Raw genomic sequence first — 123,042 nt, 5'->3', positions numbered from 1 at the left:
TTCGATCATTGAATTTCGGATATAGAAATAGCTGCTTTTCTATTAGACGTGATAAACTTAAAAAGTACTCAAACTACGAGAGTTTTCTATCATATTTCACATATACAAACAGTCTCGTTCGAATCAAGGATCTGAAAATTTAGCAATATAAGATTTTGTTGTAATTTGAGTTTAAACAGCTGACGAAGAAACTTGAAACATTTATTTATCATTTTTCTTGCAAAAAGATTTTTCAAAAATTAATAATTACGGATGATTTTTCATACAGAAGGACTTTTCATTCTTTTAGTTAGTTCTATATAGTTGGCTCCAAATTTTTAAAACTATATAAAAAAAACTTTAAAAACTATAACTTATAAAAAGTAAACGTTTTGTTTAAATTTTTGTATATGTTTGTTTTCCTAAATAATTATATAGTATAAAAATTTGCCAATGTCTGATTTGTAATTGGAATTCGGTAGGGTAAACACTGAAATTTAATATTAAAAATTCAGAAAACTCAGATCTTTCCTATTATAACCATCGATGGTATATTTACGGTAATGTTTGAGACTATAGGTTTCTATGGTCACTAAGCTGGAGGGCTATCAGATAACGGCCTGAATTTTTGATAAATAGGTATGGTGGTTACTCGTGCCGATTTACAAAATTACATTAAAATTTTTTTCAGTGAAAACTAAAATTATTATAGACACATGAGTTTGTGGCTGTCGTTGTACTCGGGCTTCTGCAATCACTCAAAAATTGAACAGAGAAAAAGCAATGACCACGTAAAAAAGGAAGAGCATCCGAACGAATTCCTTAGCCACATGCGAAATTCCTCAGTTTAGTTTCTTACCAATTATTGTTAACAATTGAAAATTTTAGACCCAAAAATCTTGAAATCAGTTTTAGTTATTATCTTTAATTTATTTTTGAAATCATTGGATGCCAAAACTTTTAATTAACTGATCAAGAAATCAAATTTGTAGGCGCTATACTGAACCTTAACTTCTGTGCACAATTTTCGCAGATGGACATAAATCATCTTTCAACTATTTTAGACAACTCGTGATTGAATCTTCATGTATGTTAGTTAGAGAAAATGCCAGCAAAGAGTGTTCAGTTGAGTTGAGTCCATTGCACTCTGTCAATCAAACAACAAGACTCTAAAGACAGGTTTCGGCCTTGACTCATGAAATGACTATATAATTCTAGTAGGGTCCACGATTGACTATAAATACACGGTCCAGCTCCTAAATATCGTCGAGGTGAAGTCCATAGGTACAGATTAGGTCTCATCTTAGCCAATTAGGGTCGATCGTGGTCTTTTAATAAGTCCAGCATGAGCTTTTCATGTGTTGAGGATTTTTATAGGATTAATAATAGTTAACTTTTCTATACTTTTATTTGTAGATGTATAACCATCTACCAACAACAACAACAAACTAGCGTTGCAACAAGCAGTCCACCTTCGAAAAACAGGTGGTATAAATTGGTATTGCAAGTAACTTTTACAGAGACTTTGTTCGTGAGTTCAACTATTCAACAAAGCTCTAACAATCAAATTTTCGTTGGCAATGAGCTTAGCGTGTTATAATTTATTTCACTTGATTCTAAAAATTGTCTTTTTTTCATTCATTCATATATATATATATATATATATATATATATATATATATAGCTCATTTTTGAACAAATAAAAGAAACATTGAAAAATTTGAACGGCCAAATCCGTTGACTATGTTATAGGCACTAGCAGCCGATTTTCAGTGCGATTGTAAATTCTATGCATGCAGCATAAACATTTTAGGTCATTTTAAAATCTATCATCAACTATTTGGGTTAAACCAGAGTCTAGTTGAACGTTTAGGTTCAGCTAACGTCTTTTCATGGGCTGTTTGGGTCGAGAATAGTCTTTTCTTACAACTTTTTGAACGAGCATAGCCTCTTCATAATTATAACTCAAAGTAGGTAAAGTACTGTAAATTTTCTTTGTATTTTGTCATTTTTATGACCTTACAATTTCCTAAACTAGCACTCTCAACTTAAAAAAGGTAAATTAGTGTTTTTTTTAATTCCTATAGTTTGTTTATTCTTTTTCGTCATTTTTCATTACCTATAAAATGATAAACTAGGTGGTACGCGTTGCCCGCCATCTGATACGGCTTTTCAAAGAGGCTGACAATTTCAACTCATGTATTTGTTTTTGTTGGTGATAACGATGTCCATACATTATATAGAAGCAATCTGTGAAGAGTTTTGCAAAGCATTTGCGCCAACTGTCGAGCGACCTATATGAAATTTGGCAAGGACGAAAATTTGTGCCAGAAACAGTATATTTCTCCTCAAAAAATTTGGATATCAACTAAAAACTACAACAGTTGTCAGATGAAAAGAATTCAGCGACTCATGTCACTATTTTCTACTTTTTGGTTTTCGCTGACAACCCAATTTGAAAACTGTAGAATTTAGTGACAAAATTTCGCTCCATAATCCACAATAATGAATGAGAGCGTCTTTTGGTTAATTAAAATTATCTAATTTGTGTTGAATTTGGTAAAGCGGAATTAATCCATTTTCAAAGCTAGTTGTGTTTTCCTCCCAAATTTGATAGTTGAATTTTGGATATAGAAACAACTGTTTTTCTACTCGACGTGATAAAAACTAAAGATTATCCATATTACGACAGTTTTTCATAATAATTTGCGTATACAAACAGTCTTTTTCTAAACAGGGGTCTTAAAACTTAACAATAAAAAACTTTGTTGTAATTTCATTTTAAACAACTGAAAAAAATTGAAGGATATGTTTTCCACATTTCTTGCAGAAAGATTTTTCAAAAATTAATAATTAGGGTTCAGCTTTGAGACCGAAAAATTTTTTGGACTAAAAAAATACTGATCACTATTCATACAGAGGAATTTCATGGAAAATGTTAAACCAGTTTTTATTTCTTCAACAGATGAACGCCCACCATGCTTTAGCGTTTTCCTATTTAATTTGGCAGATTTACAAGTTGTTTTTTAAAATGGCTCCAACACTTTAAATTTAATAGAAAAACATCAAAAAAACTATAACTTACAATATGGAAACAATTTGTTTTATTTTTTGTATGTGGTTGTTCTCCCAAATAACTATATATTATAAAATCAATTGAATACCGTCCAAAAAAAAAATCATAGTGTAGTTTTTGTATCTATGCACTGTGTAATTTATTAATAGGGCACATTGTCGGATCACTGTTTTTTTCCCAAAGTGTTTTGTTAGTTGGATTAGTAGCTACTCAAACAATCATTATTTACAAGCTTGTTTGTGGATTCTAACGGACCTAGAGTTTGGAAATTGATTAACGCATAATCTGGAATCTCGTAGTTTTAAATTTTCTTTTCTGACGGACATATTTTGTCACAAAGTTTTTACAAACTTCAAACAATTGTTTTGCTGGCACGTTTCAAATTTCGAGACTACTTTTACATTGCTTTAAGATAAATTTAAAAAAACGGTTGGTGAATTGGACTGAACGATCCGTCTCAAAAGATCCGTCACATCAGTCTGTAATGAATTAGCGAAATTGTTGCATCTAATATGTGTGAGTGTTGCTGGACCAATTTTGAACGTCCTCCAGTTTTTTTCGATCCGATAGACTGGCTTCAAAACTCATGAGAAAACCCAGCTTCACCGCCATAAAAGGAACTTGCCAATCATGAAACACATTATTTGGTTTTTATGGAAAAGTACACAACATACAACGATCATAGAAAAATTTGTAGCTTGGCTCAGAAACGTTTGAATGGGTCAATTTCACTTCCAAATGTCATGAAAATGAGATGTGGATGTTCATTTTACATTACTTACAATAAATCGCCTTAAAATTTTTTATCGAACCCTTTTGGTTATACATTTTTCATAAAGATTGAAAAGGAAGTTGACAAATTCCTCGGTGTCAGTCTTAGAGTCACTAATTGTCGGAAACGTAAATTTATTTTTTATCATATCTTGAATTTTCATGGCGAAAACGCCATGAAGATTGCATATGGGCCAATTTACGATTACAAATATTCCATATGAACTGATATAATTAGAACGGTCTAATTTTTTGTCCGTTATATAGCAGTTCAGCTATAAAAGGGGGTTTTTTAAGGTAATAAACCACCAAGAAAACTTACATGGTGCCTTGAACATTGTAAAACTGAAAAATAAGATTATAATTTGGAAACAGTTCTAAAGCATTGTTTTTTCTTTTTTCCCTGTCAGGTTGGTTTCATTATGCGTGCAAATTGGTGTTTTGTCTATTACCCAAACATCTGAAGCAATCTATAACAAACCAAAGTTCCTGGGATTTTAACGGTTTTTTTCGCAAAGTCAATAAAATTCTGTGGGCGTCGTTTTCTTTTGAAACACCTAATACAGCATAACTTTTATCGCGAGTTGGGAAAATATTTCTCACACATCTATAAAATTTGCACTGACTTATTTAATCACTGCGAACACGATGGTTGCTCAGAAGAACGTTATAAATAGTTTTGGTGCGTTTTTTAGGTAGAATTACTCGATCTTTTCACAGTCTGCGCCTAAAAAATGTTTTTTGTTTGACTGTTTTTGGCAATATCTTCTGAAGTGCTCAACCAATTTCAACGGAATTATTCTCATTTTCTTGGTAACAAATTTTTCTTAAGCCGCTCTGAAAATTATTTTTCAGATGAATTTTAGAGCTATAGTTAAAATGAAGCTAAAGTTAGTTAGATGCAATAGTTAAAAAGGAGTTGCGAGCTAGATATAGGTTGAATTGCTCATAATTAGTTCATGGGTGCAAAAAAGGAGAAAAAGATGCTCAGAGATTGAAAATATATATAGTGTTTCAGTCAACTTACATAATTCTAGCTCCAAAAAGGTTTGGACTCAATCGAACATGCTCCAAAGTTTTTGTAAAGCGGTTTTTTTATGCAACGTTTCGCTTGACCAATTTTTTATCAAGCCCTTATCTTTTTGTTATCAGAGTCGGGATTAACTGCTAAAAGCCGGAGGTTATTATCTCTCTGAGCAGTTCTCTTAAAGCTTTAGGCCTTACTATTCTCAACGATGATGATATTTCTAACAGTTTTAACACCCATCCATCCTGCACCACCTGGCGATATGAACCCTTCCTCTTCCTGCGCTCTCCCTCTATTGCATCCCTCTATCGCATTATCCCCTCAATATTGCTTTGCACATCATGCTTGACCCCTTCGCCCAGCAAAGCTCCCACTCCACTCAGCGCCCCTCTAAACACACCCTAAATTTAAAATCCCTAGACCCCAGCTGACTACTATCGACGCTATTAGCTCGCTGGTTTGAGATCAATTTGTCCTAATTTAGTCTGTTACCTTTATAAATTATAGTCAACTGTATTTTAATTTATTTCAGATTCTAGATTTAAAAAGTCAAACTTAAGTAAAAGGCTATTAAGTCTTTTTAATTTCATGTTTTATTTCAGTAACAACCATGCATTTATGTATTTGCTTTCCAAACATTTTTCAATATAACTTTTTTTATTTTAAAAAAATTTGAGTGTTTTTATTCAAGTGGGCAAAATGATTATAGTTCATACACATCAGTTAACAGTTGCTTTTTCAAATGTTAATACAGATTATAAATTGTTTTGTGCAAGACAAATGATATCAATAATATTTAGAATAAAAGTTCTGAACGAAACTCTCATCCTAGAAGTGAAGTGATATTATTCGCCTGATAAAGGATCTCTCCATCTGTCACGAATTTTGAAAAATTGAAGATTTGAATTGTTTTTTTTTTCAAGTAGAATTCAATTACATGAGATTTTTTGTGGCATTTTGGATAATCAGTATTTCGTACTGGCAAAAAAAGTTTTCTTGCCTTTTCTTTATTTGTAAGTTGCTCCCATTTTGTTTTATAATATCAAATCATAAAAATGTAGCAAAATGATATCTTATTGATTACCGTGTGGCATTTCCTGCTTTAAAGATACCCTGATCTAGCAAAAAAAGGTGTGTTTAACTGTTTTTCCCAGAGGTTACCAAAATAGATTTCCTGTGATATCAGTTCGTTTTCTTTATTTGAATACGTGGGCTCGAATATAGTGAAAAACTTTTGATCCCATACTCATTTCCGTGTCCACGCATTTTCGCCTGCTCTCGACTATACCCGGTACAACAATTAATTTTTAAACGTAGGAATAGTCTTGTTTCCAGAAAGTACAAAATTCAGTTGCTTGAGTTTGACGCGCCGGAGTTTTGAATTTTGTACAATACGCTGCCATGGAAAACTCCTCGAGGAATAATAAAAAAATTAAACATATTAACATCCTCTTGCAAGATCTTGCAAGTTTAACAGTATTTTGCAAGAATCTTGCAAGATTAACATCCTGCCTCGACTAGGGATGTCTTCGTCTTTCTTTTCGTCGATCGTCCTTTTAACTTCTGTGTTTTTTCCGGACAATAATTTTAGTATTAATAACGTTATGTAACCCTAATGAAGTGAGTTTACTAAAAAATGCTTTTATTTGTCATGACAGTGATAACAGCAACAATACAAATATGGGCGTCGTTTAAGAAGGTAACCTAGAGACCACCTTGCTAGCAATTTGATTTTTTTGTTTAAGATTGATATATCTCGTCCATTTTTCCATTGAATACCTGCTATCAGACTAACTTTTATTCAATGGTGTTGCAAATCTGACAAAAATAGCTCTGAAAAAAAAACATTTAATTACTCAAAAACTATCGAGCCTAGATATGAATTCGAGCCTAGATATGAATACAAGTGTTTAATTTCTCCTGTGAAGTACACTTACATTCACAACTCTTGAGAGGACTAAGGATTGAGCAGCGAGTGAACTTATGAGATCCGATTACATGTTTCTACGAATAAGTGATAAAAAAAGCTTAAGGGACAATTGATAGTTTAGATGAGTTTACAGCCTAGTTTTCTAGCAAAAACTAGGAAGCTCGGTAATGGGTAATGTGCGTACGCACATAAGGTTCCGACCTCGCTCATCTACATTTCTGAGTTGATGGGCTACCAAATGATGAAGAGTTAGAAAACCTTCAACAACATACATATTGTTCAATAAACAACCAATGGAATACAAAGATGTCCCGCTTTTTCATCCCTATTCAATTAACCCCCTATCATTTAACTCCGATTTATTCACCCCTGAATCAATTAACCCCTCTATCTTTTAACCCGTCTATCATTTCACCCCGATTTTAATCTTTCTATGAACAAGGCTTATTAAATTAGCAATATAATCAATTGGCCATGACTCGCGGACCATGACTATGCCTCAGCGGCCCGTGGGATTTGATATGAAACTATCACAACCAAACGTGCGATTGGTTTATCCACTTAGTTATGACAAAACATGCTTTAATGTCGACTGCTAATTGGCAGGATGAAATGATGGAGGGGTGAAATGCTAGAGGTGTTAAATGATAGAGGGGTGAATAAATCGGGGTTAAAAGATAGGGGGTTAAAATAATTGGGGCGAAAAAAGAACAATCGAATACAATAATGCCACCCTAAATGGCCGATGAACGTTGTTTATAATAAGACTACTAGAAAAGACATTAACAAATATCAAACAGCAAACACTATTTACGACCAAAACTCGATGGCTATAATAAATAAAATCGTAACAAAATCAAACTCGCAACAGATAAAAAATAAACGAAACAATTTAACCTGTACTTCATTAGAAAAGATATGAGATCTGTCCTCAGTGCGACTGGTTAACATGTCGACAAGAAAGAGCAAAGAGGTGCGAATTTCAAAAATACAATTCCATTTTTGAGAACAATTAATTTTACCGTTATTAATGCCATTAGATATCAACTGAAATCCCTTAAAATGATCATTTATATTTACATAGTAATCAAATGAGACATGTCATTATCAAAGTTCAATTCCGCATAATATCAAAGCCAATGGAACCTACGATCATTGTTACAAATTAAAAAGAAAACAAAAAATTCTGTAAAATGTGCAAAAAAAAACCTCAAACATTTTATGAAATCTCGTAGTAACAGTAGTAAAAAAGCCGAGACAAAAATGTTTGAAGCCTAAACCACTATAGAGATCAAATTAGAGTTCACTGGTAACAGGTTGTGACCTGTGTTTACAGAAAATGAGCTGCAAATTGACCGAAAATCTATTTAAACAATGACGAAGCTCAACAACCCACACATGTTTCAATTAAAATATGTTTCAAAACACAAAAACAAATAATTTCAAAAGTCATAACAGACCTGAAATTTCAACAAATAGCATTGAATTAAGTAGCAATACCTCAGGAAACCAATTGGGCCTGTTAATAATCAGAGTAAGTCACGACCCCACAAATTAACAGCAAATTTATAAGGAAGCCAATACTTCAAACAATTTTACGATATCACACTATTCAAGGCACTATAATTAAAAAGTGACTCCTGCAAGTTGACAATTTTCTTTCATTTTAACATCAAAGGGCCTTATTTTTAAAAAGACTACGAGAAGATGACAACAAGAAGAAACCCAAAAATATTACAGTACAGAAATCTCGAAAAATTTTTGTGAAACTAATGGTCGAAGCAATAGGACAAAACGTATAGCCAAGCGGGAAGAAATATAAATCATCAAAAGTAATTGAGATTTCTAATTAGTGAGATCGTACATAGTTACTTAAATGAAGCAAATGATACATTAAAAAAAATTTTTTTCTATTTCAATTTTATGAAAACAAACAGCTATAATCTGAAATCTGTAATTAGGTTGAGTTAAACGTCCTGGGGAGCAATTTAGATCTATTGTTATCAGGTATATGGCGTACAACAACAGAAAAGGTGACAAACATAAGCAAAAACAAAAAAAACATTTAAATTTTGCGAGATAACTGTGTCTCAGCCCAAAAAGCATAATCTATATAACTAAAACAATAAACCTATCCAGATACACTTTTTTCTAATGCTGTGCATTTTCCCTGATATTTTCTTTAATTGGACTCTTCAATAATCTGATATTTCGAAAAGGAAATAAAATGAACTCATAAAATATGCAATTATGCTCAAAAATAAAAAAAAATAAAGAAAACGCGTGGTATAAAAAGAAGAGACCATTAGTTGAACATAGAACCATTACAAACATTAATTTATAAGCCACAGGAAATCGGTTTCCGCTTGTTTTTGTGACTGCACCCGAAGTTGAGAGAATTAAGATAAAAATAATGACAAAGTTCAAAAATTGACCGATTTTTAAAACAATTATATTCAAAGTCAAAACAGACTTTTGATAACAACAGAAAGAATTCTCACGATTAATGTATAACGCTCGAGAAAAAACTGGATCTTCAACCGCGGACACTAAGTCACTTAACTACAAAAAGATAACAAATTAAAGCAAAATTCAAGAATTACATAAAAAAAATTTTACGAAAAGAATTGGTCAGAGCAACAAAAACCATGAGCTTATTCTGAAAACGTATTACAGTCTTGTTGGGTCTCATTTTTTGTGATTAGTATCTTTTATTCTTTGAGCCGTGATTTGAGTTTCTTGTAAGTAAAAAAAAGGTTACATAAGAAACCTTTACAGAGCGGAAATATTTTGAAAAAAGTCGCGCCCCATTAAAATCTCTAACAATTTTTCTCGTGAGCATCCATGGCGAGATAGAGATCAAACCAGATGTTGCTGCGCGTCCAACAAATACTCATTTTTTCAAATGGTTGCGAAATAGATCAATTTTCATGGACACATTTGGCTCCCATGGCTAGCGTTTCATCAGCTTTTTTCTGTAGGTTTAAATTTAATCTTGATTTAAACTCTGGCATTTTATCTTCTGGCATTGCAGACTTTCGGAATTTTTAAAACTTTCACGTGTCTTAACAAACGTTCGCTTATTTCAACTTTATGAGAACCGCTGACGGCTTTGACCAAGGTGCTCAAATTTTGCATCCTTCACACGTTTGAAGCATTTAACTGAACGTTATTCTTCTCAATTGATTGTTGTTCAGGCTGACCTTCAAATTTTTCACTCCTTTTCATTATGTAAATTCATTCACCTTTTGAAATTTTAACTTGCGGCTATAGTAAGTCCCATAAAGTTGCAACGCAAGCGAACGTTCGATAAACTCGGGGCATGCAAATGAGCGATGTTTCGCTAGATATCTCCATGTTTTAATTTTGAACATTGACCTTTGAAACGTTCAATAGCGTTGCAACTTTATGGGATTGACTATGCTTTAACATACGAATAGAACAAATTCTAAGATTTGCATTGGTTGAAAATTCAATTTTAGAGGATTTTTGCCTGTTGTCTTGCTTTCAAAAAATGATTACCGAAAAGTACTGGATGGATAATTTACCTTTAATAATTCCTTTGTTTATTCTCAGCACTTTATTTATTCTCTTTTGTTTGTTTATCTTATGCAGGCAATTCAAAAAGGTATGTCTACGAACAGGAAATATATCTTTTTGTAGATCAATTTTAACTGGAGAAAAATTATATTCCAGCGGTATAACGAGAGCTCACTCCTCTTAACAAGTCAAAACAGACTTTTGATAACAACTGAAAGAATTCTCACGATTAATGTATAACGCTCAAGAAAATACTGGATCTTCAACCGCGGACAATAAGTCACTTAACTACAAAAAGATAACAAATTAAAGCAAAATTCAAGAATTACATAAAAAAAATTTTACGAAAAGAATTGGTCAGAGCCACAAAAACCATGAGCTTATTCTGAAAACGTATTACAGTCTTGTTGGGTCTCATTTTTTGTGATTAGTATCTTTTATTCTTTGAGCCGTGATTTGAGCTTCTTGTAAGTAAAAAAAGGTTACATAAAAACCTTTACAGAGCGGAAATATTTTGAAAAAAGTTGCGCCCCATTAAAATCTCTAACAATTTTTCTCGTGAGCACCCATGGCGAGATAGAGATCAAACCAGATGTTGCTGCGCGTCCAACAAATACTCATTTTTTTCAAATGGTTGCGCAATAGATCAATTTTTCTGTAACATTGTTCAGTTTGTCAAAAATAAAAATGCATTTTGTTTACTTATCGAGTTTTAATTAGCAAAAAACTGGCGAAATCATAATTTCAGAAGACTCTCAAAGCGAGCAGGTGTAGAACTAGCTTGTTTGTCAGCTCAAAAAGAATTTGTTTGCAGTTTTAAGGTATCTACTTCTAGCAAGTTTAAAATAAGTGGGCTAAAAAAGCAAATTTGGTCTCCAAAATCGAACTTTGGAAAATTTAGCGAAAATTCTAGCGAAAAAACTCAGATCGATGAATTCAGCAACCCTCCTCTATCTTCACAGATAAAATTAATAACACTACAGCAAAAAATTTGAACTAATTTTTGCAAAATTGACGGAAATGAGGTCAAAAATACCGAAAATGTGAATAAAAACAGATGAATTACGTCAAATATTCACAAAACTTTAAACCTCGATAACTCCCTATAAAAAACGAAAATTGAAAAAATCTTTTTAATTCCATATTCTACGCTGGACGGGTTTTTTAATGATCCCACTCACAGCTCTACGATTGTTATATCGATCGACCAAAATTGTCTGAACAAAAAAACCCATTTGAGTATATAGTTCCTCCTCCACTAAAGTGGGTCGGAACAATTATGATTTCGAAATTGTGTGATGGCCTTAGTTTTGCGAAAATACAGTTACCTCATATAACCATTATATTTGGCATTGATACAAGGAAACATGCCACTCTGCTGATACAATTAGAGCAACTTCTGAGCTTCTGAGTTTTTTTAGTACCATAGTTGCAACGTAAAGCACGTTCGAAAACTCTCAAAGGTGTGCGAAGCGAATTGATATCAATATGCTGATATCTTCATGTCTTCATTGATGAATTTTGACATTGCGTTGCAAACAATACGTTGCACGATGTAGACACATTGTAAACGATGCGTTGAATGATTGCTAGCGTTGCAACTTTATGGCAAAAACCATATAAAATTCTGTGCACTTAAACTTTAATCAATCAAATGTTCAATATACACGAAAACATTCATCAATGTGATCATTCATGAGAGTGGACACATTTGGCTCCCATGGCTAGCGTTTCATCAGCTTTTTTCTGTAGGTTTAAATTTAATCTTGATTTAAACTCTGGCATTTTATCTTCTGGCATTGCAGACTTTCGGAATTTTTAAAACTTTCACGTGTCTTAACAAACGTTCGCTTATTTCAACTTTATGAGAACCGCTGACGGCTTTGACCAAGGTGCTCAAATTTTGCATCCTTCACACGTTTGAAGCATTTAACTGAACGTTATTCTTCTCAATTGATTGTTGTTCAGGCTGACCTTCAAATTTTTCACTCCTTTTCATTATGTAAATTCATTCACCTTTTGAAATTTTAACTGGCGGCTATAGTAAGTCCCATAAAGTTGCAACGCAAGCGAACGTTCGATAAACTCGGGGCATGCAAATGAGCGATGTTTCGCTAGATATCTCCATGTTTTAAATTTGAACTTTGACCTTTGAAACGTTCAATAGCGTTGCAACTTTATGGGATTGACTATACTTTAACATACGAATAGAACAAATTCTAAGATTTGCATTGGTTGAAAATTCAGTTTTAGAGGATTTTTGCCTGTTGTCTTGCTTTCAAAAAATGATTACCGAAAAGTACTGGATGGATAATTTACCTTTAATAATTCCTTTGTTTATTCTCAGCACTTTATTTATTCTCTTTTGTTTGTTTATCTTATGTAGGCAACTCAAAAAGGTATGTCTACGAACAGGAAATATATCTTTTTGTAGATCAATTTTAACTGGAGAAAAATTATATTCCAGCGGTATAACGAGAGCTCACTCCTCTTAATCAATCGAGGTTACAAAAAAAATCTTTAATTCTTAACGGCTCAAAATTTGTACATATATGTTTGTCAACGAGAGTGAAAGTTACAAGTAGAACTGAAAAAAGGAGGAAACCCGGGTTGACAAAAAGTTTTAATCATAGAACTTTCATATTGACTTCATAAATCAAAAAAGTTTTAAAAGATTGGTAAGACTATAACTTTCCCATAAATGAAAGTTCTATGACTAAAACTTTTCCATAAATGGAAGTTTCATGACTACAACTTCTCCATAATATGGAAGTTCTATGGATACTACTTCTCCATAACAACAGAAAGGAGGCATTTAAAGAGTCTTGGTTTTTTCGTGAGTCCTCATGAGCTTCTTAAACTACAAGGGAAAACAGTTTTGACTGTTTTTCTTGGAGAATAATCAAAAATGGAGGCTCTTTTTTTCCAAGACATATATAGCTAAAATCTAAAATCCCGGATAAGCCAGGAACATTATAGCACATCATAGAAGAAAGAAACAACGCACAAATAAAATACAGCACATGGGAGAAGGTGCCTGTAAGGGCACAAAGGGATGAACATTTAACAAAAAATCAACTTTTTTTAAAAAAAAACATTTTACCCCCCCCCCAAAAAAAAGTTAAACCAAAACGCCAAACCAAAAAAAAATCTGGTGCCATACAATCCTTATGGATAGAAGGCACTGCCAAAACAATATGGGAAACATTGAACAACTAGTTGACCCAGAAGGTCTTATTACATTTTTTAAATACGATTGACTTTTTGAGAAACATTTGACGAAATCGCAAAACCTGACTTTATTTATCACTTAAGCAAAATTTTTTGATTCATGGCCAACGTTAGCCTAACGCACGCTAGTTATACCAATTTGTTGAACCTTAGTGGAGGATCACAACTAAAGCATTTTTGATATTGACAAAAAATAAATAATCTTATATGGATGAATTTTGTAAGCAAAATTATTGAGATGGGGTGGTTCAATTCTCGATGAGGTAATACTTTGCCTGATATCAGCTGAAAAACACAAACTGTGCTTCCAAAAGTTTGGTTCCTCGAAACAACTCGTTGGCAATAGCAATTGGTGTTTTCAAAAAAAAATTAGCTACATTAACCAAAGTTTTGGGTGTCCGGTTTACCCCAAAATTTTTTTGGAAGAACACTGGAACCATGTTCTATCGAATTGCCATTGACCCATACTTTCTTGCTATACGCTGGTCTGTTTTGCACCAAAAATTTGAATGGCAAGATAACATTTCTTCTTAAGGAATAAATTAGTTGTTTTACGGAAAAAATTGAACCAAAACTTTTCTATGAAGTTCTATGACTACAACTTTTTCCTTGTTGATTGCTATTTGCAGTCTCATTTGATGCATTGGCTTTTCATTGAATAATTCAGGGCAGGCAAGGAGTTTTTTAACTTGCAAAAATGTTTTTCACTTTTCAAATTTTCTTTTTCTATGAAGTTCTTTGACTACATTTTTTTTCATAATTCTCTGTTCGCTTAAGACTCAATTTTTCATTTTTTCTCAAGTTAGGTTTTTGAAACATAATTTTTCCCTCCTTTTCATGATGTAATAAAAATTTTCATAAAAATTTAATTCCATAGAACTCCCTTTTATGAAATTTCTATGACTACAACTTTTCATAGACGCCATAAAATGAAGTTGTAATTTTATAACTTTTTGAATTTTGGGGTCAACCCGGGAATATAATCAGACAGAAACATCAAAGGTATAAATAATATTGGTAATTCAAACGATAAATTATCTGCGTTCCAGAACACGCTAACAGAAACAGTTTCACTTCAATTCGCTTAAACATTGACTCATATCGACAAAAATTGGCAGATACTAATTGCCATAAGACCTAGAGAACTGCCTAGTGCGCTAACACAATTACAAAATTTATTGAGAATTTATGAAAATTATATTAGAATACGTCTGCATTTAGACGATTATTGTTCCGACCCCTCTTGAGGGGGGAGGAACTATATACTCATGGGTTTTTGTTGTTCAGACAATTTTGGCCGATCGATATAATGATCGCAGAGAGTTGTGAGTTGTATCATTAGAAAGCCCGTCCAGCGTAGAATATGGAATAAAAAAAATTTTTTCAATGTTCGCCTTTTACAGGGATTTATCGAGGTTTAAAGTGGCTCTTTTAGCCACTTGCTTTACTTTTGCTGGAAGTAGACAACTTAAAATTGTGGCCATATTTTTAAGCTCAAAAGCTAGTTGTGCTCCCGCTGGCTTTAAAGAGTCTTCTGGAACTATAATTTTGCCAATTTTTTGCAAATTTAATCTCGATAATAAAAAAATGCCTTATTTATTTTTGAAAAACTGAAAAACTTTGTACAGAATTGATCTATTTCGAAACTGTTTCTACAATTGAGTAACGTTTCTAGACGCGCGGCAATATTTGGGTTGATCTTGATCTCTTTGATCCTTATGATGAAAATTTTTTAGATTTTAATGGGGCGCGACCTATTTTTCAAAATGTTTCCCCTATGTAAATGTTTTTCATGTAAATTCCGGACAAGAATTTCAAGTCAGGGCTCAACTAATGACAGAGGCCATTTGCATTAAACAAGACGCAACGAGATTATATTATGATTTCAGAGTTAAACTCCTGGTTTTTAAGGCTGTGACCAATTGATTTGGTAAAAATTTCATCGATTTCTTGCGTTTTGCTTTAATTTTTTGTACTTTTCGTAGCCCATTGACTTAGCGTCCCAATTCAGAGATGCAGTTAGCTTTTACAAGGTAAAATGGAACCCAAATTTTTTTTTCAGTTTTTATCTAATGTCTGTTATGACTTTGAATATATTTGGTTTGAGAAAATATCGGTGATTTATTGATTTTTACCAAAATTTTCATATTTTTCTCAACTTTGAGCGCAGTCTCAGCAAAAGCAGAGTTATATATTAATGTCGGTAACGATTTTAAATTCAACTAATGTTATTGACAATTCACCTAACAAATTATTGACAATTCTAATTAAAGAAAAGCGTCGTTGGCAATGTACACAACGCTGGAAAATGGCGCATCTGAATATATTAATTGTTTTTTTTTGAAGAGTTCATGCTTTTTGGGCTGAGACGAGTTATCTCGCAAAACTGTTTTTTTCCCTAAGTTTGTCTCTTTTCGTTGTTGTACGCCATATACCCGATAACGATAGATCCCAATAGCTTCTCCAGGACTAATAACCCAACCTAGTTGAAGATTTCAGTTTATAGCTGTTTGTTTAATGATTTTAAATTAAAATTAAAAAAGATTTTTTTTCATCTGCTTGTTTGCTTTTAATTTCGTCACGATGTAACTCAATCTCGCTCATTAGATGTCTGAATTACTTCTGTTGATTCAAAAATTTTTTGTGCTTGCTTATACATTGTGGTTGATTAATTCGACCACTTAGTTTCATGAAAAGTTTTCGATATTTCCATACTGTTCAAATTTTGGGTTTCTTTTTGTTATGTCTAAGTAGTCCTTTTTACAAGGAAGACTCTTTGGTTTTAAGATGAAGAAACAATGATGATTTACAGTTCTTGCAGATAACATCTTAGAGTTATACATCTTTGAACAGCGTCATGTCGTAAAATTGAAGTTTCGGCTTTTATGTATGTTTTTTTGGGCTTGTGACTGTCTCAATTCTAACAGGCGCAATTGGCTTGCTGAGGTTTTTCATCTTAATCCGTCGTTTTCTCTTGTCATCCTAGATCTGTTTTGATTTTTGAAAATATTTGTTTTCAAAATTAAATTTGGATTTTTGAGCTTCGTCGTAGCTCAGTCTCTGTAGACACAGGCACAACGCGTTTCCAGTGAGCTTTAATTTAATCTTTATAACGGTTTTAGCTTCAGATATTTGTTTCTTGGCATTGCTACTACTGTTATCACGAGATTTCAAAAAAGATTAGATTTTTATATATTTGTACATTTCAAAGAATTTTTGGTTTCTTTTTAATTATAACAACAAACGTTGATCCAATTGAATTTGAAAATTTGCGCTATCAAAACTTGGATGATGACTAGTTTCAATTGCGGACTATGTAGATATAAATGAACATTTTAGTGTTTTCAGTTGATATCCAATGACATTAATAACTGTGGAAATATTTCTTTTCAAAAATGAAAAATGTATTTTTGAACTTCGCTCTTATTTGCTCTTTTCTGTCGACCTGTTGACCAGTCGCATTGGGGACAGGTCCCATGTCTTTTCTAAAGAAGTATAGGTCAAATGTTTTTGCATTGGTTTTTATCTGATGCGATTTTTTTTGTTAAATCTTTTTGTAAAAAATGTTTGTTGTTTGATTTTTATTATTTTCCTCTCTAGTAGTCCTATTATCAACAATTTTCATCGGCCATCTAGCGTGTCATTATCGTATTTCTTTGGTTGTTTATTGAACGATAGGTATGTTTGTGAAAGTTTCCTATCTCTTCATCATTTGGTCGCGAATTAAGTCAAGAAAGTGGATGAGCGGGGTCGGAACATTATGTGCGTACGCACATTACCGAGCCTCCTTGTTCATGGTCACACTTTAGACCCCAAGATAGAATTATGCCATTTCTTTCTAATCAACACAATTGTTACCTTTTTCATGAAAACTGCAAAAAATACTTAGTGCTTTTAGATGACAAGATAATTTTTGGCTTCCCCCAAATAAGTGATTTGCGAAAAAGGGAAGATTTGTGAAAAAGGAAAGATTTGCGAAAAACCATGCTGCTGTTCTGCTAAAAGGCGTTAGAACTCTAAGTTTTAAATTCTTCGCCAACAGCTTGACTGATCAATAATATCATGCTGAAGCGAAATGTCGTACTCAAACCCAGCTTCATTTCGAAAATTAGAGGTACCATTTCTGCGTTACCCAACAATTTCTCGCTAAGAGATTGCACTGCACTGTAACAAGTTTAAGTACTATTACCTTGTCAACTGATAGCCGAGAGGTAAGGTGTGTGATTCACACGCCAATGATTGAGAGTTCAATCCCCTGCCTCCGTGAAGTTGTCTGTGTAAGGATGAGCTCTTACTTAACCATAGCTTCAGGTTGACCATAGCCTGACCACTCCTGGCTGCAATTATGGTACCACGTGAAAGTTTCAGACGCAAAAAAGGGGCCATAGTCACCAAAAAATAGCAATGCTGCTCATAGAAAGAATAGTCTGAATTGTGGGGAATAATAAGAAAAAGGGCAGCTGAGAACAGGCTACTGTAGACCTAACGCTGTTCCGCTGCGATTACGCAGGAACCAACATTATTATTATTATTATTATTATTATTATTATTATTATTATTATTATTATTATTATTATTATTATTATTATTATTATTATTATTATTATTATTATTATTATTATTAAAAATGAACCACTTCCTCGAATCAAGACTGCTAGTGCCAGACTGAGCGTAGCACAGAATGCAACACTACAGTAAACTTCTCAAATTTGTCCGAAATTTTGTCTTTGTTCAGAGATGAAAAGTTTTTAGACTATCAATTCTGCCAAGCTCAAATTGAAGTGATTTTTTGGAAAAACTTTGATTGCAACATTTTAAAATATGAAAACTGAAAATTTGATAATTTTAAATATTTACCATCATTTTCACATAATTTCAAGATATTAACAATAAGCTTTGTCTGTGAATTTGCATCAAAAACCAGCTTCTTACAACGTTGAGGTTCGCGAAGATCAATCAGTTATAAAAAACTTTTGCGATAGTAATTTGCGAATAGAATTTGAAGCGATGAGTTTACACTCCAGAAGTAGCAAAAGAGTAAATGACCATTTTCTCACCTTTTATCATTATCACTGAAAATATGCGCGACTAATAAAATTTCCATCAATTAGTCAGACGCAAGATCAAGCTAAAGCTAAAACGTTTTTACGAAGATCTACCTAAGATTTTTTGGTAACAAAACAGTTTATAGTTATTTTTGATTCATTTGACTTATATTCGGTCGTTTTGTAAGGTTGAGGAAATCAAATGAAGTAAAACAAAGCAAAATAATTTCTATTGAATAGTAAATTTGCAAAGCGTAATATGAATGAAACCATTATTTTTTATAATTTTTGTATTGAGAAACAAGTTCGTTTCATTTACCTCATGCAGGGGGATTTTGTATTGTGATGAATCTGTCAACTGCAGAAAGTACGTTTTAAAGTCAACTAAGCGTAATTCGACAAGACAATTACAGTTTTGACAAAGATAACATTTTTCGTTCTTTTTCTCTCAAACGAAGATGTTTTGTTTTTGTACCTATTTCTTTGTACCCAAAGAGTCGAAAGAACCATAGGGCGATAAATGGGAATCATATTAGTTCTTATAGGGAATGAAAATTTAAGCTTTCTCTTTTAAAAAATTAAAAGATTAATTCTCTTTAATATCGTTTGTTCAACTTTTTGAGTACCATACGGTGTTCTATAATTTTTTTCTTTCTTCTATATTAAACGCGTGAGCTGTAAATTTGGACATATTTTTTGCATGTTTAAGCGGCCTCTCGAAGCTCATGTTTAAGAGCCGCATTGAGCATCATGGTTAAACGAACATATTGAGAGTGTTCAATGACCTAAAAGGCTCAAAGTAGATGGGTGAGACCCGAACGTGGGACAGAAGACTGTTAGTCAGATGAAGTTACCACGAGACTAAGAGGGCTTGAAAGTATGCTCGCCCAGAGGGAGGATTTACTGTCCTTGGTACTACGTGCATTTTCATTGCTCCCGAAATAAATTTGAAGTTCTTATTGTAAACGTTTGTTTTTCTGCAAAGTTTTAGCCGTAGAGGCTCTGCGCTTTTCCAGAGCTCTGTTAGCTTTCCAATAAATATTTCGCGCTTTACTTTTTGATTTTTTGCATGATCTCAAATGCTCTCAATCTGAACTATGTTTATTGATAAGATAAAAGCAATTGTAAGAAACTGTGGTATGAAGTAGTTATAGCGCATTTGGTGAGATACAGGACTGCTAATCTGAGTGTCTAGAGTTCGAACACGTGCCGGTTACCCTTCTTTTTGTAGATGTAAAAATTTCTAATTAACGCCATGAGGCTTGTTGTTCGAGAGCACTTCTTGCGACGCTGATTCGTTTTATGTTCCTGTGTGTTTGGGGGAAGAAAATGCCAATCCTAATTATTGAACGCGTGAGCTCTTAAATTGGAGCAAATTTTTGCAAGGTTAATGGGCCTCTCAACGCGCATGTTTAAGAGCCGCATTGAGCAGGATGGTTAAGCGAACATATCGAGAGATTTCAATGCTCTAAAATGCTCAAAGTAGATGGGTGCGAACTAAACCTGTGACAAAGGACTGTTAGTCAGGTGCAGTTACCACGAGGCTAGGAGGATCTGAAGGTATGCTTGCACAGAGGGAGGATTTACTGTTTTGAGTACTACGTGTTTTTTACTTGCTCCCGAACTAAGTTTGAAGTTCTTATTATAGACGTGTTTTTCTGTCAATTTTAGCTGTACAGATTCTGCGCTACTCTAGAACACTCTTAGCTTTGAACTGAGTTCACGCTTTATTTTTTGATATTTGCGTGATTGCAAATGCTCTCAATCTGGATTTTTTTTGACATGATAAAAGCGATTGTGAGAAACGCTGGTAAGAGTCGTTATAGCGCAGTTGGCAAGTTGGAAGACTGCAAATTGAGCTCAAGGGTCAAGAGCTCTCCTATTGTAACATGTTTTAGGGGTCTCTAATCATGGAACTTGACGGGAAAAAATGAGTTTTGAGACGCGCTTTACCATCTTTTTTAGGTTCCTTATATGCAGATTTTGCGCTGATTAAGCATGCGGTATAGCAAAACAAAGTTGATTATACCATTGCCTAGAAATTTGCTGTAGAAAGAGAAAAAGACACGTGCAAAACACATAGACAGCCTAAGTTGTGAGACCTGTGGCAGTTAAACAAGGGGCATAGGTTCAAACACGAGTGTGTGCAAAACAGAAACTTTTACTTCTTTTTAGGTTTCTTTTCTTGTAAATAATTCTCTGATTATGATTTTGCGGGCCTGCTAGTTTTGATTTAATTACATTAAGAAGAAAGGGAATGTGAAAGCTTGAAAGATGTACGAAGAAGGAAAAATCTTGCAGAGAGTAAAACGATGTCCTTAGTTTTTTTTGAGTACTTAGCTTTTCTGGCAGCAGCAGTAGCAGTATTATATTTCTTTTTCTGTTAACGACAAGATTCGGTTAATCGAATGTATTAGTTATCTATGACGAAATTTCTAAAAGTTACATTTTTATATTTTAATAATCTACAATCCAATCTCCCTGAACACAACCCCAACTCTTAAAACTCTTCGTTGTCTTGTTGTGCACAAATATGTGCACAAAAATTTGCAGTTTTTATCCTCTTAAGGCAACAAAATGATGTTTCTCGTTTTTTTTTCGATGGGTTAAAAGGGAGAAAATGCCAATCCTATATATTGAACGCTTGAGCTCCTAAATTAGACAAAATGTTTGCATGGTTAAAGGGCCTCTCAAAGAGTATGTTTAACAGCCGCATTGAGCAGCATGGTTAAGCGAACATATGGAGAGATTTCAATGACCTAAAAGGCTCAAAATTGATGGGTGAGAACCAAACATGTGACCAAAGACCGTTAGTCAGGTGCAGTTACTACGGGGATAAGAGGGCTTGAGGTCTGCTGGCCCAGAGGGCGGATTTACTGTCCTGCATACTACGTGTTTTTAAATTGCTCCCAAAAAAAGTTTGTTGTTCTTACTGTAGAGGTGAGTTTCCTTCAAGTTTCAGCTTACAGATTCTGTGCTATTCTAGAACACTCTTAGCTTTCAACTAAGTTCACGCTTAACTTTTTGATTTTTGTGTGTTCTTAAATGCTCTCAATGTGAAATCTGTTGACACGATAAAAGCGATTGAAAGAAACGGTGGTATGAGTCATGATAGCGCAGTTGGCATGTTGGAAGACTGCATATTGAGCACAATGGTCAACAGCTCTCCTATCGAAACATGTTTTAGGGGTCTCTAACCATGCAACCTCTCGGAAAATGGGTTTTGTGACGACCTTTACTATCCTTTTTAGGCTCTTTATATGCAAATTTTGCGCTGATTAAGCATGCGGTATAGCAAAAACAAAGTTGTTAACGCCATTGCCCAGAAATTTGCTGTAGAAAGCGAAAAAGACAAGTGCAATACACATAGATAGCAAAAGTTGTGAGACCTTTGGCAGTTAAACGGGGGCATAGGTTCGAGCACGAGTGCTTGCAAAACAGAAACCTTTACTTCTTTTAAAACTTCTCTCTTGTAAATAATTCTTTGATTATGATTTTGCGGGCCTGCTAGTTTTGATTTAATGACAATAGGAAGAACAAGAATGTGAAAACTTGAAAGATGTGCGAAAAAGGGAAAAGTCTTGCGGACAGTAAAACGCTATTCTTCATTTTGGAGTTTTTAGCTTTTGTAGCAGCAGAAGCTGTAGCAGTAGTAAATCTCCTTTGTTATTGACAAGATTCGTATAATCGAATGTAATAGTTATCTACGACAAACTTTCGACGAGTCTTTTTTCATATTTAAAAATCTACAATCCAATCTCCCTGAACCCAACCCCAACCCTTAAAACTCTTCATTTTCTTGTTTTTTTTTGTATAAACAACTCCTTTTTCCGTTTTGCAATAGAATTTACAGTTTTTTATCCTCTTAGGGCTACAAAATGATACTTCTCGTTTTTCTCCACGGTGGGTTAAAAGGGGGAGGAAAAATACCAATCCTATATATTGAACGCTTGAGCTCTTAAATTGTACAAAATATTCGCATGTTTAAAGAATCTCTCGCAGCTCATGTTTAAGAGCCGCATTGAGCAGCATTCTTAAGCGAACATATCAATTGAGTTCAATGACCCAAAATGGCTCAAAGTACATGGGTGAGAACCAAACAGGACAAACGCCTCTTAGTCAGGTGCAGTTACCACGAGGCTAAAAGGGCTTGAAAGTATGCTGGCCCAGAGGGAGGTTTTATTGTCCTGCATACTACGTGCTTTTTTATTGCCACCGAACAAAGTTTGGTGTTCTTATTGTAGACGTGTTTTTCTTTCAAGTTTTAGCTGTACAGATTCCGCGCTATTCTAGAACACTCTTAGCTTTCAACTATGTTCACGCTTCAGTTTTTAATTTTTGTGTCAATCTCGAATGCTCTCAGTCTGAATAATCTTTATTGAAACGATGAAAGCAATTGGTGGGAAACGGTGGTATGAGTCGTTATAGCGCAGTTGGCAAGTTGGAAGACAGCTAATTGAGCGCAATGATCAACAGCTCTCCTATCGTAACATGTTTTAGGGGTCCTTAATAATGCAACTTGTCGTAACAAAAATGGGTTTTGAGACGCGCTTTACCATACTTTTTAAGCTCCTCTTATGCAGATTTTACGCTGATTAAGCACACGGTATGGCAGAAACAAAGTTCTTAACGCAATTGTCCAGACATTTGCTGTAGAAATAGCAAAAGACAGGTGCAATACACATAGATAGCGTAAGTTGTGAGACCTATGGCTGTTAAACGAGGGGCATAGATTCGAGCCCGAGTGTGTGCAAAACAGAAACCTTAACTTCTTTTAAACCTTCTATACGTGTAAATAATTTTTTGATTATGATTTTGCGGGCCTGCTAGTTTTGATTAAATGGCATTAAGAAGATCAAGAATGTGAAGGCTTGAAAGACGTACGAAGAAGGGAAAAATCATGCGGAAAGTAAAACGCTGTTCTCCGTTTGACTAATTAGCTTTTGTAGCAGCAGCAGTAGCAGTAGGAAATTTCCTTTTTTTGTAATCGACAATATTCAGTTAATCGAATGTATTAGTTATCTATGACGAACTTTCTACAAGTTATATTTTTATATTTTAGTAATCTACAATCCAATCCCCCTGAACCAAACCCCAACCCTTAAAACTCTTCATTGTCTTGTTTTTTTTGTATAAACAACTCCCTTTTCGAATGTGCAATAATATTTGCAGTTTTTATCCTCTTAGGGCCACAAAATGATATTTCTCGTTTTTGTCTACGATGGGTTAAAAAATTTGACTCTCAAAAAGCCGGATTCTCATATAAATACCCAATTTTGAAAAAAAAGCTTGAACAACAGGTTAGGAGCAATCAAGCATAAAATTAACATTTTTCCATTAATCAATCTTATGAAAGCAAAGTTCCTGGAACTTAGGAGAACCAATGCTTACTCTGAGACTATGAAACTATGAAATTCCCAAGTTTTCAATGTATCAATGACTACAAATCTCTGCTTAAAATTGAAATCCATAAATATTTTATGAACTTCATAAGTTGAACGAAGCATTAACGTGACGCTTATTCTTATCGAAAGCGACAATCTGCTCTAGTCCAAAGCATATATTGGCAAATTTTTCCGGTATAATGTAAAATTTGAAAATGTTTGCAAATTTTCACTGCTGAAGTTCAAATTTGCAAATTTTGCAGAACAAGGCAATAACTTCAAATTACAAATTCTTAAGATATAATAAAACAAATTGTTGAAGCACCAAGGGCTACTGCATGACATATGCCATCTCAGTCGGATGCTATAACATTACCTGGTTTCTACATCTCCTGGACAAGAAAAAATTTAGCCGACAATTCACGGATCATGAACAAATATGATCATTGTCACGCTTTGATTGGCCAACAAACGGCATCCGACCACACACCCACGATAATCAAGGTCCACCGAATTAGAGATCTACCGACCAATGGTATTTTCGACCAATTAGAATGAAAATGTCGGCTAAAATTGTCATTTTCTCCCTGACTAAAGTCGCTGCCGGCCAATATTCCTAGCCTCCAGGAATCTTTTAAACTAACTGATAAACGCACGACATGCAATTTTACATAGTAATTTTCGCGCATTCGAAGTCAATTTTAAAGCGTTTTCGATTTCTTTCGATTTATCGACTCATAATCAGCAGAAGTTATTGGCACATAAATCCAAATTCACGAAAACTGACAACCCTACTTACATGTACATACTTTTACAGAGAAATGCCTGTTAAAAATTTGACACCTTTCGGAAAGGAGCTTAGGTCAAATCTGTTCAACTTGATAATATTGCTTTTGAATTAACAAATTGCAAAAGATTGCTTAAATTGGTGGAGGAATGATCAAGTTGAATATATTTCACGTGGAACTGAACTTCTTGCGGATAAATGACAAATTAATATCTGGATTTAATCGATAATTTATCCCAATTGAGAGTAGTTTTGCAAACAAGAGGAGTCTGAAAAAATTTAAGTTTGAATGATTTCGTGCCCAAAATTGTGAAAATAAGCTTAAACGAACGAAGTGAAAAAATTTAAGACCGGCAGAAACGCAAATAACCGTAAAATAATAAGAACATATGCAGGTAATTATCTGCACGCGGAAAAAATGTGCCCAATTTTTCATTATAAATAGGCTCCCCTGTATAGGTGGTCTCAAAGCTTCAGTTTTTATCCATGACCAATAAATTTCTTGACTTATTTGCTTGAGAAACGGGATAAACGGGTTAGAATTAGAGATCTACCGGCCAATAAGAACAAAAATGTCGGCTAAAATTGTCATTTTCTCCCTGACTAAAGTCGCTGCCGGCGAATATTCCTAGCCTCCAGGAATCTTTTAAACTAACTGACAAATATAAATGCACAACCTGCATTTTTACATACTAATTTTCACGCATTCGAAGTCAATTTTAAAGCGTTTTCGATTTCTTTCGATTTATCGACTCATAATCAGCAGAAATTATTGGCACATAAATCCAAATTCACGAAAACTGACAACCCTACTTACATGTATATACTTTTACAGAGAAATGCCTGTTAAGAATTTGACACCTTTCGGAAAGGAGCTTAGGTCAAATCTGTTCAACTTGATATTACTTTTGAATTAACAAATTGCAAAAGATTGCTTAAATTGGTAGAGGAATGATCAAGTTGAATATATTTCACGTGAAACTGAACTTCTTACGGATAAATGACAAATTAATATCTGGATTTAATCGATAATTTGTCCCAATTGAGAGTAGTTTTGCAAACAAGAGGAGCCTGAAAAAATTTAAGTTTGAATGATTTCGTGCGCAAAATGGTCAAAATAAGCTTAAACGAACGAAGTGAAAAAATTTAAGACCGGCAGAAACGCAATTAACCGTAAAATAATAAGAACATATGCAGGTAATTATCTGCACGCGGAAAAAATGTGCCCAATTTTTCATTATAAATAGGCTCCCCTGTATAGGTGGTCTCAAAGCTTCAGTTTTTATCCATGACCAATAAATTTCTTGACTTATTTGCTTGAGAAACGGGATAAACGGGGTAGAATTAGAGATCTACCGACCAATGGTATTTTCGACCAATAAGAATAAAATTGTCGGCTAAAATTGTCATTTTCTCCCCGACTAAAGTCGCTGCCGGCCAATATTCCCAGCCTCCAGGAATCTTTTAAACTAACTGTCAAATATAAACGCACGCCCTGCATTTTTACATAGTAATTTTCACGCATTCGAAGTCAATTTTAAAGCGTTTTCGATTTCTTTCGATTTATCGACTCATAATCAGCAGAAGTTATTGGCACATAAATCCAAATTCACGAAAATTGACAACCCTACTTACATGTATATACTTTTACAGAGAAATGCCTGTTAAAAATTTGACACCTTTCGGAAAGGAGCTTAGGTCAAATCTGTTCAACTTGATAATATTACTTTTGAATTAACAAATTGCAAAAGATTGCTTAAATTGGTGGAGGAATGATCAAGTTGAATATATTTCACGTGGAACTGAACTTCTTGCGGATAAATGACAAATTAATATCTGGATTTAATCGATCATTTATCCCAATTGAGAGTAGTTTTGCAAACAAGAGGAGTCTGAAAAAAATTAAGTTTGAATGATTTCGTGCCCAAAATTGTGAAAATAAGCTTAAACGAACGAAGTGAAAAAATTTAAGACCGGCAGAAACGCAAATAACCGTAAAATAATAAGAACATATGCAGGTAATTATCTGCACGCGGAAAAAATGTGCCCAATTTTTCATTATAAATAGGCTCCCCTGTATAGGTGGTCTCAAAGCTTCAGTTTTTATCCATGACCGATAAATTTCTTGACTTATTTGCTTGAGAAACGGGATAAACGGGTTAGAATTAGAGATCTACCGGCCAATAAGAACAAAAATGTCGGCTTAAATTGTCATTTTCTCCCTGACTAAAGTCGCTGCCGGCGAATATTCCTAGCCTCCAGGAATCTTTTAAACTAACTGACAAATATAAATGCACAACCTGCATTTTTACATAGTAATTTTTACGCATTCGAAGTCAATTTTAAAGCGTTTTCGATTTCTTTCGATTTATCGACTCATAATCAGCAGAAATTATTGGCACATAAATCCAAATTCACGAAAACTGACAACCCTACTTACATGTATATACTTTTACAGAGAAATGCCTGTTAAAAATTTGACACCTTTCGGAAAGGAGCTTAGGTCAAATCTGTTCAACTTGATATTACTTTTGAATTAACAAATTGCAAAAGATTGCTTAAATTGGTAGAGGAATGATCAAGTTGAATATATTTCACGTGAAACTGAACTTCTTGCGGATAAATGACAAATTAATATCTGGATTTAATCGATAATTTGTCCCAATTGAGAGTAGTTTTGCAAACAAGAGGAGCCTGAAAAAATTTAAGTTTGAATGATTTCGTGCGCAAAATGGTCAAAATAAGCTTAAACGAACGAAGTGAAAAAATTTAAGACCGGCAGAAACGCAATTAACCGTAAAATAATAAGAACATATGCAGGTAATTATCTGCACGCGGAAAAAATGTGCCCAATTTTTCATTATAAATAGGCTCCCCTGTATAGGTGGTCTCAAAGCTTCAGTTTTTATCCATGACCAATAAATTTCTTGACTTATTTGCTTGAGAAACGGGATAAACGGGGTAGAATTAGAGATCTACCGACCAATGGTATTTTCGACCAATAAGAATAAAATTGTCGGCTAAAATTGTCATTTTCTCCCCGACTAAAGTCGCTGCCGGCCAATATTCCCAGCCTCCAGGAATCTTTTAAACTAACTGTCAAATATAAACGCACGACCTGCATTTTTACATAGTAATTTTCACGCATTCGAAGTCAATTTTAAAGCGTTTTCGATTTCTTTCGATTTATCGACTCATAATCAGCAGAAGTTATTGGCACATAAATCCAAATTCACGAAAATTGACAACCCTACTTACATGTACATACTTTTACAGAGAAATGCTTGTTAAAAATTTGACACCTTTCGGAAAGGAGCTTAGGTCAAATCTGTTCAACTTGATAATATTACTTTTGAATTAACAAATTGCAAAAGATTGCTTAAATTGGTGGAGGAATGATCAAGTTGAATATATTTCACGTGGAACTGAACTTCTTGCGGATAAATGACAAATTAATATCTGGATTTAATCGATCATTTATCCCAATTGAGAGTAGTTTTGCAAACAAGAGGAGTCTGAAAAAAATTAAGTTTGAATGATTTCGTGCCCAAAATTGTGAAAATAAGCTTAAACGAACGAAGTGAAAAAAATTTAAGACCGGCAGAAACGCAATTAACCTTAAAATAATAAGAACATATGCAGGTAATTATCTGCACGCGAAAAAAATGTGCCCAATTTTTAATTATAAATAGGCTCCCCTGTATAGGTGCTCTCAAAGCTTCAGTTTTTATCCATGACCAATAAATTTCGAGATTTATTTGCTTGAGAAACGGGATAAACTGATCAAGTTGGAGGGTGCCAAGTCCACGAGCAGTTCCTTAAGGCTTACTAGTCCTTAAGTACGCGATTCACCAAAGCTGTTGAAAAGACTTGAATTTCCCCAACCCTCTCATGTATAGGCGGAACCCCCCCCCCCCCCCCATCGAACATATAGGCGCAAAAATATTCTGAAAAGGACAATTTGTGGTTTGGACGACATCCTCATTCTTATGGCCCTTCACCCTCATCCCCCACACTTTCATATTCCCCTCTCTCAATACATGCCTTGCATTAAGGCAGGTCTCAGTCCGCTCTCAAAAGGGTTTATGAGGTAATAGTTGGTGTAAATTGTCATTTGCAGAACGTAGTAGCCAGTGCTACCAGATCCCTGTACAACTTAACGGCCAGTCCCAGACCAAAACATGCAAACAACCAGTCCACGTCTACTGGCAGGTCAAGTGTGAGAAGATCTCTGCGTCAAGGAGTTGCTGGAGTAACCTCTGACGAATCGGAGGATCACCCTGGCTTCGAGCTGATAGCGTCGGCAATGTCGCCCAACACTCAGAGGTTGGTGTATCAGTTTATACTTATCAGATCACACCTAAGAAGCATTTTCCAATCTTAACGGGTTGAGTTATTTTGTGGAGTTTGATTGCGGATGGTAACTATGGAATCGTCAATTAGTAGCCACTGAAAAATGTTCGGTTGCAATTATGATTGCAAGAAAATTGGAAAAATGTTCCAATAGGATTCATTGAGTGGCAATCGATAGCTGAATACGTAGCAAATCTATTCATGCTGTTCCGCAAATTTTCTCAATTTCAAACTGTCTGCTCCAGAAATGTAGCCAGTGTCGCCAATGAATTCCTCAAACGAACTCAGATCTTGTCTGTATATTAATTTATCAAAAATTTATTCTAAGCTTTTACAACCTGATTCTCCTGCACGCGGGTTTTCAAATGAACAACGTGACATTTGCAAGCATCCAAATAAGCCTGAGATTTGCAACAAAGTTATGACATGAGCATCCAGTTTTTTTAGGTTGACGAGAGCACAGGATATCCATATGGCACGAGGAGGAATGTGGAGTTCTTCGGGACTTCCAGGTACACTTCGTCATTTAACAGCTGATTATTACAAGACAGGTAATAAAAAATAACAGATGAAAAAACGATAGGTAAGAACTGTACATGACCTTCACTTGCCTTTTTTGTACAAAAATGTTATCAAAACTGTGTTAGAGTCTTTCGTTATAATGAGAAAACTATAAATGTTCGACTGAATAATAATAATAATATATTGTTTACGGATTACGCATAACACAAATGGGCATTTACATAATTTATTTTTTTTCAAATGTCAAATGCGCTTCGAAAGGACACAATTGACTCCTATGGATCGTTCTTAGGTGCCGTTTGGAGGAAGATAAACACAGTTTATTAGATAAAAGGACTTACTATGTGTTTAAAAAACTTCAAAGAAAACAAAATTACCATTCTTTGGAATTCAACGGAATTCAACGAAATTCAACAGCAGCTTTAGCTGTTCGTAAACATGAAGCTTTTGTGTGCTGTAAATCGCTTTTGTTCTATTCGCGTATTTTTGTATTTGACAAAAGTTTTTCGTAAAAAAGATATTTCTCAGCAATCTGTTTACTGTCATCAATAGGCTGTAGGATGCTTTTTGCAATAAACTAGGTCTCCGTACTGTATGACTTGCTGTACATATGTCTTATTAACTCTTATAGTATGCGGTACTTTCAAGAGCAAGCGATAAAAAAAAGCAGTGAACTGGTTCACTTTTTTCTGAATGTTATTGCTATGTTCAGTAAAATTTAGGCGGTGATCTAGAGTGATGCCAAAATAATTGAAATTTTTCACAATTTCCATTTTCCCGCATATAATGAAAAGCCGCCTTCATTGGTTTTCTTTTGTCTACAAGACATTGTCTTTGTTTTCTGACATTTAGTATTAGTTTATATTGCTCCTGCCAACCTGTAACATTGTTCAAAGCCAATTGATGCTTGCTATCTATTGCTATTTGAATTGCCGTGGTTTATAGCGGTATCGTCGGCAAAAAGACAATCTGTATTGTTTTCGTTTTCACAAGAAATGTCATTTATATAAAAAGAACAGCAGCGGTCGAAAAATGGAACCCCGTGGTACTCTAAACGACACTTTTCTAGATTTCGAAAATTTTCCATTTACTTCTATCGTCTGTTTTGTCTTGCAGAAATGAAGCTATTGTGCTCAAAGTTAGGCCCTCAAACCATAGTTTGAACACTTCTCTAGGAGAATGCAATGGTGGACTCCATCAAATGGTTTTGCTAGTCCAGCAAAAAACCTTGATTTCATTTGGTTTATTTTGTTTATTCGCTCAAGTATCTGACAATGAAACAATTGCGTCGGTAGTGCTGTGGTTTGATGCGAACACAAATTGGTTAACTTTTAGTATCTTCAATTTTGCTATATAGACTTTAATTCTATCGAAAATTGGAAATTCGATTTTTTCGTGAATGATGGGTAAAAAGAAATTGGTATGTAGTTCGTTGGTTTGATCTTGTCTCCTTTATGCAGTGGTGTTATGGATGCTATTTTGAAAGACTTGGTATATTACCTCAAAACTTCATCAAAAACATTGTTTGAAAAGCATCCTCAGAACCGGGGAAATACTTGCCGAAACAGCTTTGGTAAAAAAGATAATTCAAATTATAGCAATCTGCGCTGTACTTTTCTTAGTTTTAGCAGTAGCCGAAGTAACTTTTATCAATATTCCTGAAACACATAGAATTTATTTCTTCAATTTATATTACATTCAATTCTTCAACCGACTTTGCGTGTACTATCTCTGCACACCGGTTAGTCACTCGTTAGTAATTGGCCGCTCAGATTCAAAATTTTTGTGAAGAAAAAATTTGAGCTCATTTAGATATTCGTCTATTTTATTCCAGCTTCTTGTCAGTATTTGAACACTTTAAGAATTTTTTTCTCCTTTTACAAGTTTTAGTCCCCCGTGTAAGGGTCGCTGATTAAAGTTTTCTCAAAGACCTTTTCGAATTAAAATTGTAAAAAAACGTCAATACAAGGTTTTGTCGTGTTTCGCGCGTTGGTGTTTGAGGTTCTACAAGAACCAGAGCGTTCATTTCCATCTGGTTAGTTATCAGAGTCAATTTTAGCGGTTTCTTCAACAAATTACCTTTTAGGTGGCGGCACACGCTATGCAGAGAACGGGGTGCTGTACTTATTTGATCAATACAGAAAGAAAGTTTTTCAAAAGGTTTCTGCTTTTGTAGCAATGGGGGGGATTGTAAATACACGTTAACCAGCAGTTGCATAATTTTTGTTAACTTTACACTGATTGAGCAGTTAATTAATTTAGGGTTACTATTTTTGAGGTGCTTTTTCTTTTCTCTCATCCCATCAAACCGAAACAATTAATTTTCTATTGTTGCAGTTTTTTGACATTGAATTCTTTTTTATCACTGTTATCAGCAACTTTAGTAGTGCATAAACATGAAGCTTTTGTGTGCTTTAAATGTTGTTTTCTTCGCGCATTTTTTTTTGACAAAAGTTTTTCCGTAAAAAAGATTTTTCTCAGCAATCTGTTTACTTTCATCAATAGGCTGTAGGATGCTTTTTGCAATAAACTAGGACTCCGTACTGTAAGACTGGTTGTACATATGTCTTATTAACTCTTATCATTCAAGAGTTTTCTCAAGTGATAAAACATAGTAGTGAACTGGCTTAGTTTTTTCTGAAAATTTTTGCTATGGTCAGTGAAAAATAGGCGGTGAACTAGAGTGATGCCAAAATGAATGAAATTTTTCAATTTCCATTTTTCCCGCGTTTAATGAAAAGCCGTCTTCTTTTGTCTAAAAGACATTGTTTTTTTTTCTGACATTTAGTATTAGTTTATATTGCTCCTGCCAACTTGTAACATTGTTCAAAGCCAATTGATGCTTGCTATCTATTGTTTTTGATATGCCATGGTTTTTATGGCGGTATCGTCAGCCAAAAAGACAATCTGTATTGTTTTCGTTTTCACATGTAATGTCATTTATATAGAAAGAACAGCAGTGGTCCAAAGATGGATCCCTGCGGTACTCTAAACGATAACTCTCTGGTTTTCAAAATTTTTGCATTTATTTTTTGGTCTGTTTTTCTTGCAGAAATGAAGCTCAAAGTTATACCCCTCAATCCATAGTTTGAACTCTTCTCTAGGAGTGTGCGATGGTTGGCTTTATCAAATTTGTTTTTTAGTCCAGAAAAAACCTTGATTTCATTTGCTTTTTGTTTATTCCCTCAATATTTTCTATTTTTCTAATAAGGAAACAATTGCGTCGGTAGTGCTGTGGTTTGATCTGAACCCAAATAGGTTAGCTTTTTGTATCTTCAATTTTTCTATATAGTTTTTAATTCTATCGAAAATTAGAAACTCGATCTTTTGGTGAATGATGGGTAACAATGAGATCAGTCCGAAGTTCCTTCGTTTGATCGTGTCCCCTTCTTTATGCAGTGGTATTACGGATGCTGTTTTGAAAGACTTGGTAAATTACATCAAAACATCCTCAAAACTTTGTTCCAAAAGCATTGTGAGAACCGGAGAAAAATTTGCCTTTTGAGCTTTGGTAAAAAAGACGTTCAAATTATAGCAATCGTTGCTGCACTTTTCTTAGTTATAGCAATAGCCGCAGTAGCTTCTTTATCAATTTTCCTGAAAAACACAAATTTTATGTTTCGCTCTCTGTGTCACTTTTGGTGGAAATTTTTCTGCTAAATTCGCTCCTAATGTACCGAAAACTTTATTGAGTTCATCAAAAATTTCAACAAAGTTCTTTTCTGCTGTTTTTTCTTCCCCACTGATGTTGACTACTTCATTAACAAACTGAAAAAATTTCCGGTTTCTGTTTTCAACTTTTGTGCTTAAAAGCCCTTCATAAAACTCTAACTCTCGTATTTTTTACTCAACAATTTAGAATGCTTTTTGTACTCTTCTTTATTACTTTGAGACCTTGCTGTTAAGTAACGCTTCCAGAGTTGGCATCTTTTGTTTGAACACTATTTTACTTCTCTATAAACGCATTCCTTCTAGGCGCCTTGTTTTGATGGCTTTGGTGATAAAAATTATTCAAGCATTCAAGCATTCAGTTCATCAACCAGCTTTGCGTGTACTATCTCTGCACACCGGTTAGTATCAATTGTTATTAATTGGCTGCTCACAAATTCAATTTTTTCTGAAGATCACTTGGATCATCGTCTAGTTTATTCCAGCTTCTTGTCAGTATTTTAATCATTCAGAATTTTGCTCTCCTTTTACAAGTTCTAGTCCCCCTCGTTTAAGGGTCGCTGGTTTAAGTTTTTTCAAAGAGTATTTCAGAATTAAAGTTGTAAAAAAACGTCAAAACAGTTTTTTTTCGTATGTTTCGCGCTTTGGCATTTGAGGATCTACAAGAACCAGAGCTTTCATTTCCATCTGGTTTGTTATCAGAGTCAATTTTGCCGATTTTTTCAACAAGTTAACTTTTTGGTCCCAACACACGATTTGCAAAGAACTGGTTGCTATACTTATTTGATTAATATATGGAGAATGCTTTTCAGAAATTTTCTGCTTTTGTAGCAGTGAGGGTAATGTATATACAGGTCAAGGTATATCCTACCGCAAGTTTATATTTCCAAACTAATAGCTGGCAGAGTCTTTGTATAAACTAATGTTATTCTCTTCTTTTTTGCTTTAGTTGTACAGAAACAAACAACACCTCTTTTTCTGTTGGATGTTTCGATCTAGGGGTAGCTCTCCAGAGTTAGTCATTGCTTTTGAAACTTTTTAACAAAGTTTCAATGAGGCAGACTGCCACTGGCTCTAACTCAGGGACTATTAACAAATTCGAATTCATCAAAGTATTATTTAAAGAGGGAACGTTTTGATGTATTCACTCCTGTGCCGTTTTATCTGAAGTATCTTCGTTTTTTAAAACATCCTTTAATGTTCTTTTGTCTGCGTTTTTAGCATTACGCCTTACTGGTTTTTATCTGGATCTCATCCTAACAGCGCATTAGTTTTTTAAAATGAGAGGAAGCACATCCAAACAACTAGTCCTAAGAAAAGAAACAGGAAACTTTAGGAAATTGCCAGTGAATAAATCGTCGGAAACAAATTTTTAAAAAAGAAAAACAAACACTTGATATTTTTTGTAGATTGCTACTAGTTGCTCTAATAGCTCATTGGAGACCGCAGATTTTCTGTATAGGCAGCAAATCCCCTTCTTGCAACCTGTGCGGTTTGCGGAGATTGCAACTAGGTTAAAAGGCACCAACGGAGAGCACTGGTAGGTTCGTAGCTTTAAAAATTAATTTTATCAATAAACAGCTAAATTAATCATTTAGTACTTCGTTCCTACCAATTGTATTTATCTTTCCGTGAGAAATCAATTTATTTTTGAAGAGAATTAAATAATTGAAGTTCATTAAATTAAATCAAAACGAAAATGTTAAGTTAGTGTACTAAGTTCATATAAGTTCCTCTACGCTCTACCGAAGCAGTGGAGTTTGCTTTGCGGCAACGGAATCTCGCTGCTGTTGCAGTCAGTTGCTTGTCTTTAGTCTTTTTTGACAGCATCTAAGTTGTCCAATTTCTCAACTTCTTTTACTTTGACAATTTTAGTTTTTCGTTTCCATCTTCCATTCGTTTCATCATGTACCAAAGCTGAGACAACACAATCGTCGGTTCTCGCTTAGGTACCTCGTTAAGTATTTCCTGTTCACAATCAGGCAGCAATTCGTATGTGCAAATATTTAGTTTCTTCATAAAACTTTTGCTTCGTAGACTCCTACATGTCTTGTGCACATCAATTTTGTCCTGGTAGAATATGAATTTACAGGTAGCAGTGGAAGTTGTTTTGACATTGTTAATTGGTAATAGGTGGCAAGCATTTTATCCGATTGTAATCCATTTTGATTCTAGGGTGACTTTTGCACGATTCCTTGCCTCAATTGGGAGATTGGAAAAAGCACATAGTATTTCCTGGAATACCGTTCCTGAAAACGTGGGCAATCGTTAACGTTTTCTTTGATTTTCCCGTAATTTAGCATTTTCTTGTTCTTGTTGTTCGGTTTTTGAGCTCAAAAACAAATCTCTTTGGTTAATTCGCTCACTTTTCAGAATTGGTCCTCACGAGACCCTCGTCGCAGTTTGAAAAGGTCGCTTCTATCAGCACACCACAGCCACAATTAGAAAAAAGGAAAAAACGATTAAATGTAGTCGAATGCAACGATAATGTAATCTAGTTTAAGGATGTTGTTCAAATCGATGTTAATTTTATATGCTTCTGCTAAAAAAACGCTTGTTTTTAGAACGTAAATGTGAAGGTCAAAACGACTGAATTTAGTGAGTGCGTTCGACTTCTAAATCGTCGTGTTTTAAGTTAACTATTAATTGTTTGGTGACATATTATCAAAAACAAAATACCTACACCCCTGGTTCCTTTTCGAAATTTGGATACACACTTGAAGCCATATTGGGGACACTTAATTTCTAATTAGAGGTTCTTAGGCTGCAGCCATGATAATTCTGGCTTTTTGGTGCAGCTTGGATCAAAAAAATTAAAAAGTTTGTGAACGAAATCAATCTTCATAACAAATTCGAGGGCAGATAAATTGTGCTGATTTTCTCAATCCATATGGAACACAAGTTGTAATAGCTAAGCAGACCGGGGACAGAAGGATGTACCTATGTATTAACAACAGGTATGGCTTATGTTCATCTTTTCCTGAAGGATGTACCTATTAATTAACATCTTGAGTGATCACATACCAGATGTTACCAATTATTTAGGATGTACCTATGTACGAAGATTAGGTATACGGTATTTTTAATTTGTGAGGCATGTATCTATAACCGCATGAGAGAACATCTTCCAGATGTTCAAAATCCAAATACGTCAGTTCCTGCAAAACTCATACCCATCAATGCAGAGATAGCAGCATCTCTTACACCAACCGGAGCAAACTCAAATAACAAAAATGTATATTTTGAACTTTTCCTTTTTTCCGTTCTTCAAATTTCACCCAATTTGAGTTTTTAAATATTACCCAATTCGTAATGGTTAAACAAAATTACAAAATTACAAAAAATTATCAAAACTTGTTAAAAAGTACGCAAATGTCACACAAATTTGACCTAATTTACCCAAAGTTTGCCAATTTTGCCCAATTTTTCTGAAAACTCTTGATATTAAATTGTACCAAAAACTACACTTCTTTCACCAAAAATACCAATTTTACCAAATAAAAACCATTTTGTTTTCAAAAACCTATATTTACCAAAAAAATGCCCCATTTGCGACAAAAAGTACCCAACATAAACGCAAAATTTCCCTGTTACCAAATCTACGCAAAATTACCAAAAATGCCAGATTTGTGTAAAAAAATCCTGTAAACTAAATTACACAATTTCTACAAATTATTACTCCCTGTAACCAAATTCCGATAAAAACTACCCATCTTAAACCAAAAACCATCAGTTGTGGTTTTTAATGAGCAATTTCATGAAATCACATCAGACAATGATAGAACCCGCTAAGATTCTTTTTGTGTCACTGCTTAGGTCAGATACATTATCTCAAGATAGAGAAACAGAATCTACATTCTCACAATCATTGTTGTTTGATTGATTTGAAGAAAAAATAACTGTTTTTTCAGAAACTGTTCATTTTTTAATAGCCGCACAGCGATAGCTGGGGCTATTATTGGCCTTCTCTTGGTTTTTTACAATTCAAAGAATTTTAATTGTATTGGGGCGCTGTCTTTTTTTTACGACTCGAAGAGGAGTATTGGAGAAGTCCTTTTTACGACTCGAAGAGGAGTATTGGAGAAGTCATTTTTTTTAAATCAATTTTTTTACTGGAGTGATTTTTGAAGCGGGAAATGAAACGCGTGAAAAAATTTGGAGTGATTTTGGTGCGGAAAAAAGTGAAGAGCGGAGCTAAAAGAGAGTGGTTTTTGTTCATACCGCTGTTTTTGAGAGAGCGAGAAATTGATGTGAGAAAAAATTTTCTCTAAGCGAGCGAAATTTTTTTGTTCACGTGCGGCATTTTAAAGCAGTTTTTTTCTTTATTTTGGTTAAGAGGTTTTGTTATGATTTTGTTTTAATTTTAGGCTGGTTTTGGCAGTAGTATGAAGGTTTTTGGATAGTCATATGAATTTTATGATAATTCGGAGGTTTTTAATGTATTTTGCTGATTTTCGGGCTAATTTTTGCGGTTTTTTGACGATTACTTTGTTTTACTGGCTCAAATGGGTATTGAAGAAATTCTTTCTACTTGATCATTTTTATGATAACAATTGGTTACAGTTTTGAGGGTAAGAATCATTTTTTTGTTGAGAAATTTGACAAAAAAAATTGCGAAAATTGGAACTATTTTTCTTAATTTTTTTTGCAGTTTTTCGTTTTTTTCTGTTTTTAGCTCAGTTTCTTTGCCTATTATGACTTCCCTGTTGTTTTGCGAGCATCTGGATACCTATTGGCTGAAGGGAATTTTTCTTTGGGTTTATATGTTTTTGAAATATAAAAAAAAAATTAGTAACTTTGAGCTTTTTTTTCATAATTTTAGCCTGAAGTATTTTTCTCAAAATTCACATAAGTGGTTTTTGTAAGTATTAGTTGTTTTGATGAAGTTATTTTGGCAGAGATAGTTTTTTCGGGATCTCAATTTATAACAAAACTTGATCAGATTTTTTATCATATTTTAACAGACTTAATTTTATTGTTTGCACTCTTTTGGTTCATGACTTTGTTTCTAGATAACCATAAATTAGTGAAGGCACGTTTTGTTTGATGAGTAGTTGGATGGCGTTTAAATGGATTTTCACTTCGATTCGTTTCCGGAATTTTTCCGGGTATGTTTTTTTTAATCAATTTTATTGGAGTGATTTTTGAAGCGGGAAATGAAACGCGTGAAAAAACTTGGTGATTTTGGTGCTGAACAAAAATGATGAGCGGAGCCAAAAGAGAGTGGTTTTTGTTCATACCGCTGTTTTTGAGAGAGCGAGAAATTGATGTATGAAAAAATTTTCTCTAAGCGAGCGAAATTTTTTTGTTCACGTGCGGCATTTTAAAGCAGTTTTTTATTTGTTTTCGTTAAGAGGCTTTGTTATGATTTTGTGGCTGATTTCGGTAGTGGTTTCAAGGTTTTTGGAAATTCGTATAATTTTTATGATATTTCGGTGGTTTTTAATGTATTTTGTGCAGATTTTCAGGCTATTTTTTGCGTTTTTTTTTGACAATTATTTTGTTTTACTGGCTCAAATGGGTATTGAAGAAACCCCCTCTACTTGAGCAATATTATTATAACAATTGGTTACAGTGTTGTGGGTAAAAATTTTTTTTTGTTGAGAAATATGACAAAAAAATGGCAAAAATTGGAACTATTTTTCTTAATTTTTTGCAGTTTTTCGTTTTCTGTTTTTAGCTAAGTTTCTTTGCATATTATGACCAGCCTATTGTTTTGCGATAATCTGGATACTCTATTGGATGAAGGGAATTTTCCTTGGATTTGTATGTTTTTTGAAATATTAAAAAAAATTAGTAACTTTTTCGACTTTTTCAGTGAATTTTGTTTTTAAGAGCTTTTTTTTCATAATTTAGCCTAAAGTATTTTTTTTCAAAATTCACATAAGTGGTTTTTGTAAGTACTAGTTGATTTGATGAAGTTATTTTGGCAGAGATAGTTTTTTTCGGGATCTCAATTTATAAAATTTGATCAGATTTTTATCATATTTAACAGATTTGATTTTTTTGTTTTTAATTATTTGTTTCATGACTTTGTTTCAAGATGATCATAAATTAGTGAGGGCTCGTTTTGTTTGATGAGTAGCTTGATGGCATTTAAATGGATTTTCACTTCGAGTCGTTTCCGGAATTCTTCCGGCTATGTGTTTTATAAGATCAGTTCACACATTTTCATGATTTTTGAAGTCAAATTGGAGTAGTGATTTTGGTCACGCCGAAACAGGAAATGGAGCGAAAAAGCGCGTGGTTTTGCGTCGTGAAATTTTTTCCCTCTAAATTTAAAGTAGAGTGAGAAAACGGTGTTTGAACAAAATTCATTTTCTCGTTAGTGGTTTTTTGTTCACATGCGGCAATTTCACTTTGATTTTTACTGTTTTTTTTTCGATTTTTTGGATCGGATTTTTTTCTAAGGTTTTTCCAATCCATTCATAGTCCGTTTTAGCTCTATTTTTTTAGTCAATGAGATTTCTTTTGAATTTTACGTCAGGACTTGTCCTGCTATGTTTTTTTGTTTCGTCGTCATGATTTTTGTTACGACCATATGACGTCACAGCCACTTTTTGTTCATTCGTTCATGCAATTTCAACTGAATTGCATGTGTGACGTCATTTTTTGGTCTGAGTGGAGCGAGTTTTTTTGTTCATGCGCTTGATTAAATTTTTGGTCACACTTGACTTACCTCACTCTCAAAAATGACTTCCTCACTTTGAAATTGACTTTTATTTACTTTAATTCAAAGAGATAAGGTCAAATGGGTGTGTGTCACTCTAAGTGAAGGTTATTTGAGATCAGCTAATAGAAGCAGCAATAACTAATACAGATTTTTAATCAAAACATAACATATAAGCCTTCAATGAAAAGACGAGTTTTTTTGGTCTGTCTTTTTTACTGTTTTTTAGACGGCCGATCTACGAATCTATTGCGGCTATTTTCTGGCAACCTGCCAGCTATGTTTACACGTTTTTGAACTATATTACCATATATATGTCAAAGTTTTCTGATTTTATCGAATTTCTCAATTACATAAATTTCAAAAAATTGCAGATTTAAAATTTTGTCTAAAAATCTGCACAAGATTTCTCAAGATTGGCTGATTTAAAATAACTGTAAAAATTTAGTTTTTCAACATCCTTATAATGAAGACGAAATTTCCCACGTGATCACATGAACTGCAATAACTATAAGTTAACAATACGAATACTTTCATCCAGTTAATTCCTTCGGCCATTAAGAAAATAGTTTGTCAAGTTTACTAAATATGGTGCACATTGATTGTTCAGTTGAGTTCCGCGAAGATAATTTGCTAACACGATTAATATCCAACTTGATGTTTTTCAAGTTGGATAATAATCGTGGTTTCAAGTTATCTTCGCGGAACACATCTGAACAATCAATTTTTATCATATTTACTAAACTTCACAACTATTTTCTTAATGGCCCGAAGAAATTAACTGGATGACAGTAGAAATCATAATAATTAACCGACGTGTACTGTTTAAACAGTTCTGGCGGAATTGACATCACTTACCCGGGTCGAGAAAAAAATGCAAAAATTTGTAAGATAAGCGGTGAAAAGTTAGTTTTTTTCACCGCAAATTTCGTACGTAATTTTGCGGTGAAATGCGGTGAATGCGGTGAAATTATGTAAGTTCACCGCTAGACTAAGCGGTGAACTTACAAAAATTTACCACAATTGACCGCTAAAATGTAATTTCACCGCCCTTACAAGGGTACGAACCTCTCACCTCCTGCATGGCATCCACTTCTTCCACTGCGCCATCTCTCACTAAATTCTATTATTGTTTGTTTGAATATAAATCGAATTCACTCTACCTTTGCAAAACATGCGCGGTGAATTTTTGTAAGATTTGCAATTTTTAGCGGTGAAATTACATAATTTAGCGGTGAAATGTGGTGAATTTTTGTAAGTTCACCGCTTACTCTAGTGGTAAAATTACATAAATTCACCGCTTAAAAAAATCGTCAAAAAGATGTAAGATTAAGGGGTAATTTTAGTGGGAAGGCAAATCTAACAATTCCTCCCACACTCACCATTAATTTCACCGCATTCTTTGCTGATCTCAAACATCTTTAATAATTTTTTCTAAGCGGCGAATTTATGTAAGTTCACCACTAAGTTGAGCAATGAATTTATGTAATTTCACCGCATCACCGCTTAGCTTACATAATTTGGACACTTTTTTTCGAAGCAGTGAATTTATGTAATTTCACCGCTAAATTCAGCGGTGAAATTATGAAATTTCAGCGCTACCAGGCGATAAAGTTTTTTTTCACCGCATTGACCGCCTGATATGTAATTTCACCGCATTCACCGCTTATCTTACAAAAATGTCCGCATTAACCGCTTATGTTACATAAATTTGCGTCGAATGGCGGTGACACCTTGGCCCGGGTATTCAATGTCTTAGTCAAACTTAAACGTAATGCTGATTTAATTGATATTTCTTCACGTTATCAAATTTTAAGCCACTGGGTTGTCACAAATAGATCATAACGCCCTCACATTAACAATAAATTTACGTCCCGATATCAACCTACTTACGTATTTTTCTGTGATATCATCTTTCTAGGGGGTCTTTAAACTCGTGTGATCAGAGTATAACTCATGAATATAACAGTTTTTCGTTTTCTGTTTTTAGCTAAGTTTCTTTGCCTATTATGACCAGCCTATTGTTTTGCGATAATCTGGATACTCTATTGGATGAAGGGAATTTTCCTTGGATTTTTATGTTTTCTGAAATATTAAAAAAAATTAGTAACTTTTTCGACTTTTTCAGTGAATTTTGTTTTTAAGAGCTTTTTTTTCATAATTTAGCCTAAATTATTTTTTTTCAAAATTCACATAAGTGGTTTTTGTAAGTACTAGTTGATTTGATGAAGTTATTTTGGCAGAGATAGTTTTTTTCGGGATCTCAATTTATAAAATTTGATCAGATTTTTATCATATTTAACAGATTTGATTTTTTTGTTTTTAATTATTTGTTTCATGACTTTGTTTCAAGATGATCATAAATTAGTGAGGGCTCGTTTTGTTTGATGAGTAGCTTGATGGCATTTAAATGGATTTTCACTTCGAGTCGTTTCCGGAATTCTTCCGGCTATGTGTTTTATAAGATCAGTTAACACATTTTCATGATTTTTGAAGTCAAATTGGAATAGTGATTTTGGTCACGCCGAAACAGGAAATGGAGCGAAAAAGCGAGTGGTTTTGCGTCGTGAAATTTTTTCCCTCTAAATTTAAAGTAGAGTGAGAAAACGGTGTTTGAACAAAATTCACTTTCTCGTTAGTGGTTTTTTGTTCACATGCGGCAATTTCACTTTGATTTTTACTGTTTTTTTTTTTCAATTTTTTGGATCGGATTTTTTTCTAAGGTTTTTCCCATCCATTCATAGTCCGTTTTAGCTCTATTTTTCTAGTCAATGAGATTTCTTTTGAATTGTACGTCAGGACTTGTCCTGCTATGTTTTTTTGTTTCGTCGTCATGATTTTTGTTACGACCATATGACGTCACAGCCACTTTTTGTTCATTCGTTCATGCACTTTCAACTGAATTGCATGTGTGACGTCATTTTTTGGTCTGAGTGGAGCGAGTTTTTTTGTTCATGCGCTTGATTAAATTTTTGGTCACACTTGACTTACCTCACTCTCAAAAATGACTTCTTCACTTTGAAATTGACTTTTATTTACTTTAATTCAAAGAGATAAGGTCAAATGGGTGTGTGTCACTCTAAGTGAAGGTTATTTGAGATCAGCTAATAGAAGCAGCAATAACTAATACAGATTTTTAATCAAAACATAACATATAAGCCTTCAATGAAAAGACGAGTTTTTTTGGTCTGTCTTTTTTACTGTTTTTTAGACGGCCGATCTACGAATCTATTGCGGCTATTTTCTGGCAACCTGCCAGCTATGTTTACACGTTTTTGAACTATATTACCATATATATGTCAAAGTTTTCTGATTTTATCGAATTTCTCAATTACATAAATTTCAAAAAATTGCAGATTTAAAATTTTGTCTAAAAATCTGCACAAGATTTCTCAAGATTGGCTGATTTAAAATAACTGTAAAAATTTAGTTTTTCAACATCCTTATAATGAAGACGAAATTTCCCACGTGATCACATGAACTGCAATAACTATAAGTTAACAATACGAATACTTTCATCCAGTTAATTCCTTCGGCCATTAAGAAAATAGTTTGTCAAGTTTACTAAATATGGTGCACATTGATTGTTCAGTTGAGTTCCGCGAAGATAATTTGCTAACACGATTAATATCCAACTTGATGTTTTTCAAGTTGGATAATAATCGTGGTTTCAAGTTATCTTCGCGGAACACATCTGAACAATCAATGTTTATCATATTTACTAAACTTCACAACTATTTTCTTAATGGCCCGAAGAAATTAACTGGATGACAGTAGAAATCATAATAATTAAGCGACGTGTACTGTTTAAACAGTTCTGGCGGAATTGACATCACTTACCCGGGTCGAGAAAAAAATGCAAAAATATGTAAGATAAGCGGTGAAAAGTTAGTTTTTTTCACCGCAAATTTCGTACGTAATTTTGCGGTGAAATGCGGTGAATGCGGTGAAATTATGTAAGCTCACCGCTAGACTAAGCGATGAACTTACAAAAATTCACCACAATTGACCGCTAAAATGTAATTTCACCGCCCTTACAAGGGTCCGAACCTCTCACCTCCTGCATGGCATCCACTTCTTCCACTGCGCCATCTCTCACTAAATTCTATTATTGTTTGTTTGAATATAAATCGAATTCACTCTACCTTCTGCAAAACATGCGCGGTGAATTTTTGTAAGATTTGCAATTTTTAGCGGTGAAATTACATAATTTAGCGGTGAAATGTGGTGAATTTTTGTAAGTTCACCGCTTACTCTAGTGGTAAAATTACATAAATTCACCGCTTAAAAAATCGTCAAAAAGATGTAAGATTAAGGGGTAATTTTAGTGGGAAGGCAAATCTAACAATTCCTCCCATACTCACCATTAATTTCACCGCATTCTTTGCTGATCTCAAACATCTTTAACAATTTTTTCTAAGCGGCGAATTTATGTCAGTTCACCACTAAGTTGAGCAATGAATTTATGTAATTTCACCGCATCACCGCTTATCTTACATAATTTGGACACTTTTTTTCGAAGCAGTGAATTTATGTAATTTCACCGCTAAATTCAGCGGTGAAATTATGAAATTTCAGCGCTACCAGGCGATAAAGTTTTTTTCACCGCAATTGACCGCCTGATATGTAATTTCACCGCATTCACCGCTTATCTTACAAAAATGTCCGCATTAACCGCTTATGTTACATAAATTTGCGTCGAATGGCGGTGACACCTCGACCCGGGTATTCAATGTCTTAGTCAAACTTAAACGTAATGCTGATTTAATTGATATTTCTTCACGTTATCAAATTTTAAGCCACTGGGTTGTCACAAATAGATCATAACGCCCTCACATTAACAATAAATTTACGTCCCGATATCAACCTACTTACGTATTTTTCTGTGATATCATCTTTCTAGGGGGTCTTTAAACTCGTGTGATCAGAGTATAACTCATGCTTCCAAACACAAATCTATTCATGTTTTGAGTTTTGATGGGTTGTCCGGAACTCAAGCTTTTGAGAAAACACAACGTCTTCATACCGTCTAAATTACGTCAATGGCCTAATTTTTATACTGCACAAATAAAAGTCAATTGCAATTTCTTGTCTATAAACGATAGCTTCGAATAATGAGTGTGTATAAATATTAAATATGTCCAAGTAAACAATAATTTGAAGGCGGAATTCCTCTTCCCCGCCTTCAACGATGACATATCAATTTTAGGAGGGAAAAACATTTCGTTTGCTTCGCTGACCTGACCACTTGTTCGCAATTTCAAGACAGCTTCTTTATTATTATGAGTATTATTAGATACTATCGGTAATACGTCAGCGGAAGTTTCTGTACCATGCAAACAGACTGTTGTAAATTTCTACAATCGGAAAAAAAACATAACTATGTACGACTCAGGCAGCATTGAACTAATCTGATCACTCCGTGCTCAGTTTTGTGTTGTTTGACCTCTAAGTCATTGTACGAACAGCTGGGCTTTTATTAGGAAAGGGAACTGAGGTCCCTTTGGAGTTTCTCTGACAATGATGTTAAAGATCAAGAACAAACGTGAACATCAATGTAATGGGGGTGAAAATGGATTAATCACATATGGCATTATTTATAGTAGAAGAAGAGTACTTGGTCGAGAGATTGGTGGAAAAAGTTGAAGTCATTGTTTTGTTGTTATCTAAAATCGAAAATTTGATCTGCAGAATCAATGCATCCAACCAACGAACAGGTTGCAGCATTTGAAACAAACCTGAATTCAGCAGAAATCTACGTTTTTACATGGAGAAAAGGACTACAAAGATCAGATTAATCCTCATGACATACGCAAAAGATTAACAACCATAACCAGCCTGAAGTCTCAGCGCCCGGCATATGGTTCGCAAAAAAGGTAAAACATATTTCGGATAAACATTATAAAAGTATGGACGATAAAATGGCAGAAGTTGATGAAAAATGTAGCGGAGGTTTTCACTCAACTGCGTAAAAATTGAAAAAGTTGCTGCGTCACAGAGTAACTAAAATTAGCAAAAATTGAAAGTATCTTTGTCTGATTTTTTTATTCTTTTTGTACGCTCAGAAACAACCCTAACAAAATCAGACAAATTTTACAGATTACCTTTTCACTGCTGAGATGTCATTACTTTTCATCCTATAGAACAATGTATGAAAGTCAGCTTCGGTTTTCAGGGTAAGAGGCAACTAAAATTCCTCTTTAGTGGTTGGTTTAGCAAAGATAACAATGCTCAAGAGCAGAACCGTGAATAAGGTTGCAGAAAAATGTGTCAATAGCTGACAAAATTAATCTGTTCGAGAGCTTTGAAAAAAAGTTGTTGATGCAATTTTCGAAGGAATGGAGCTGTTGATTTGACGAATCCAAAGAAGGAGAAACAAATAGCAATAGTTAATGACAGTTAACTTACTGGAACACAACAAGAAACTACAGTGTTATTTTTGTCATTGTAGACAAACATTGCGAGGATTACGTTTATCTTGACAAGATATACGATAGCAGATGTGCAGAAATATTGGTCATCTCTAAGCAATCAATATAACGTACACATATGAAGTTCAAAGGTAGAGTCAATTCTGACTAACCTTGGAATAGCTAATTTTGACAAAACATGCGTGAATGATCGTAGAAAATGATTTTTTTTTATTTCTGTCGAGTTTTTTATTTCTGTCGAGGGAGTTTATTTCTGTCGAAATTTATCATTTTTCATTAATATCTAATTCTTCCAAAAACTTCGTCGATATGTAACATCAATAAAGAGCGATTTTCTTGCCATTTTTTTCAAGGAAAGTTCTTTAAAATTGGAAATCGTTAAAGTTTAACTTTTATTTCCAAATTGGGTCTCAATATTTTTTATTTTTGCACAACTATATAAAGTCAGATTCAATTCTAATGCTTGAACAAATGCGTTTTTGCACTCTGTTGTTATTCTGAAACTGTTGTATGTTGATTTTTTTTTGGTTTAATTGTGCTTTTCTTTTTGTTTGGATATAATGGAATTTTAAGCACCTAGAGAACCTACTTTCTGACTCAGCGAGAAACTACGATATTTTGTACAATGAAGACGAACACTACCGTGATTACATTGATCTCAACAAGATATTTGCAATAGGAGATAAGCAGAAATATCGTCAGGTGTAAGCAATCAAAGTATCGTACACATATAAAATTCGACGGTAGAAGTAATTCAGACAAAAAATTATGAATGTGGATGATTTTAGAAAAACTAATTCTGACAACAGTTTTGTGTATGAATTATTGTAGAAAGTGAACTTTGAATAGGATTTCTGTAAGAAATTTTTTAATTATTCAAATCTTCCAAATTGCTGTCAAGTTTTTTTGCAAAATTTTTCATATGAAATTAGTTTTCGAGTTTAATTTTTGTTTCCACGTTGTATCTCAAAATTTTTATTTGTAATAAAGTAAGTTTTAAATGTAATGTTTGAAAAATGCGTCTTTTGGCTGTTCGTTTTCATTCTGCAAAATGTATCTTGTCATATTGCTTAAATTGTGCTTCTCTGATATTTATTCGGATAGAACGGATCTTTCAGCAGAGTGCCCTTCATCGTCTAGCCATGGTTAACGGTCCGTTATTTCCTAAAGAAATCGAAAGAGGCAGGGAAGCCATGAAGACATGTGAGTAGCTGTCACCACGCAAATAAAAGAGTTCCCGTGCCTTTACTACAAAAGTTTTGTTTGTGAGACGCAATAAAGGCAAAAGGCAACTATTTTCGGAACAACTAGATACTGCTGAAATGCTTATATCGTTTAGAAAAAATTAAAATTAAAAAAAAATGCTAATTTTGTTTTTTACTCCGAAATTACCCTAGCAAAATCTGAACTAATTCTTGGAATGATTAATTTTCTCATAGCTTTCGTGCTGAAGAAAAACTAGATTTTCGTTTATGCTTCTAAATTGACACTTTACATCAGCTATGAAATGTTAAATGAGGTGTTGACGTGATGTAGTTCATATTTTCAAAAAAATTTTATCTCAGAACCATGCGTTGCGAATTGCCTTGACAACATCAGACTATAACTATTTGAAACAATTTTCTGAGCAATTACAAAATCACCAACAGCAGGTAGTAGTGACAGACGTTCTGAATTTTGAACAAACAGTTCTAACGAAATTTTACTTTGCTGTTAGTTTTCCAACCGTGCTTACCAGACAATAATATCCTTAAACAAGCTGCGCTGAAAACCATGGCAAGAGTGACTAAATATACTTGCCAGAAAATGAAGATTCTTATATAATGTATACGCCTTGGAAAACTGTTCTATGAACGAACTTTTGGACTTGGACAACCGTAGTCCAGAAGACAGAAAAAACGGCAAAATTTACATGATTTTCTTTAAACTTAAAAAAGTATCGAAAACTTTGGTTTGGGCAAAAGGAATCATCAGTGCTCCAGAAAACCTCAAATGGAGGTTTTTTTATTTTCTTAGAAATGAGTTGGAACATGTGATTTTTTTCTTAGAATGCTTACAAAGCTAGTTAATTAAATTAATTAAATATAATTGCAACAAAATAGTCCGATTTTCTCGCGTTCAAGACCGAGCATACCGACAATCTACTACGTCTAAAACTTAATAACCGACGATTTTCTGTGTTTAAAAGCTGACATATCGGCAATTTTCCATTCTTGGACGTGAACCTGGGATATCTATACAAATGTTCAACAATTTGGCCATTTTTCAGGCGATGGACGTGCAAGAACGTTTGCAGTGATGCCCTTTGGAATGAGCGCTACGGGTTTTGACTCTTATCCTGACGAGACTGCAGAATCCACGTTGAGCACAGATGAACCACAATACCATGTCATCAATTATGAGAACGAAACCGACAGGCCATGGGGACTTGATCCAATTGAAGCTAAGAGGTATGAAATAAGCTTGCACTATGAACTTAAAACAGCCATCATGAATTGATATGGTTAAACTAAGAACCAGGTGCCTACAAAACTCTACGGGATTCGGTTAGGTTAGGCTGATAAAGCTCTGTTATTGCCTGTTATCTCTTGCACTTAGAACTTCATCCAGGTCGAGGATTTCTTTTGTCCTCAATATGATGCAAACCTTTTTATAAACGCACTGGGAGGTGGAGCCGTGCGTTCGTTCAAACATACACTGGCGAGGCTTTTTAAACAAGCAACATGAGCGCACCTACGGTCAAGCAACATAAACGCACCATTACTCACGGTCGAGCCAAACTCAACTCCATAGAATTACCAATTCTGCAACATAGAACAGTCACGTTCTGCCACATACTCCATAGAATTACCAATTCTGCAACATAGAACAGTCACGTTCTGCCACATACTCCATAGAATTACCAATTCTGCAACATAGAACAGTCACGTTCTGCCACATACTCCATAGAATTACCAATTCTGCAACATAGAACAGTCACGTTCTGCCACATACTCCATAGAATTACCAATTCTGCAACATAGAACAGTCACGTTCTGCCACATACTCCATAGAATTACCAATTCTGCAACATAGAACAGTCACGTTCTGCCACATACTCCATAGAATTACCAATTCTGCAACATAGAACAGTCACGTTCTGCCACATACTCCATAGAATTACCAATTCTGCAACATAGAACAGTCACGTTCTGCCACATACTCCATAGAATTACCAATTCTGCAACATAGAACAGTCACGTTCTGCCACATACTCCATAGAATTACCAATTCTGCAACATAGAACAGTCACGTTCTGCCACATACTCCATAGAATTACCAATTCTGCAACATAGAACAGTCACGTTCTGCCACATACTCCATAGAATTACCAATTCTGCAACATAGAACAGTCACGTTCTGCCACATACTCCATAGAATTACCAATTCTGCAACATAGAACAGTCACGTTCTGCCACATACTCCATAGAATTACCAATTCTGCAACATAGAACAGTCACGTTCTGCCACATACTCCATAGAATTACCAATTCTGCAACATAGAACAGTCACGTTCTGCCACATACTCCATAGAATTACCAATTCTGCAACATAGAACAGTCACGTTCTGCCACATACTCCATAGAATTACCAATTCTGCAACATAGAACAGTCACGTTCTGCCACATACTCCATAGAATTACCAATTCTGCAACATAGAACAGTCACGTTCTGCCACATACTCCATAGAATTACCAATTCTGCAACATAGAACAGTCACGTTCTGCCACATACTCCATAGAATTACCAATTCTGCAACATAGAACAGTCACGTTCTGCCACATACTCCATAGAATTACCAATTCTGCAACATAGAACAGTCACGTTCTGCCACATACTCCATAGAATTACCAATTCTGCAACATAGAACAGTCACGTTCTGCCACATACTCCATAGAATTACCAATTCTGCAACATAGAACAGTCACGTTCTGCCACATACTCCATAGAATTACCAATTCTGCAACATAGAACAGTCACGTTCTGCCACATACTCCATAGAATTACCAATTCTGCAACATAGAACAGTCACGTTCTGCCACATACTCCATAGAATTACCAATTCTGCAACATAGAACAGTCACGTTCTGCCACATACTCCATAGAATTACCAATTCTGCAACATAGAACAGTCACGTTCTGCCACATACTCCATAGAATTACCAATTCTGCAACATAGAACAGTCACGTTCTGCCACATACTCCATAGAATTACCAATTCTGCAACATAGAACAGTCACGTTCTGCCACATACTCCATAGAATTACCAATTCTGCAACATAGAACAGTCACGTTCTGCCACATACTCCATAGAATTACCAATTCTGCAACATAGAACAGTCACGTTCTGCCACATACTCCATAGAATTACCAATTCTGCAACATAGAACAGTCACGTTCTGCCACATACTCCATAGAATTACCAATTCTGCAACATAGAACAGTCACGTTCTGCCACATACTCCATAGAATTACCAATTCTGCAACATAGAACAGTCACGTTCTGCCACATACTCCATAGAATTACCAATTCTGCAACATAGAACAGTCACGTTCTGCCACATACTCCATAGAATTACCAATTCTGCAACATAGAACAGTCACGTTCTGCCACATACTCCATAGAATTACCAATTCTGCAACATAGAACAGTCACGTTCTGCCACATACTCCATAGAATTACCAATTCTGCAACATAGAACAGTCACGTTCTGCCACATACTCCATAGAATTACCAATTCTGCAACATAGAACAGTCACGTTCTGCCACATACTCCATAGAATTACCAATTCTGCAACATAGAACAGTCACGTTCTGCCACATACTCCATAGAATTACCAATTCTGCAACATAGAACAGTCACGTTCTGCCACATACTCCATAGAATTACCAATTCTGCAACATAGAACAGTCACGTTCTGCCACATACTCCATAGAATTACCAATTCTGCAACATAGAACAGTCACGTTCTGCCACATACTCCATAGAATTACCAATTCTGCAACATAGAACAGTCACGTTCTGCCACATACTCCATAGAATTACCAATTCTGCAACATAGAACAGTCACGTTCTGCCACATACTCCATAGAATTACCAATTCTGCAACATAGAACAGTCACGTTCTGCCACATACTCCATAGAATTACCAATTCTGCAACATAGAACAGTCACGTTCTGCCACATACTCCATAGAATTACCAATTCTGCAACATAGAACAGTCACGTTCTGCCACATACTCCATAGAATTACCAATTCTGCAACATAGAACAGTCACGTTCTGCCACATACTCCATAGAATTACCAATTCTGCAACATAGAACAGTCACGTTCTGCCACATACTCCATAGAATTACCAATTCTGCAACATAGAACAGTCACGTTCTGCCACATACTCCATAGAATTACCAATTCTGCAACATAGAACAGTCACGTTCTGCCACATACTCCATAGAATTACCAATTCTGCAACATAGAACAGTCACGTTCTGCCACATACTCCATAGAATTACCAATTCTGCAACATAGAACAGTCACGTTCTGCCACATACTCCATAGAATTACCAATTCTGCAACATAGAACAGTCACGTTCTGCCACATACTCCATAGAATTACCAATTCTGCAACATAGAACAGTCACGTTCTGCCACATACTCCATAGAATTACCAATTCTGCAACATAGAACAGTCACGTTCTGCCACATACTCCATAGAATTACCAATTCTGCAACATAGAACAGTCACGTTCTGCCACATACTCCATAGAATTACCAATTCTGCAACATAGAACAGTCACGTTCTGCCACATACTCCATAGAATTACCAATTCTGCAACATAGAACAGTCACGTTCTGCCACATACTCCATAGAATTACCAATTCTGCAACATAGAACAGTCACGTTCTGCCACATACTCCATAGAATTACCAATTCTGCAACATAGAACAGTCACGTTCTGCCACATACTCCATAGAATTACCAATTCTGCAACATAGAACAGTCACGTTCTGCCACATACTCCATAGAATTACCAATTCTGCAACATAGAACAGTCACGTTCTGCCACATACTCCATAGAATTACCAATTCTGCAACATAGAACAGTCACGTTCTGCCACATACTCCATAGAATTACCAATTCTGCAACATAGAACAGTCACGTTCTGCCACATACTCCATAGAATTACCAATTCTGCAACATAGAACAGTCACGTTCTGCCACATACTCCATAGAATTACCAATTCTGCAACATAGAACAGTCACGTTCTGCCACATACTCCATAGAATTACCAATTCTGCAACATAGAACAGTCACGTTCTGCCACATACTCCATAGAATTACCAATTCTGCAACATAGAACAGTCACGTTCTGCCACATACTCCATAGAATTACCAATTCTGCAACATAGAACAGTCACGTTCTGCCACATACTCCATAGAATTACCAATTCTGCAACATAGAACAGTCACGTTCTGCCACATACTCCATAGAATTACCAATTCTGCAACATAGAACAGTCACGTTCTGCCACATACTCCATAGAATTACCAATTCTGCAACATAGAACAGTCACGTTCTGCCACATACTCCATAGAATTACCAATTCTGCAACATAGAACAGTCACGTTCTGCCACATACTCCATAGAATTACCAATTCTGCAACATAGAACAGTCACGTTCTGCCACATACTCCATAGAATTACCAATTCTGCAACATAGAACAGTCACGTTCTGCCACATACTCCATAGAATTACCAATTCTGCAACATAGAACAGTCACGTTCTGCCACATACTCCATAGAATTACCAATTCTGCAACATAGAACAGTCACGTTCTGCCACATACTCCATAGAATTACCAATTCTGCAACATAGAACAGTCACGTTCTGCCACATACTCCATAGAATTACCAATTCTGCAACATAGAACAGTCACGTTCTGCCACATACTCCATAGAATTACCAATTCTGCAACATAGAACAGTCACGTTCTGCCACATACTCCATAGAATTACCAATTCTGCAACATAGAACAGTCACGTTCTGCCACATACTCCATAGAATTACCAATTCTGCAACATAGAACAGTCACGTTCTGCCACATACTCCATAGAATTACCAATTCTGCAACATAGAACAGTCACGTTCTGCCACATACTCCATAGAATTACCAATTCTGCAACATAGAACAGTCACGTTCTGCCACATACTCCATAGAATTACCAATTCTGCAACATAGAACAGTCACGTTCTGCCACATACTCCATAGAATTACCAATTCTGCAACATAGAACAGTCACGTTCTGCCACATACTCCATAGAATTACCAATTCTGCAACATAGAACAGTCACGTTCTGCCACATACTCCATAGAATTACCAATTCTGCAACATAGAACAGTCACGTTCTGCCACATACTCCATAGAATTACCAATTCTGCAACATAGAACAGTCACGTTCTGCCACATACTCCATAGAATCACCAATTCTGCAACATAGAACAGTCACGTTCTGCCACATACTCCATAGAATTACCAATTCTGCAACATAGAACAGTCACGTTCTGCCCCATACTCCATAGAATTACCAATTCTGCAACATAGAACAGTCACGTTCTGCCACATACTCCATAGAATTACCAATTCTGCAACATAGAACAGTCACGTTCTGCCACATACTCCATAGAATTACCAATTCTGCAACATAGAACAGTCACGTTCTGCCACATACTCCATAGAATTACCAATTCTGCAACATAGAACAGTCACGTTCTGCCACATACTCCATAGAATTACCAATTCTGCAACATAGAACAGTCACGTTCTGCCACATACTCCATAGAATTACCAATTCTGCAACATAGAACAGTCACGTTCTGCCACATACTCCATAGAATTACCAATTCTGCAACATAGAACAGTCACGTTCTGCCACATACTCCATAGAATTACCAATTCTGCAACATAGAACAGTCACGTTCTGCCACATACTCCATAGAATTACCAATTCTGCAACATAGAACAGTCACGTTCTGCCACATACTCCATAGAATTACCAATTCTGCAACATAGAACAGTCACGTTCTGCCACATACTCCATAGAATTACCAATTCTGCAACATAGAACAGTCACGTTCTGCCACATACTCCATAGAATTACCAATTCTGCAACATAGAACAGTCACGTTCTGCCACATACTCCATAGAATTACCAATTCTGCAACATAGAACAGTCACGTTCTGCCACATACTCCATAGAATTACCAATTCTGCAACATAGAACAGTCACGTTCTGCCACATACTCCATAGAATTACCAATTCTGCAACATAGAACAGTCACGTTCTGCCACATACTCCATAGAATTACCAATTCTGCAACATAGAACAGTCACGTTCTGCCACATACTCCATAGAATTACCAATTCTGCAACATAGAACAGTCACGTTCTGCCACATACTCCATAGAATTACCAATTCTGCAACATAGAACAGTCACGTTCTGCCACATACTCCATAGAATTACCAATTCTGCAACATAGAACAGTCACGTTCTGCCACATACTCCATAGAATTACCAATTCTGCAACATAGAACAGTCACGTTCTGCCACATACTCCATAGAATTACCAATTCTGCAACATAGAACAGTCACGTTCTGCCACATACTCCATAGAATTACCAATTCTGCAACATAGAACAGTCACGTTCTGCCACATACTCCATAGAATTACCAATTCTGCAACATAGAACAGTCACGTTCTGCCACATACTCCATAGAATTACCAATTCTGCAACATAGAACAGTCACGTTCTGCCACATACAAGATAATACGTTCTTGAAAAATACTCAGTGAGCTAAAAACTGCAAAAAACTTTCTTTTTTAGGTGCAGTAATAGGATGCAATGTAGAAAGTTATTTGACTGTCTATGGTAGCTATTCAATATTTCTAGAGCTCTTTTAAAGCCTAAGGCCACAAAAAAAATTGACAATTTCTGCGTGCAGTCAAAGGAAAAACCGTGGCTCTTTTTATGCGACACTTTAAAGTTTCAAGTGAAATCACGGATAAGCCAGGCTTCAAATCATCAAAGAAACAAAGCACATTTATTGAACAGCGCATGGGTTTCTGTAATGCCACCAGAAAAGGAGGGATATAAAACAAGAAAATGATCAAACAATAAATTTTTTCCCGAAGCAACAAAGGAAACAAAAGCAGTTTAAACAAAGCAGAACCAAAATTTTTTGATATTCCTCAATCATTATGGGCAGGAGTTATTTCAACAAAAATATGAGTAACCTCGAAAATTTGTCCGAGACAGAGGGTCACAACATATTTTTAAATACGACTAGCCTATTGAGAAATAATCGAAACAGCAACACTTGCAGTCATAGTTTACTTTTTCTTAAATATTTTCATAACATTGGCACAATCACCACTTTTAATTTGCAATGAATTAGCTGTCACATTTAGGTCAACGTATATTTGTTCCGACCCCACTTGTGGGGGGAGGAACTATATACACAAATGGGGGTTTTTTTGTTCAGACAATTTTGGCCGATCAATATTTTCATCGTAGAGAAATGTGAAAGGTATCATTAAAAAGCTCGCCAAGCGTAAAATTTGAAAGTAAAAAAACTTTTTGATTTCCATATTTTTCGAGGAGTTATCGAGGTTTAAAGTTTTGTGTAAACACGTGATATTTGCTTGATTTTGTTCACTTTTAGCAAAAATTTTGTTCAAATTAAGGCCTTTATAAAAATATTATTTCCAAATTACATTTCAAGCTACAAAATCAAACAATTTTGAGCTACCAACAGATCGATATAAAGGCTTGTTCTGGTTTCTTGAGGAACTTTAGTATCAAAAAATGTCGAATTCAATTAGAGGGCTGTTTTTTTTAGAAAAATTTCCTATTTATTATTGTTTTTTAATCACTTAGGAGCTAGTCACTTTTCATGTAGGTTCCATTACTGACAAACATAATTTACAGCCAACAAATACCCAATTAACAAAATATTTTTTAAGGAATCACTCATGTTTTCTTTGTCTTCGAATATGTGTTATCGAAATTTTAATGAAATTTTGATTCTTTGAGATTTTACTAACTTTTGGGAGTCCTACGGCATTGACTTAAAAACTGAAAATGCTGTCTACATCTTAATATGCACTAGGTAAACCTATATAGTGCTTTGAGTGGACAGCTAATGGCTGCTAAGACTTCAAAAACAATTCTTCGATTTTTTTTTAATTTTTAACCGATATTGAATTTAATTTCATCAACAGTAAGTCAGTCTCAGTAATAACTGGACCACCTTCCGATTTACTGAAACCAAAATTAATCTGCTAAGTGGTTTTATCTGATAACTATTGGTTTTAAGACTTCGATAACATAAGTTTTCATTAATTCAAAAAAAAAGTGAATTTTTTTTTGTAATTTTGGTCGTTTTTGAAATCTTCTCCCGTTATCCTAAAATTGATAGATTCCATTGCAACAGACGCCCAATCGATCAGATATAAAGATTTCAGAACAAAAATTATGGTTTAAATGGCTTCCAGACTATCTTCTCGAAATTTCGGCTTAATTTTTGTTGATTTTTGCCTGTTTGTCGTTTTTTTAAAAAATCATCGGACTTATTGTGATGTCTTATACGTAGGATTTTGATGACAAGCATCCTTGTGTTCCCATTGACGCATAACGTAGCGTAATTATTGGTTTTCGTTGAAAGCTCTTGAGTTTAATGGCTTTTAAGACTTTAAAAATAAACTTTTGGAACTTTTTCGGACATTAACCACCCTTAAACATATTTTCGCCAACTGTAAGTCAATATCAGTAATAACAGGACCTCCCACTTTTCTACTGTCATTAAAACGAATCTTGTTAGCGATTTTATCTTCTAACTATTGGTTTTATGACTTCGATGCCACGAGTTTTCAATTTTTTTTTAAAGATTTTTAGGTATATTTGTTGTAGTTTTGGTTACTCTCAATTTTTATCACAGTATCCCAGTATTGATAAATCCTAGTGACTTAAAAAATAAATTCAAACGATCATTAATTTAGCCAAGAAAAAATTATTGTTCAAATGGCTTCAACACTTGAAATTTTCTACTGAATTTTTTGTTGCCTGATTTGGTTTTCATAATCAAAAGACTTATTGTGATGTCTTAGTAATGAATTAAGCATGACAAACATCCTTATATTTCTAACAAAAAATAATTTTGCGTATTTATTGACTATCGCTGAGAGCTATTGTAAATAGTAGCTGTTAAGACTTTTTAAAAACTTTTTAATTTTTGATTACAAACCTTTATTAAACCTAATTCCATGAACTGTGAGCAAATCTCATTGATGACGTGGCCCCTTGTTGCATAGGGAATGAACCTGGTAAGCGGTTTTAACTAATAACCATTGGCTCTATGATTTCGATGCCACGAATTTTCTTAGTTTCAAAAAAATCTGATTTTTGTAACTTTGGTTCCTTTTGAAATCTTTTCTCATGATCCCAGCATTGATAGTTCCCAATGGTTTAGACAAGACGTCCACTGAATCATAGATAAAGTTTTCAGAGAAACGTTTATGGTTTCATTTTCTTTGACACTTTATTCTCGCACTTCTCTACTGAGTTTTTTGATTTTACATAAATTTGTTGTTGCTTTCATAATCGTAAGACTTATTGTATGTGTCGTTGATAAAAACGATTGACAAACACCATTTCCTTCTCATTGGGGTATCACGTAGCGTACTTTTTGACTTCTGTTGAAAGCCATTGAAATTAATGGCGTTGATATATCTGGTTTTCGCAAAAATTTAGTGGCTTTGTTATTTTTCAGGCTTTTGAAGTCATACTTTTAAGAAAAGAACAACCTCATTGCTTTTAAAAAACTATATTAAATTAAAAAATTTATTACCAAAAAATTCTCTTGGATTCGACAATTTTCTCGCAACTTGTGACTTATTCTCATCATTGAGAGGTTCCATCCAATTGATTGCAATTCAAAAACCATTTTCCTTTGATATCATGTCGTAACTGATGTTTTGTTTGTTGGACAAAATGGGTTTTCATAAAAGTTTTATGAGTGGTCAATAATTATGTTTCTTTTTCTTTTGTTTTAGCACATTCGCTAAAAAATTTGTTTTTGCTTACTTTGTCGTTTGTTTTTTTTTCTCCTATTCTTTCTAACGGCAGATCTTGTGAGCGCTGTAATGAGGCGTGGTGCTACGTATTTCAAATGGTAATTCGCTTGTGTGACGATTTTCTTTAACTCAAACATCCTTTTTATTTATCTCATCATTAGGTTGACAATTAAGTCAAAAATTTAGATGAGCTCGGGTCGGAACATCATATGCGAACGCACATTAACGAGCATCCTTGTTGAAAATTTATTTTCAACAGATTTTAAAATCTGCTTGCGTCTGGATCGAACTTTTTTCGTTGGTCCTTTCACAACATCAACCAGCAAAAGTCTGGAACCTATACCTTTTTTGGCGTGGACGCGTCTTTTCTGAAGGAGCTTTGAACAAGCACATGAAAGCACCGATACTTAAAACAAGCCAAGGTCTGGATCGTTGGTAACATCGGGCTGCCTAGGTATTTTCATGATCAAATTTCATCTGGATGTCCTTATGTCGATTTTCAAACTGTTCGCAACGAAGAAATCGCGAGGGCAGAATATCATTGAACATATGATAGTAATTAGATGCCAATTAATATTTACTTGTATTTAATCTTCTCACTCAAATTGTTTTAGTAATTCTGTGATTTCTCTAATTTTAATTTTATTCATAATCTTATTTTAGTAATTTTGACTTTGAGGTAGTTTTTCGAATGCTTGTCTCTTTCTTCAGTGAACCGCAAATTTTTCATGAAAAAAACAAAGAAGATTGATATGAGAAGGCATGTTGATAATTTTTCAAACAGCATTTTTTGAAGTAGATTTCAACAGAAATGTCAAAAAAAGTTAGGAGTAAACACTGGTATGCATGCTTTGCTAGCGCTATACGTCGATCATTAAAATGCTGATATAGCTGTAACTTTACTCTGTAAAACTCGACATTGTCGATCTGTCGATCTCGAGCACAAATGAGAAGTTTTTAATAGGAAGATTTTAACATTTAAGTATGGTCTCCTAATTTGTCATTTTGTCCACAACAAAATTTTTGGAGCAATTCCCTACAAGCTTAGCAAGCTCAATAAATTTTAAGTTAACTGATACGTAACCAAGCTTTTGTACTTAACAAAAATTTTCCGATTGAGAGTCGGAAGCGGAATTGTGGGAACATCCGTTTTAACCATGAGAATTCTTTTCAAAGGTTGAATAGTCACTAGTTATTTAAGTTAAATTTGTTTTTCAAGACGCCTGCAATAAAGTGCATGCTTCCCATATACTCAGCAAAATTTGTTTCATTGCTTTTGATTCAAAAAACTAAAAATTTACACATGGATTGATAGCAGTAAGGTCTGTTGGAATATGAAGTTTTTTGCTTAACTCTGCACGTTTTTCTAAGTTAAAAATCACAGACAAGATGCCTTAAAAAAAGTCTTAAGAGAATCATTATAATTTAGTGCTAATTGCTCGTTTCAGCCACACAAAAAATATTCTAAAACTGTTTTCCCGACAAAAACATAAAGCAGGTAATAATAACGTGAAGTAATTTCTAGCCAAATGTTTTAAATTGGCATTCTATATCATCGTGAACAGATAGCTTCCTCGGATTTTGTGCAGTTTTGTTATAATTATTATAATTTAAGGCTTTGAGTTTCGCAAAATTTGTGAAACTGCTCTTTTGTTGCAGTCCTTTACTACCCACTTTATTTGCATTTGAAAAAGTTAAGCAGTTGGTGGATGTTTTTTACTTTTCCCAATTTCAGTACTTTTTACCCAATTTCAGTACTTAACTTTTTGTGGGAGGAGCCATTTTTCTATATAGTAAAAACAATAAAGTATATTGTACTTTAAAAACTACTTTAGCACAATAAGCAATGTTACGAACAATAATTTAGAAATTATCATAAAAGCGTTTACAATTTGCAATTAAACTAAGTTGTAACTTTTAGGTTAGGTTGTAACTGGTTAGGTTGAATTTCTACTTAAAATAGTCTATCGAGAAAAGCGTGCGAATATTTCAATCTTGAATTTCTTGACACCACTTGTCCCTCGAGTGACCGAGGAATCAGAATCAAGAATGCATTTCAGAAAGGAATAAAAATTGATCACACAGCTCGAGCCACTCCACACTATAGAAACCGTTGACAAAGATTGCGATAAACCCAACTGAATAAAAACTGAGTGCCTAGTAAAAAAAGACACACTTTCCGGTCTTAAAGTTCAATCTAACTCAGAGGCCCCAGACCAAGAGTTGGTATGTCCAGACTTTCGTGCGTTCAAAAGTATTCGGACTCTCTTCGTGCGTTCAAAGGAACCTAAATCCATACTTTCGTGCGTTCAAAGTTTCCACAAAGTTTCCAAAATTGAACTTCAAGATCAATGTCTAGGTCCAAACTTTCGTGAGTTCTTTCGTGTTTCCACAACGCACGCCCTGCCCCCAACTCCGTGGCACCTTCGCCCAGAAAGACTCGATATTCTTGAGGTCACTGCTTTAGTTACAAGACAGTCCATCATACTATAACCGAACAAGCACTATCAAACAAATGACTTAACGTTTAAAAAAATTAGTAGAGATGTCAAGGTTATCAAAATTGATATCAAATCAATAGGCATCAAGGTTATAAAACTTGTGTAGCGGAAATTCATAGGAATTAATACGCACATACTTTCCACAGATTGCACCATCAAAGACGCAAGATGTCGGGATCGTCTCACTACATGAGAAGACATTCATCATCTGGAGTGACTGGAAGACGACATTCTACTAGACTGAACAGAGGACATAAGAAGAGACGAGATATAGTAGCCATGAGTCATCCCTCAGCGAGCAAAAGCACTTCTCGTTTGCAACAGTCACAGTTGATTAGATTTCAGAGTGAGTAACGAAGAAGAAGGTTCCTGTTCCTATGAAATAACGCATGAAGTTCATTGATAATTTGATAATTTTTGTGCCACCCTATTACGTGGAAAAAGTATTTGCTTGAGTAGTCGAGTTTTTATAGCTGCGAAGCTGTAAGCTGAGCGGAGCTATATTGCGGTGCTCTTGGTTTCTTGAATTCAAAGTGTTGAATTGTATTGGGGCGCTGTCTTAAAGATTTCTTCTCACATTTTCATGATTTTTGAAGTCAAATTGGAGCGATGATTTTGGTATTCCCGAAACAGGAATTGGAGCAAGAAAGCAAGTGGTTTTGCGGCGTGAAATTTTTTCACTCTGATTTTAAAGTAGAGTTAGAAAGTGGTGTTTGAACATAAATTTGCTTTCTCGCTGGTGGTTTTTTTTATCTTTTAATCACATGAGGCTTTTTGACATTGAGTTTTACTGCTTTTCTTATTTTTTTTTGGCTCTGATTTTTTTCTAAATGGTTTTCCTAATTCAATAATTGTCCTTTCTAGGCCTTTTTTAATTTAATCAATGAAAATTCTTTGAATTGGATGTCAGGACTTGTCCTGCTATTTTTTTTTGTCGTCAGGATTTTTGTTACGACCATTTTTGTTCATTCGTTCGTTTAATTGCAACTGAATTTTGTGCGTGACGTTATTTTTTACTCTTGGATCGAGTCTTTAATAACCACCGTCAGCCTCTCAATGGCTATTATTTGGGCGATCTCCTTTATTTTAACTCGCTTTACCTTTTGATCTCGTTTTTCATTTTACATAAGTCACAATTTTCACGTTTCACTTCTGAAACGGTATTTGAACAAAAATTCGTTTTCTCGCTAGTGGTTTTTCACATGCGTCAATTTTACTTCGATTTTTACTGTTTTTCAATTTTTTCTAAATTGCTTTCCCAATCTTTTCATTGGTCATTATAGACCTAGTTTTATGTTTGAAACCAAAATTCAGTTTATTGCTATTGGTTTTTTGTTCACATGCGGCATTTTGACACTGACTTTCCCATTTTTTTATTTTTTCGATCTGATTTTTTTTAGAAATGGTTTCCCCAATTCACTCACAGTCCGTTCTAGGTCTAATTTTTTGTGTAGTCAATGAAAATTCTTTGAATTGTAAGTCAGGACTTGTCCTGCTTTGTTTTTCGTTTCGTCGTCTGACATTTTTGTATTTGAGTTTTTTATTTCACACAGCAGAGCTGAAAAAGTCAAATTTTCTGAATTACTTCTTCCTCTCACTAACGACTTTTACGCGCGTGACGTCATTCTCACTGTCTCTAGCAAACGTTTTTTGCGTGATTAGATCTTGATCATAAGTGACTTACCTCATTCAATAAAATAACTTTTGCACTTTAACACTTCAGTTTATTTTGATTTAGTTTAATGTCAAAGAAACTCTTATATGTAAAAAAGTCCCTAATGAAAAAGCTTCTGCGAAATGAATTTTAACAAGCTTTATTAATTTATTGATGAATTTTTTACATAGCTTTTTGAGCGGCGTCGATAACTTTTTCAACTTAGTTATCTGTTTCTATCTATTATGCGGCACGCAAGTCTTCTTTCGCAGCTACTCCGGCAATCTGCCGGCTATGGTTCACTATTTTAGACGATCAAGTTTGAAGATCAGGCTTATAAGCATGTGTGGACTTCACAATAAGCAAATTTAGTTCAATTTTGGTCCAAGTTTGGATTTATCTGGATTTATGTCACAATTTTCCACGCTGGATGGTTTTGGGTAAGCGTGGAAAATGGTGACAAGATTTTGTCGCTTGTCCAGACCGCAGGTCTGGACGCTTATTGGCACGCTTATCCACGCAGCCCACTGTTACTAACCGCAAAAGTTAACAGCTTGTCAATTAGAGCGAAGTGAAAGTATTTCGAGACGAAAGTAATCGCAATGGTGATTGTGGATTAAGAAGACAATTGTCAGTTATGCAAATACTCTTATTACTGCTCATGAGAACAATTAACTCCGAATCGGATCTCATTTAATTGCCGTTTAAATTCGAGCAATAAGGAAATAGGCTAGCTGAACGCTCGAAATCGTTGACATGGGTTGTTTACGTTGATCCGTGAATACGAGTGGTGCTTTCTCCTTTTTTATGGTCACAATTAACATTACAATACAATAACAAACTGCAAATTAGTGACGAGTTATTGTAACTGTTATCCACAAACCGGCTATATCAAAAAGAGCAGCTTTTGACTTTTGCCATGTAAAATAGACGAATAATGTCAAACTTAAGACTGTTCGCTATAAACTGAATCCAGAAAAGACATGATCGATTCATTGAAAACGATTCCTTGAAAATCGACAAGAAAAGTGACTAGTTACTAAGTAACACGCTTTAGCTTTTGATTGGTTGATTAAATGGAAAAATATTACACGCAGTAAAATTGTATAATTTCAGTTCTTACCATGCCACACCTCCGTTCAGTCGCTTGTATTAAGCAACCCTATTGAATTGGAAAAAAATTTCACCGAAATCAGAACGATTTTACTTCGTACCCCGGACTTGGAAAAATTTAGCAAAATACTGAATAAAAACCGTACTAGGAGGATAATAACTCTATAGCAAAACCTCCTTGAATAAGGGAATGCCACATGGCAACAGAGATTTGGAACGTTTTTTCTGCAAAAAAAATCAAAACCAATGGCAGAACTCAGCCCTCCGCATGTCCACCTTGGACGTTTCCCTGGATTAACAAATAAAAATTGGGACCAATCAGAAGGCCTGCTTCGAGACAGCATTGCCGTATCAAGAATACCTGCGCGAAACGACCTGGACAACTCACTAAGAGAACTACGCAACCGCTATGCAGGTGCAGACCAAAGAAATTTCGAACTTGACCTACAGTCACGAAAATTTGACCCCATAAAAGAACAGCAACAGCCAGAGGATTTTCCCACTGACATACAACGGCTCGCAAATCTTGTGAAAGTAGACGATGACGACGCAGGTATAGATTGCAGAGACGAAAGAAAACGAGGAACCAGGGAGCAATTTATACAAGGCATACCATTCAGGTTCAAGAAAGTTCTTCTGAAAGAAAATGTCAACATTGTAGTGAACTAGCGGTGCGCAAAAATAAGAACTCGAATCGACCAAAAACATCCAGAACTATCACACACCAAAGCATTCAACGCACTTAATACAGCAAACAACCCAGCAGTTGTCCAAGCTCTAGAAACCATTATGGCTGCAGGAATCGCATCAATGCACGTATCACAATCACAAAATCAAAGATTTCCGACGTTCTCAAGCCAGCCAAACTACAACAGCTACGGTAGCGAAAAGACTTTCAGTACGCAAAACAAGTCAAGACAACTTAAATTTGAAAACCGACAAAACACTGAACGTGAGCTGTACCCATACCCAGGAGGCCGAACACGAAGAGCTAATAAGAGACAAAACCGTGGAAATTTCTCAAAAAACAGGAGTTTCTATAATAGGAACAAAAAAAACTGTTTAACAACAACAGAGAAAGATCCCCAACGCCATTCTGAACATTCCGTCCGACATGCGCCAGCAATCAGCACACTGCCCGAGATTGTCCTCAGCGACAACCAGCATACCAAGATAGAAATATGCCTTTCAACCAACAGCCAAAAAACTAAACAACTTGCATGCCTTTCTACAAAACCTAGATAATTTATCAGCTTTTAAAGAGAACGTTTTTCTTGTACCTATACAATTCGAATACATCCTTATCAAAGCCATCGCCGATACAGGGGCATTCAGCAGTGCGATGTCACAAAAACAATTTAACAAAAATAAAAATTATAACCAACATGGAAAAAAACAAACTCCATCGGGTATTAGTTTTTCTACTGCATTCTTACACCAATTGCCCGTACTCTTCACTGTTTTACTCAAATTCAAAATTGGACATATAACACTGGATGAATTTTTATTTTTTGAAAATCTATCTTCCTCAAAACTAGGTCTACCGTTTTTCCAGAGACATAAAATTATCCTCACAACCAACTACTGCAGTTCTCGGAATTCACTCTTCGGTTAAATACAATGAAAGTGAAGGGAAAATGAAAAGAAAAACGACTGAATGCTAGGAAAAAATTAGCCCCTAAGACAACAATATAATACATCCTTCCACCTGGACAACAACAGCAATAACAATTGCAACCATAAGAGCTAATTAAAACAGCAGAACAAATTGGCATCATTGAGCCAACTCCAAAGTCTGAAAAAATCGCTCTCACTAGCCATTAGGAAAAACTAAACAGCAACAACAGACTAACCCAGCTGGCTATAAACACAAAAGAAGTTCCAATAAAAGTCAGAGACAGTTCAATCGTTGCAAAATTTGAAGTTATTACACCGGAGCAGGCACGATATCTAATACCACTAAAAGTAAATCTATTGCAATCTAAGAACGAACAAGAGATGAAAACAAATAGCAAAGTCGATCAATGAAGCTGCCATAGGAATGATCAGTCACATAGTAATAAGGCACGAAAATCAATTGTGGTTTCCCACTCAGGAAACCCACAGCAGCTCACAACAATTAGTGGGAGTCGAAAAACGTATTTACGACGAAATAATAAAACTCTAAGACCGAGGCAATACGGCCTTGGACCGCAAAAGGACTGCAAGAACTTCATAATTTTGTTCGATTGGAAGAACAGCGTGCTCACTGAAACCGATAAGAATCGTCTCGAGTCACTTCTCGTGTAACTCAATGACATCTTCACCCGACACAAAATTGACATTGGGTATACGCACAAGTTTTCTGTGAAACTGACTCCAGACACAGAGAACAGTAAACTCGAAAACAAAAGAATCTCCATACACTTGAAAGACGTCTTGCTCGTAGAACTGGCACTGCTACAATACTACGGAGTGATCACCACCTTACCCTTCTGTCGCTACTCATCGCCTATTTTTGCAAAACAAAAGCCAAACGGGAAGCTACGGATACTTGTTGAACTCAGGAAAATAAACAAGTTGATACAAAATGACTACAATAACAACAATTTCCCAATAGCAACACTAGCAGATGTTGGCACTTATCTCGGACAGAAGAAACTCTTCTGTAAAATAGACAGAAGCCACGGATACTTTTCGGTCCCAAGGGCAGACAAAAAATAAGTCCAACCCCTCGCATTCAATTTTGACCATTTAAATAACTTCATTAAATAATACTGTGTCCCCAAGCAGCTACAAAAAGAGGTACTAAATCGAATACATAACAGCCCATGGGGCGGTCACATTTTTTGAGTTCCGGAAGCGCTTCTACTTTCCAAATTTTACAGAAACACTTAGAGTACATTCAAAGTGCTTAAACTGCCTGCAGAGCAAACCATCGCCAACAGCATCGCTCAAACTACCTCTCCAACAATTTTCGTCAAAGCAAAGCTTCCCAGCAGACGTAATGTTGAGACCTTGTAGGCAAAATGCACCTATCACCCTATACTTTTACTTTATCTGGCATTGACGTGTTCCCGAATTATCTGTTTGCAATTCCCCTAATGAACGTGACAACCGACTTGCTAGCAAGAGCTCTGACTTCAATATTCCTACGACACTCATATACACCCACAACAATAATTTGTGACCTGGGTACCGCATTCACATCTGAACTAATGAGTGAATTGGCGGACCTACTGGAACTGCAATCGAAACACTGTACACTCAAACACGCACAAACCAAGGGGCTACTAGAAAAGAATCATGCGCCTTTCAAACAAATACTACGAATAAACGAAAACCAAAGCACAACAGACTGGCCTCGCTACCTCGACATAGCATTTTATATACACAACACAACGTAGGCCCCCGCGCTAGGATGCACACGTTCTGATGTGTCTCACGGAAGAACCACAGTAAACCCGCTTGATCTAAGACTCCACAACACCAACCTATGGGAGCAAAACGCCAAGCGCGACAGTGTCAAAGAATTACAAGACAAAACTACAGAACTCTTTGCTAGCGTTAAAGAGAACCTCATGGCCTCATATCTTAAACATAAGTACTACGACAGAAAAACAAACGCGACTCCAAGTAAAATCATCAGCACTGTCTGATATTGAACCACAATGGAACCACGAAAATTGCCATAATGAACAAGTAGAAAAAGTTATCACAAACGCCAATTATATTGTCAGAAAGGTCAACACAAACTTCACTCAATGCGGGCATCGAATGATACTCAGACAAATTGAGCCACAATGCGAATTATTCTTAAAATACATTGATCCAGTGCTTTTGAAGCGGACCCCACAATTCTTGAGGAGGAACGAGAACCGCAACTAATTGATAACCAAGTCCATATGCACATAAATCAGAATGGCATGGTTCTACCTAGAACTTCCCCTGTTACCAGAGCAGTTGCCTTTAAATTCGATGTTCAAACAACAAACTTCTCACACCAGAAAGCTCCCACAACGTTTGAACAAATGAACCACGAACCAGTCTCTAACCAGTAAGAATTTTTCGTTGAAGAATCAGTTGAACTCGCACATGCTGAGGCCCCAGAATCATATAGCATCGAAAACTACATTTTCTAAGGTGAAAGAAGTTTCCCTCAAACCGACGTACGGTGATCACCTATTTTCTTCTAGACCATTACATAGAACCTGTACTCCAAATTGAAACGGAAAACGACGATTCGTATGAAACAGAAAATCAATCAAACACAGACACAGACAGCATCTGTGATACAAACAACATAAATAACCATGATTTGTGGCAGAACTGGGACATCTCATTTGACTCCAACTACACATCTTTAATCAGGAAGACACACTACTCTTGTTACTAATACGGACATTACACAACAGACTTCACGAATGCCAAATAAAATCCACCAGAAAGCTTTAGATTTGACGACGAACAAAGCTACAAGCACTGTTCTAACCAATATCAGACACAGAACCCAAATAGCAGCTCCTCGACTGACGAGCTTGAATTCATTGTACCAGAAAACATCCGTTTCCCGAGAACCTCATCACCCATTTCACGAAAAGTTTCTCAAAGAGAACTCCATGATCTCGGACCAATAATAAATCAACGAAGACGAGTAGTACCACTAATCCTTCACCGTCGAGAGATCAACGGAAATCATCATCAATCATTTGCATTCCATGATTCAGAAAATATCAACACCAACAAATTCATTTTTACTGTTTAAGCTATTCAAAATCGGTTGCCGCAAATCAACAAAGTTTAACCCTTCTTATTTTCCCACACAATTCTTTTGATAACCTAACACTTCAAATCAGCTAGCCAGACAAAAAATGGAACCTTGCCTGATTCTTGCGAAGATCTTGAGTTACCACAAAACCACTCCTAATCAACCCACAGTGGCCTCAAAAGATAGAGTTCTCTTCAACCTTCAACAAAAAAATCTAACACAAAAATTTGTCAAAACTGAAATTCTCGTCACTCACCCCAAAAACAACAAAACAGTCGAAGGGAAACCTTTAAACCTGACCAGGGAAATTGAAAAAATGTGATGCGGTCTTCCGAAAAATATGGATGCCCATTGAACTTTACAAACAGTATTGATTCAACGGCTGAACTGTACTGGATAGCCCAGCAGACAAGGAAGGTAAACAAATGAACCCAAAAAGACGTTGAAAATCTCTGTCTGGAGATGAACACCTTACTAAGGGCAAATAGTCAAACGAGTTCAAACCTACAACACCAACCGACAGGAGTCGCAACCGCAGCTGCAGCAGCCGCCTTTCTAGGAATTGCAATTGGCGCTGGTTATAAACTGCTTTGCTTCATAAAATCTGTCTTTGGCGGATGTGATAAGAGAGATGCACGTAATCAAAAATATAAAACAAACAATGAATTACCTTCAGTACTTGAGATCACTGCACAACACAATGAAAAATTTTATGTGTCCGGTGAACTATACGCAATTAAAGAAGCGCAATACGTAATAATAGAAATAAAAAACCGTAATTGGGAACTTTCAGAGAGCCAATTCAATGCTCTGAGACAATGTACATCACATGCGCAACTGTGTACAATATCTCAATGTTCAAGAGCAAATCACCCAACACATCTTAGTCCTCAGTAAGTAAAGTTTTTCAAACGTGGCAAACTTAAAAACAGCCTTATACACGTTTCGGATTAATATCCTCAATGCTTTTGAGTCCACTTATGAACCAACTATTACCAATGTCACAATTACCACGCGCTCAACTCAAAGAAATCCTGACTCGTGTTTGTGTGCAGCAAATTGGACTAGAGGACCGGTTATTTCTTGCCGTGCCGATTCAGGAGATTTTCTCATACTACGAAACCAAGTTAGTAACTCGAGTTGAGGCAATCAAATCGGGGTTATTCTAACACTGGCCATCACCATGGCCTCAAAAAGCACAATGATGAGCGTCCTACATGCAATTCCCATCCCAATGCATGATGGCGACACAGAATAGGCACTAGTTGGGCGTTCGGAAGCCAAGTATACGGCCATCTCTGATGACGGAGAGGAACTAGCGTTGATCAATGAAGACGAGCTCACAAATTATATTGGGTCCCAAAAGTATGCAACATGCACGAAAGCCATCCTAACTTAGCAGATTTACAAATCATGCATGACTACATTACTTTACCACGACGCAATTGGATTTAATAGTTTTGCCACCGACTGAAAAAGCGTGCATTTTCGGCTTTAGTCTTCGTTAATCACACCTATGCATGACGATTACGCGCTCATCAAAAGCACTGGGAACGACAGCAACTGGCCAGATTTGAGCACCCTGGATAAGGGGTTTGAATCATCATTATAGGATTTGGAACACAGCTACGAGTACCAATTGCTGATTTACGTTCAGACTTAACAGCCTGCGGAACATTACCGGCACTACGGCTCGATTTTCAATTACCGGACCCAATTAGTACCATATTTAAGCTGCTTCAACCATTGGATGAACTACCGAACTTTTCGTCACGATCAGAAGCCCAAATCCAAATTCTAAAATTCTACAACAAATTCAACGAGAATTCAAATTAATTCAAAACCGAAGAACGAACACACAATCAATCAAAAACATTGCAAAACCAATACGAGCGAATACAAACAATCAAACCCGACTTTGAGAACAGATTCCAGCATTACATTTGCTGGCAATTATTGATTCTTTTTGACTTTCTGTCGTTCATAGCGTACTTCTGCACTTAACAAACTCTCACTTACATCACAAAGGGTCAAAGCTACATCGGAGATTCCCATTCAAGATAACACACAAGGGACGTAAGATCAAGACAAAACCAGTTCAGGCAGTCGCAATCAACAATTACGAATACTTACAAGAACACCCAGAACATCAGCTAAATAAATGCTCATTAGTGCTTCGTCTTCAGATTGAAATTGAATTTTAAAACCAATTACAGCGAGACTCTGCCGTACATACTCCTCCGTAACTATATTCAACGACTGCGACAAAACGAAGAATGAAGTATAACAATTTAACATGTTAATCGACCAGCACCCCTGCTCCATCACAACCCCTCTACACTCACATCCCAGAACAACCAGCTATATCACATTATGGAGCATACCCTCTACGAACAATGAAACTCAGCAGTGCTTGATCAGCAACAAAAACAAATAAACAGCAAACACCAAAAAAAACAAAACAAGAGAAAAATTATTGCGAAAGCAAAAAACGAAAAAAGAATGCTTAAATCCACAGATGTATTTTGTGAAGGAACTTTTTTAAAAAAAATTCTAAGTGTTTGAAAATGGTCAACTTTAAACGTCGACTTCTCGAAAACTAGAAGAGATACGGCCTTCATGTTTTTGTCCCAAAATATGGCTGTGGAAAAAAAGAATGGGCCTATCCAAAAACAAATTAAAAGTACCTACACACCCAACAAACACTGCCAGGGAAACCCCCAAAAAAGAAGATTAGACAATTATCCAAAAGGAAAAACGAAATAAAAAAGAAAATTTCAATCAGCACAACAAATCCAGGAAAACACAGAAAGATGAGGCCTGGACGACTGTGTGGAACGTCCCTACAACACACAGAGCAAACAAAATAAACCAAAAAAAAACAAATATTTAAAGCCAACAGAACAAAAAATACGAATCTACGTAGCTGAGAAATGATTTTGCGAGAAAAACGTACTGCTACATGTAATCAAGCGATCGGAAAAGTAAGAGCAATCCTCTTTTATACCTCTCAAGCTGAGGCAGGCGACTGCTCCCTACCTGCTTTTCTCGGAATCCCAATTTTTAATTGCTGAATAATGAACAACGCTGATGTAATAATTGATATAAACCAGCTTAGACTAACAATTGGAAAAAACCAACTAACAACACGCCGCAGTAAGAGCACGTTACTTGCACTTTTACAAACGCCTTCCTTTGACATTGGCATAGGAACAAAACAAAGCCTAACTAACCGAAGTTGCCGAGGACTTCAAGAACCACGTGATTACAATACCACCAAAAACCTCTTAAACTGTTCCCAAACCGGAAAAAAATCTCATTTGCTATAACTACCTGCGAACCGCATTCTACTATTGATTTACCACTCTTCAATACAACAATCATATATACCCCGCGATGCAATTATGAGAACTTACGGACCCCAGCAGTTTTTATCAACAGCTACCAATTAACTTTCTGTAACGAACGAGAAGCTTTTATACAATTACAATTACTTCACCCTAACTTACAAAATAGTTTTCCATCTATCACAATAATTTCAATCACTTTGACTGAATCCTCACCTGCATGGATGAGTTTGAATCACATTAGAGCAACCAGCTGTTGACGAACCTACGCAAAACGAAAGTGACATCGCAGTTTTTTCTCCCCGTACCCTTGTTTACAAAACTGATATCCAAAGCATTTCTGACAACAGCTTTCACCTTTCGTGTACAGGCGACAACAGTTAAGCTCCGCTGATTAAAACTCCCAATTTTAAAGCAAACAAAAAACAATCCAATCATATTTTCCGATTTGGGAAAGACAAAAACACGTGACAATGACCAATGAAACTTACATTTTGGCCAAAGGTGCGTAGTTACGTTGATCTTGCCAGTCAAAATGCACCATCAATTATGCAATTTAACATCTCAGTTTGCTTAAAAGTAGAAAGGCCATACAGAAATTGTTTTTTGAGAAGATTGTTTACCCTAACTGATGGCAAAATTGTTATATGGGCTATTCCACCAAGCGATTTGCTAACCCATAAATGCCACTTTGAGCCTACATGGGAGTACTACAATATTATCAGACACTTCATAACCTCTGCAGGCCCGTTATTAACTCATGATCATTGGGATTATATCAACTTAATAAACGACGACCCACTTGATCCCGAATACCTAGAAGCAGTTCGGGGTGCATAAGATGGACACCTCATCCGAAACCTCAAATCAGACCAACCCCTATTATCCCCCTACCAAAACTAGACATCCCTTTTTCTTGTGTTTGTGGACTTCGACGTGAAACTCGGGAGCTTTCCAAGAATACCATATATTACCCTGCGTCACCATTACATTATGGTTAGCGTTTTTTGATGATTCTACTCCAAACATGGCCTACTTTAAACCAGGTCATCCCGAATATAGCTGAGGACGGCGATTTAACAAAAACGGGAAAACCGAGTTTATCGATGTTTAATTTGAATTAGAAAACAACTTGGATGAGGAATGTTAATAGTGCATCTACACTAAAGTATTGTCGCCACATGCCTACTTGAGGTTTTGACACATGATACACGACGAAAAACCAGTTTTCAACAAGTGGCCTTACTTGCTACAAATGCATCTTGATTTCTTTAAACAAGAACAAATTTTTTTGTCAACAATCCATACTAAAAATTAATCACTTGCAAGTACACCAGCAACACAAATAAGGCAAACTATTGTAGCACCGTTCTCTATCAGCTACAACCAGCAATTTCACGACAACCCCAAAGCGCTTCTAGGGGCATTACTTAGAAAGCGCGAGTATTGTATGCCCTTTTATATTGCCTTTTTATACCCAAACTGTCTCTAAATTAGCAACTTGTCTTTTCAGCACTGCTACTAACAGACCAAACTATTGTAGCTTATAGTTTCACCTATCGATTAGCAACCCATGCTTAGCACAAATTTCAAAAAAGTACTGGGGCAATACTTAAACTAAAATAAATTTGAACGTTTGCATATAGTTATTGCTCCGGAATTAATTACAATTTCGAGCAACTTCAACCTAATGTTATTCCTTTGAAAAACAAGAGCCTCACGCTGGTTGGCTGAAAAAATATTTACCATCGAAATCATTTGATCCCTACGCCACCGCAAAAAAAAATCACAAAACGAATAGACCTTAATTTTTACGATCACGCTCCTGCGAGACCATAAAAAAGCCAAAAAGAGGAAAGAAATAGTATTACACCTAAAGGAAACTGCGTCTTTTGCAAAAAATAAAAAAAAGGCTCTTACTCCGCTCCAAAAATCTATCTGACTTTATCTTTTTCATACTCACTTCATCTTGCTTTCTTTTTCTTTTCCGTTAAACTGCCAATCAATTGGCCTCAATCTTTCAACTGCAAAGTTCAACTAAAAATATCAATAGTCACAGCTGAAGATTGCCGAACTCAGATGATGGCTACATGCCAACAATTTTGGAAAAACCGAAGTACTTAAATGTATACCATGGAAGCCCTAGTCGGAACAATGTCAAATAGGCCGTCATTGACGACTTTATAGCCCGAGAAAACGGCTCAATATTGATATTTGTTGAATACGTGGAAGAAGGCAGTCTCCCTCTAAAACAGTGATGTTTGAGCGCGCATTCATCAATTATATCTACGTGATGGCGTTTGAGATGAACCCACAAGATACTTTGAAGGGCACCTACGAATTAATCATTTCGTAAGCCAACACGTAGGAATTTTGTATGCCAATATTGTATCCTCTATCTCTACTTATTGTTATTTAATTTTATTTAAAAACTTACTTTTTCTACGTTTTCTCCCGGTTAGTCTGTATCGCTTGCATTCCCAACATTTTTCTTAATAGACGCATCTATCATAATAAAATAACTAATGTTGTAAAGTCTATAACAGTAGAGCAGTTCGTAAACACCACTTGAATGCATTTTTTGTATTCATTTTTTCATTGCATAAAACGCAACAATAATGAAAATTTGTTTTCGTAGCGACAATAACTAATGATTCATCGTAAACTTTTCTGCACCATAATCAATTCTCCTAGAATAATCTATATATTAACTCTGTTACCAAAACCTCCGTTTTGCTTTTAATAGCAATTACCTTGTTCCAGTAACCCACCACCAATCTGCTGCTGCTTATAATTGTGATATAATTGTTCCAAAGTAGTAATCTTTAAATTTAATAATCTCCTTTTATAAACAAAGCCTTTTCAGAGATACATCAATGCTCATTTTTGATGCAGTACAACAATCATTTTCAATAAGAACTAGAAAGACATGGCGCCAATACCACAACACCATTTTCCAACAATCCATCCTTCTGTTTTTTTTACCAATACACGAAATATGATATTTCAACTGAGTCAAGTGAAACAATTGGTTTTCAAAAGCCTCCGAAGAAGAGATGAAAGGCAAAAGCGAAACCTCCTGGAAAAAGTGAATGCCACTCTAAGTGACCTATAAAACAAAAAAATACAATACGTTTTCTAAAAAAAACAGTTCTCAAATTGAATTCGGTTTTTTTAGTAAATTTCTCTATGAGACCAGAACTAGCCTATTTTTGCCTTTCTTCTATTGACAACACTTAAGCGTTTCATTTTGTAGCGTTAAATGTAATTTTGAATTAACAACTTGTATAGAAAAAAATACAAAAAATTTACAAAAATTACGCTAAAATTAGCATATTCATGCCAATTTTCACCGTGTTCACACAAAATTTTAAACCTTGATAACTCCTCGAAAAACAAGAAACAAATAAAATTCTTTTTTATTTCGAACTACGCTGGACGAGCGTTTTTAATGATACCGCTCACATTTCTCTACGATGAATATGTCGATCGGCCAAAATTGTCTGAAGACTTACAAAGAAACCCATTTGAGTCTATATTCCCCCCCTAAAAAATTAGTTTGAATTTTGATGTTTTAAGCCAGGGCCCTATCACCAGTACATAGATCTCCAGTATTTTTGCACAACATGGCTGATGTTGGTTGTAGCAATTAAAATCATATCAATACCAACGTCAACTATGTTTTTCACAACAAACGTGCACTAAGCAGTAATAAAGTCAGAAAACTTCATTCTGGATGATCGCAAATTCTCTCCGCATGTTCAGTGAGTTAAGTTTGCTATATTTTCAATATTACTGTAATTTACCCGGTTCAAAAAGAATAAATTGCATAGAAATACAAAGAAACTGATGCAAAAAAATTCAAGCTTATGGTCTACTTTGGGCCATAGATTTCTATGGTCATGGATATGGAATCTAAGAGACCACGCATTTTTTCTTTCTAAGACTTCTTTTAAAACGTTCCTTTGTCTTTTTTTCCTATAACAAGTTAATTGAATTTCTCTTAACAATAAAAAAACGATGATCAATTTTTTTTGCTCTGGAATGAGAAGCAAATATTCTTTATGTCCTTTATGGGGTAAAGAGTTCTATGTTCTTGGGTATGGAGTCTAAGTCATTATCAAGAAGATTTTGCGTCTGTGACATAATTTGATCTATTGTGCCCAATATGCGATCCAAAATAAGTCAATTGAGACCATGTTTTGTTTTATGGTCTCTGATGTGGTATCTTAGATTCCATACGCACCATACGTGACATTGATATGGTATCTAAGATGGGTTTATGTCGGTCAACCGGGATTTTTTTCAATTGCCAAATTTTCTGGCAAGGAAAGGTCCAACACAAAACTGAAGCCATTCCGAGCACTCTGACACCCCAAAAACGAACTGGAAAAAAAAACGATTTTTTTATTAATTTGGATACTATAGTTTGGTTAGCAATTCTAACCAACTAACAACTGAAAACCGGTTTCTGATTACTGAGTTTTTGTTTGCGCGCATTCTTTTATATGCTGAACTAATAGAACTTACACTTTATGCACAGAGACAATTGCTACCGATCAATTAATAGAATTACAGAACTAAATCAATTAAGAGAATTCTCTTAATTAACTAAGTTAAAATGAGGTAGAATGCAAGGTAATTCAGTTGTCTGTCGTTGTGGAAGGATGAAAGTGAGTTTTGGCCTGAATTTATGTAAGAACAAAACCCGGATTTTTAAACAAAAAAACTCTTAGTCAATCCTTTGCAAATGAGATCAAAAAGTATCTCTTCATTTTAGATTAGAACGCGAGGCAGGTCTATGGAGTACCTTCAAAGCAAAAACAGAAGTTTTTTAGTAAATTTGTTTGAAAAAGTAGAAAGACAAATCTATGAAAAAATTGAAGCTAAAATTCCCCATAAATGCATATATTGAAAACGTATTTTAAACAATTGACCCATAATCTTGAAATTTTTAATGGTATTCGAATGAATGATGAAGCAGCTATTAATAGGGTGTAAGGTGTCTTCCATCATGCAAAATGTTTGTTTGACTCTTCACTTTCGCTTTTGATGCTCGAGTGGATTTTACGCTTGATTTTAGAAATACTTGAGCGAGTAAAGTTCTCATTGAGAAGTTAAGGTTTTTGCTTAAGAAAGCGGTTAACTCTGATTACCAAACATACCACACTGACACGCCAAAACGCCAAAAACAAAACTGAGAAAACGAAGTTTTTTTTGTGAACTCAGATACTATAGTTCGGTTCGCATTTCTATTCAACAATTTAACCCAAAACCGGTTTTTTGATTACTTATTTTTTGTTTGCGCAAATTCTTATATGCTGACATAATAGAGCTTACCATTTTCGCTCAAAGACAAATTACTATCAATCAACTAAAAAGATACTGAACTCAATCAGTTAGAAATCTTTTAATTAAAAAGGTTAAAGTGAGGTATACTTCAAGGAAAATCAGTTGTATGTCGTTGTGGCAGGATTGAAGTGATTTTGCCTAAATTTTTGAAAGAATAAAATTCTCTACTCGGAATTTTAAAAAATCTTGGTCAATCATTTGTCAAAATAAGGGACATCAAAAACTATCTTGTCGTTTTAGATTAGAACGCGCGGCGGGCCTATGGAGTACCTTCAACGCAAAAACAGACGGTTATTGTAAAATTTGATTTTAGAAATACTTGAGCAAGTAAGGTTCTCATTGAGAAGTTAAGTTTTTTGCTTAAAAAAGCGGTTACCAAACATACCACTCTGGAACATGGTTGATTAGCAACATGGCAAAATAGCAACATAGCAACATTAGCGACATATCAATATGTCTGATTACCGAACATACCACTCTGACACGCTTAAAACAAAATTGAGAAGACAAAGTTTTTATGTGAATTCAGACACTATAGTTCGGTTCGCATTTCTATTCAACAATTAAATCAAAACCGGTTCTTGATTATTGAGTTTTCGTTTGCGCAAATTCCTATATGCTGACATAATAGAACTTACACTTTTCGCTCAAAGACAAATCACTATCAATCAACTAAAAGAATTACTGAACTCAAGCAGTTAGAAAGCTTTTAATTAACTAGGTTAAATTGAGGTAGAATTCGAGTTACTTCAGTTGTCTGTCATTGTGGCAGGATAAAAACGATTGTTGCTTAAATTTCTGTAAGAATAAAGCTCAATACATTAAATTTTAAAAAACTCGTAATCAATCGAAGTGACATCAAAAACTATTTTGTTATTTTAGTTTAGAAAGCGCGGCAGGTCTTTGGAGTACCTTCAACGCAAAAACAGAAATTTTTTGTAAACTTTGTTCGAGTAAGTAGAAAGATATGTCTAAGAAAAAATTGAAGCTAAAATTCCCCATAATTGCATATATTGAAAACCTATTTTACAAAATTGAACCATAATTTTGAAATTTTTAATGGCATTTGAATGAATGATGGAGAAGCTATAATTAGGGTGTCGGGTGTCTTCTGTCACGCAAAATGTTTGCTTGACTGTTCACTTCCAGAACATTTTTTCGATTTCAATTCTCGAGTGGTTTTTGCACGCTTGATATTAGAAATACTTGATCGAGTAAGGTTCTCATTGTGAAATTACGTTTTTCGCTAAAAACGCGGTTATGACTGATTTTCAAACATACCACTCTGACACGCCTATAACAAAACTGAGTAAACAAAGTTTTCTTGTGAATTTTTTTATTATATAGTTTGGTTCGCATTTCTAATAACAATTAACTGAAAAACGGTTTGTGAAGACTGAGATTTTGTTTGCGCAATTTTTTTTATGCTGACATAATAGAGCTTACACTTTTGGCTCAAAGACGAATTACTATCAATCAATTAAAAAAAATACTGAACTCAATCAGTTAGAGATCTTTCATTTAACTGGGTTGAAATGAGGTAGAATTCAAGTTAATTCAGTTGTCTGTCATTGTGGCAGGATAAAAACGATTGTTGCTTATATTTCTGTGAGAATAAAACTCAATACTTTGAATTTTGAAAAACTCTTAATCAATCGAAGTGACATCAAAAACTATCTTGTTATTTTAGTTTAGAACGCGCGAAAGTCCTTGGACTACCTTCAAAGCAAAAACAGAAGTTTTTATGTAAACTTTGTTTGAATGATTAGAAAGACAAATCTAAGAATAAATTAAAGCTAAAATTCCCCATAAAGGCATATGTTGAAAACGTATTTTAAACAATTGACCCAAAATTTTGAAAAATTTAATTGCATTCGAATGAAAGATGGAGCAGCTATAATTAGGGTGTCGGGTGTCTTCGATTGCGCAAAATGTTTGCTTGACTGTTCACTTCCAGATCAGTTTTTTGATTTCGATTCTCGAGTGGTTTTTTCACGCTTGATTTTAGAAATACTTGAGCGGGTAAGGTTCTCATTGAGAAATTAAGTTTTTCGCTAAAAAAGCGGTTACGGCTGATTTTTAAACATACAACTTTGACACGCCTATAACAAAACTGAGTAAACGAAGTTTTCTTGTGAATATTTTTATATAGTTTCGTTCGCATTTCTAATAACAATTAACTGAAAAACGGTTTGTAAAGACTGAGTTTTTTTTTGCGCATTTTTTTTTACGCTGACATAATAGAGCTTACACTTTTGGCTCAAAGACAAATTACTATCAATCAATTAAAAAAATTACTGAACTCAATCAGTTAGAAATCTTTTATTTAACTGGGTTGAAATGAGGTAGAATTCAAGTTAATTCAGTTGTCGGTCATTGTGGCAGGATAAAAACGATTGTTGCTTATATTTCTGTAAGAATAAAACTCAATACTTTGAATTTTGAAAAACTCTTAATCAATCGAAGTGACATCAAAAACTATCTTGTTATTTTAGTTTAGAACGCGCGAAAGTCTTTGGAGTACCTTCAAAGCAAAAACAGAAGTTTTTATGTAAACTTTGTTTGAATAATTAGAAAGACAAATCTAAGAATAAATTAAAGCTAAAATTCCCCATAAAGGCATATGTTGAAAACGTATTTTAAACAATTGACCCATAATTTTGAAAAATTTAATTGCATTCGAATGAAAGATGGAGCAGCTATAATTAGGGTGTCGGGTGTCTTCGATTGCGCAAAATGTTTGCTTGACTGTTCACTTCCAGATCAGTTTTTCGATTTCGATTCTCGAGTGGTTTTTTCACGCTTGATTTTAGAAATACTTGAGCGGGTAAGGTTCTCATTGAGAAATTAAGTTTTTCGCTAAAAAAGCGGTTATGGCTGATTTTCAAACATACCACTTTGACACGCCTATAACAAAACTGAGTAAACGAAGTTTTCTTGTGAATATTTTTATATAGTTTTGTTCGCATTTCTAATAACAATTAACTGAAAAACGGTTTGTAAAGACTGAGTTTTTTTTTGCGCCTTTTTTTACGCTGACATAATAGAGCTTACACTTTTGGCTCAAAGACAAATTACTATCAATCAATTAAAAAAATTACTGAACTCAATCAGTTAGAAATCTTTTATTTAACTGGGTTGAAATGAGGTAGAATTCAAGTTAATTCAGTTGTCTGTCATTGTGGCAGGATAAAAACGATTGTTGCTTATAGTTCTGTAAGAATAAAACTCAATACTTTGAATTTTGAAAAACTCTTAATCAATCGAAGTAACATCAAAAACTATCTTGTTATTTTAGTTTAGAACGCGCGCAGGTCTTTGGAGTACCTTCAAAGCAAAAACAGAAGTTTTTATGTAAACTTTGTTTGAATAATTAGAAAGACAAATCTAAGAATAAATTGAAGCTAAAATTCCCCATAAAGGCATATATTGAAAACGTATTTTAAACAATTGACCCATAATTTTGAAAAATTTAAATGCATTCGAATGAAAGATGGAGCAGCTATAATTATGGTGTCGGGTGTCTTCGATCGCGCAAAATGTTTGCTTGACTGTTCACTTCCAGAACAGTTTTTCGATTTCGATTCTCGAGTGGTTTTTTCACGCTTGATTTTTGAAATACTTGAGCAGGTAAGGTTCTCATTGAGAAATTAAGTTTTTCGCTAAAAAAGCGGTTATGGCTGATTTTCAAACATACCACTCTGACACGCCTATAACAAAACTGAGTAAACGAAGTTTTCTTGTAAATTTTTTTATTATATAGTTGGTTCGCATTTCTAATAACAATTAACTGAAAAAAGTTTTGTGAAGACTGATTTTATGTTTGCGCAATTTCTTTTTTATGCTGACATAATAGAGCTTACACTTTTAACTCAAAGACAAATTACTATCAATCAATTAAAAAGATTACTGAACTCAGTCAATTAGAAATCTTTTATTTAACTAGGTTGAAATGAGGTAGAATTCAAGTTAATTGAGTTGTCTGTCATTGTGGCAGGATAAAAACGATTGTTGCTTATATTTCTGTAAGAACAAAACTCAATACTTTGAATTTTGAAAAACTCTTAATCAATCGAAGTAACATCAAAAACTATCTTGTTATTTTAGTTTAGAACGTGCGCAGGTCTTTGGAGTACCTTCAAAGCAAAAACAGAAGTTTATATGTAAACTTTGTTTGAATAATTAGAAAGACAAATCTAAGAATAAATTAAAGCTAAAATTCCCCATAAAGGCATATGTAGAAAACGTATTTTAAACAATTGACCCATATTTTTGAAAAATTTAATTGCATTCGAATGAAAGATGGAGCAGCTATAATTAGGGTGTCGGGTGTCTTCGATCGCGCAAAATGTTTGCTTGACTGTTCACTTCCAGAACAGTTTTTCGATTTCGATTCTCGAGTGGTTTTTTCACGCTTGATTTTAGAAATACTTGAGCAGGTAAGGTTCTCATTGAGAAATTAAGTTTTTCGCTAAAAAAGCGGTTATGGCTGATTTTCAAACATACCACTCTGACACGCCTATAACAAAACTGAGTAAACGAAGTTTTCTTGTGAATTTTTTTATTATATAGTTTGGTTCGCATTTCTAATAATAATTAACTGAAAAAAGTTTTGTGAAGACTGATTTTATGTTTGCGCAATTTCTTTTTTATGCTGACATAATAGAGCTTACACTTTTAACTCAAAGACAAATTACTATCAATCAATTAAAAAGATTAATGAACTCAATCAATTAGAAATCTTTTATTTAACTAGGTTGAAATGAGGTAGAATTCAAGTTAATTCAGTTGTCTGTCATTGTGGCAGGATAAAAACGATTGTTGCTTATATTTCTGTAAGAACAAAACTCAATACTTTGAATTTTGAAAAACTCTTAATCAATCGAAGTAACATCAAAAACTATCTTGTTATTTTAGTTTAGAACGTGCGCAGGTCTTTGGAGTACCTTCAAAGCAAAAACAGAAGTTTTTATGTGAACTTTGTTTGAATAATTAGAAGGACAAATCTCAGAATAATTTGAAGCTAAAATTCCCCATAAAGACATATATTGAAAACGCTTGATATTTGAATTATTTGAACGGTTAAAATCCTCATTGGGAAATAAAGTCTTTTGCAAAAATAAAAGCGTTTATGAGGGATTACCAAACATTCATCGTGCAGCTTGGTAGATATTGACACAGCATAGAATCTCGAAGATTAGATATTCCAACCCCACCTTTGCAGGAAGTGTTTGAATCAAAAGAAGTTTTTGTAGCTTGTACCTCATTCTAAACTACTGCGCCCTAACAGCCGATCTAAATCAACTTGTTCAACGATAGCGGATATTTTTTTTCTCATCTTTTACTCATTTTTTATTTTTGTTCTACTTGTTTAAAGATCGCTACATAATTTCTAACTTCTGCTGTTATCAAAAAAAAACCTTTTCAACATGGACTGTTTTGCTTCTTCATTCAATATTCTTGGGTAAAAATGTTGATGTAATCATGATTTGGTTTCATAAACTCAATGTCAAAATATTATTGTTTTTCATACATAAAAACGAGATTGTTGATCAGGTCTTCTGATTGAAGTTAATTGACGTTTCCTGTTTTTTGCACCTATTTTTATTTCACGCCCCTAGTTTAAACTTCTAAGGGTTAAGGAAAAGTTTTTAATGAATGGCAGGCCGCATTACAATTAACATTCAAAAACTGAGTTCAAGCAAATTTGCTGGCAGTATGACTAAATAACTGCCAAAACTTTAGTACTAACAACCGAAAGTAACAACTATAAATAAACAACACAAACATTGAATTTTTGTAGCTTCATAAGCAAGGTTTTAAATTTTGAAGCATTGCTTGAAAACTTCGTTTTTTTCTCTACAATAATTAAAATATTTGCATAGTTATCGATTTCAAGGGGCTAAATTTTATTCAAAAAAATAGAAATCTACAAAAAATTTATAAACCCATGAAATTTTTGAGAAAACCCGTGGTATCAACGGCATTAAAATCAATGGCTTTCAAAGGAAGTAAAAAATTACGCTGAATTATGTCTCAATGAAAGTTAAAACAAGGATGTTTGTCATTCATAAGTCATCAATAGCACTTCACAATAAGTCTTATGACTAAGAAAACAACAAATAAAGGCAAAAACCAAAAATTCAGTAGAAAAATGCGACAAGGAAGAGTCGAAGCCATTTAAAACATGAAGTTTTCCCAGAAAACAATCTATGATCCATTGAACGTCGCCTTTAAGGCAAAGGGAACTATCAGTACCAAAATAATGTGATAAGCTTTCATAAGAAACCAAAACTACAAAAAATTTAAAATTATGAAAACTGGTGGCATCGAAGGCAATAAACAAATAGTTGAAGATAAAACCAATAACCAGAATAATTTTGGTTGCAGCTGAAAGTAAACGGAACCTGTTTTAATTAAGACCGGCGTACAGTTCACGAAAATAAGTTTAAATTAGGTAATGTTGAAAAAACTTTCGAAAATTTTTTTTGAAGTCTTTACAGCATTAATTTTAAGAGCTTTCAACGGAAGTCAATGAATAAAATAAGTTATGCGTTGTCGGGAAAACAGGGTGTTTGTCAAGCATAAGTCATCACTAATACATCACAATAAGTCTTAGTACTAGAAAGACAACAACAAATTCAGGCAAAAACCGAAAATTTGGCAGAAAAGTGAAAAAGTTAGTAAAATCTCAAAGGGAAGAAAAATTTCATTAACAATTACAAAAGCTCGAGTCGAAGCCAAAAAATCATGGGCGATTCCTTGAAACCGATTATTTGTTCATTGGGCATCATTTGACTGTAACTGAAATTTGTCATTAACGGAAACTCGATATGAAAAGTGACTAGTCTCTAAGTGACTCAAAATACAAAAAAATGCTATAATTTTTCTAAAGAAAGCTCTCAAATTGAATTCGAATTTTTAAATAGTAAATGTTCCTATGAGACCAGAACACACAAACATTTCATTTTGTAGCGTGAAATGTAATTTTGAATTAATTTTTTTACAGAAAAAAAAGTGAGCAAAATGCCAAATTTCCCGTGTTCACACAAAACTTTCAACCTTGATAACTCTTCGAAAAATACGAAATTCAAAAAAAAAATTAATTTCGAACTCTACGCTGGACAAGCTTTTTAATGATACCGCTCACATTTCTCTATGATGATGTCGATCGGTCAAAATTGACTGAATAAAAACAAAAAACGCATTTGAGTCTCTAGTTCCTCCAACCCCATAAAAGGAGTCAGAATGAAAATAATTTGTTTGAATTTGATTTTTTAAAGCCCGGACCCTATCACCAGTACATACTTTCTGAGAGTAAAGTAAGACATATTTGATGAGGTTGATAATTTTTGTTCAACAGAGTTCAGAGTTCAGTGGAAACAAACACTGAATTTTGCACTACATCCTCATTACTGTATATACGACGTCAAAAATGGACAGTTACCCTAGCGAAGGTTTCTTCGGGGTGCTGCGATCAGAATTTAAAGATTTGCGAAGTACAACTGCAATATTCGTAAGCTTCTCTCCCCATTTGATTTTCATCGTTTTCTTGCTTCTCAAATTATTCTGCTGAAAAAAGAAAAAGTTAAAAAGTGAGATTCGCAAGGAATTAAGAACACATGTAAGAGTGATTGATTATGGTCTTTACTTACAATCGAAGGCTCAGATATCCGACTAAAAATCTCAACGTCAGTTGAACAGTAGTGATTGATCTTCTGCTTAAAATCTGTAGTGCACTGACAGTAACCCAGGTTGAGGTCCACACCTAAATTTTCGTCTGATCAGACTTTCGAGACCGAAACTGTCTCTGATCAGACTTTCCAGACGGAAATTCACTTTGATCAGACTTTCCAGACCCAAAATACCTCTGATCAGACTTTCCAGACACAAAAGGTCTCTGATCGGACTTTTCAGACCAAAGGTGTTCTGATCAGACCATCTTCAGACCATGGTCCAGACTCAAACTGTCAGACCATGGTTCAGACCATTACCCATACCTTAACCAGACTATGATCAGACTCAAGTGCGCTTTAAGAGGTTATGATCAGACCCAGTTGCGCTCGGAGCATTTATGGCCAGACCCAGTTGCGCTTGCAGCCATTTATGATCAGACTGAAGTGCGCTCGAAACCAGTTCTGATCAGACTCAAGTGCGCTCGAAATAGTCTGATCAGAGAAAAATTTTACTTATGAAAGAATCTCCTAGTTTTGCGATATATTCTTTTCATAAAAAATGATGTAGTATTTAATTCATCTAAGGAAAAATCAAATATAAAATTATTGCTAAAGGAAACGAAACCCAACTGTTGAAGAGATTTTAGTGTACAGTTTAGTGTATTTTTCTTGACTCAATGGATGAGTTTAGACAGCTTTCCATATAAAACATCGCGGTCTCCAGTTGATCAAAGTTTCTTTTGAAGGGGACCGGCCTCTGCTATCAGCTGGACTCCTCTTTTCTGATCAGAGCTATCGAACTTATGATGGCTCTTTGATCAGAACTCTGCTTTGTGGCTACCTCTTGACAGAGCCAACATCTCTCAGTAAAAAAAAAACAAAAAAATTGGAAAAAAAATAATGCGCTTGAAATGGTCCCTGATCAGACCCAATTGCGTTCGAAAACATTTCTGATCAGACCCACGTGCGCTCAAAGACGTTATGATCAGACCCAATTGCGGTCGAAGTCGCCTCTGATCAGACAAAAGTGCGCTCAAATCCGCCTATGATCATAATTTTCAGACCAAACCGACCTCTGATCAGACCATCTCCAGACCAAAGTTTGCTCTGTTCCTACAACAGTTCGCCCTCTGCTTTTATAACATATTAAACTTAAGTTTAAAATGTTATAAAAGCAGAGGGAAAACTGTTGTAGGAACAGAGCAAACCTTTTTTGTTAATTTCATCTTGAAGCCTTCGGTTTTGAATTAGATCTCCAGTATTTTTGCAGAGCATGGTTGATGTTGGTTGTAGCAATTAATTTCATAACAATACCAACGTCAACAAGGTTTTTCACGCCAAACATTGTGCACTAAGCAGTAACAAAGTGGGAAATTTTTGTTCCAGAAGAAATCGGATGATCGAAATTTCTCATCGCATGTTCAGCCAGTTAAGTTTGCCATATTTTTCACTTAACAGTATTTTTCAACGGTTCATAAAAATAAACTGCATATAAACTGCATAGAAACGGAAGCAAAAACTTAAGATTTTGGTTTTTATGGGCCATAGATTTCTTTGGTCTTGGTTTTGGAATCTAAGACAGGATGCATCTTTTTTTTCTTAAAACTTCTTTTAAATTGTTCCATTTTTTCTTCTATAACAAGTTACTTGAACTTCTTTTATCCATAAATAAAAATATGATCAATTTCTGATTGCTCTCGAATGAGAAGCGATTATTGTTTATGGTCTTTTATGGGGCAAAGAGTATATTCTTGGGTTTGGAATCTAAGTCACCATAAAAAAGTTTTCTTTCAAAAGAAAATCCAGTTCTGTCGCATTGTGCCCAATATGCGATCCAAAATAGGTCATTTGAGACCTTGTTTTAATTTTTGTATGGTCACTGATAAGGTATCTTAGATACCATACGCACCATACATGACTCTGATATGGTATCTAAGATTAAATTATGGTGGTCAGCCCGGACGTTTAATTGCAAAGTTCTCTGGTAACACAAAAATGAAGCTTTTCCGATCACTCTGACACGCCAAAAACAAAACTGAGAAAACGAAGTATTTTTGTTAATTCTGACATAATAGAACTTACACTTTTCGCTAAAAGACAAATCGCTATCAATCAACTAAAAGAGTTACTTAACTCAAGCTGTTAGAAATCTCTTTACTTTTTACTCGGAATTTTAAAAAAACACCAATCGTTTGACAAACGAAGGGACATCAAGAACTATCTTGTCATTTTAGATTAGAACGCGCGGCAGGTCTATGCAGTACCTTCAAAGCAAAGTTTTTTGTAAATTTTGTTTGAATAAGTAGAAAAACAAATCTATGAAAAAATTGAAGCTAAAATTCCCCATAAATGCATATATTGAAAACCATTCACCCATAATTTTGAAATTTTTATTGGCATTCGAATGAATGATGGAGCAGCTATAGTTAGATTGTCGGGCGTCTTCTCTCACGTTTGACAGTCTCGTTGTCTGACAGTTCATTTTTAGAACACTCTTTCAATTTCGATTCTTGATTGGTTTTTAAGCTTGATTTTAGAAATACTTGAGCGGGTAAGGCTCTCTTTGAGAAAATAACCTTTTCGCTAAAAAAGCGGTTATGGCTGATTTTCAAACATACCATTCTGACACGCCAAAAACAAAACTGAAAAAACGAAGATTTTTGTTAACTCAGATACTATATTTCGATTCTCATTTATATTCAACAATTAACCCAAAACCGGTTTTTTGATTACTGAGTTTTTGTTTGCGCAAATTCTTATATGTTGACATAATAGAACTTACAATTTTCGCTCAAAGACAAATCACTATCATCCAACTAAAAAAATTACTGAGCTCAATCAGTTAGAATTATTTTAATTAACTAGATTAAAATGAGTTACAATTCAAGGTAATTCAGTTGTCTGTCGTTGTGGAAGGATGAAAATGATTTGTGCCTAAATTTCTGTAAGAATAAAACTCTCTACTCAGAATTTAAAAAAAGACTTAGTCAATCATTTGTCAAACGAGAGGACATCAAAAACTATCTTGTCATAGTTAGTTAGATTAGAACGCTTGGCAGGTCTATGGAGAACCTTTAAAGCAAATACAGAAGTTTTTTGTTAACTTTGTTTGAATAAGTAGAAAGACAAATCTATGAAAAAATCGAAGCTAAAATTCCCCATAAATGCACATATTGAAAACAATTGACCCATAATTTTGAAATTTTTAATGGCTCTCGAATGAATGATGGAGCAGCTATAGTTAGTGTCGGGCGTCTTCTATCATGCAATATGTTTGTTTGACTGTTCATTTTTAGAACTCTTTCGATTTCGATTCTCGATTGGTTTTTACGCTCGATTTTAGAAATACTTGAGCGGTAAGGGTTCTCTTTGAGTAATTAACTTTTTCGCTAAAAAAGCGGTTATGGCTGATTTTCAAACATACCATTCTGACACGCCAAAAACAAAACTGAGAAAACGAAGATTTTTTGTTAACTCAGATACTATATTTCGATTCTCATTTATATTCAACAATTAACCCAAAACCGGTTTTTTGATTACTGAGTTTTTGTTTGCGCAAATTCTAATATGCTGACATAACAGAACTTACAATTTTCGCTCAAAGACAAATCACTATCATCCAACTAAAAAAATTACTGAGCGCAATCAGTTACAAATCTTTTAATTAACTAGATTTAAATGAGTTACAATTCAAGGTAATTCAGTTGTCTGTCGTTGTGGAAGAATGAAAATGATTTGTGCCTAAATTTCTGTAAGAATAAAACTCTGTACTCAGAATTTAAAAAAAGACTTAGTCAATCATTTGTCAAACGAGAGGACATCAAAAACTATCTTGTCATATTTAGTTAGATTAGAACGCTTGGCAGGTCTATGGAGAACCTTTAAAGCAAATACAGAAATTTTTTGGTAACTTTGTTTGAATAAGTAGAAAGACAAATCTATGAAAAAATTGAAGCTAAAATTCCCATAAATGCATATATTGAGAACAATTGACCCATAATTTTGAAATTTTCAATGGCGTTCGAATGAATGATGGAGCAGCTATAGTTAGAGTGTCGGGCGTCTTCTATCATGCAATGTTTGTTTGACTGTTCATTTTTAGAACACTCTTTCGATTTCGATTCTCGATTGGTTTTTACGCTTGATTTTAGATATATTTGAGCGGTTAAGGTTCTCTTTGAGAAATTAAGTTTTTCGCTAAAAAAGCGGTTATGGGTGATTTTCAAACATACCATTCTGACACGCTTAAAACAAAACTGAGAAGACGAAATTTTTATGTGAATTCAGACACTATAGTTCGGTTCTCATTTCTATTCAACAATTAACCCAAAACCGGTTTTTTGATTACTGAGTTTTTGTTTGCGCAAATTCTTATATGCTGACATAATAGAACTTACAATTTTCGCTCAAAGACAAATCACTATCATCCAACTAAAAAAAATTACTGAGCTCAATCAGTTAGAAATCTTTTAATTAACTAGATTAAAATGAGTTACAATTCAAGGTAATTCAGTTGTCTGTCGTTGTGGAAGGATGAAAATGATTTGTGCCTAACTTTCTGTAAAAATAAAACTCTGTACTCAGAATTTAAAAAGAGACTTAGTCAATCATTTGTCAAACGAGAGGACATCAAAAACTATCTTGTCATAGTTAGTTAGATTAGAACGCTTCGCATGTCTATGGAGAACCTTTAAAGCAAATACAGAAATTTTTTGGTAACTTTGTTTGAATAAGTAGAAAGACAAATCTATGAAAAAATTGAAGCTAAAATTCCCATAAATGCATATATTGAAAACAATTGACCCATAATTTTGAAATTTTTAATGGCGTTCGAATGAATGATGGAGCAGCTATAGTTAGAGTGTCGGGCGTCTTCTATCATGCAATGTTTGTTTGACTGTTCATTTTTAGAACACTCTTTCGATTTCGATTCTCGATTGGTTTTTATGCTTGATTTTAGATATATTTGAGCGGTTAAGGTTCTCTTTGAGAAATTAAGTTTTTCGCTAAAAAAGCGGTTATGGCTGATTTTCAAACATACCATTCTGACACGCTTAAAACAAAACTGAGAAGACGAAATTTTTATGTGAATTCAGACACTATAGTTCGGTTCTCATTTCTATTCAACAATTAACCCAAAACCGGTTTTTTGATTACTGAGTTTTTGTTTGCGCAAATTCTTATATGCTGACATAATAGAACTTACAATTTTCGCTCAAAGACAAATCACTATCATCCAACTAAAAAAATTACTGAGCGCAATCAGTTACAAATCTTTTAATTAACTAGATTTAAATGAGTTACAATTCAAGGTAATTCAGTTGTCTGTCGTTGTGGAAGAATGAAAATGATTTGTGCCTAAATTTCTGTAAAAATAAAACTCTGTACTCAGAATTTAAAAAAAGACTTAGTCAATCATTTGTCAAACGAGAGGACATCAAAAACTATCTTGTCATAGTTAGTTAGATTAGAACGCTTGGCAGGTCTATGGAGAACCTTTAAAGCAAATACAGAAATTTTTTAACTTTGTTTGAATATGTAGAAAGCCAAATCTATGAAAAAATTGAAGCTTAAATTCCCATAAATGCATATATTGAAAACAATTGACCCATAATTTTGAAATTTTTAATGGCGTTCGAATGAATGATGGAGCAGCTATAGTTAGAGTGTCGGGCGTCTTCTATCATGCAATATGTTTGTTTGACAGTTCATTTTTAGAACACTCTTTCGATTTCGATTCTCGATTGGTTTTTACGCTTGATTTTAGATATATTTGAGCGGTTAAGGTTCTCTTTGAGAAATTAAGTTTTTCGCTAAAAAAGCGGTTATGGGTGATTTTCAAACATACCATTCTGACACGCTTAAAACAAAACTGAGAAGACGAAATTTTTATGTGAATTCAGACACTATAGTTCGGTTCTCATTTCTATTCAACAATTAACCCAAAACCGGTTTTTTGATTACTGAGTTTTTGTTTGCGCAAATTCTTATATGCTGACATAATAGAACTTACAATTTTCGCTCAAAGACAAATCACTATCATCCAACTAAAAAAAATTACTGAGCTCAATCAGTTAGAAATCTTTTAATTAACTAGATTAAAATGAGTTACAATTCAAGGTAATTCAGTTGTCTGTCGTTGTGGAAGGATGAAAATGATTTGTGCCTAACTTTCTGTAAAAATAAAACTCTGTACTCAGAATTTAAAAAGAGACTTAGTCAATCATTTGTCAAACGAGAGGACATCAAAAACTATCTTGTCATAGTTAGTTAGATTAGAACGCTTCGCATGTCTATGGAGAACCTTTAAAGCAAATACAGAAATTTTTTGGTAACTTTGTTTGAATAAGTAGAAAGACAAATCTATGAAAAAATTGAAGCTAAAATTCCCATAAATGCATATATTGAAAACAATTGACCCATAATTTTGAAATTTTTAATGGCGTTCGAATGAATGATGGAGCAGCTATAGTTAGAGTGTCGGGCGTCTTCTATCATGCAATGTTTGTTTGACTGTTCATTTTTAGAACACTCTTTCGATTTCGATTCTCGATTGGTTTTTATGCTTGATTTTAGATATATTTGAGCGGTTAAGGTTCTCTTTGAGAAATTAAGTTTTTCGCTAAAAAAGCGGTTATGGCTGATTTTCAAACATACCATTCTGACACGCTTAAAACAAAACTGAGAAGACGAAATTTTTATGTGAATTCAGACACTATAGTTCGGTTCTCATTTCTATTCAACAATTAACCCAAAACCGGTTTTTTGATTACTGAGTTTTTGTTTGCGCAAATTCTTATATGCTGACATAATAGAACTTACAATTTTCGCTCAAAGACAAATCACTATCATCCAACTAAAAAAATTACTGAGCGCAATCAGTTACAAATCTTTTAATTAACTAGATTTAAATGAGTTACAATTCAAGGTAATTCAGTTGTCTGTCGTTGTGGAAGAATGAAAATGATTTGTGCCTAAATTTCTGTAAAAATAAAACTCTGTACTCAGAATTTAAAAAAAGACTTAGTCAATCATTTGTCAAACGAGAGGACATCAAAAACTATCTTGTCATAGTTAGTTAGATTAGAACGCTTGGCAGGTCTATGGAGAACCTTTAAAGCAAATACAGAAATTTTTTAACTTTGTTTGAATATGTAGAAAGCCAAATCTATGAAAAAATTGAAGCTTAAATTCCCATAAATGCATATATTGAAAACAATTGACCCATAATTTTGAAATTTTTAATGGCGTTCGAATGAATGATGGAGCAGCTATAGTTAGAGTGTCGGGCGTCTTCTATCATGCAATATGTTTGTTTGACAGTTCATTTTAAGAACATTCTTTCGATTTCGATTCTCGATTGGTTTTTACGCTTGATTTTAGAAATATTTGAGCGGTTAAGGTTCCCTTTGGGAAATTAAGTTTTTCGCTAAAAAAGCGGTTATGGCTGATTTTCAAACATACCATTCTGACACGCCAAAAACAAAACTGAGAAAACGAAGTTTTCTTGTGAACTCAGATACTATATTTCGGTTCGCATTTCTATTCAACAATTAACCCAAAACCTGTTTTTTGATTACTGAGTTTTTGTTTGCGCAAATTCCTATATGCTGACATAATAAAATTTACAATTTTTGCTCAAAGACATATCAATATCATCCAACTAAAAAATTACTGAGCTCAATCAGTTAGAAATCTTTTAATTAACTAGATTAAAATGAGTTACAATTCAAGGTAATTCAGTTGTCTGTCGTTGTGGAAGGATGAAAATGATTTGTGCCTAAATTTCTGTAAGAATAAAACTCTACTCAGAATTTAAAAAAAGACTTAGTCAATCATTTGTCAAACGAGAGGACATCAAAAACTATCTTGTCATAGTTAGTTAGATTAGAACGCTTGGCAGGTCTATGGAGAATCTTTAAAGCAAATAAAGAAGTTTTTTTGTTAACTTTGTTTGAATAAGTAGAAAGACAAATCTATGAAAAAATTGAAGCTAAAATTCCCCATAAACGCACATATTGAAAACAATTGACCCATAATTTTGAAATTTTTAATGGCTTTCGAATGAGTGATGGAGCAGCTATAGTTAGAGTGTCGGGCGTCTTCTATCATGCAATATGTTTGACTGTTCATTTTTAGAACACTCTTTCGATTCGATTCTCGATTGGTTTTTACGCTCGATTTTAGAAATACTTGAGCGGGTAAGGTTCTCTTTGAGTAATTAAGTTTTTCGCTAAAAAAGCGGTTATGGCTGATTTTCAAACATACCATTCTGACACGCCAAAAACAAAACTGAGAAAACGAAGTTTTTTTGTGAACTCAGATACTATATTTCGGTTCGCATTTCTATTCAACAATTAATCCAAAACCGGTTTTTTGATTACTGAGCTTTTGTTTGCGCAAATTCTTATATGTTGACATAATAGAACTTACAATTTTCGCTCAAAGACAAATCACAATCATACAACTAAAAAAATTACTGAGCTCAATCAGTTAGAATTCTTTTAATTAATTAGATTAAAATGAGTTACAATTCAAGGTAATTCAGTTGTCTGTCGTTGTGGAAGGATGAAAATGATTTGTGCCTAAATTTCTGTAAAAATAAAACTCTGTACTCAGAATTTAAAAAAAAGACTTAGTCAATCATTTGTCAAACGAGAGGACATCAAAAACTATCTTGCCATAGTTAGTTAGATTAGAACGCTTGGCAGGTCTATGGAGAACCTTTAAAGCAAATACAGAAATATTTAGTTAACTTTGTTTGAATAAGTAGAGCGACCAATCTATGTAAAAACTGAAGCTAAAATTCCATATAAATGCATATATTGAAAACGTTATTTAAACAATTGACCCGTTATTTTCAAATTTTCAACGGCATTTGAATGAATTATGGAGCAGCCAAAGCTGGTGTGTCGTTGGTCTTCAATAATGCAAAATGTTTGTTTGACTGTTCACTTCTAGAACACTCTTTCGATTTCGCTTTTCGGGTGATTTCTTCGCGATTTCTTCGGGTGATTTCTTCGGGAACGATTAAAGTTCTCATTGGGAAAATAAGTCTTTTGCAAAAATAAAAGCGTTTATGAGAGATTACCAAACATGCTTTTTGCAGCTTGGTAGATATTGACACAGCATAGAATCTCGAAGATTAGATATTCCAACCCCACCATCGTAGGAAGTGTTTGAATCCACAGAATTTTTTGTAGCTTGTACCTCCCTCTAAATTACTGCGCCACAATAGCCGATCTAAATCAACTTGTTCAACGATAGCCGATATTTGTTTTTCTCTTCTTCTCATTTTTTTTAATTGTCTGCTTGTTTACAATTCGCCATCTATTTTCTAACTTCTGCTGTTATCCAAAAAGAACTTTTTCAACATTGACTGTTTTGCTTCTTCATTCAGTATTATTGGGTAAAAATGTTGATGTAATCATGATTTGGTTTCATACTCTCTATGTCAAAATATTATAGATTATTATACATACATATTATACATAAAAACGAGATTGTCGGTCAGGTCTTCTGATTGAAGTGAATTGACGTTTCTTGTTTTCTGCACCTGTTTTTATTTCACCTCCAACCACCTAGTTCAAAAATCTCAGGGTTAATCGAAAATTTTTGTTTCTTTGAGTCCTTGGCAGGCCGCATTAAAACAAAAAGTTCGAAAACTATACGAGTTGAAGGAAATTGACCGGCAGTAGGATTAAAAAGCTTGCAAAACTTTAGTACTAGCTATCCTTAAGAAGGGTGACTCAAATAACAACCGAAACTAACAACTATAAGAAAACAACAAAAACAGTTTACTACTTTTTGTAGATCCTTATGCCAGAAGGTTTTCAATTTTGAAGCAGCGCTTGAAAACTTTATTTGTATCTCTGCAGTAAGTGAAACTATTTGCATAGTTTTTAATTTCAGTGGACTAAATTTCATCCAAAAAACTGAAAAACTGATTTCTCTGTTTGTGATAAATTTTTCTAACAATTCTAATATCATTCCAATAAAATATTAACGTACATAGACATTTTGCAAAACCATTGAGAAAGTTAGAAAAATACTTGCAACTTAATTCACTTTTTTTCAATAGCCACGAAGCGATAACGGCTTTTATTGGGACATCGTGCTTTTTTTTACAATCCAAAGAATTTGGATTGTATTGGGGCGCTGTTTTTTAAGACGTTTTCATACTTTTTTTCAAATTTGACTTTGAGCGTTCAACATGATAACGCTCAGCGATAAACAGGTAAAGCTGAGCGGGGTATCAAGTTTTTTTTAGAGGCTCTTAGCCGCATTTAGTTTAGTGCTTAGAGTGGTGATGTTTTCCAAACATAAACACGCAAGATTACACAAATTTCCTTACATTTTTTTTCCAGTTTTTAATTTTTGACCTTGTTTATCAGGTTTTTCAGCCGGAAGTGTCACGAACCCTCCTCTATGGTTTGGTAATAAGTTACTGCATAGTTTTCAGTGGTAAGAGAATTGTTTTCAACATTTTAACATCACGAATTATAGCCTCTTTTTTGATAAAAGTTGCAATTCCTATCATTTTTCAAGTGTTTAAAATTTTTGTAGCCCCAGGATCCCGGAAACCTCCTCTTGTTGAATAATTGTGATTCACCATGAAACTGTTCTCAAAACTATAATATCAGAAGTTTTAGAACTTTTGATAATTTAAATATTCAAGGTCCTTAAATTTTGAAAGTTTTTGTCATTTTTCACTCTTCGCTAGCCCTGAGGGCCAAAGAATCTCAATTAGGGTCTGATAAAAAAATACTGCATTTTTTCTGATGGTAATCAACTGGATTTCGACATTTTATGGGCACGAACGAGTTTTTGCAATTTTTGTCGATTATATTTGTTATTTTTAAGTTTTGCAAAAATATTTGTCTTTTTTGTGTTTCAACGGCCTGCAAAATTCCTGCAGGTTGGATAGTTTGGTACTTCATATTTACTAGGGGCAATGGAATGGTTTCCAACTTTTTAATATCACGAATATTTGCAAAATTTTGATAAAATTCGATATTTCATTTTCTGATTATCAAGTTCCAAATTTATCCCTCTTTATGAGTCAGTGAAACTATACATTACATACATAAAAATAAGATTGTCGATCAGGTCTTCTGATTTAAGTGAATTGACGTTTCCTGTTTTCAGCGCCTGTTGTTATTTCACCTTCAACCTAATTCAAAACTCTAAGGGTTAATAGAAACATTTTGTTTCTTTTGAGTCCCTTGGCAGGCAGCATTAAAATAAAAATTTTAAAACTGAGTTGAAAGAAATTTACTGGCAGTAGGGTTAAAAAGCTTGCCTAACTTTAGTACTAGCAAGCCTTAAGAAGGGTGAAGCAGCGCTTGAAAACTTTATTTGTTTCTCTGCAGTAAGTAAAAATATTTGCATAGTTTTGAATTTCATCCAAAAATTTTCCAGACTATGCCAGAAGGTTTTCAAGCAAAAATATGCCAGAAAGTTTTCAAGTAAAAATATGCCAGAAAGTTTTCAAGTAAAAATATTTGCATAGTTTTTGAAGTAAAAATATTTGCATACTATGCCAGAAGGTTTTCAAGTAAAAATATTTGCATAGTTTTTAATTTCATCCAAAAATTTTCCAGACTATGCCAGAAAGTTTGCAATTTTGAAGCAGCGCTTGAAAACTTTATTTGTATCTCTGCAGTAAGTGAAAATATTTGCATAGTTTTGAATTTCAGTGGACTAAATTTTATCCAAAAAAACTGAAAAACTGATTTCTCTGTTTGTGATAAATTTTTCTAACAATTCTAATATCATTCCAATAAAATATTAACGTACAAAAAGATATTTTGCAAAACTATTGAGAAAATACTTGCAACCTAATTCCATTTTTCAATAGCCGCGAAGCGATAACGGCTATTATTGGGAAATCTTGCTTTTTTTACAATCCAAAGAATTTGGATTGCATTGGGGCGCTGTGTTTTTTTAAGATGTCTTTCATACTTTTTTTTAAAATTTGACTTTGAGCTTTCAACATGGTAACGCTCAAGTTTTTTTAGAGGCCCGTAGCCGCATTTAGTTAAGTCGAGTGGTGATGTTTTCTGTAATTTTTTGGACATTTTCTTTGGAACAGTCTACAATTGAAGTTTGTAAAAATTGATAAAAGTCTTTTGCAATACATCATTACTTTTCTTGACCATTTTAAGATCAACATGTTTTGACACTCCAAACATAGACACGCAATATTACATAAAATTTTTTACATTTTTTTCCCAGTTTTTTTGGAATTTCTATTTTTTTAGTTTTTTCAGCCGTAAGTGTCAGGAACCCTCCTCTAGGGTTTGGTAATAGGTTACCACATAGTTTTCAGTGTTAACAGAATGGTTTTTAACATTTTAAAATCAGGAGTTTAGCTATTTTCTGATAAAAATTGCAATTTTTATCACATTTTTTAAATGTTTATAATTTAAGTTTTGTAGCCCCAGGAGCCCGGAAACCTCCTCTAGGGTTTGATAAACGGTTGTTGAATATTTTTGATTCACCATAGAATTGTTTTCAAGACTATAATATCACAATTTTTAGAAATTATGATAACTTAAACTTTCAACATTTTTGAAAATTTTAGTACTTTTTTATTTTTCTCTAGCCCTGAGGGCCAAGCAATCTCGTCTAGGGTTTGATAATAAATTACTGCATTGTTTCTGGTGGCGATGAACTAGATTTCAACATTTTATGGGCACGAATTTTTGCAATTTTTTCTATTATATTTGTCATTTTTAAGTTTTGCTAAAATATTTGACTCTTTTTGTGTTTCAGCTGCCAGCAAAATATCTTTAAGGTTTGATAGTATCTTACTGCATGGTTAACAGGTGCAATGAAATGGTTTTCAAATTTTCAATATCTTGAATATTTGCAAAACTTTGTTAAAATCTGATATTTCTTCAAGTTTTCTGAAAATTATCAAGTTCCAAATTTATAGATCTTTGTGTCAGTGAAACTATATAAGGTTCGAAACAAGGATACTGGATAGCCACTTTAGACAATGAAAGCAGGATCTTGTTAAAATCTGAAGTTGTTTATAAGTTTTTTGAGTTGAACGATTTTTGCTGGCATACAAAACTTTTTAATTTCTTGCAGATGGTTTACATGACAGAGTGAAAAGGTTGGTTTTGAACATTTTTTCTTCGAAATTCAGAAACCTTTTTATATATAACGTTTTTCTTTTTTGAAGCATTTGTCATTTTTGTCGAGTTTATTTACCTTTAGTGGCAAATAAATCTCTTTCAAGGCTTGTTGAGTTAATGCGTACATTGAATTGTGTCGTATTTGGCATTCAGGGTAAAAACTTTAAGAAATTTAGAAATGATAACTTTTTGTTTGTTTGATTGTTTTAGTTCCACAAGTACTGTTTTGTCTTTTTGGCTAGAACTGTTTGATTGATCTTCGTCAAGTACATTAGTTGTCAGTTTTTCAATCATTTCCTTGGATTGTATTTCAGGACTTGTCCTGCTGTTTTTGCAATTCAAAGAATTTGAATTGTATTGGGGCGCTGTCTTTTTTTTAAGATCTGTTCACACATTTTCATGATTTTTGAAGTCAAATCGGAGTAGGGATTTTGGTCACGCCGAAACAGGAAATGGAGCGAAAAAGCGAGTGGTTTTGCGGCGTGAATTTTTTTCGCTCTAATTTTAAAGTAGAGTGCAAAAATGGTTTTTGAACAAAATTTCGGTTTCTTGGTAGTGGTTTTTCGTTCACATGCGGCAATTTCACTCTGATTTTTACTGTTTTTCGATTTTTTGGATCGGATTTGTTTCTAAATGGTTTTCCCAATCCATTCACAGCTCATTTTAGGCCTAGTTTTTTGTTTGAATTAAATTTTCATTTCTCGCTAGTGGTTTATTTTGTTCACATGCGGCATTTTGACATTAATTTTTATTTCTTATTTTTCGATCTGATTTTTTTAAAATAGTTTTCTCAATTCACTCATAGTCCATTCTAGGTCTAGTTTTTCTGTTTAGTCAATGAAAATTCTTTGAATTGTACGTCAGGACTTGTCCTGCTATGTTTTTTATTTCGTACTCTCCATCGGTGGTTCTTGTGACCTGACTTCTTGGAATTGACTTCAATTTTAGTGATTTCTACTACTTTGCAGTTAAATTTTGTGCGTGACGTCATTTGTTCTGCTTCTAGGTCAGTTGCGTGACTTACCTCACTCAAAAAATAACTTCTGAACTCGCATAAGGGATTTTAAGTTCTATGAACTTTTACTAGTTAAAGGTCATTAGTGTGCATCTAAGTAGTGCCAAACCTAATGCCCTAATTCTTGAGTATTATATTCTTGAGTTTTTGAATTGAAAAAGTTCCATTATGGTTTTTTCCCTTATAGAGCTCATGTGTCTCATGAAAATGACATTCCGAATCTAACCAAAATGTCTGGTGGTCTATTAAAGGACTGGTGGTTAATCTGTCTGTTAATTTTTTTGTTGTTGCAATTCATGGAAGGCCGCGGTTGTCCATCACCGCGCTACTTTCCGGCAATCTGCCGACTATGTTTTTCTTGTCTATTTTCAGGAAAAATCACTTTACGCTCGCTTGAGAGAAAATTGTGATTTAATTTTGAAATAACAGATCTCACTGAAAATAAGAATTCTAATTTGCTAGAACACATTTCATGTTGTTTGTCTGCAGTGAGTGGAATATTAACATAGTTTCAATTTTAGGGCTAGTTTTCAATCATCTTGCAATGAGAAACTCAAAATCTGATCCTTTTGCGTTTTTTGCCTCACAAGGTTGACATCATTGCAATAAAACAACAAACCTATTGCAAATCTATTGGCATAATCTCGGTCAAATTCTTGTCCCAATTATGCATTACTTGTCTTGTTCTATTTAATTATAGCTCTAATACCGTCAAGCTTACATCAAATCGATCTCCGGTTCAATTCATGCTCACTCCCCGGATCCAAATCGTACAACTTTCTTTGATTTCGTACTAGCTCATTTATGATTTGTACAATTTTTTGGTAGTCATGCAGGGATCAAACAAATAAAAAACATACACTCAAAAAGCTCCACTCGTTATGTTCTAACATACCGCTACTGAAAAAAAATCATTGATGCAGAATTTGGTGAAAAGATTTTTCTTTGTAATCATACTAGGCCATATATGATTTATAATTTCTTAGTATTTATACAGGGATCATACAAAAAAATATTGATACAAGGAAACAAATCAGTTAGAGATTTTCAGGACAAACAAATAAAGCCATAATTGGCATTTAGATAGGTAAAAAAATGCAAATTAAAAATTGAAGGCGCTTTCTTGAAATCATACTAGGGCATATATGATTTATATTAATTCTTGGTAGTCATACAAGAATCATACCAGACTTAAAACCTACACTCAAAAGGCTCCACCGTTATGTTCTAACGTACTGCTACTGAAAAAAAAACAATTAATGATGCAGAATTTGTTGAAAAAATTTTTCTTTGTAATCATACTAGGTCATATGATTTGTATAATTTCTTAGTATTTATACAGGGATCATACAAAAACAATTATTGATACAAGGTAAAAATTATTTAGTGAGTTTCAGGAGAAACGAATAAAGCCATAATTGGCAATGGCAATTCGATTGATTAAAAAAGGCAAATTAAAAAATGAGAGTACTTTAAAATCATACTAGGTCATAAATGATTTATATGAGTTCTTGGTAGTTATACAAATATCGTGAAGATTTGAAAAAAAAGTAATTAAAAAAGCCAGATTTTGCTTGCTCAAAGCTTCGTAACACAAAGAAAACATGAACAATCGCAGTTTAAGTAAATCAAAATCATCAGTAAAAAATGGTTTTTTCGCTTTCAATGACGTGTTAAGCATTACATAGACCACTCTGTAGTTCAATCCAAATAATGAAAATGGTTTGTATCAAACTGTTGTAGACAGAGTTACTTTTTAGAACAGTTGAGAGCTGAAAGATTTTTTATTCAGTATATGATCAAAAACATTAACTTTTCTTATTTGGTTGATTTGAAGAACCAATTTTGTTTTGGTTTCTCGTTTATGCGCTAACAGGTCCCCTGTTGCTTTTACAGGACTTCTTAGGTGTCATTCGGAAACCCCTCGGCGGCTTGAATTAAGTTTCCTATACGGATCACATAAGACTTCTTTGATTTAAAACTAGGACCATATATGATTTCTTTGATTTCTTTGATTTCTTATGAAGTTCATATGTTTTTATATAAAACATTTTGATTGCACTTTTGCGGCCTTCCCACATCGCGGTTTTATTGAGGTTTCGTACGCAGATAATATATAGTTTCTTTGATTTTGTACTAGGATCATATATGATTTCTTTGATTTCATACTAGGTTCATATATGATTTCTTTGAGGTCATACTAGGATCATATACGATTCTTTGATTTCGTAAACAAAATCATACATTTTTCTCAGCATGAATTCTTACTTTTCTTGAAGGGATCATGTGTGAGTTCTTTGACTTCATGCAGGCGACATTCAAGGATCATTTATGATTCCTTTAGTTTCATAGTGGGATCGTACTAAGAAACCGAGTATGGTCAGTATGAAATCATATATGATTCCTTGTATGAAATTAAAGAAACTTCAACCCGGGTCTTCAATTCATGCAAATGAGTGGGCACCTTGATATTTTCGTCTGTATTTTGAGACTACATATCGACGGAGTTTTTTCAGGCAATCTGTCAACTACTTTTTGAAGCTGGAAATTGGTAGATTGGCTGAATAGGTAAAATCTCAGCAGCGACGCATGACCGATTAGCATAGATACCTGAAATTTCTAAAAAAGAAGACAACCAAATTTGTGCAATCAAGAAGTAAAATGGTTAGAATATTTCTAATCAGCAGCAGATAAAACATTCAAACAAAGTAGTGCAAACAAAACTATCCAACAGTATACTGCTAAGGCCTGATTGTAGTCTGGACTCTCGTGTGATTTAACTGTTGATCAGACTCGGAGTCTTGTGATGAATCGCTATTTTGGGGTAAACTCTTTTCTTCTGTGGTCAGACGATGATAAAACATACCGACATAGATCAATAATAAGCAGACAATATTGTTTACTCCTTATACGTTGCTTCTATTTTAATTTATACCTTCGGCTTGTCCTCAACGGTTTCTGCTCTTAGATGTCATTTTCTTCTATAATATTTTTGACCCAGGTATGAGTAATCTGATCTTAATATGTCGATAGTTTTCTCATAGTTTTTGACAAATTGTGAAAAAATGTTTCTTAACTGATGATATTTGTTCAGTACAGACTATAGTCGAGCAATTTTTAATTTCTCATCAGTATTGTTTATGCGAAAGAGTAGAAAAAGTTACAGGCTAGGAAAAAATGAGGAAAAAGTTTGGTTTGTAGTAATGGCGTGGGAGCCAACTAAACCAATTTGAAAAGGCTCTTAAAATAGTAGATTGTGTTGACGCCAAAATGCGTGACGTAACATTGTATCTTTGAATACTCCAATCTTTCAAATACCCAGGCAATTGTTACGTGATATCTATTAGAGCTAGCAGCAATATTTGACGCTCTCTCGCTCTCTGAAGTTTCAGTGATAGCTTGATTTTTGACGTGGCGGCGTCACATTTCATGACCATCTTACTCATTCACTCCTAATTGAATGGCTACAATAATGACAGTTTCAAGTTTTTCAACTATTTGGGGTGTTCCCGGGAACTTTCAGGATATACTTCCTTTAAATGGTTGTATATTCGTTTCGCATCTGCCATAGTTGCTAGATAAAATCCAGCAAATAATTACATAAATTTTTTTAAAAAAAATTGACAAATTATTCCGACTACATAAATAGTACTTTGACCAACCTCGATGGCCTGGTTGATATTGCAATAAATATTATAAACCAAAGAAGCACTAAAGTTCGGATCTATTTTATTTCCGTTTAAGACCGTAGTCAAACATTACTTTACAACATATACAGTGCCTTTATTCCTTTATCTTATGTTCAACTTTAGCGCTTTCGGGGCGTAGATCTGACAACTGTCACTTTCCAACCATAAACTTTCAAATAGGTGATCAAATGACTGGCAATTATCCTCAATGCTTGATGGATCCACTTCCTCAGAATTCTGCAAGATTCCTCAGCCTACAAACTGATGGAAGGCCACAGACACTCAACCGTAAGAGATCAGCTGCAGAGCGAAAACGTGAACATGAATTTAGTGCAGTTAGTGGCGGCCTGGGTTCTGTAAATCGATCCGGACTTCCCTGGTCGCAACTAATGTATGACAAGACTGGGCGTAGAAGAGCAGTACAAGTTGTCGAGGGACTGGCATCCGGTACGTGTAAAATTGTTTCACCCATCCTGTAATCGAGGTTTATGGTTGCATAAGCCTTTTACCGAGCGGAAACCTCGACCCGTTTAAGTTAAAACTTATTTAATTCGCAAAAATCTTGGATATGAATCTATTTCTAATTGAATTAAGCTTACTCGGCATCGGAAGACATGAATGCGAAGGCGTATACCCTCTGATTACGTTTATAAGCACTACCCGGGTTGACTCCAATTCAAAAAGTTTTCAAAGGTAAGTTGTAAAAATTCAATTTTCTTCGGGTTATTGGAACAGCGTTGAAAAACGAAGCAAATGGCATATTTTGAAAAATGACAGCAAAAATTTTGAAAAAAACGAGAAATGGAAAGAGAAGCATTTATGGAAAAGGGGCATTTACAGAACTTTATCAATGAAAATTGAAAAATTGGAAAAAGAAAATCGCGAAAATATTTAAGAATTTCTGAAGAATTGTTGACATAATTGAGGATTAATAAATTGGTAATGTCTTTGTTCTTTTAAACATGATTAGGTAACAGTCAAAAGACCAGTAGCGATTTTTTAGACTACTTTGATTTTGTAGACAAAACAGGCTGAATCTATTTAAATGATATGAATATATAATCCGGAATCTGGAAAAACCATTCTGAACAAACAAAAATAAATTTTTCTTTTAGACAAAGTTACTAATTGCTCTCGAACGAAGTTCGTAGCAATTATTGTAAACGTGTTGGTCTTTTTTATGCAAATTTTTCGCTTGACCGTTTTTGCGCTTTTCTTCTAGAACATTCTTTGACTTCTTAATTGACTATTTCGTGCTTTCGTTCTTCATTTTTGAGTGATCTCTATTGCTCTCACTCCGAAGTAGAGCTTGTTGCTTCAAAATAAAATTGATTGCGGCATAGCAACAAGAAGGGCCTGATAGCCGAGTGGGCAGTTCTTCTGGTGAGGGATCGGGAGGTGCATGGCTCGAATCACGGCGTGGTTAACTATTTTTGCAGCCATAAAGAATAAAAAATTATCTAGGCTACAGTCCCAGTTGTTCGGGAGCAATTCTTATGTTTATACTTCGCGACTAATCTTCCAATTTATGTTATCGTCTAACAATCACAGCGTTAAGGCAAAACGTTTCATCTTGATACAATCATGTTTAAAGGTAAATCGGATACTAAGGACTTGCGTTTGGAGGTTTAGCAAAAACAAAAAAGGATTGAGAAAATTCTCTAGGCAAAGATAAGACTCATTAAAAAGATTTTACTTGGATACTGATTTGACATTACTTGCACTTAATTAAAGTTATCATTTTTCGTTCTAAAGGAATAAACTAATATTTTTGAACCAAAAGAAGTCCAAACAGTGAAGAAAAGTCAAAAAAAATTCTGGGCCAAGTAGCGTGGTCTTTATTATAGCTGCGAAGCTGTAAGCTGAGCGTAGCTCTATTGCGGTGCTCTTGGTTTTTTACAATTCAAAGAATTTGAATTGTATTGGGGCGCTGTCTTTTTTTTTTAAGATCTGTTCACACATTTTCATGATTTTTGAAGTCAAATTGGAGTAGTGATTTTGGTCACGCCGCAACAGGAAATGGAGCGAAAAAGCGAGTGGTTTTGCGGCGTGAATTTTTTTCGCTCTAATTTTAAAGTAGAGTGCGAAAATGGTATTTGAACAAAAATTAGGTTTCTCGCTAGTGGTTTTTTGTTCACATGCGGCAATTTCACTCTGATTTTTACTGTTTTTTTCGATTTTTTGGATCGGATTTTTTTCTAAATGGTTTTCCCCAATCCATTCACAGCTCATTCTAGGCCTAGTTTTTAGCTTGAATTAAATTTTCATTTCTCGCTAGTGGTTTTTTTGTTCACATGCGGCATTTTGACATTGATTTTTTGTTTTTTTTCTTTTTTTATCTAATTTTTTTAAAAATTGTTTTCTCAATTAATTCGTAGTCCAGTCTAGGTCTAGTTTTTCTGTTTATTCAATGAAAATTCTTTGAATTGTACGTCAGGACTTGTCCTGCTATGTTTTTTTGTTTCGTCGTCTGACGCTTCATTTTTGTTTTACATTTGTTCTAGAACATTCTGTCTCGTCACTTCTTAAATGGCTTTTTCGCGCTTGATTTCACGCTTTCTGCGTGACCTAAATTGCGGTTATTCAGAAACAGAATCTGTTCCTAAAACAAAGTTGATTGTAAGAAAACAGATTTTATGGTCCGACAGCCGAGTGGTAAAGGCGACTGGCTGTTAATCCGGAGATCGCCGGTTCGAGACGCGACAGGGAAAATTTTTTTGCACCCAAAAACAACCTTTGAAATAAACTTGTAAGTTTTATAGGCGGCGGCGATAACTATTATCAACTCACTTCTGTATCTTTTTCCATCTGTATTTTACGGCACGCAAGTCTATTTCGCAGCTATTCCGGCAATCTGCCGGCTATGTTAGATATTTTTTGACCAGTCATGTTTTGATTTACTCTCATTTATTTAAGTCTCAACTTAGGATAATTTAACAATTAATTTTGGTTGGAACGCGCAGCTGAAAAAAATCATTTTTGTGTTTGTAATTGGCCCAGACGTTCACCTGCCTCTCACAGCACGGCAACTTTTTAAAAATTTTTCACTGAGAGTCAGTATTCCAGTTTTGACTGGCAGTGTGTTATAGTGACTTTTTAATTCAGTTGCAGGTAAATCTTTTGAACCTTGGAACATCAATCGGTTCATGTTTCTGCGAATATATTATGAACAATGCTTTTTATTTGCTCTGAACGTATGTTTGGAACAATTAATTTACGCCTATTGGTGTTTTTATACTATTTTTCTTCAGTGTAAGCATAAATGCATTTGCGAAGTGCGATTGTGGGTAGTGTGGATACCACTCTTTTGTTACCTGCGTCATCGTTTTTGAACCTCACCGTCACCGCATGAAGATAAACTAAGTCATTTTAAGCGAAGGGCTACCGTAGTCCACCCTTTGTGGGTTCATTTAAAACCATTCATTGAATTAGAAATCGAATTTTTTAATGACAATATTGTGATCCTCAACTTTACTCTACTCTTAAGATACTATTTTACTCTAAAGATACTATTTTTATATTCCTTTGAATGAGAAAACATTCGTTCTTGGCTCTTTTGTATCGAGATCCACTCTATTGGAGAAAAAACCGTTGGCGTGTTTGGTTTCAAACGTAAAAAACAGTCAAAACTTGTAAACTTGTAAACTACAAGAAAGTATGTCAAAACTCATTGAATGTGAATTAATCAACAGAATTCTCAACAATGTTCTACGAGTAGGTTACATTTTTGAATTCAAAATTAACCCAGAAATTTATATTCGTTTAATTGGTTTTGTGAGCGAAGAAAAAATTTCTTTGCGCATTCTTTCAAAATTTTTCTCATTTAAATACATTTAAAATTCTCGCAAAAAGAACGCTATCATAACGTTTGACTACACTATAAGTAAAAAATCAAAATCTATGCAAATAGCCCACAATTAACGTCTAAAATCGAACATACCGACGATCTCTTACGCTTAAATACAGAAAATACCGAATCTTCTGAAACCAAACATACCAAATCTTTTTTTTTCGGTATTGATCGGCCTTCTCAACTAGGGTCAAAGCAAATTAACCAAGGAGGGAAAAATGCGGGGAAATTTTGGATTATTTCTACAACTGTTTTCTTTTCCGCGAGTCTATGGCTCGAAGAATAAGTTGTGATCTTTATGTAAGCTATACACGAATAAAGGAATTTTATATAAGCTAATGCTCTATGGTCTAAACTCTATCAAGCACTCCTGTTTCTCGTTGCTGGAAGATGGAGGCGTTATAGCTCGTGCAATTAAGATTTCACAGTATTTTTGAAGATTGTCATATACACCACAACAATCCATCTTTTACAAGTTGACCTCTCAAATATGGAGTTTCAATAAATTTGTGTTGCTTTTGACTAATTGCTGCTCCATATTTGCTCACTTATTGCTCCAAAGAAAATTGAACAAAAGTTTGGTTCACAGGTGAGCTGAAACTAGAGGATCTTGCTGACTTTGGCCTCACACCTGTTGCTGAGGTGTCAGGTGTCAGTGGATCTCTATTGCGGGATCAAGTTCACTACAAAGGAGACCACCTTCTAGTATCTTCAGGGGCAGAGCGTGTACCCTATCAACAAGAGGTTAACTTCCTAAAAACGCAGAGTTATGAAAGATTGGCGGTGAATGCGTTGAATTTGTGCAAGATCGACGTTTGAGGCGTTGAAAAGAAAAGGATTGCGTAGATCTTAAATAATTTTGCATTTCTAAGAGTAGATCTTAAATAATTTTGCATTTCTAAGCGTAGATCTTAAATAATTTTGCATTTCTAAGCGTAGATCTTAAATAATTTTGCATTTCTAAGCGTAGATCTTAAATAATTTTGCACTTGTAAGCGTAGATCTTAAATAATTTTGCATATCTAAGCGTAGATCTAACATAATTTTGCGTTGAAGGTAGCATATGTGCATGAAACTCTTTCAGGAGCACAGCTGCATCTTTTGAATAGCTCGGAAATAACGTCATCGAAATAGGGAATGTTCATTTTTGAGGAACGTGCGAAATTCCATGCTTTCTAAGCTTAATTGTTTCTGATACATGCTTGCTTGTCGCCATCCCAAAACTAATCTAACGGCACTCAAAGAACATGGTACGAAACGCAGAAGGGATTTTTTCGTTTTCTTTCGTTCTTTTTAATAGCCGCCCTCATCTTCTCAGCCGGCTATTATAGCGCTCCTTTTTTTACAATTCAAAGAATTTGAATTGTATTGGGGCGCTATCTTTTTTTTTAAGATCTGTTCACACATTTACATGATTTTTGAAAACAAATTGGAGTAGTGATTTTGATCACGCCGAAACAGGAAATGGAGAGAAAAAGCGAGTGGTTTTGCGGCGTGAATTTTTTTGCTCTAATTTTAAAGTAGAGTGAGAAAACGGTGTTTGAACAAAAATTTGGTTTCTCGGTAGTGGCTTTTTGTTCACATGCGGCAATTTCACTCTGATTTTTACTGGTTTTTTTCGATTTTTTGGATCGGAGTTTTTCTAAATGGTTTTCCCAATCCATTCACAGCTCATTTTAGGCCAAGTTTTATGTTTGAATTAAATTTTTCTCGCTAGTGGTTTTTTTGTTCACATGCGCAATTTTGACATTGATTTTTTGTTTTTTTTTCTTTGTCTGATTTTAAAATTGTTTTCTCAATTCACTCATAGTCCGTTCTAGGTCTAGTTTTTCTGTTTAGTCAATGAAAAGTCTTTGAATTGTACGTCAGGACTTTTCCTGCTATGTTTTTTTACTTCGTCGATTAAAAAATGTTTCGCTTTACCTCATTTTGCGGATTTTTCAACAACGTGATATCTTTTTGACTTCTGTAGGCTAGTTTCTCTCTTCTCTCATTCTGCTAAAAGTGATTTTGAACATCAGTTGCTCAGCAAAGCAATTCAAAATGAACAGAGTCAGTATAAAAAATTGTGAAGTCAGAGGTAGAAACGGGATAAACACATAACACCCAATTTTAGATGCACGCTATTTGAACGTCGTTCCTATAAGTCTTAGTTACCATCTCTAATGCTTATTGGTATTGATAGTAGCCCTTGTAGCCTCTGTCTAAAAACCAGAAGTACGTTGTTTTCAACTACGAAATGCCATCAAAATAAATTGGACTTAAAAAAATTTTTTTACAAAAATCTTTTTTTTTTCAAAATCTTCTATTCTTTCAATCCCAATCATGCTTATTGGAATCAACGGCGGCTATTTTCCTGGCATCTGCCGCGTATTTTTTAGTTCCTTTTGTTTCGTTCTTCGTTTTTCTTTCCTTTGTTTCAAATCTTTCTTTGTCATGTTTTGGATCTATTTTACACATTTTTTGCCCTCATTAATTAAGTTTGCCAAAATATGTGAGCCATTGAAGCCATTGACCACAATATTGTTGAATCAGAAAGATCAATAGGCAAATCGAATACGCATCGGTAGCGTAAGCAATAATACCTATAGCTGTTAATTTGGGTGCAAGGATTTGCACCCGAGTTGATACGAAGATGCGCCTTGTTTTCTTTACCCATAAAACAGGAAATTGTTGATCTTAATTCACTCCTGTCTTTCTTTTTAGGCTTTATTGTTCCTCTTATTTTCCTTATCTTTCTTTCCTAGAAGTTTGTTTATATTCTACGAAATATACATGGCAATTGGGCGGAATTGTTATCCACTTTATCTTCACATGCTTTAACTGTCCTAGAGCTACAGCTGAGCGTAGAGCATGCGCTTTGAGACGCACTAGACCGCCATTTTGAGCTCCTAATATTCACATGCTATTGCGCTCTTTGAGCAAGCAGCAAACCAATAACATGCCAACCAAATAGCCACCTACCACAAATTGGCTAATTAGAAAGGGTAAAAGACATACACAAAAAGCAAAAGCGTAAGGAATAAGGGCAAAGGCTATTAAGCGATGTTCAGGGTTCGAGTCCGAGATGGGCAGAAAGAAGCATAGTTCCCTAGACAAAAAAATTGGATGTTATTTTTCCGTGTTTTTGTTTCTTTTATTTCGCTTCTTTTCGTTTTTGGTTTCTTTTTCTTTTCTATTTTCTCATCTTCTTCTATTTTAAATTGAAGTCAATATGGCTGACAATGCTTCTGAATTAAATTAAAAATGATATTTTTTAAGCCGAGATATTATTCGAGCATGTAAATTTTCTTCCACTCCAAGATGGGGGAATCGAACAGTAGTCCTACCTATTGTCTTCATCTCCCTAAAACATTTTCAAAACCGATCATTATCTATTAATTGGCAAAAGTCAACCATTTTCTAAAAATGCCGGCCAATTTCCTTTGGATAGAGGTCAAAAGCGGAATTTTCTTGTTCAGAAAGCGGGCAAATACAATCATTGCCTAGAAATAAAAAAATTTAAAAAATTAGGAACAAAAACAAGGCTTTTTGACGCTTTGCCTTTAAAAATAGCGGTCAAGAGAAATCATTTCGTTCGTTTTTTGGAGAAAATTTTAGTCGTGATTAGATGCTACACAGAGGCGGCGTCCATCGAAAATAATTGGCGAAGTAGTTTGAGAGAAAAATGCCAAAGGGTGCTTGTTGTGAAGTAATATGGCAGATAGTCTGGCAGAAAATGATCGTAGCAACGTCAGTGCAGAAATTTGCATTATATCATAGAGACTGTTTGTTTTGAAAGGTTTACCAAAGAAAATTTTCAAGAATATGTTGAAACATCTTCAATGCAATGGGTTGTCACAAAACAAAGTCGCAAAAATTTTGAACAAGAATGATTGTTCAGAAAACAAAGCGACTGCACTGACAACAAAAATTTCCAAGGCACTTTATTTTTCGTTTACGACCGGTTTCAATAAAGTTTCAAACACTAGATCAGAAGCAAAGAAAATTGGCGATTGCCGTTTTCTTTTGAATTGTTGTTTTTTGCAAAATGATGAGTTGGAAACATCGTCGTCGGGTTATAATTATTGTATGTCGAAAATTTGTTTTCCTTTCTTTAACTTTTATCTCATAATTTTCTAAACTTGTGATAATTTTAGACTGTCATATTTTCTGTGCCAAAATTTAAAATTTCTGTGATAAAACTTGTACCGGTCAGAGCTGAGATGATGCGAAGTCAAGCAGAAATGAATGAGGCTTAAAGCTGGTCTCAAATTTTTGTTTGGGCCCCAAAAAATAAACTAAGGTAAGGACTAGAGTTTAAATGTTTAATCTCCAACTTTTGCTTTGGCCCAGAAGAGTTCAGCCAATGACGAAAATTGTAAGGTTGGTAACTGTCGTGACGGCTAACACGATTCAAAGAACTCAATAGATTGGATTTCATTTAAATTTTAATCTAAAAATATACAAAATTTTGCTTAAAATGTTTGCTTATCTATGCCAAAATATTCAGAGCAACGATTAGATACGCTAAAAAAAATATTTTGCATGATTGAATTGTGAATAAATCTTGATTCCGAATCCGATCATGATTTTCTATTGTCGATACTTTTAAAGGGAGTCGAGTTGATGTCAGTAGATACCAGAATCAGATTTCTATAGGTGGGAGGGTTTAAATTCTGACATTCTGCTGATAGGTCAAACAAAATAATAGCGCCAAAAAATTAGAAACAGAATACAGTTTAATTATGAATGCGGGTTCTAAAGAGATGTGGTCTCCTCCATGGTTGGTTCAGCTTTCACATTTTCCTCATCCTGTCTGACTATCTGATTGTCGCTGAATAGAATGGGTTCGCTCACGTCAAAATCTGACATTTCTGGTAGTTTGATTCTGCTTTCCAAAAGTAGTTCATCTGAAGTTTTGTCCCTCGTCAATGAGGTGTTGCGATATTTCATCCATTGCAATAATGCTCCGCATGACACTTTTAGACAGGGATTTCACTCTTGAAGTGCTGCCTTCACAGTCTTTATTGCTCTTGCAGCTAGTCCTTAGCTCTTGGATGATAGACAGATGATTCCATTTTCAGAGTTGCCTGTGATTTTTACCGCAATTTAAGATCACAACTTAAAGATCACGGTACTGCTGATAAGAAAGTAAAGGAAAAAATTGAAAATCAACAAAAAATTGATTCGAATTATTTTAAAAAAAGTTCGACTCGATACGATCAAAATACAAAATACCCCTAGTGAGGGAACTTCATGTCTACGAGCTTTTGAAGCTTCTGGCAGCTGTCTTAAGACAAGCACGTGCCCATCCAGAGATAAATAGCTACATAAGCCCCAAAGAAATTCACACACTATTTGATCCGGAGAAAAGAAATAAACTTTTGAAAACTGAAATAAGACTTACAAAACAAAATAAAAAGTCCATTAAAGTTCGCATCAGGATCCTTTGCAATGTTTTAGTGAAGTATGACAGAAGTGTGTTAAAAAATATTCTACAACTTGGCAAAAAACAATTAGACTCTTATTTGCATAGTATTAGAGATGTCTACATATATGAGAATCCAGAATTACTCGCTATATTTTGGTAACAGAAATGCTCTCAAAAAATATCACGACACCTGAGAACGGACATTAATAGTCTGATGGTGCTCTTGCAAACTGATGATAACTTACTGGTTGTATGTTTATTCTGTCATTTGGTATCAGTTTGAGAACGAATTTATTATTATTTATTATAACTTCGAAAAATGAGTCAAACACTAAAACTGAGATAAAATTGACAGGTCAAAGTATTTCTAATTTATTTTAATCTCATTTCAAGAAATTTGAACTATTAAAATTGGCTTGAACCAAGAGTTGAACAAAACCATTAATGAGTTTGTAATATGTCCTGCCGTCCACCTGCCTCCCTTTAAGGTTTTGTACGGCAAAATTGTATTTATTTCAAATCGATAGTTTGACTATTTCGATTTCGTCTCATACAGAGTGTTTGAGTGACTTCTGAATTCAGTTGCGGGCAGATCTCAATGCAGCGGTACAGTATCGTGGGTGATATTCATCCAAAGTCTTTTCATGGCCAAATTTAGGATTAATACCGACTTGAGAGACTAAAAATTATATCAATTATAGGGATAATGGAATGTATCAGAAACTAGACAATGAAAGAGATGGGAAGTGGATGGATAACTTTTTGTTCAATTTTTGTAATGAATGGACAAATTCAATTATTAGTGACAATGATCCGATATGTTTCGTAAACAATACTGAGAGTACACAATAACGTAACAAATTTGAAAATTGTGTTGCAGGGACATGTGAAACAGTTTGCAAATGCGGTTGTCATTCCACCAAGTATGCAAGAATCAGAAAATGCTATCAGCAACAACATGCATCGATACAGTACACCTTTGCCTCCTTACACCCTCCACTACCTCAGTCGACCAAGCCATTATACCCAGCAGTATGGTGACTTTCAAAGGGTGCAGCCTCAGATGGTGAGATTCAACTCCAAGGCATCCAGTGGCATCAACTCAGTCGCAACCAACCAGGTCAGACCTATTTTCTCTGTAACAAAACCCATGATGATGCGCAACATATTATTTCATTGTCATGCTTGAAGCACAAACAAGTGCTATTTTGTATAGTTCACGTGATTTCAATGAAGTTAGTAAGAAAATCTTTTGTATGCCGAGAAGTGTAGCAATTCGAGGTTTAAATCTCAATTGCAAAGCGACTGTTGTACAGTCCCCTAACGATGCGAGAAATTGTTACATCTGCGAGTAACCATTTACAACCATATGTTTGTTACTTCGGTTTTAGTCACTTCGGACGTACTACACGAACCACAATGACATAGCCCACTCCATTTCGAGTATCTCTTTCAACTCCAGTTTGAGTTTTGTACCCACTGAGGAAATCCACAACGACAATGCAGTTCATAGAGGCGGAGTTGTAACAACAGCAGGTGAAAATCGCTTCCATGATTTGGGGCGTCAAGCTAAACAAGCGGTAAATAAAGTAGAATTCGCTTTTCTATAAAACTATTTATATAATTTGAAGTTCGACATTCTTCATAATTTGATGTTTTGTTTTATAACTTGTCGGTTATTACAACATAAACGGCGAAGGGCGGTTGCCCATTTTGTCAGTAAGTTGAGAACTCGTCAAGTTTCGGACTGAAAGCAACTAAATTGAAAAACTGAAAACTTTGCCAGAAGTGGCGTAAAACGAAAGGCCTGTCGCAACACTGATTTAGAACCAAAGAAATCTGGCTAGCTTAAAATACGTGGTAGCTGTTGTTCTTTTTCAGAGACATGCTCTAAATGTGAGTCATGGGCGTCATTACTCTTCGGATTCTGAGTTGGATGCACATGTGCTAGTAACTGGACAAAATCCTGGAAGCCGAAAGTCTATGAGCAGAGCTCTCAATCTACACCCGATTGAAATGGACATGCCAATTGCATCAGGTAATCAGAATCAGTTAATCTGAGGGTATTCAGTTGGTCTATTTTACCTCTTTAGTTCCACAAAACATACCTGAATAATGTAAGAAGGGCTTTACAGTGTGGGATATGGCGACAAAAAGAACGATTACACTAATTGGCGATTATACAATATGTTGACCTTTGTCGCAAAATTCCACAAATTAGCGCAGCGCAATATTAAAAGATTGGGAGCGCTCATTCGTAACGTTTGGCAATTAAAATCATAAGAAATGACTTGATATTAAAGGCCGCGCAAAGTTTTGCCACGATAATGGAGACCGTACTGGGATTTTGGCGACACCTAAGATTTTGAGGGGACTGGTTGAATGTGTCGAGAGTTCAAGAACGTCCTTCGCTAACTTCAATATTAAACTCACCAATAGAGGACAGACCGCATGCGAAATCAAGTGCCCGAGTCAGGAGTGTGGCTGACTCGCAATCTCGGAGATCCGGTGTCAACACCCGCTCAACAAAACTTGAAAGTCATAATGTACTTGGCAAAATTTAAAACACCTTATTGCAAAGAATCTGATCAATTATAGCAAAGTTTGCTAAGAAATGTAACTTAACGTTTTTTTATCCCACTAGGTTAGTGATTCTGAAACTGATTTAGGACGTGCGGGAGCAACCGCCGGACAAATTGACCAATCAAAGAACAAAGAAAACCATTCAAAAGAGAAAAGGGGAGAACAGATTTCCTCAGCTAAAGAGCTTGCAGCTAAAAAGCTTACAGCTACCCGGACCCGAGTGTCAGAGACTTTCATTACTGAATCAGTATATTCCAATAGTATATCGACGATTCAGTACTGAATCAGAGTGACCTAAGGGTAGTTTGTTAGCCAAGTATGTTCAGTATAAATCCAGAAAGCATTTTTTTTCTGAAAGTAGGATGAACATGATGATTTGAGTCTTTCATAATGTTCATAGAGATTTCAGAAAAAAAATGAAATTTTCGAATGAAACTCAAAAATTTTGGTTGAGCATGAAAATGCTATTATTTCAACCAGATTATGTTCCGTATTGGGAACAGCTATAACATCCTCTTGATACCCCGATACCCCCCCCCCCCAGTACGGTGGGGTGGGGGGGGATAAGCGTATCTTACTCCTCCCCCCCCCCCCCCCCAAATACCTTCCTTGGGGGGGGGGTGGACTTCGACGCCTCGTGACCCGGGGATTTAGCTTTTCTGAATTCAGAGGCGTCCCCGAAAAAGATTTTTAACGCTCTGATAATTTCACAAATTGCCTGAAAGGATAGCTCCCCTCCCTTGGCCATAGTAAAAATCATAATGAAATTTTTATGATTCAGTACTGAAATATCATGAGACTCAGGTCCGGGTAAAAAAGAAACAGCTAAAAAGCTTAGTGTTAAAAATTATGTTTGAGGTTTTGGATAGATTTACTTATGATTGCCGTATTGGTCGGGTGAATATCAACATTTCGAAACAGAAAAGTTTAGGGTTGTTCTAATACAACCGTATCTTACTGATATCATCTGAGGCCAAAATTTATTTGAAATTTTTTAAGAAAGCGTTGGATGGGGCCTCATCCCATATGATGTTATCAGTATATTTGCAACTGTATATATCAGTAATTTCATTACTTTTGCTAACTTTTTCAATTGAGGAAATCTGTGCAGCCAGTTCCCGTTAGCCAATCCACACTCAACAACTGATTTAACGGGACTGGTTATGAAGAAACCAAACATTGATCTCACTCGTCCAAATAGACAATCTACAGGTGCCAAGCAACAAGAAGGACAGCAAGAAAATCAGCAATGGGTGTAGCACGAGGGTAGTTGGAAAATGTATTGTTCACCGATATATGATTTCGATGTAGAACTGTTGTTTCTCGCGATTTTACACAATTTTCGCGTAATCAGTTCCTGCTAACACATTAACTGATTCTGCACTTGGATAACTTTAATCTCGAATTTAATTTTTATTTGGTTTTATTTGACTGCCAATAGCCGCTTCAGCACAGCACACTTTTTGGTACTCTATCATTCCATCTATGGTGCTTGTATGTCTATATATGGCGAAAGTGACGTATAAGCCTATCTGCTGTAGAGAGCCTCAGTAGTATGAAATAGGGGCATAGAGAGAGGGGGGGTTATCATTCGATCCTTAAACATGTGAGGGTAGGGGGTTATCATAGACGGGAGGGTATTAAGAGTTTACGTCACGTTAAACCCGAACATATGCCAGACAAAGCCATAAAACTGGAACTATTAATTAGAATTCATTTCAACACGGAAAATAATACATAGAAAGCTAGGCAAAACCAAGGAAATAAACTGTTCAAATTCAAGCACCGAAACCGGACAAAATTAAACACCAAAACTGAACACACAACTTTACAACGACTTTTTTTCTAATTAATACAAAAACTGAAGATTAAGGGATTTTTGCCGGAAAATTATTAACAAAAAGCGGCTGGAAATTGTTTAAATTATTTATCTTCGCTTTAAAATTTTTTTGCGGTGGCTCTTCAAAATCACTACTACTGGCTTCTTCGGCCTCAAAGTTTATGAATAGGTTACTGGCACTAGAACTCTCGTCCGAACTGGCATCAAAATCGATCAAATCGTCACTTTCGATATCCGATTCTGTTACTGCCTGGGCTGCAGCAAATCCTGGTTCGGGTGGCTGCCAAGAGCTAGGTGCAGAACTTTGAGCAGCCGTTGAGGATGTTTGTGAGACAACGAAATCATTATCCCATTCTGGATCGGAACTCAAACACAGATTTGAATCAAAACTGTTATGATCCCATTCAATATCTGCGTTATCCCAGTCAATATCATCAATTCCACAGTCGAGAGCTTCATAGTGTCCGAATGGGAGAGTATGAATGCCGTCTGCTTTTATAAAACGTTTGTTGTCAAACGCTGACAGACAGATTTTATTCGAGGAGACGGTCTGTAGAATATGATGGTCCGAAGTTATTCGTGTGTTTTCGGACCTGAAGACGTTGCCAGTGTTCAATGTTTCAAGGAAGTCTTCATGACGCAATCGACGTTGGGTAGCCCGCGTGACACCCTTGGCGGAGAGTTTCCTACAACCTGAAATGAGAGGTTTGATGTTTACCATAACAAACGTAGCTAAGTAACTACAACGGTACTATTTGAAAGGAACAAGTAGGAGTTCTTACTTTTGGACAGAATTGAGTACAGCTTGGGTTTCAGGCAAACGAAGTCTGTGATGAAGTCACCGGCGAACTCGTCCTTGAACTTCAACACTTTTCGTTTGTTCTGATTGTTGAATAAGAAATGGCTGGTTGGATAGTTCGAAAAGTCAAAACAATCCAGCACTGCTTGAGGTTTTTTGGAGAGCTCTTGATAGAAATCTGCACACTTGACGGAATACAGCAAGCTGTCTGTATCGCTATAAAGTAGACGGCACTCAAAGTTGGGCCGCATCACTTTGAAGTGAAAATGGTACATCTGATATTTCGCCAAGTCCAAAATTGAAGCGCCTACTATTGTTGGTGTATTCCAGTAGATTTTTTTAGGACGAGTCGATAGTGCGGCTAAGTTTTCTCCAAAGATAATATAGCGCTCAAATTCGAATTTTGATATGGTTGAAAGTGTAGACTCGGCTTCACGACTAATAATTAACTTGTTTTGGCAACGTTTCGACTCACAATTTTTCCCATACACAGCATTATTCATTAATTTATAAAAATTTTCTTCAAATTTGTTCGATGCCAGCTGACGTTTTTGACTATTTAATGAAATGTAGGGAGCAAGCCACTGTTCTTGTCTAAATTGTAGCACTCTATATAATTTCTTCACTATCAGGCCAAGATCCACATAGAGTTTTAGAAGTTTGTAATGAACAACGTATTTTTCCTTGTCGAATATAGTCTGCAACAGTTTCTTCACTTTAGAGGTAGATAGATTATGTTGCTCTTTCAACTCTATCTGATAGTCACTCAACCATGCATCTTCGACAAAATCTTTCGTGGGAGCTAAAGGGAAATCACGGTGATCATCATGCAGGTGAGTTGGGTAGGACAAGTCCACTTCAACAAAGTACCCCACTTGAGCATCATCGAGCGTGTTCAAAATTTCGCTCAGCGGGATATCTGACCTCAAATTGTAATCTGCTATTGGTAATTTGTCTAGCTGCATAACACCTCCGTAGAGGTTGTTCGCATCCACACAAAAACCAAAAACTGATTCCTTGGATGCGTCATAGTTATCCAGATAGCAATTGTTTGCAACAAATCGTCTCTCCTCGTACACTGAAGTAACTCCTCCTCTAACAGCTGGTTCTATGAGATCGAGATGCTCACGCTCGGTCAAAAGTTCAACTTCAGCTTTACAAATTCTCAATGACGCCTCTTTGGCCATGTTTGGTAAAGTATAAAAGTGCATACAATCCAACTTGTATGTTTTGAAACTCAACTCTCGATGAAACTCGCAGACGCATGCCAACAATGCACAGTCCAATTTTTCAGATACCCATCGTGATAGTCTTGAAGAGTACTACAGTGCAAAATCTCCCACATTTTTCGTGCTTGTTCCAATTCTGTTTCATTAATTGAAACTGTGCCACCTTCGAGAGTGTTACGCCAATTTTCGAGGGGTGGTAAAGTTGTGTCTTAAAATTTGCTTCTATCACTTACATACGAGTACGGATAATGACCTTTTTGTTTCAACAGCTCTAAATCTGAATCAGAAATTCCCGGGAACATCGAATTGAGAATACCAAACTGATCGTTGGGTAAAATTTCGGTCAATTTTTCCAACGAGCTGTTCATCATTTTATACGAATCAATAAATCGCAAATATTCGTAGATTTTTTTCGTTTTTCCTTCATCCGTCGTGATAGTTTCAATCAAAACGCCAAATGTCATGGAGATGTATTTTTCGTCTGTTGCTGGAATGACTTGAACGGTAGTTGTTGGTTCGCATTCGTTAAGTGCCAAACAAATATGATGTAAATCATAGTTCTGAATATTGTGCCCGATAACTGGAATGAAGTTAACGTAGCGACGAGCTCGGTTGCATTTTTCATGAGCCCAACCAAGGAATTTACCGCTAAAGTGACAGTGGTCTAAATCGATAGTACTCTCTGGGTCATCTTCGACATCGAAATCGTTCTCACAAATCCAGCACTGTTTTGCTTGACTTTTGTTGAGCAAATTTCTGTTGCCTCTATAAAAAGGGTGTTTGTTCTTTTGTTTGTGGATATCTCGAGCTAGGTCATGTAGCACTCTAACAAAGTTTTTCATGCAGACTTCCGAACTGTCTACATGATGAAAAACTGGTGTTGTTGATTGATGATCAATGACTGTTAATGCAAAGCCGCAAGGCTCATGTCTTTCGATGGCTCGTGTATTTGCTGTGTTGCTGGGACCGGCACAACTCGCAACTGGTCGTAGGAAAGATTCGAAATCGGAGTATATCACTAGAGGTACAAACCAAGTAGCCGAAAGTTTTGAAAATTTGTACATACTTTGATCAGGAGAGGGCATTTGAATAACAGCTGGTGCATTCATGGAGCATGTCTGTAAATGTAGGTTGTAGCATTCGAGTCCATCTCTACACAACCAAAAACAGTTACGACAGAGTCGATAGCAGAATCGAAACATAATGTTACGCACATAGCAGACAACTTTCACCAGGTCTGTTTTAAGTACGTAGTGATACCGGTCACACTCATATAGGAGAAGAAGGTCCATCACAAAAGAAGACTCATAGTTAGAAACTCGGAGGGGGTATAGCTGACCTTTCTCGAAACCAAAGACATTCACCTGAACATTGTTCAACGACTCAAACTCCTTCATATCGTCGAAACCCATGGGCATTTCAAAGTCACCCAAAGGTTGTTCAAGATTGCTGTATGTGTCTGTTGAAGTTCTTTCAGTATTAGAATTTCTACCGTAACGTTCGAGGCTGATATTATTATGCAAATGATAAGCTGCAATGTAGCAGTATTTGAAACAGTTTTGGTCGTTGTGATTCCTTATATTAAGAAGACCGCGACAATTGGCAATTTTCACAGGCAGAGGTAAGTATGAAGAGCCATTTACGGGTCTGTAGCGTGCAAACTTTACGTCCAATTTGATAATTTTTTCCAAGGTCCAGCCACTTCCTGATGACGCAAATGTTGCCAATACTGTTAACATTTTATCCACCATAGTCCAGTACGTTTCGTCTGCCATTCCATCATTGAGCATTGGTGTCATGAGTGAGTTTGTGTAAATTTCAATACGCTCGTCGTCAGTAGAGCCAACCTCTTCACCTCGATGAGGTTTGAGCAGTTGAACTTTTGCGCAAAATTGAATTTTGTGAGGTCCGTTGGATAACTTTTCACGCACCAAATTTCCGATTCGAATTTTGTCTGCTAACATGAATCTAGCAAGGTCTGTATTCACTTCAGCGTCGTTGTTGTTAACAACTTCGAATAATTGAAGTCTTCCACCGAAAGCTGACTCCGTTGGCGTATCTCTCGGTAGGAATTCGTCACCGAATACGGGAAGCCCATGAAGAGAACTCATGTGCTGAGCAAACAAATGAACGTCGTTGAAGCCTAAGTAACAAGTTCGACAACAGTTGGTGAATTTGACATGGCATGTTCGCATGTGCTGCTCAAGCAGAGACAATTTTCGGGCATTGAAAGTGCATAGAGAGCATTGAAATACAGGTAAACCAAGCTCGTCAGGATGAGCGCTGTTTTCATGCCTTGAGCGATTGTATTTGTTGCTGTATGTAGCAGAGCAATGTCGGCATTGCTGAACCATTTTTCTTGAGAATTTTGTTGAATTTCGAAAAAAATTGAATAAACCCGAATAAGAAACGAAAGAACAGTAAATGACGACTTGAACATAAACTCTTAAATTGAAATGAATTTTGGGCGCCAAGTTCAAATATTTGAAATACTCGAATTTGATTGGCTAATTTTGGCGCGCGTTCCAATTCGAAACTTAACACAAATTCAAATGTGATTTTTTGCCTAGGTGATTTTGCTAATGATTTTTTTTCAGGAATCAGCAGCAAAGTTAATTGCCCCCCTAATTTAAACAAAAAATATCGAAGTAGCTATGAGAAAAAAAAATGGAAAAAAAACAATTTTTAATAATTTTTAGTTAATCGGTTATCAACTTTGATCTCTTAGTTCATTATGAAAAAATTTTTGATTTGCGTCTCAAAAATTGTTCAACTATCATCCATAAACAGTTACTTGACAGTTCAGAATGAAAAATCGAAAATCGTATATCCAGTTTTTGAGAAAAGTCAAAAAAAATCTGACAATTTTACAATTTTGAAAAAAATTTTACCAAAAATTGAAGATAACTTTTAAATTTAAAGAGTATGAAGAAAAGTTTTTTTCAGGAACTAGCAGCAAGGTTAATTGCACCCCTAATGTAAACAAAAAATATCGAATTAACTATGAGAAAAAAATGGAAAAAACAATTTTTTATAATTTTTAGTTAATCGGTTATCAGCTTTGATCTCTTAGTTCATCATGAAAAAACTTTTGCTTTGCTTCTCAAAAATTGTCCAACTATCATCGATAAACAGTTACTTGAGAGTTCAGAATGAAAAATCGAAAATCGTAAATCCAGTTTCTGAGAAAAGTTGAAAAAAATCTGACAATTTTGAAATTTTGAAAAAAATTTTATGAAAAAGTGAAGATAACTTTAAAATTTAAAGAGTATGAAGAAAAGTTTTTTTCAGGAACTAGCAGCAAGGTTTATTGCACCCCTAATAAAAACAACAAATATCGAATTAACTAGAGAAAAAAATGGAAAAAACAACTTTTTTTAATTTTTAGTTAATCGGTTATCAGCTTTGATCTCTTAGTACATTATGAAAAAATTTTTGCTTTGCTTCTCAAAAATTGTCCAACTATCATCCATAAACAGTTACTTGACAGCTCAGAATGAAAAATCGAAAATAGTATATCCAGTTTTTGAGAAAAGTCGAAAAAATCTGACAATTTTACAATTTTGAAAAAAAAATTTAAGAAAAATCGAAGATAACTTTGAAATTTAAAGAATATGAAGAAAAGTTTTTTTCAGGAACTAGCAGCAAGGTTAATTGCACCCCTAATGTAAACAAAAAATATCGAAAGAACTATGAGAAAAAATTGGAAAAACAAAATTTTTATAAGTTATTAGTTGATCGGTTATCAGCTTTGATCTCTTAGTACATTATGAAAACTTTTTCTTTGCTTCTCAATTACTGTCATACTATTTAAAATAAACACGATCGAGCTTGGTATGATTGTATGGGTTTCCTTTAGCCAATAAAAATCGAGCAAAAATATTCAATGGAACATGATCGAACACGCTTTTATTACAAATTACAAATTAAAATGTTTTTATTACAAATTACAAATTAAAAGTTTTTCTAGCAATCGAAAATATCCATCAAGGACTGCTCTGGCCTTCGCTTCTTGGGGGCTGCACCAAATTGAATCGTCTCAGAGCTCTGTGGCGTTTCGAATTGATTTTCGCTGGTTTGTCGTGGTGTTTGAAAATTTGTGCCCGACAAGATGTTGCAATCAAATGCCTGCTCTCCGTTGCTCACTGAAAAATGTCGTTGAAAACTGAGCTCTGCGAAAAGAGAAGGACTCGGTGTTGGAGTAATTGAGGGACTGGGGTCATGTGCAGGCGTTACTGGTGCACTCAAGGGAGTGTTACTGTCTGGAGATTCGGGTGTTGACTTGAGTCCCCACATATCAGCCAGGTCATCGCATGCCTGATAAACTCCAAGCTAATTTTCGCACAGAGGAATGCACCCGCAATCATAACGATAAAATATTCGCCTGACTTCGTCCGTCAACGTCTCCACGTCGTGATTTTCCATAGCAGGTGTCGTTTTGGGTGGCAAAAATCCACCAGAAGTAATAATGCTGCTTTCAGAAGGTTCTGTTT

At 34.9% G+C, this 123,042-nt stretch overlaps 1 protein-coding gene across 4 annotated transcripts; it reads left to right on the top strand.

Moving 5' to 3' along the window:
• Positions 1-12,303: 12,303 nt before the first annotated feature.
• Positions 12,304-116,107, top strand: LOC142336162 (uncharacterized). 4 transcript variants are annotated; one of them, XM_075384770.1, is made up of 13 exons: positions 12,304-12,366; positions 12,535-12,722; positions 28,891-29,096; positions 29,571-29,674; positions 48,685-48,865; positions 61,244-61,443; positions 103,016-103,282; positions 107,275-107,429; positions 112,979-113,218; positions 113,490-113,678; positions 113,980-114,136; positions 114,768-114,837; positions 115,793-116,107. In XM_075384770.1, the coding sequence occupies exons 2-13, from the start codon at positions 12,609-12,611 to the stop codon at positions 115,938-115,940; spliced, it is 2,031 nt and encodes a 676-aa protein (XP_075240885.1). In that variant the 5' UTR covers positions 12,304-12,366; positions 12,535-12,608; the 3' UTR covers positions 115,941-116,107. The 4 variants fall into 4 exon arrangements, with proteins under 4 accessions (XP_075240885.1, XP_075240884.1, XP_075240887.1 ...); XM_075384769.1 differs by lacking the exon at positions 12,304-12,366 and having other exon boundaries at positions 12,494-12,722; XM_075384772.1 differs by lacking the exon at positions 12,304-12,366 and having other exon boundaries at positions 12,494-12,722; positions 115,797-115,940.
• The last annotated feature ends 6,935 nt before the right edge of the window (positions 116,108-123,042 follow it).

This window comes from Convolutriloba macropyga, chromosome 3 (genome assembly GCF_964194025.1).
Source record: "Convolutriloba macropyga chromosome 3, txConMacr16.3, whole genome shotgun sequence".
Taxonomy (NCBI): domain Eukaryota; kingdom Metazoa; phylum Xenacoelomorpha; order Acoela; family Convolutidae; genus Convolutriloba; species Convolutriloba macropyga.
Note: the sequence above shows the minus strand (reverse complement) of the source record. Positions and strands in the feature narration are given on the sequence as shown.

Excerpts from the sequence above, each read along its gene's own strand:
- LOC142336162 (XM_075384770.1), top strand. The coding sequence starts at position 12,609 with ATGATTACCGAAAAGTACTGGATGGATAATTTACCTTTAATAATTCCT. Across the intron at positions 12,723-28,890 it reads TATGTAGGCAACTCAAAAAG|AACGTAGTAGCCAGTGCTAC; the intron begins GTATGTCTACGA and ends TGTCATTTGCAG. Across the intron at positions 29,675-48,684 it reads AGCTGATTATTACAAGACAG|GCGATGGACGTGCAAGAACG; the intron begins GTAATAAAAAAT and ends GCCATTTTTCAG.